This window comes from Sarcophilus harrisii, chromosome 2 (genome assembly GCF_902635505.1).
Source record: "Sarcophilus harrisii chromosome 2, mSarHar1.11, whole genome shotgun sequence".
Classification (NCBI taxonomy): Eukaryota; Metazoa; Chordata; class Mammalia; order Dasyuromorphia; family Dasyuridae; genus Sarcophilus; species Sarcophilus harrisii.
Genome location: NC_045427.1, coordinates 479,633,285 through 479,755,180, shown reverse-complemented (window position 1 = coordinate 479,755,180; position 121,896 = coordinate 479,633,285). Strand labels below are relative to the sequence as shown.

Here is a 121,896-nt window from a genome sequence, read left to right as displayed (position 1 = left end):
GAGCAGTCTGTGGATCCATATTTAAGAGGAATGCCTTCTGGAAATACAATTTTCATACTTACCAGTGAAACTTTACAAAGCACATTATAGTCAATTCTGTATCATGTATACTACAGCAGACAGAAAACCCACGCAAGAATAATGTCTTCGAATGGTAGTTACTGACGGTAGTAGGCCTTCAAGTTGCCTTGAATGCAACTTGAAGGAATCCCCTATGGCTAGGGTTCCTATTTCCAAACTTTCAGTATCAGAGACTAGATGTAACTAATTTATTGAGTAATCAGATCCCAGGTTAATTAATTTACATTGATAAAACTCACAAGAGGGAAAATGTAAACCAGAACATAAATTTATTATATTACAATGGGAGACATGTGTTATCCCCTGTGTCCTTCCTCTACCAACACTCTAGAACCTCTCTAAAGAAACAGTAAACAGTCTTAAATAGTAGTGGCAAAAATATTTGGTCACCCTGCAGCCAGCCTGGTGATGACCTTCTCCAAATTTAGCTAAGTTGGTACTTAGATAATAAATATATAATCTTTATCACTGAGCTTTTCTAATTCAGTTTGAACTTGCAAGAGGAAGGATGCATTCCAGAACCCAAGGTCACTTCTATGCCATCATCAAGTAGGGATTTAATAGAAGGGGACATATATTTTAAATTAACAAAGTGGTCTGAAAAGGATATCAAATTATATACAGAGTGGGCCCTTTTTTCTGGCAGGTTCCTTTAGGAAGCATTTAGAGGAATATGGAAAAGAGAAAAGGAAAATACCCAGATTTAGTGTGGTATTTATAAACATCTAGGATTTGTTCTCATTTTTTTAAGATCTTATCAGTGACAGCCTATACTTACCTTATAAAGCGACGACTGTTAATTCATTACTGCCACATCTTCTTCACACAATCACTCCTTAGGCTGCTTTTAGTTAGTTCCATCACTTTTCCCATAACCATCTATGGGTTTCTTTATCTGGCCCAACTTTTGGAAATATTCTTCAAAGGGGAGGATACTAGCCATATTTGAAATTGTCTTTTTATAGATAAGGGATATATCAAGGGCTTTTGCCCTATTTCTAATTCATATTCATTTTTTCATTTTGTGGTTACATAAGGCACTAATTAAAAAAAGAAAGGGAAATGGGCTCACATCCTGAAATAAGGTCAAACCTGGAGGAAAATTAGAGTGCAGGGAAGAACATGAATAAAAACTGAATCAGATCACTACTACTTTAAAGAAACATGCTCATTCCTTCAGCAGCTGCATCCATCTAGTTGAATTCTATGTGAACTACAATATTGATAAGTATCAAAAGTCATACTACTCCACTATCAATTTTTTTATTTGTAAAAAAGAGGAAGTATAGTACTATGAAGAGTGTGTCTCACTAGATCTAGAGACAAAGAACTTGAGTTCAAATCTCATGAGACTAAATGTATAATCTTGGACAAATCTCTCTGCACTATTTCATCTATAAAGTAAGGAAATTTAATTATATGGTCTTTAGTTCTACATCAACTGACAAACCATGTTCACTGGACAACTCTAAAGATTAGTAAAGGATCTTGCACTTATCAAATAGAATACTTATTAAAAACCAACTAGAGTTCTATCACGTTCTTGTTAGACAGAAGGAGCTCAGTTATTGACACCTAATTATATAGCAGACAGAATTTTTAAAAAGCTATTTTTCCAAGATCAAAGAATCCTGGTCACCTTAACTATACTTACTTTACAGACATCACACCATGACCTCAAAGATATGGCTAAGGTCATAAAGAATTAACCAGACTGTTCTCAAACTGACCCAACCAAGGACCAACTTGCCACATATTAGAAATAAAACTTTTATTATTTCTTTTTTAGAAGTATATAGTCAACCATTCACAGAATGAATCACTTCATACCACATGAGTATTAAAAAACTACTAGGCTTTATATTACACACGTTCTAATTAGACACCAAGGAATAGATACATAGTTGTCCCTTCCAAGTTGTAAAAGGGGAATGGTTCTTTTCCTAACAACAAATCCAGAATTTCCCAACAACCCAAGCTCCACATTTCCCTGATGGATATAGCAAATGTATTCTTATTATTCTGCAGACTTATAATTTCTTTTGCATTTAATCCGTGGCTCATGAAAACTCCCCTCCACAATTAATACAGATAGCATAAACCTAAACAAATCCTAGATAAATTGCAAAAATCAAGGAATTGGCTGTGAGGTGGGCAAGTAAAAGCAAAGCAAAGCCTAAAGAAATCAATACTGCGCAAAAACTCCCAATTTAAAATGGCATCTCTTTAAGATCATTGATTCCAGCTGAATTGGTTCAGCTACCTCAATTGCATTTTAAGATTTAATATATATATGTTGTTGAAGTGAGCATGTCTTTTTGAATTTAACACAATCTATCAAGCATATTTAATCCAAAGTTGTGAAAAATGAATCTAATAGAAACCAGACTTATGATTAAAATTACAAAGGGATCTGAACCATATTTATTACCATTCAATGAGAATTCCAAAAAGTACTCTCTAAACTTTGTTCCTTTTCAAGGAATTCAGCTGAATATGAGGAACTGGCTCTATTGTAAACCTAATGCCCAAATTGCTAGAAAGATATAAATAAGCAAGGAAAGTTGGGACAAGTTCTGTAGCTGTGTGATTATGAGGCAAGTCACAAACTTTCTGAGCCTATTTCTTTATCTGCCAAATAGGGACAATAGCAGTTATACTACTTACTGGAAAGTATTGTTGTAAGGAGCAAGATCATTCAAAAGCACATTGCAGTCATAAAATGATTTATGAATGTGAACTTATTATCATAATTATTAATTAAATATCTTTTTTTTCCTATATCTTTCATTAAGAATAAAACTGTTAAATTCCTTTTACTATTCCATGGTTATCAAAGCTCATCCTCTTCTTGGTTACTATGTCAACAAAGTGAAGATCCTTGATGTAATTCATGATCAAATTTGAGAAGACATTAAAACTGTGAAAATAACCTCCCTGAGACAACTTCCCCCAAAACTCTGCTGTCTTCTGCTGCTTTATTTCTTTCCTTCCAAGAAAGGAACCAGAACCCAAGTCACCATCAGGAACGCCAGAAAGAAGAGGGCAGAGAGCCCTTTGGGATGGGAATCTCCCTGTGTTGTAGACATTTCTGGATAAGGAAAAGAGAGAAAAAAAAAATTGAGCGTCTGCAGAAGTGTTCCCAAAATGAGTCAGAAGATATTTTATGTTAAATGGCAAGTATTCAATTCAACAACAAAACCCTCAAAAGTCTGAATATGCACCTGCAAAAAGGGGGGGGAGAGGAGAAGAAAGTGAGATGGTTCTAAAAGAAAAGTTTTGCTTTTTGTAAGCCTTAATTTACCTTTTGCCATTACTAATGGAATTTGACTCAATGAAGAATCTACCAGTTATGCTGGTGATAACAATACTATGCCACCAAATTATTTTTGAAAATTAACCTTTTGCTGTTTCTAGGCCTTTGGAAAGACTCTGGTAGAAGGCTTAGTTTCTCTGAAGAGATTACCACACTTCCTAGTTTATGAGCTCTGAGACAAAGAAAGGGATGTTGTGGCAATACGAAAATCCCTTAAAATAAAGGGTGAACCAAAACAACAAATTAAAAGGGTGAGTCTTTGATTTTTGAAACAACTTATCCACAGAAGAATGTCATAATTAACTGGAACACTAGGCAATGATTAGTGAAAATTGATGAGAACTCAATTACTGAACTGAAACCAAAGAAGGAAAAAACAGACCAGGGGCAAGAAGAGTTCAGAAAAGCAAAAATAAACAAAAGAATGAAGAAAAGGAATAAAGACATGACAATAATGGCATAAAGATCCAAGAATTTCTCAGATATTTAATTTACCTCCAGGAATTGTTTGAGACGTATAAAAGACCCCATTTGTCCTGAACTGGTGATGGCTTCAATTCTAAAAAGAGGAAAAAGTTCAGATGCACAGGAGAAACATTAAAGCAAGACAGGGACATCTGGGATGCTTTTCAGTGGAGAACAAACATCTATCTTTCAGAGCATAATTAAATATAATCTTGTCACAGAATTTCATAGTTGGAATGGCAACACTAGACAAATGGTCTTAGTCCATATCCAAAAGGAATCCTCCATTTAAATGTACTAGACAAGTGGCCTATACCACTTCTGCTTGAAGACCTCTAAGTAGGAGAAGCACATTACCTCCAGAGTAAACCCATTCCATGTTTTTGGCAGTTCTATTAAGGTTTTTTTTTGTTTTTTTTTTTTTAGCATCGTTTAATTTGACTCTGCAACTTCCATCCATCAATCCTGGGTTCTGTTCTCTAAAGGCAAACATGACAAGTCTACCTCTTTTTCACAAAACAGCCCTTCAAATATTTCAAAGATAATTTAATATCTACCCATCCTACTGAACATTTTCTAGGATAAACAGTCCTAATTTTCAAATGATCCTTACAAGCCAGATTGAAGTGAAGATTCAGTATCTTGTAGTTCAAGGATTCCCAATCTTTTTTGGTTGGCAGAGTGATATGCTAGGAGCTCCAGGCATCATGTCCCTTCCAATTTGAAATGCCACTAGCTTACAGACATAGGGAAAGCTGTGGGCCACTGAATGAACTAGATTAGGTAGGTGATCAATGAATACTACAATTTATTAGGTGGAAATCCATGTTTTATTAGCTTAATATGTGCAAGAATCATTTCAGCTAATTTTATCTGTGTGTGCATATAAGGCAGGTGAGAAATACCATATATACTAATCATAAATAGTCCTTAACTAGTGTTATCTTGAAAGAGCCAAACGCCCTTTGCAGATATTTTTATCAGCTTTCAAATGTATCAAATATCAGTAGAGAAGAGAAGAAGTGCTTTTCTTTATATAATGATAATGCTCAATATTAGTAGTAGAAACTAAATTTTTTTGAAGTTTAATTCACAACTCTCTTCAATAACCCATGTTGTCTCTATTAATCAACTTTGGTACCTGGGGAAATATTCTTCTTTTATAAGTAGCATCATCTTCCAGAATTGAACTTGGTACTGTCTCATGAGTGCATTCCCACATACCTGGAAGGGATAGGCAATCAATGTCAGACAGGAAATAGAAACTTCCACTGATGCAGAAAAATCTAGAAGGCCCAACCAAGCTTTTATTTTCTACTTCTCCCATAAGGCATGCCATGCCAATCATGCCACTGACCCAGCCAACAAATGGCAGCCAATTCTAAAGTATGTGTCTCATTTACCAAATACCACTGAGACAAAAGATATTACACCTAATTTTTTCTAGCTTATACCTTTAAAAGTCATAATTTCATCTCACTCATTTTTGATAGCTTGTAGAAGGATAAAACCTCCATGTCTTCTTAATCCAGGTACATTAAACATAAGTTAACTTTTTCTACAAGAACCAAAGTTAATATTATGAATATCTATTATTGATGTGAGTCAGAAGGGACTGTAAGCTATAATTATGCTGTAATAAAACAACTTATTCAGGTCAACTAAAGTATATAGGTCTGCTCCTATTCCCAAATCCTAGACCACTCTGTATTTTGTGGGTGTTTTGTTTTTTTTTGGCTTATTAGCAATAATTATTTGCTGTTGCTAATACACTAATTTCAAGTAATCCCTTTTCAAATTTATTGCTTCAATAAGGATTAGGATTACTAAGGATTAGGAAAATGAATAACAAGGTGACTAGAAGCATATGTAAAATTAATAGACTAAATGAAGGCCTGAAGGCCTGAAGCAGAGGTTCTGTAATATTTATTTCAGCTGTTCATTGACATTTTTTTTTTTATGGTCTATTTTTCAGTTTCAGATAACTGAATTTGCCAGGTAGATTAGTTAAGAGATAAGGGAATCACTGATCCTTGAAGGAGTAGGATCAGTCCTATTTATACTGGAATAAAAGAAAAACAATTAGCTTAGAAGTCCTCTAAGTTACTTTTGTGGCTCTGAATAAACCTCAAAGCCTTGATTCCTGTCTTAACATCTCCCAAACGCATATTTTTCCAGTTCTATTACCCTTCAATACAATCTATTATTGGCCAAGAAATTAAAAGCCCACTGGCTTCATCAAAAAAGGATGTTTTCCTGTACCTCTAAGAAGTCAAACAGAAGAGTGGCAGTCACATCTGAAAGAGGCTCCATATTCAAGATCTGTGCCAACCATCGCCAGCCATGATTTAAACCATGAGGGTGAGCCTAGCAGAAGAATTCAATCATGTAACAATCAAGCCAGAGAATCACTATCCCCCTTCATCATAGAATTTTTAAAGGATGGAGGAAACCTCAGTATCAAGCTATTTATTTCCATCTTTGCCATAGGACAGGAATGACAGATAGAATGAATCTTTTTTCATGAAATGGACTAATCCACCGAGTATCCCGACCTTTCCTTCCTGGGATCCCAGAGATATTTCACTCAATTTCAGAGACTCTACTTTACTTCTTCAATGGTGATACTAAATTTTAAATTACTAATAATTGTTTATATTTTTTCCCCTCCATTTTGGGCCCAAGTGAAAATAAGTCCACAGCAAATCCCACTTTGAAAACTTGAGTTTTCATGTCAATTAGTTCATGGTCTGATTATTTACTGAAAAACACATTTCCTTGTCCTCATCTTTATTCTTAGAGTACCACTTAATGTGTTCTCCCTAAACCATAATGCACAACTTTCTAATTTGACCCATCAACTCATTCAATGAGATTTCTCTCTTGAAGAAAAGAAATGATAGAATATAAGTCATTCCCCAACTGATAATTAGTCAAAGGATATGAACAGACAATTTTCAGATGAAGAAATTAAAGTCATCTATAGTCATATGAAAATTAGTCTACATCACTATAGATTAGAAAAATGCAAATTAGAACAATTCTGTGGTACTACCTCCCACCTCTTAGATTGGCTAACATGTTAAGATAAAATAATAATAAATGCTAGAAGGGATGTGGAAAACTGGGACACTAATGCTCTGCTGGTGGAGTTGTGAAATGATCCAATCAATTTGGAACTATACCCAAAGGGTTATAAAACTATATACTCTGATCCAGCAGTGCTATTACTAGATCTGTATCCCAAGGAAATCATAAAGGAGGGAAAACCACCCACATATGCAAATGTTTGTAGCAGCTTTTTGTGGTAACAAAGAATTGGACAATGAGTAGATACCCAGAGAAAGAACTGAAAGTATATTACTTTCAAGTTTTTTTTTGTTGTTGTTTGTTTTTTCCCCCTTTGTCCTGATTCTTCATTCACTACATTCACTATATGACTAATGTAGAAATATATTTAATATAATTGTACATATCTGTCAATAAAGTTATTTAAATATATATATATATATATATATATATATATATATATATATATATATATATATATATATATATATATAATATGAAAAATAAAAGAAACTGCTCAGGCCAAAAAAAAAAAAAAAAAGAAAAGGAATATTTCCTGTAGGTTCCGATAGACTGAGTATTTTCTGAACAAAATGTCCACTGTTACAGGATCTGGTCCAATATCTTATTATAGTTGGGAAGTCCCTCCTGCCTACCCCTTGCCTATTTCCATAAGGCCAACGGAGTTGAATGATGGCAGCATAGAGACGAATCATCCCAGACATGCGTTTCAGGAAATTATCCTGTTGTTCGACTTTGGAATCCTTTACTAGGTAGCCAAGGAGCCTGTAAAGAAACAAAACAAAACAAAACAAAACAAAACAAACATTATAGGTGATAGGAGTAAAATGAGAATGAGGAATCTAAATTGCTAGTTTAGCAATCTCATTTACCTCTTATGGCTACAAAAATCTATTTCTCCCCTTCCCTGACAAATCCAGATAAAGACTTCTATTTGTAGCATTAGACACAACTAATCTCTGACAGAGAATTATTAATCAGGCAATGGGAGAATCTGCATTTTTATGTTCTATCATTTCAATTCAATACAACACATATCTAACAAGCACCAACTATATGGAAGGCATTATATAGACATTGGGCATAAAAAACAAAAAGAAAAGTCTCCATCTTCAAAAAGCTTACATTTCACTGTGAGTAATTATGATATAATATAATGATGTACTTAATGCATATAAGTAAATATTAAGTATATACAATTCAAAGGAGAAAATATGTTATAAAATTAAGTAAAATGTGAAACACCCTATAAAGGGCATGTAAATAGCAAATGAAGCTAGTTTATAGGAAACAGATGAGAAGTTGTATTCAATATATGAAAGATCTTTTTCACTAAATGAAAGTTCTCTTCTCAATTTTAATTTTTCACATTTATACAGTAAGGATAATCATTCATATCAATTATATAGCAGGAAGTACAAAAGGTAGATAAAAGTTTAAACTTATCACATTAGACTTTGTAAAACAATGCTTTATTTAATTCTATTGGGGTAGGCATAAATTCAAAAATTAATTGTAGCTAAGTGACATATGACTAGGGTAAAGGAAGGTGCTTGATAAATATAAGTTTTTTTTTTAACTGCAGTTTTCTATGAAAGGAAGAAAAAGAAACTTCATTATTTTTTAAGGATCATTCCAATAAATGTTTAATAGTCTGAAGTAAAAAAATTCTCACTTCTGATATTCTTCCAAGGCCATTCCCTCCTTGAAGGCTGGGTAGAAAGGCACAGAGTAAGGGCACTTTTTGTGAAGATGAGCAAGGATGAGGTCCCCCACTCTGGGATGGAGTTCCCAGATTCCTGACGCTACAACAGCAATGGGGAATGCTGCTTCATGGTGAGAAGCCACTTCTTCTTCTCCTTGTTTCTGCCAATAAAAAGGTAGTATTAGTTTTCAAGAGTCTTCTGCTCCTTTTTCAATCTCCAATAATAAAAAAGCAACTCTGATCCTGTGATTTTATCACTATAGGAAAGAACTCCCAAGTGAGAAAATCTCCTATGCCAATACCAATCAGCAATTGTATTGGTTAGAAAGTATGCCTTAAAGTCAGGCTCAACAACTCAAAGGTTCAAGTCTGACATTTACTAGCTATGTAAACCTGGGGCAAATCAGTGAATGCCCCTAGACAACTCTTTACCAACAATATCTGACATTCATGTAGAACATTTAGAACAAAATGCTTTCTATACATTATCTTATTTGATCTTCACAAAGATTCTTCCTATGAAGTTGGTATTGCAGATGTTAATGAATGAAAAGATGAAAGACATTAACCATCTGTTGCATAACAAAAATGTATTTTAAAGATAAAAAAACTGAGGCTCAAAGGAATTAAATGTTTTGCCCTAAATCTCACAGCTAGTCAGAAGTGGGATTTGAATCCCAGTTCTTTCCTCACCAAGTCCTGTGCTGCTTCCACTAAATTATACAGTCTTTCCAAAAAAGTTTCTCTCACCACAAATTTCTCTGCCAGTTTGTAATGGACAAAGTCCAGTCCTTGTTGATGGTTCGTCACTGACACAGCCCGACCTCCACAGTGAACAGCCTTTCCCAAGAGCAGACTGTTGATCTTATCAAATATTTCCTTTAGCTGGGAGCCTGTGGTAGACAAGACAAAGGACAAAGAGAACTACAGATAATCAACAAGTATTTGGACACATACCTAGTGATCCCTCTGATAACATCATAATTAAACAACAGTAAGAACACAGAGCAATAAGGAGAAATAGGCCTTGCACGGTGGAGCTCAAAGTTTAAGCCTGAAAACCCTGATGCAAACAAACTATCAATTATTTATTTAACACTTTCACCATTCTGCTTCCATCCTGTTCACTTCTGCTCCTAAAGACCAAGAATAAAGATGGAGGACTTTTGCTTGTCCTGACTCTGGCTGATTCTAAGGTATCCTGGGTGCTAGCGCGGTTGTCACACTTTCCATCAAGATTCTTGAAATTGTTAAAATCATTTCATTGATATGATTTTATCAGTGAAAATGATATTAAGTAAATTGTACTACTACTTAATCTCTATACCCTAATGACTACTAGGCCTTTCCTTGCAGCAAAAACCTGCCCTATATGTGCTGTCTTTCTCATGATTATACAAGTGCCTTGAGGACAAGAATTACCTTGCACATGAAACAAGATAGCATACAATAAAAACCAGAGCCAAAAGATATCGGGTGATGACAGGCTTGATTGAACACAAGTTAACACAAGTTAATAAATGAAAAAAACTGAGGCTTGTGTAGAGGAAGTATCTTACCCAAAGTTCTCTTCAGATTAATAATGCTTTTAGATCAATAACGCTAAAGAAAAATAATCAGATCTCTAGAACTTCTAGTTTATACTATCAACTGAGAACCAATTTGTGATTCTGAGGAGTCTTCACCCAGAGTTCCATAAAATTTAGTAACTTCATTTGAAAGAAGGTCTCTTCCCAATTGCTGTTCTTTATTCCATTTTTCTAAATACCATTCTTCAAAGAGATAAATTTATATATTTATCCCATTATTTTCCTGCACATATTCTCAATAAACTTTAAAGTAAAGAGGAAGATTGGCAGAATCCATCTGTCCCAGATTTTTTCTGAGGGAGTTCATCAATGGCTTGTTCAATTTTTTTTTTTCTAAAATGGGACTATTTAAGTAATCTGTAATTATATGAAAAATGTTCCAAATCATTATTGATTAGAGAAATGCAAATTAAAACAACTCTGAGGTACCACCTCTTACCTCTCAGATTGGTTAAGATGACAAAAAAAGATAATGATAATTAGATGAGATGTGGGAAAACTGAGATACTGAAACATCATTGTGAACTGATCCAGTCATTCTGGAGAATAATTTGGAACTATGCCAAAAGGACATACCCTTTAACTCAGCAGTGCCATTACTGTATCCCAAGGAAATCATAGAGGAGGGAAAAGGACTCACATGTGCAAATGTTTGTATCAGCTCTTTTTGTGGTAGCAAAGAATTGGAAAATGAGTAGATGCTTATCAATTAGGAAATGGCTGAATAAGTTGTGGTATATGAAAGGTAATGGAATATTACTGTTCTATAAAAAAATGAACAAGCTGATTTTAGAAAGGCCTGGAAAGATTTATACAAACTGAGGCTGAGTGAAACAAGCAGAATCAGGAATACATTGTATACAATAACAGCAAGAATGTGAGATAATCAACTATAAAAGGCTTAGTTCTTCTTAGTGGTTTAGTCATCCAAAGCAATCCTAATAGATTTTGGACAGAAAATGCCATCTGCACCCAGAAAAAGAACTAAGGTGAATGAATCAATACATGCTATATTCACTTTTTTTTTCTGTTTCTTTTTTCCCTCCATTTTCCCTTTTGCTCTGATTTTTCTCTCCCAACATGATTCATAAAGTAATATACATACTAAACAAACAAAATAAATAAATAAACAAAGTGAAGAAGCAGGACCTTGGCCACACTAACCTGCTATAGTAGAGATCTGACTGACAGGAATGGTGGCAGCTTTCTGCAGGTCCATCTTAATCTTTTTAGTCTGCTCAAAAATATAGAAAGGAGAATGAAAGAAAGTTCTGTAAGAAACTAAGAAATCACATTCAGGATAAGGAAAGCACCAAAAAGGAAAGCCAATCTGTTGGCTACATTCACTTATGGTAGAGACAAGAACTGGTCTTTAGGGTAAATTCTATGGAGAACACTTTCAGCACTGAGATTCCTTAATATGGCCCTCTCCATCCCTTCCTTACCTGATGATCTTTACTGTTGGTTAACGCATCAAAGGCCAAAACACATTGACTGGCAGCATCCTGCAGCTGTTGGTACCACTGCATTGTACTGTCTACTGCTTTCACCTGGAGGCCTGAGGAAAACAGCCATGACTCTTATATAATGCTATGTATATACTATAAATACTAAATAGATCATGAATTTTCAGAAATCCATCCTAAGAAAACTGCAGAAGATCCCAAGAACCTTATGAAAAAAGTCAGAGTCCAAACTTAGGATCTGCATTAATTAGAACAAAATGTAATAGTTACAACCAATAGCCATGATTGATTATATTCAGACACAATCAGTAAAATCACTGCAAAATTGAAAGGACTGTTTTTATCTATCTTAATTCAGCTTGTAAGCTGTCCCTCTAAAGAAATATTAAAAATGTATCTAATAAGATACTATTAGCCATTTGAACAGCTATATGATGAATTTCTATTACCTTCTCTCTGTTTTCCTCCTGGGGAATGGGTAGGAACCGGGGTTTCCTTCTCTGCTTTTGGCTGCTGCTGTAATTCCCTCTGCTTTTGCTTGGCCTCTTCTTCGTCTCGTCTCCTCTTTTCTTCAATAGCTTTGGAAATCTCCTGTTGCAAGCTGGTAAGCACCTGCCGCATCTCCTGTAAAGCGCGTTCTGCCATGGCTTCATCTTCTGGGGTAGGAAAACCTCTCTGCAAACCGAAAGTAAAGCAGAACTTAGTGACAGAAAGGAGTTAGAGAATGAAAGGATATAAATCAACACCAAAACATCACTAAGAGTTTGAATCATCTCATTCAAAATTTAAACCATGTATGACTTTTTTTAAAGGCAACCAAGGCCTAATGACTTGTCCAAGTAATTAAGTGTCTGAGGCTGGATTTGAGCTCAGGTCTGATTCCAGGGTGGTACTCTGTCCACTACTCTACCTACCTCTACCCCATTCTCTCCCCCCAAATTTGTGTGTGTGTGTGTGTGTGTGTGTGTGTGTGTGTGTGTAAAAATGTTTTAGTATTTCTTTTATTAGGACTCTTCTGCAAAATAAGAAACAACTGTGGTGGAAGCTATTGTAAAAATCCTTCCCCAGGGGTCATCTCCTTTGGACAAAAGGAATTATAATTATAATTCTTTCCCATAAGGTTTGTGGCCCATAGATAGAAACATCCTGGTGTTTAAATGTATTAATTAATTTGATCAACATTAAAATTAATGTTAATTTGTGGTTTTCTAAATTAGTAATGTAGCTTGGAGGGATCCATTTCTATTTGATTCTGGCACTACTGTTATAATCTGCTTTTTGGTACATTTAGGAACTGTATCAAAGTACTAGTTACTTTTAGCCATGTAGAAAAAGAATTCTCTTGACACCAAGTATTAAGCAATTAAACTTAAGTCTCAAATCCTACAAAGCTAAAATTGATAATAAAGATTATTTTTGCCTGCCCAAATTGCTTTTCTATATTTTTATTATATGATTTAAATTTTTTTTTATTTTCCCTAGTTACATGTAAAACTTTGAGTTATAAATGAAGATTCACATTTTTACGTATTTCCTTATGAATCATGAAGAGAGGAAAAAGAGGAAAAAATCAGAATAAAATAAAAAACAACATGAGAAAGAAAAAACAGAAGAAAAAGAAAAGAAAGTGAACACAGCATGTGATCATTTACATTAAGTCTCCATAGTGCTCGCCCTGGATGCAGATGGCATTTTCCATTCAAAGTTTATTGGGATTGTCTTAGATCACTGAACTGATGAGAAGAATCAAGTCTTTCATAGTTATCTTCACACAATTTGTGGTCTTATTCTGTACAATGTAGTCTTGGTTCTGCTTGTTTTGCTCAGTTTGTGTAAATCTTTCCATATCTTTCTAAATCGGGCTGTTCATCAATTTTTATATAACAATAATATTCTATTACTTTCATATACTATATTTTATGCCATTCCCCAATTGATGGGCATCCATACATTTTCCAATTCTTTGCCACCACAAAAAGAGATGTTACAGTTCTGCACATGTGGATCCTTTCCCCTCTTTTATGATTTCTTTGAAATGCAGACCCAGTAGTGGTACTGCTGGATCAAACAGGATACACATAATTTTATAGCCCTTTGGGCACAGTTCCAAATTGCTCTTCAGAATGGTTGGATCATTTTACAACCCCACCAACAATGCATTAGTGTCCCAGTTTTCCCACAACCCCTTTAACACTTATCATTACCTTTTCTTGCCATAATAGCCAATCTGAGAGGTGTGAGGTAGTACCTCAGAGTTCTTTTAATTTGCATTTCTCTAATTAATACAGAGAATTTTTCATATAATGATTACTTAAATAGTTCTATTTTAGAAAACAAAACAGTCATTTTTCAATATGCTACAGATGATTTTAATTTCTTCATCTGAAAACTGTCTGTTTATATCTTTTGACCATTTATATTGAGTTATATTCTTAGAAGTTTGACTCAGTTCTTTATATATTTTAGAAATGGAGACTTTATCAGAAACAATGGCTGTAAAAATTTTCCCCCAACTCTCTCCTTCCCTTCTAATCTTTTCTGCATTGGTTTTGTTTGTACTTTTAAAATTCAATGTAATCAAAATTATCCATTTTTCATTTCATACTTTCATAATTATCTATTTCTTCTTTGGCCATAAATTCCTTCCTTCTCCAAAGATCACTTAGGTGAACTAAACCTTGGTCTCCTTTTGCTTGTAGAATCATTCTTTATGCCTAAATCACCTTATTTTGGTATGGGGTACAAGATATAGGTTTAAGCCAAGTGAGTTCTTATCCCAGAGTTTTGGATTTATTAAGTACCAAACTACTATGGTCATTGATTATTGTGTCATGTGTATCTAACCTAATTCCACTGATCCACACCACTCTATTTCTTAGCCAGTATCAGAGGGTTTTGATGACTGCAGTTTTATAATAAGAGTTTTTGGTCCAGTACTGGTAGCAGTCACTGTCCTTTGTATTCTTTAACTTTTTTATTCTTCCAGATGAATTATGTTAGTTTTTTTTCTAGCTCTACGAAATATTTTTTTGGCAGTTTAGTATGACACTGAACAGATGTATTTAGATAGAACTGTCATTTTTATTATATTAGCTCAGTCTAACCTTGAGTAATTGATACTTTCCAAATGCTCAAGTGTTTTGTAATTGTGTTCATATAGTTCCTGAGTTTGTCTTGGCAGGTAGATACTCAAATATTTTATTTTGTTTACAGTTATTTTAAATGAAATTTCTCTTACTATCTCTTCCTGCTGGGCTTCATTAGTAACGATTTGTGTGTATTTATTTTATATCCTGTGACTTTGCTAAAGCCAATAATTGTTTCAAGTAAATTTTTGGATGATTCTCTAGGATTCTCTAAGTATACCATCATTTCCTTCACAAGCTAATTGTACAATAATTCAGAGTCTGATTCTTTTTGTACAGCAAAATAATGTTTTGGTCATGTATACTTATTGTGTATCTAAGTTATATTTTAATATATTTAACATCTACTGGTCATCCTGCCATTTAGGGGAGGGGGAGGGGGGGGTAAGAGGTGAAAAATTGGAACAAGAGGTTTGGCAATTGTTAATGCTGTAAAGTTACCCATGTATATATCCTGTAAATTAAAGGCTATTAAATAAAAAAAAAAAAAAAAAAAAAAAAAAAAAAAAAAAAAAAAGTATACCGTCATAACATCTGCAAAAAGTGATAGTTTTATCTCTTCACATTGTCTACTCTAATTTCTTTTTTTTTTTTCTTATTGCTAAAGCCAACATTTCTAATACAATATTGAATAATAGTGGTGATAATGAGCATCCTTGTCTCCACCCCTGATCTTATTGAAAATGTCTGGCTTCTCCCCATTATAAATTACTTGCTGATGCTTTTAAATATATGCTGTTTATCATTTTGAGGAAAACTCCATTTATTCCTTACTCTTTAGGGGTTTTAATAGGAATGGGTGTTGTTTATTTTGTTAAAAAGCTTTTTCTGCATCTACTGAGATCATCATATGATTTGTTAGTTTTGTCATTCATATGGTCAATTATGGCAATAATTTTCCTTATACTAAATCAGTCCTGCATCCCTGGTAAAAATCTCACTTGGCATAGTTATTATCTTGCTGATAAATTGTTGTAATCTCTTTGTTAAATGTTTTATTTAAAATTTTTGCATCAATATTCATTAGGAAGATGTATAATTTTCTTTTTCTATTTTGGCTCTCTTTTGTTTAGGCATAAGCATCATATTCGTGTTATAGAAGGAATTTGACAGGACTCCTTTGCCTATTTTTCTAAATAGTTTACATAGTATGGGAAATAATTGTTCTTTAAATGTGGCAGAATTCACTTATAAATTCATCTAGTTCTAGATACTTTTTTCATAGAGAGTTCATTGATAACTTGTTCAATTCCTTTTTCTAAAATAGGACTATTTAAGTAATTTATCCCCTATTTTTTAATCTAGAAAATTTATATTTTTGTAAATATTAATACATGTCAATTAAATTGTCATATTTGTTGGCATACAAATAGTTCCTACTTCATTGGTGATAAATTTACCCTTTTTAATTTTTGATGCTGGTTTTTTCTTTCCTTTTTCTAATCAAATTAACCAAAGGTTTATCTATTTTGTTTTTTTCACAAAAACAATTCTTAATTTTATTAATCAGTTCAACAGTTTTCTTACTTTTAATTTTATTAATCTATACTTTGATTTTCAGAATTTCTAATTTGGAATTGGAATTAATTTTTAATGCTTTTTTTTTTTTTTTTTTTAACTTTTTTAGTTCCATGCTCAATTCACCGATCTCTTCTTTCTCTATTTTATTCATGTGACTATTAAGAGATACAAAGTTTTCCCTAAGAATTGCTTTGGCTGCATCACATAAGTTTTGGTATGTTGTCTCATTATTGTCATTCTCTTGGATGAAATTATTGGTTATTTCCATGATTTGTTGTTTGACCCACTTATTCCTTAAAATTAGGTTATTCAATTTCCAATTAGTTTTTAGTCTGTCTTTCTGTGGCCTTTTATTGAATGTAATTAAAAGGAAGCATTTACTATTTTGGCCCTTCTGCATTTGATTGTGAAGTTTTTATATATAATACATGAACAACATATTGTAGGATTCCATTTTTAATCCATTCTGGGAGAGTTCATCCCATTCACATTCATACTTATGATTACAATCTTTCACTGCATCCTCTTTTCTCCCCATATTATAGACTTTTGTTCTCTTTCTACCCTGTTTATTTAGTAATAGTATTGTTTTGTTTGTGATTCACCCTATTCTCAATCTTTATTGCCCTTCCTTTTATCACCCCTCCCTTCTCTACCCTTTATTCCTTTTTCCTAGGATTTTTCTACTCTTCCCTTCTCAAATCCTCCCTTTTCTTTCCCCTTTCTTCCTTATAGGGCAAGATAAAGTTCTATACCCAACTGAGTCAATGTTATTCCTTTCTGAATCAAAACTGATGAGATTTACACTTAAATCAATGTATCAACTGCCTCCCTTTATTTCTATTGTAATTTTTTTGTGACTTTTCTTTAATCTAATCTATCCCATTTTTTCTCCTTTCCTAATCTCCCAGTACAATTCTTTTCCCACCCTTTAATGTCTTTTTAGTTAATATCACATCAGAATCAATTTACACCCACACCCTCAGTCCTTGTATGCTTTAACTGCCCTACTAAAAAACATTTACTTTTCTCAAGAATTACAAGTATCATTTTCTCATCTTGTTTTATATTTTCTTCTATTTTTCCATTTTTTTAAATCTGTTTGATTGATTCTTGATTTGTCTGGCACTAGGTTTTTTGTTTTTTTGGTTTTTTTTTTTTCTGAGGCAATTGGGGTTAAGTGATTTGACCCTGGTCAGCTAGGAAAATGGTTCCAAGTTTTTAATGTATGATTTTCTTCAATTAACTTTTCTATCTCTTTTTTCCATTTGATTAATTCTATTTTTAAAGATGGTGTTTTCTTCAGTGAATTTGTTTTGCAAATGACCTATGTTTTTTAAGGAATTGAATTCTTCAGTGAATTTTTTTATTTGGCCAATTGTAATTTTTAGGGAATTGTTTTCTTCAATTTTTATCTTTTCATTTCTAAGCTATCTCTTCTCTCTTGAATACATCTTTTTTCTTTTCCCTACTTTTCTTCTACCTCTCTTATTTGCCTTTTAAAATCCTTTATGAGAATTTCTAAGAAGCCTCTTTGGGCTTAAGACCAATTCATATCACCCTTTTGAGATTTCCTATGGGGGCATTTTGTCCTCATTCTGAGTAGACATTTTGGTCTTCCCTGTCACCACAGTAGATTTCTACAATAAAGGTTCTTTTTTGTTTCTTGCTCATTTTCTTTCTTTCTTTCTTTCTTTTTTTTTTTTCCTATTTTGTGACTTATTTTTCTATTTCTGCTCCTGGGCAGCTCTTGGGCACTGTCCCAAGATTTTTGTGAAGGTCTGAGCCTTGGTTTTGAGGATAGAGGTCCCTTGTGTTTGTTGCGTTGCTCAGAACCCTAATTGCTTTCTCCAGACAATAGCCTGGTTCCCTGAGCTGGTCCTGGAAGTTGCCCCACCGATCTGCTCTGCTACTGAGCCAGGATCATACATCTTAGTTGCTGATCTGTGATTAAGACCCTCTCACTGGCTTTTACAGATAACATCTGAGCTGGGCTGAACACCTCTTTTATCCCAGTGAGACTGACCTTAATCTTAAGTCCTTCCAATTTATCTTGAACTAGAGAGTAGTTTCATTTCATCAGGCTCTGTTCAGAGGCTTGGTTTCATGTGGTTTTCAAGGAAATTTTATTTTTATTATATAAGGCTTACATGAAATTGCATAAAATGATTTTTTTTTGGTCTAAACTTATTATTCCTTTAGTATTGAAAACTCCTGATGGAAAACACCTTTGACCAATGTAGCCTGACATTGGTCTACAACTTAAAAGAGAGTAGTTTCTTCTTCTTTTTTTTTAATTATATTTTTTATTATAGATCTTGATTTACAAGACATATGCATGGTTAATTTTCTAGCATTGATCCTTGCAAAACCTTCTGTTCCAACTTTTCCCCTCCTTCCCTCCAGCCCCCCTCCCCTAGATGGCAGGTAGTCCAATACATGTTAAATATCTTAAAGTATATATTAAATACTATATATACATATACATACACATACACACACACACATGTTTATACAGTTATCTTGCTGCACAAGAAAAATCTGATTTAGAAATAAGGTAAAAATAACCTGAGAAGGAAAACAATAATGCAAGCAGACAATAACAGGAGTAGAAATGGTATGTTGTGGTCCACACTCATTTCCCATACTTAAAAGAGAGTAGTTTCAAGCATAGCATAGCATAAGAAGCTATGACTTGCCCAGAGTGACAGAGTCCAAGTATAAGGCTGGATTTAATGAACTCAGGCCTTCCTGACTCCCAATCCACCTCTCTCTCTCTTCTATACTACAATGAGATTCACACATAATGGTAGGGAAAACAAACACAAAGACATCCTCAAACCACAGTAATGGTAGGCACTGGCCCAATCATAGAGTAAATTCCTTTAAAAAAACTTTCTCTCCAAGTGGATAGAAAGGGAAACTGAGGCCACAAGTTGTCAAGGATTTATCTTAGTATGTAGTAGTAAAGCCAAAACAATTTAACTATTTATTTAACCATAAGAAAATATCTGTGAAAAGACTGCTAAGGAAAAGGAAGAAAATTGCTGGGTAAATCTCTTACCTCACTGGTGGTCCGAATGATACCTGAGATAAGCCCACATAAATGGTTTCCTTTGCTTCCATAACTAGACAGGTCTATTCTCAACAGGTCTTTGTGCTGATAATTAGGATCCAGTTGTTGGTTGAGCTGCAACACCTCCTCTTGAAGGGCATAGAGACGCCGCAAACGATCCTGACCTTCCTCCTTTCTAAGCCGCTCTTGTTCTATTTGCCTCAACCGCTGTTGTTCAGCTTCCCGTAGCTTCAGGTTGAGAATCTATAAAGAGGAACATCAGGTGAAAACCTAGTCTTTGGAACTTTTCCTCAGTGACTTCTAAGCCCTTTACCTTTGTATCTTAAGTTCTATAGAGTTTAACCACTTTGTTAATAGGGAGAATTCCAAGCAAAGAAATTCTCCATAATCACTTGGAAGCAATGATAAGAAAAATGGAACAGGTTGTAGTGTGACATAATAAAAAGAGATCTCTATTATCAAAGATATTCAAATAGAGAAGCTTTCAGATGTCAGTGATACTGAAATGGAATTCCTGAATTATTTGAAAGAGTAAACTAAGGGCAGCTAGATGGCACAGCAGATAAGAGTCCTAGCCCTAGAGTCAGGAGGACCTGAATTCAAATCCATCCTCAGACACTTAATATTTCCTAGCTGTGTGACCCTGGGCAAGTCACTTAACCCCCATTGCCTCAGGAAAAAAAAAAAAAAAGAAAGAAAAAAGAAAGAAAAGAAAAGAAAAAAGGAAAGAAAGATCTAGATGACCTAAGGATTTTTCAGAATTTAAGATACTATAAATCAAATTCTAGTATTCCACACCCAACCAGAAAGAAGTTCTAAAAGGTACTCAAAAGAGCTTCTCAGTCATACTTTTCCATATTCATTTTCCAGCCTCTGACCTTGGCTCTATGACGATGTTCCTCTTTTAACTTTTCCTGCTGACCTTGTGCTTCTTTGAAACTGAAATGAGATTCAGAAGGGAAAAAAAAAAAATTAGGAATTCCTACTCAAAAATTATTCTTCACACAACACACAAAATTGGTACAACAATACAAACAATACTAAAAAGTATCTGAATTCAGATTCATAGTAATGACCAAACTTGGTTCCAAAAAACAAATGACAATACAATATTCAATTTTCCTCTCTCAGGAGAGATATATAGGACAACAGATATGAAATGTTGCAGATGTCATCATATGCACTCAGTTTACTGTTTTTGTATCTTTTTTTTTTTTACATGTTATAGCTGTAGGGTTTGAATAGTGTCATAATGAAAAGAAAGACAGTCTTAAAAGTCAAGACAACTTGGGTTCAAGTCTACAATTGAGAAATATAGGTTATCTGATCACAGATAACTTCTCAGTATCCTAGATAATTCTCTAAGAATATAAATTGAAAGACAACTGACTGACTGCATCAGTAGGGAATGAACAGGGCAGGATACTTCCTATCTCCCAAAAAAGTGAGAAACAAAAACATCGTTCCCTGCCTTTACACTCCCCACTACTCCATAAAGGAGGGAGGAATCAGTGGTGGGGAAGAGGTTTTATTGAGAGAGGATTATAATATAAAAGGCATCAATAACACAGTTAAAAATTATTTTTATAAATGTATTAAAGGTCAATTAATTTCAGATCAATTTTTTTTTACTTTTTTTTCCCACCAAATACATGCAAATTTTCACCATTCATCTTTGTAAAACCTTGTTCCACATTTTTCTCCCTTTCCTCCTCTCTCCTCTCTCCTTTAAACAGCAAGCAATTCACTATTGGTTAAACACGTGCAATTCTCCTAAACATATTTCCATATTTGTTATGCTGCACAAGAAAATCAGATCAAAAGGGGAAAAAAAACCATGAGAAAAAAAAAACAAGCAAACATCACCAAAAAAGGTGAAAATGCTATGCTTTGATCCACATTCAGAGAAAATCTTTCATAAGAAATATTGTTCTTTGGATCTGGTTTGTTACAGACCATGCCTAAGTGAAGGGGCAAGTCAATTCTCTGCGTCCCTCCAAAGTTGTGAATCATAACACTTGAAGGCGTTGCAAAGCAGTCTTACTAACAAAGATGGTCCTTGTGGATTGGGAATGAAATAAATTGGAAGCAAGAGGGAAGAGGAGAGGTCAGAGAACACAAATGCCTCTCAGTCTCCTTGTATCATCGTCATCACCCTCTCACATGAAGAGATCCATTCTACAGATCTCAGACCTCCAGCAGCCAAGTTCTCATATTACATCTTTTATTCTGGGATAACTGCTATCCATTCTTTATCTAACTTTCCTAATATTATCTAATACTGGTTAGCCTATGGATGTTCCTACCTTTTCTCTATCACCTCACGAAGGTCCTGATATTCCTTGTGCTGTTTCAATGACTTTCGCTCATCAAACCGCTTCAGTTGCTCTGAGGCCATTTCAGAGAGGACCTGTACCTTCCTTTCATGCTCCTCTTGCCATTGCCTTAATCCTTTCTGAAAGAAAGATTAAAAAAATTTATATTAGAAGCAAACACAAAAGACCTGGACTTGAATACTGGTTCTGCTCCTAACTGTGTTATCTTAGACAAACTGACTAATTTCTCTAGGACTCAATTTCTCAATTTGTAAAAAAAAAAAAAGAGTTTGAATAGTTGAATTCTGATACCCTTGACTCCAAGGATAGTGGTTCAATCTACTGTACCACCTAACTATCCCAAAAGACTTCTTTTAAAAAAATCATTATTTATTTGCACCTCAAATACAAAGGGGGAATAGCATTCTCATAAACATGACAGAATCAAACAAGAAGTTTCCATATGAAACTGTGAATCTCCATTTTAAACTGCTTGATTCTGAAAAAAAGTATATCATTCCACATATTATTTTCAAAACTGTTCTGCTTGTCTATGCTTCTTTCTGAACTTCTTTTTGCTCATTTTAAATATATTCCAATGGTTCTCTTATTTTTGACATCATTACTAATAATCTCCCCTAGCTACTCACCCCAAATTAAAAACTGAAAGAAAAACAAAACCGTCATAAACAAGTAATAACAGTCAAGCTTTTGAAAAGAACATACAGAAGGAACCCATACAAAATGGATGCATGCATCTTATATCTGTTACAAACAGAGGGATATAACATCTATCCTTCATCCATCTGCTGGGGATATGATCATTGATCTGAACTGCTAAGTTTTTCAAAGCTGCTTACCTTCATAATGTTGTTGGTATTGAATAAACTGTTCTGGTAGTCCTACTCTTATTACTTTGGTTCACATATTACCCAGAATTCCCTGAATTTTTTTTTTTTTGTAATTGCTTATGGTATAATAAAGTTCATTACCTTCATATACCATAATTTATTTAGGTATTCTCCAACTAATGCACATCCCCCTCAGATGCTTCTTTTTTGCTTTTATTTTTTTCCCCATTTGATTCTTTCTTTAAGATCACAAAGTCTGTTTTGTTCAAGGCTATTCCCACTCTATTATTATCTTCCCTCTTATCCTCCCACCTTTCTCCCACATACCCCTAATTCTTGTTCTCCAGCTGATTTTGATTTCTACATCAAACACTCTGTGTGTGTGTGTGTGTGCACACGCACGCACAATCTTTTTTTGTCTATTTCAAAATGAGATATATCTGATGTCTGCTACTAACACGTTATCCTTTATGCTGGCATATTCTTCTCACATCATAATTATGAAAAAATAACAGGTTCCACTTCTTCCTATATTATTAGGAAATAGCTTTCTCCTTTTATCCTTCTCTTTCTCTCCCCTTCAAATGCTCATAACTGAATCCAACTACAAATCCTTTTTTCTCCTACAAATCAGTTTCTCCTGATACTTAGCGTTCTTAAAGGACACCTGCTTCTTTTCTCCCTTTATAAAAGTTAGCCCTACATCATCATATAACCCCTTCCAAGTCATAAATATTACCCAGACATTTTTCACTTAGAATTTCCTGAACTATAGTGTCTAGGCTTTTTTTGTCATAGTTTTCAATTCTTAAAATTATCTCGCCTAGATTTAAATTATAGATCAGTTTTTTTTATATCAGATTATCTTTTATTTTCTTCTATTTTTTTCAATCTTTTGATTTTGATCTATTATTTCTTGCTGTCCCAGCAAAGCAATAATTTGTATTAGGTGTATTCTAGTTTCCAGGAACCCTATTACTTGAAAAAAGTCTGCCCCTTTCTGACCTAAGCTACTTATTCTCCTCTAAATTCCTTTTTCCTGAACTATCATTTCATTTTAATTTCTTGCTTCATCTAGATATTCATGTACTCCTTATGGAAAGTCCATCTTTCCCCTTTGAGTCATTGTTTACAGATGTTATAATCATTTCCTTCTTACTTTGGGAGAATATCTAGATCTATAGAATTTTTGACAGTAGTAGTAATATTTATATTGCTCCCTCCAGCATTAATAGCTGAAATAGGGGTTTATGCCAGAGACAGAACTTCCTGAGAGTTCTTCCCTTAATGGTTTTTGCCTGAGTTCCCTTAGGTCCTGAATTGAACTCTTAAGTCCTAAGTACAAGCCCCCTGTAAATCTTTGAAGTCTGGATCTACAGAACCTTCTATAACATCCCAGAACAGACCACTACTAGAGACACTGCAGATCCTATGGGTCCCTGGAATGTATAATGAACATTTGAAAGATAAAATTATGATAGCAAGCAGAATGATTTATTAAGCTAGGTATTGCAAAGGCATGACAATTCAGGACCAAGACTCAATTTTGGTACTAGACTCCTAATTGGAGATACTGAACAGGAAGAAGACAGATTTTTATGCATTAAAAAAAGTAATTAAATAAGATCAATTAATGAAAAAAATCTAACAGGGTAAAAACCAGGTTACAAAATTAGGTAACCTGATTTCTAATTGGAAGAAAGATTAGGGGTTTCAAAGTTGAGGGAGGGGAATGAGTAAATTTTGTGAGTTGGGAGAAGCGACAATGAAGACAACAATTCCCTGAAATCAGAAGAAAAAAAAATAAGGTGTCCCTCACCCCACAAATCCATATTCAGTTAAAGGAACAAAGAAACAAGAAACATCAAGCTAGTTTCCAGATAAGATATATGAGTTGCTTGAGATGGATAATTGAGAGAAAATATTGACTCAATTTTCAGATCTGACTGAGTTTCTGGTCAACATAACCTAAGTCTTTAGTTATAAGGATCTCTAGGCAAAAGATAAGAGGGGGGTTTAGCTTCCCAGCCACAAAGAGCTAAGTTTAAACAATACAATAAAGTTTTCTCACAATTCATTAATTGAATAAAAGTTTTCTCACAGTCAGAAATTGGACGAGATCTATAAATGAATAGAAAAGGAACTGACCAAGATCTAAAACTGAGTCAAAAGATGGAATCAGTGTGGTTCAGATCCCACAATTCCCCATCCAGGTTGTAAATGACTTTAAAAAATATAAAGGAGTTTCTATATCATACTGGAGCAAGTTTTCTTAATCAAGGTAAAAAAATTTTTTTTGATAAGTAATCAAAGTCAACATGAAGGCATAAAGGCAGCAAATTGATGGAATTCTCCCAATATTCCTCTTCAAAAAACTTTAAAATAATACCTCAAATTGGAATCTGGAGTAGCAGATCCAACAAAAAGTTGGAATAAGATATTTTTCCAGACCAATAGAAATTACAAGATGAGCAGAAGAAGTCTGAGACACCGGAGTGGTAATTGATCCAGAGCACAGTACACAACTCAGCAATAGCAGTAGGAAGCTTTGCAGTTTTTGGGCTGCAGTTCCAAGGTGAAGAGGGGCATTAGTGCTTGCAAATTCAGGAATGAAGGGGACCTAGTCAAAATTGCAGGGCAGAGAAGAGTGCTTGTGGTGACTCACAAGAGAAAGAAGTCCTGGTCTCAGTTCTGAGATAAAAAGGAACACTAGTACTTGTAATCACAGGTGAGCAGAGACCCTGGTCACAGCTGGAAAAGGAGCACTTGTACTTGCGGCAACAGGGAAAAAGTCCCTTCCTGGACAAATACCAGAACACAGGCCAGGAAAGCAGTGACCAACCACTCTCTAGATCAGGGGTCCTCAAACTTTTTAAATAGGGGGCCAGTTCACTGTCCCTCAGGCTGTTGGAGGGCCGGACTATAGTAAAAACAAAAACTGTGTTTTGTTGGCCTTTAAATAATGAAATTGCATAGCCCTGGGTGAAGGGGATAAACGTCCTCAGCTGCTGCATCTGGCCCACGGGCCATAGTTTGAGGACCCCTGCTCTAGATCCTGCTACTTTGGAAACACTGAAAACCTGTAGATTCTAGGTACTATTTATGAAAACAGCACAAAAACCCTGAAACTTGGGAGAGTGCCTCCTTTACTCTGGTAAGAAATTCTAATTTTAAAAAAGTTAAAAGTTAAGAAATAGGCTGAGAAAATGAACAACAACAAAAAAAGAACCTAATCATAAAAAGCTACTGTGCTGACAGGGAAGATCAAGACAGAGATGAAGAAGAAAACAATGGTCAAAGGATATGAACAGACAATTCTCAGACGAAGAAATTGAAACTATTTCTAGCTATATGAAAAGATGCTCCAAGTTATTATTAATTAGATAAATGCAAATTAAGACAACTGAGATACCACTCCACACCTGTCAGATTGGCTAGAATGACAGGGAAAGGTAATGCAGCATGTTGGAGGGGATGTGGGAAAACTGGGACACTGATACATTGTTGGTGGAATTGTGAATACATTCAGCCATTCTGGAGAGCAATTTGGAACTATGCTCAAAAAGTTATCAAACTGTGTATACCCTTTGATCCAGCAGTGTTACTACTGGGCTTCTATCCCAAAGAGATTTTAAAGAAGGGAAAGGGATCTGCATGTGCAAGAATGTGGCAGCCCTGTTTGTAGCAGCCAGAAACTGGAAACTGAGTGGATGCCCATCAATTGGAGAATGGCTGAATAAATTGTGGTATATGAATGTTACGGAATATTATTCTTTTGTAAGAAATGACTGACAGGACGATGTCAGAAAGGCCTGGAGAGACTTACATGAACTGATGCTGAGTGAAATGAGCAGGACCAGGAGATCATTATATACTTCAACAATAATACTATATGATGATCAATTCTGATGGACAATGAGATGAACCAAATCAGTTCCAAGAGCAATAATGAACTGCACCAGCTACACCCAGCAAAAGAACTCTGGGAGATGACTATGAACCACTGCATAGAATTCCCAATCCCTCTATTTTTGTCTGCCTGCATTTTTGATTTCCTTCACAGGCTAATTGTACACTATTTCAAAGTCTGACTCCTTTTATATAGGCAAAATAACTTTGTACATGTATACATATATTGTATTTAACTTATACTTCAACATATTTGACATGTATTGGTCAAACTGCCATCTGGGGGAAGGGGTGAGGAGAAGGAGGGGAGAAGTTGGAACAAAAGGTTTGGCAACTGCCAATGTTGAAAAATTACCTATGCATATATCTTGTAAATAAAAAGCTATAATTTAAAAAAAAAAACAATGTTAAAACACAGCTATAAGAAAAGTCTCAAAGAAAAAACTGTGAATTGGATACAAACCAAGCAATAATTCCTGGTACAGATCAAAAAGGATTTTAAAAACAAAATAAGAGGGAGAAGAAAATTTGGGAAAAGAAATATGAATGATGCCAGAAAATTATGTAAATTATGTATGGGAAAAGAAATATGAATGATGCCAGAAAATTATGTAAAAAAAATGTAAATTAAGATAACTCTGAGATACCACTACACATCTCAGATTGGCTAAGATGACAGGAAAAGATAATGATGAATGTTGAAGGAGATGTGGGAAAACTGGGACACTGATACACTGTTAGTGGAATATTGAATGGATCCAACCATTCTAGAGAGCAATTTCAAACTATGCCAAAAGGTTACCAACCTGTGCATAGCCTTTAACCCAGCAGTAACCCCAGTGGGGCTTGTATCCCCAAGAGATCAAAAAGGAGGGAAAGGGACCCACATGTGCAAAAATATTTGTGGCACCCCTTTTTGTAGTGGCAAGAAACTGGAAACTGAGTGGATGCCCATCAATTAGAGAATGGCTGAATAAGTTATGGTATATGAATGTTATGGAATATTGTTTTGTAAGAAATGATCAGCAGGATGATTTTAGAGAGGCTTGGAGAGAATTGATTCTGAGTGAAGTGAGCAGAACCAGGAGATCATTGTACATGGAAACAAGATTATATGATGATCAATTCTGATGGACAAGGCTCTTTTCAATAATGGGGTGAGATTCATGCCAGTTGCAATGATCTTTTGATGAAGAAAGCCACCTGCACTCAATGGACTGTAGGAACTGAGTGTGGAACACAACATAGTATTTTTCACTTTTTTTTGGTGGTTATTTGCTTGCATTTTGTTTTCTTTCTTATTTTTTACTCTTTTTACACTGATTTTTCTTGTGCAGCATTATTGTGGAAATACGTATAGAAGAACTGTACATGTTTAATATATTGGATTACTTGCTGTCTAGGGAAGGGGGAGAAGGAAAGGGGAAATGAGAGAAAAAAAATTGAACACAAAGTTTTGCAAGGGTGAACACTGAAAATTATCTATGCATGTGTTTTGAAAATAAAAAGCTTTATATAAAAAAAAAATCAAACTTTTTGTTGGAATTTGAATGAATGCCCATCAGTTGGGGAATGGATGAATAAGTTATAGTATATGAATGTAACAGAATATTATTGTTCTATAAGAAATGATGAGCAGGCTGATTTTAAAAAGGCCTGGAAAGACAGACATAAATTGGTATTAAGTAAAGTGAGCATTAACAAGAGAACATTATACACAGAAACAAGATTATGTGATGATCAAATGAAATAGACTTGGCTTTTTTCAACAATGAGGTGATTTAGGCCAATTCCAGTATGATTTGGGATGGAAAGCACCATCCACACATCCAGAGAGTTCGAACTATGGAGACTGAATGTGGATCAAAGCATAGCATGTATTTCTACCTTTTTTTGCTCTCTTTGTTTTTTTTTTCCCTCCCCTTTTGATCTGATTTATTTTTGTACAGCATAAACAAGGAAACATGTTTAGAAGAATTGCACAGTTTAACCTATATTAGATTGCTTGCTGCCTTGGGGAGGAGGAAGGAGGAAGAAAGGAAGAAAAATTTGGAAGACAAGGTTTTGCCAAAGGTGAATTTTTAAAAAAATTTTTGATTGAAGTTTTTTATTTTCAAAACATATGCCATAAATAATTTAACAATTGCAAAACTTTGTGTTCCAATTTTCCCACTCCTTCCTTCCATCCCCTCCCCTAGGTTGTAAGTAATCCAATATATGTTAAACATGGCAAAAATATGTGAAATCCAATATATGCATACATATTTATAAAATGATCTTGCTGCACAAGAAAAATCAAATCAAAAAGGAAAAAAATGAGAAAAAAAATAAAATTCAAGCAAACCACAACAAAAAATGAAAATGCTATGTTGTACTCCACCCCTTAATTCCCACAATCTTCTCTATTCATCACAAGATCATTGGAACTGGCCTAAATCATCTCATTATTGAAGAGAGCCACGTCATCATATAATCTTGTTGTTGTGTGTATAATGATCTTCTGGTTCTGCTCATTTCACTTAGCATAAGTTCATGTAAGTCTGTCTGGGCCTCTCTAAAATCATGCTCCTGATTGTTTCTTATTGAGCAATAATATTCCATAACATTCATATACCATAACTTATTCACCCATTCTTCAACTGATGGGCGCATTCACTCAGTTTCCAGTTTCTTGCCACTACAAAAAGGGCTGCCACAAACAATTTTACACTTGTGGGTCCCTTCCCATTTTTTAAGACTTCTTTGGGATATAAGCCCAATAGAAACACTGCTGGATCAAAGGGTATGCACAGTTTTGATAACCCTCACAAAGGTGAATGTTGAAAACTATCTTTGCATATATTTAGAAAAATAAAATACCATTAAAATTTTAGAAAAAGACTGTATCCCAAATTCTTCTTGCTCTTTCCCTTACTTTCCCTCTCCCCAAGAAAGAAAACAATCTGATACCTATATCTGTCATATTGCGCAAAAAAAATCAGATCAGGGGCAATTAGATGGCACAGTAGATAGAGCACTGGCCCTAGATTCAGTAGGACTTGAGTTTAAATCCAAACACTTAATATTTACTAGCTGTGTGCTTCCATTTTGTTTTCTTATAATGAGTAAGTCACTTAACTCCAATTACCTCACGAGTAAAAAAAAGAAAATTCAGACTAAAAAGGAAAAAAACAACAAGAAAACAAATGAGCAAAAAAGATGAAAATACTATCCTTCAATCCACATTCAGTCTCCATAGTTCTCTCCTTAGATACAGATGGCATTTTCCACCTTAAATCTATTGGAATTGCCTTGAATCACTGCATTGCTGAGAAAAGCCAAGTCTATCACCATCGATCATTATACAATCTTGATGTTACTGTATACAATGTTTGCTTGGTTCTGCTCACTGAAGCATTGGTTCATTTAAATCTTTCCAGGCCTTTCTGAAATTGGCATCAGTTCTTATAGAACAATAATATGCCATTACATTCATATATTATAACTTATTCAGCCATTCTCCAGTTGATGGGCATCCACTCAATTTCCAGGGTCTTACCACTACAAAAAGGGCTGCCACAAACATTTTTGCACATGTGGGTCCTTTTCCCTCTTTTATGATTTCCTTGGGATAAAGACCCAGTAGAGAGAGACACTGCTGGATTATGGGTATACACAATTTGATAGCTCTTTGGTCATAGTTCCAAATTGCTCTCCAGAATGGTTGGATCAGTTCACAACCTAACCAAAAATTAATTAATGTCCCAGTTTTCCGATCCCCTCCAACATTCATCATTATCTTTTCTTAGCCAATCTGAAAGATGTGAAGTGGTACCCCAGAGTTGTTAGATATAACATTTCAAAAATTTATGAAGCATGGTAGAAAATACTATCCACATACAGAGAAAGAAGAAATGAAGACTGAATGCAGATTGAAGCATACTATTTTCACTTTTTTCCTTTAGATGCTTCTTTTTTTCACAACATACCTAATATGGAAATATGTTTTACATGGTTAGACATACATAACTTAATTAAAAATTCTTATCTCTTTAGGGAAAAGAAAGGGGAGAGAAGGAAAAATTTGGAACTCAAAATTTTAAAAAAATGAATATTAAAAACTGTCTTTATATGTAATTGGAAAAAATAAAATACTATTTTAAAAATGTTATGAAGGAAAACTGTCCTGACATCCTAGAAACAGAAGTTAAAATTGAAATGTAAAGAATTCACCAATTACCTCCTAATAGAGAATCCAAAATGAAAACTCCCAGAAATATAGCCATAAGATTTGGAATCCATATTCCAGAAGGCAAAGGAACTAAAAGTACAACCAAGAATAATTTAACCAATAAAACTGAGTATAATCTTTCAAATGAAAAAAATATACATTTAATGAAATAAGAGTTACAAACAATTCTGATAAAAAGACTAGAAATGAATATAAAATCTGACTTTGAAATAAAGACTTGAAAGTAGCACAAAAAGGTAAACATAAAAAGAAATAACAGGGGATTAACATAAGGTTTAACTGTTTATATATTCCTTGCTGAATCCTAAAAACTATCACTACTAAGGCATTTAGTAATTTCATACTTTCAAGTGAGGAAATTAAAAACCATTTCTAGTCATATGAAAAAATCTCTAAATCACTATTGATCAGAGAAATGCAAATCAAGACAACTCTGAGGTACCACTACAACCTCTCAGATGGGCTAAGATGACAGGAAAATATAATGATAAATGCCCAGAGGGGATGGGGGAAAACTGGGACACTTAATACATTGTTGGTTGAGTTGTAAATGATCTGAGACAGAGCAAAAATACACCCAATTAAAAGAGATAAGCAAGGAAACAAACATTTTGCTAAATAGTATCATACAAAATGAAGTAATATTATTGCCAAACATATATGCAACAAATGGCATAGCATCCAAATTCTTAAAGAAAAATTAAATGAGTTACAGGGGGAAAGAAGCAATAAAATCATATTAGTAGGGGTCCTTAAATTTCTCCTCTCTAGATTAATCTAACCCATAAAATAAACAACAAAAATTAAGGAGATGAATAGAATTTTAGAAAAGTTAGATATTAAGCCTAAACCTCACAACCAAAGGCATAAAAGCAGAAACATTAAATACATCTTTTCTAGAGTATAATACAATAAAATCATATTCAATAGCTATAGAAATGTAGATGAACAATTAATTAGAAACTAAACAATCTAATCCTAAAAAACAAGTGGGTCAAAGAGCAAATCATAAAAATAATAAATAATTTAAAAGAATTACAACAATCAATTGACATACCAAAATTTATGGAAAGCAGTTAAAGTACTTAGGGGAAAATTTATCTCTAAATGCTTTCATCAATAAAAGAAAAGAGATGATCAATGAATTCTGCATGCAACAACAACAACAAAAAAACTTCAAAAAAGAACAAGTTAAAAATCACCAATTAAACACCAGATTGGAAATCCTGATTATCAAGAGATGAATACAATTGAAAGTAAAAACAAAACAAAAAAAAAAAAAAATAACAAACCCTGAACTAATAAAATTAAGAGCTGGTTTTAAAAGGGGGGGGGGGGGATTTAAAAAAACAAACTAGTGATGATTTTTTTAAAAAAACAACTCTAAATTAACCATCAACAATGAAAAAGGTAAATTCATCACCAATGATTAAACTAAAACAACCAGTAGCTATTTTGTCCAATTATATGAAAACAAATCTAAAAATTGAAATGAAATGGATGAATATATACAAAAATTTTTTCTGGGATTAACAGAAGAAGAAAAAAATATTTAAGTAATCTTATCAAGCCATCATTGAGGTCCTTAAGGAAAAAACCACAGAAACAGATAAAATTCACAAATGAAATTCCACCAAACATTAAAAGAACTACTAATTCCAATACTGTATAAATTATTTGGAAAAATAGGCAAAGAAGGAGTTCCTAAACTAAATTCCTTTTATGACACAAATTTGTTGACACCTAAAACAAAGAAAAGCAAAAACAGAGAAAGAAAACCATAGACCAATTTCCCTAATAAATATTGATGCAAAAATTTAGAAAATATATCACACAGACATACAATATGGTCAGGTGGGATTCATATGAGTACAGGAGTGGTTCAATATTAGAAAAACTATCAGAAAAATTGGTGACATCAATAACAAAAACAAAAATCACAATTACCTCAATAGATACTGAAAAAACTAATGACAAAATACAACACTTATTCCCATTAAAAATATTAAAAAGCAAAGGAACTTTTAATGGACTTTTAATGCCACACTATTAGCAAGCATTATCTGCTTGCTAATAGAAAATAGAAAAATAATAGGAATATTATAGGAAAAAGAAAAAAGCCTCTCCAGTAAGATCAGGAGTGATGGAATGATGCCCACCATCACCACTATCATTCAACACCATTCAAGAAATGCCAGTTATAGCAATAAGGCAAGAAAAAGAAATTAATCAGAACAGGCAATAAGGAAATAAAACTCCTTTGCAGACAATATGTATAATATACTTAGAAAATCAACTTTAAAACTAGTTAGAACAATTAACAAATTTAGCAAACTTGCAAGATATAAAAAATAAAAAAAAATCATCAGTATTTCTACATATTACCAACATGGTTCAGCAGAAAGATATATTCATAAAAAATATAAAATACTGGGGAGTCTTCCTGTTAAAACAAATCCATGAACTATAAGAACACAATTATAAAACACTTTTCCCACTAATAAAAGTTTGACCTAAACAACTGGAGAAATAGTAATCATTTGTAAATAGGCCAAGCCAATATAATAAAAATGACAAGTATACCTAAATTATGTATTCAGTGCCATACATATCAAACTACCAAAAATTATTTTATAAAGCTAGAAAAAAATGACAAAATTCATTAGGAAAAAGGTAAAGAATGTCAAGGGAATTAATGCAAACAAAAAGTGCAAAGCACAGTGGCCTAGCAGTACTAGACCTAAAATAATTCTATTATAAAGCAACAGTCATCAAAACCATATGGTACTGGCTATGAAATAAAGTGATGGATCAGTGAAACAGGTTAGATACACATAACATAATAATCAATGAATAGTAATTTACTGTTTGATAAACCCAAAGACACCAGCTTCTGGGATAAGAATTCACTATTTGACAAAAATTTCTGGGAAAACATGTCAGAAACTTGGCATACATCTCACACTTCATACCAAAATTAAGTTCAAAATGGGTATATGATTTAGGCATAAAGGGTAATCTTGGGAGAGCCAGGGATAATTTCCTTATCAGATCTCTGGAGAGAGGAGGAATTTATGGCCAAAGAAAACCTAAAGAATATTATAAAATAAAAAATGGATAATACTGATTACATTAAATTTAAGTTTTTGTACAAATAAAACCAATGCAATTAAGATTAGAAGGGAAGCAGAAAGCTGGTAAAAAATTTTTACAGCCAGTATTCCTGATAAAGACCTCATTTCTAAAATACATAAAGAACGAGTCAATTAGGAGAATACAAGTCATCCCCCAACTGAATAATGATCAAAGGATATGAACAGAATTTTCAGATGAAGAAATTGAAACCATCTATAATCACATGAAAAATATGTTCCAAATCACTATTGATTAGAGATATGCCCATTAAAACAACTATGAGGTACTCCTTACTTCTATCAAATTGGTGAAAATGACAGGAAAAGATGATAAATGTCGGAGGGAAGTGGGAAAACTGGGATACTTAGGCATTGTTGGTAGAGTGGTAAAATGGTCTAACCATTCTAGAGAGCAATTTGGAACTATGCCCAAAGAAATCCCAAACTGTGTATACTCTTTGTTCTAGCAATCTCATTAAAGAGTCTATATCCCAAAGAGATCATAAAAGAGGGAAAAGGACCCACATACGCAAAAACGTTTGGAACAGTTCTTTTTATGGTGGCAAAGAATTGGAAAATGAGGAGATATTCATCAATTGGCAAATGGCTGAATAAGTTATAGTATATAAAAGTAATGGAATTTTTTCTATAAAAAATGAACAGGCTAAAACTTCAGAGAGGCCTGGAAAGAGGTTGAGTAATACAAATAGAACCAGAAAAACATTGTACACAGCAAAAACACTGTGTGATGATCAACTATGATAAACTCTATTCTTAGCAATTCAGCAATCCAAAGCAATCTCACTGGATTTTGGATGGAAAACACTATCTGCATCCAGAAAAGAGAACTATAAAGACTGAATATAAATCAACATATGCTATGTTCCCTTTTTTTTTTTCTGGTTTTTTCCTTTTCTGATTTTTTTTTTCCAACAACATGATTCATATGGAAATATATTTAAAAATGAATGTACATATGTAACCAAAAAAAAAAAAAAAACATATGTAACTGGGAAAATTAAAAAAAAAAAATATCAAGGAAATTAATGAAAAATATTGTGAAAGGTGATCATTTTAGCAGTACTAGATATTAAATGGTAATTACCAAAGTGGTAATTATCAAAACAATCCATTATTAGTTAAGAAATAGAGTAGGTAGAGTAGGAGAATAGATTAGGAAACACAATATACAGTAGTAAATGACAATAGTAATCTGGGACAGGGATTCTTAAAAATTTTCCACTCATAATCGCTTTTAACCTGAGAAACTTTTATGTGACCCTAAGTATATAGAGAGATAAAATAGGTATACAAATCAAACATTTACTGACAATAAATCGTAAAAAAATTTATTTTAAAACAATTCCTTGGTATAGATGTAATTTTACCATTTATTAAAGATGAAAGAAAATTTGCATACCAATAAGATAAATGTGTTTTGTTTATTTTTACACAATTAAATCCTGGCAGAATTATCTGATACTTTTTACTAACTGCCAAATTTTTTACAACCCCATGTTCAGTTATGTGACCCCATATGGGGTCATGACCTACAGTTTAAGAAGCTTTGCTTAAGAGTTTGATATACCCAAACATCGAAGGCTTTTGGAACAAGAATTCAGTCTGACAGAAATGTCTAGGAAAACTAAAAAGCAATTTCACAGAAACTAGATTTAGACTAATATTGTATACCAAAAAGAGATACAAATAAGTATATGATTTAGACATAAAGGGCAACATTACAAATGCAGAGGAACATGGAAAATTTTACCTGACAGATCTGTAGATAGAAGAATTTATGAATTTATAAGAGTAAAAGAGAACATTACAGAATGTAAAATCAATAATTTTGATTATCATAAATTAAAAAAGGCTTGTGCAAAATCTTCATTTCTCAAATCATGATAGAAAATAGAGAAATGAGTTAAATTTGTAAGAATGGAAGTCATTTCTCAATAGATAAAGTTATAGGATTTGAAAGGGCAGTTTTCAGAAGTGCTATATATGATCATATGATAAATTGTTCTAAAATCACTACTGATTTAAAACATGCAAATTGAAACAACTTTGAGGTACCATCCCATACCTATCAGAATGGCTAATATGACAGAAAAGGAAAATGAGAAATACTGTAGAGGATTGGAAAAATTGGGACACTAATGCACTGTTGCTAGGGTTGTGAACTGATATAATCACTCTGGAGAGAAATTTGGAACTATGTATACCATTTGATACAATACTACTACTAAGTCTATTTTCCAAAGAGATTTTTTTTAAAGACAGAGGAATAGAGGACTCGTATACAAAAAAATTAATAGCAGCAATTTTTGTGATGGCAGAGATTGGAAATGAGGGGATGCCTATCACTGGGGAATAGCAGAATAAGTGGGGATATATAACTGTGATGGAATGCTACTGTGTTATAAGAAATGTCAAAAATATATATAGCATAAAGGGTATAGCACCCTCCAAATTCTATAAAGAAATATGTAGGTAGAGAGGGAATCCGTGGGTGGCGGGAGGTTAAGTAATAATAGCAAGGCAAGTTAGAAGCAGAATTAAAGCAAAGAGTCAGCAGGGATAGGAAAGATATGTGTATATTGGGGAAGGGGGGGGGAGTGAGAGTGTGTGTGTGTGGGTGTGTATCTCTTCATATGTACACATACATATATCCTTTCTTAATTATAGCCTGCTTGGGGATGGAAGTGGGGGAAGAAAAAAATAAAATGAAAAAGGTGCACAGCAGAGCACAAAAGAATAATTTATAAGGCAATAAAAAGATGGTCAATCATGAATATTATTTCTTCTACTAATATGTGTAACTTTCTTGAACTGGCAATTTGCAGTTATATATTTTGAATCCCCCCTGATGTTCTGTTGGGCACATGACAATGTTTTCTGTTTTGTTTTAATAAAAATAAATTTAATTTTTAAAAAAATGCTGAATAGGATTACTTTCAGAAAAACTTGGAATGATTTACATGAACTGATGCAAAGTGAAGTAAGCAGAACCAGGACACCTATGTATGCAGTAACAGCAATACTGTACTATTATCAACTAAGCTATTCTTAGCAACATAATGATTTAAGATAATTCTAAAAGGCATAAATGAAAAATGCACCTCCAGGGAAAGAACTAAGGGCAGATTAAATCATTTTCATTTTATTTTTCTTGCTTTTTTCAATATGGCTAATATAGAAATGTTTTGTGTGATTTTACAACTATAATTGATTTTTTCACAATGGGGGAAGGAAAGAATTCAGAACTAATTTTTAAAAAATTAATGCTAAAATTTATGATAAATTTGAAAAATATTTTGGTAACAATAAAAAAAAAATCTTCTTATACATTTTATGTATTTAAACTGAGAAGGAGTCTACTAGATTGCCAAAAGAGTCTATGACACAAAAGGTTAAATCCTATAATAGAAGCAAAAGAGAGTCACTGGACTTTACTGAGTAAGAGTATGACAAGGTCATATTTGATGTTAAGATAAAGGATTATATGACAAAAATGTCATTGAAATAGAAAGAGCTCAAGTAAGGATATGGATTGCTACATGGAGTGATATATGGAGTGTAAAGGCAGTGCTGTGAATCAGAAGTTGTGAATCTAGGAAACTAGAAAAATGGCGGTCGGTGCCTTTGATAGAAATAACTCAGTTTCGAAGAGAGGTAGGTTTAAAGGGAAAGGCAATGAGTTCTGTGTTAGACATGATGTGTCTAAGATTCTCTAGTGTACCCAGCCAGAAATGTTTAATAGGCAAGTGGTAATATGTAACTGAAGCTTAAGAAATTGAAATTGGATATAAAAACTAGAAATATTCTATATAAATATAAGCAAAAACTGCATGGCAGGTTTGAGACACTAATGAGAGACTGTAGGGAGGAAAGAGGGCCTAGGACAATAATGCCTTGGGGAATATATCCTTCTGGAGGTGTGGTATGAATAATGAAACAGCAAAGGAGGCTGAGAAGGTAGAAAGTAAACCAAGAGAGAATAGTATTCCCAGTCTATTCAATGTAGTAAGTATTCAGTATTCATTAATATTTCACAATGACAAAAACTAGTCTCATTTTAACCATTTTTTATAATACAGGAATCACAAGAAGGTTTTTGTTATTTTTCTCTTTTAATTTTTGACAATTAAAAACACTTCTCATACTCCTAATCCAGGGGACACATTTTTGTCCTTTATTTCATTTTTTAAAAATGTCCTTTACTTTAAATTGATATTGATGCAATCAGAAAGGTGCAACATTACAGTCAAAAAGCCTAGATTTTAACCCCAGTTCTGACACTTATTGTGTGACCTTGGACTTAAGTTTCCTCTTCTGTAAAATAAAAGAGGGTTAGTCTAAATAATTACTAAAATCCCTTTTAGACTTTAAATCTATTTCCCTAGACTCAGCCCAAAGCACAAGTCCTCAATAAGCTGGAAGTACTCAAATCATATGCAAAAATAAGATTGAATTTTATGTTTTTAAATTTATGGGAGACATACACTTTTCCAGTTCAACATTTTATCTAAAGTTACTCATATATAGTTTAGCCAGAATTAGCATCCACTTCTCTTTGATATACTTACAGTTCCTTTCATCCTATGTACCTCCTCATACATTCGAATGCATCCCTCCACTTCCATTCCCCGGGAGGGACGAAGTACCACAAATTTTGCTTGATGGTATTCATCCTGACTCTGTGACACAAATAGTTAAAAAGCAAAATAATTTTAATAATGTTCTGTCCTTTACAACATTAACTTGAAAAGTATTCCTTTGAATTTAATCAAATTATTCTGGAATGGAAATCTATATTCAGTTTAGACTACCCTCTTGGGATGACAAATTCCTTAAGTTCACTTCCTACAGTAGGATCACAGTAAAGAACCTTATGTCTCCTGGAACAAGAGTTCTCCACCAATATGTCAGGCCACCTGAAGATTCTTCCAGTTAGATTACCCTGTTAAGCATCTATCTGAGGTCTGTTCCCATAACACTTTCCCAAATACTAATAAGAGTGTCAAAATTCAATCCAAATAATGACCTGATTGTCTGCATCCTCTTTTCTATCCCCTATTATTCTTTAGGCAAAAAGGAAATGAAAAGTAGCTTCTCTTCACCAAACAAACAAAAAAATAAATGAAGCAAGCTGAATATCTGGGTGCCTCTTGTCCAGAAGATACAATATTTAAAACAATAAAATTCATAAAGTAGCTTCTCTTCACCAAACAAACAAAAAAATAAATGAAGCAAGCTGAATATCTGGGTGCCTCTTGTCCAGAAGATACAATATTTAAAACAATAAAATTCATAATGAATCTTAGAATAGTTCACAAATCATTCAGCTTAAATTATACAAATAAGATATAGAAATCAGAGTATTTAGGAAGTAATGTGATGTATTTGAAGCTTGGGTAGAACAACAATGCTATACCCAGCCCATTGCCACTTGTCTTCTTTGAATATGAGCAACTCTGATTCCACATTTATTCCAACATAGCAACTAGATAATTTAAAGGCTCTCTTACATAGCACACTTTTTGTAAAACAGACAGGATAGCAATGAAATGTGTATTTCTGCCCTGAAATGTCCACATATCGGCACCAGTAATTTAAAGATTCTCAAGAATTCTGCCTAAAAAATAATATACTGAAATCACTATTTTCTCCCAACTAAACTACTAAGAGGATTATCCTCCCATATTACTGGGGAATGACTAAAATAATATGACTTTGGTGTAACCAATCCTTTTAGTTTAAGCTAAATTGTTACCTGAGTTCCACTTGGTGCTCTAGGGGAAACTGGTGAGGATACCTCTGCATGTTTGGCAGGAGATTTGGGAGTAGATAATACTTGGTCAGGAGCAGAAGATAGTGTTGAATTTTCAGAGAGAAGTTGATTCTGGTGAGAGTGAGGCAAGATGTGGTCTACTACCCATCCAGAGTAAGTAGACAATTCTGGAAGAGACATACATTCTTCCAAAATCTCCTAGAAAGAAAACAATAGTTATGCATTCATTTTCCATATCAAAGGCTCAATATGTCACAGAGAACTAATTTTGTTCACACAATCTTCCATGCATTTTACAGAAGATAAATTAAGTCTTCTCTGAAAAGCCCAAATTAGAAAAAAAATTCACTTAAATTTTTCCTTGAATCCTATTCAAAATCAGAGATGAAGAAAAGAACTTTTTAAAAAGTCCAAATCCATTAAGAATATTCTTTGAATATATATAATAATTTCATCAGAAGAAAATTTACCCTCTCAAATTCCATTATTTAAGAAACTAAAGTCTAAAAATGAACTTTATTACTTTTTTTTAATAATGGCCAGACCCCGCACATATTCAATTGCTACTAAAATTTAGCTGGACATTCATTAGTACTCAGCATTTTGGGGGGGAGGGGCAGTTATTGAAAATTTAGGGAAAAGCCTGCAACCTATTCTAAACTCTTCTACCACTCCATCAAAGCTCAAATCCTCAATTCCAACCATGTCTTCTACATTACCAAGAAGAAACTCAAATTTGCTCAACTTTCTTTCCTCTCTCCCTCAGAATTTCTGTTTTTACTGTTCCCCATTTCTATTTTCAGAAGAAGCATTCCTTCTTTTTAAGATCAACTACTCCCCCACCATATCTGTCTTTAATCTATCTTACTTTCTCTAAAGACTTCTTTATCAACTGATTTTATGTGCTGAGAAATGGAGAGCTTTGTAAAAATATATCTGGGATGGGATGAGGAGATGCAGCATGATCAAATTTTACAAGAGCTAGATAGATTTATCTGATTGGCTTATAAGAGAAGGCCTTAGGATTGGTAGGGAAGAACTCCAAGTAAGGTCCTAGTGCCCTAATAGTTTCAAGACACCTTAAATTAAAATCGGAACTAAGAAAGGGATGATGTGAAAGATGTTAAATAGAATCTATCTGTGGAAGAAAGGGTCAAGGATAATTCTAAGGTTCTAGAGTGCTAGGAAACATCTCTTGTCCCTCACGCCCACTCTACCCCTTGCTTCCTATTTCTGCTTTTCCACTTGAACCTTCTTGATCATCTATCAAAGCCCAAATTAAATGCCGTCTCATCCTTTGGCGACTTAAGAAAATTTTAAGCGCTCACCAGACACATTACATCGAGCATGCCCTGCTCTGAAGGCCCTTACTAAAGTGGGAAAAAGGATACATAAAACTACCAAAAAGGGAGAGTGAAGAAAATACAAAGGAAATGTGGCACAGGAAACTTGACAAGGAAAAAGTCTCTTTTAGCGGGAGAAGGAATGGACTGGAAGAAACTGTTTTCTGTAGGAGGGCGTCAGGACTGGGACGTCAAGAAAAAGGGAAGGGCTTTCCATTTCCAGTCGCGAGAAGTGGGAGTGGGTAAAATTCGCGAAAAAAGGAGAATGAGAACAAAGGCGGCAGTAACCTAACTACGGAAGGAGGCAGAAATGATGCCCCAAAGCCCATGCTCGCACCCCATTCCCCTCTGGGGCCCTCGATCGGACGGGGGACCTAACAGGGTGGAGGTGGGAGGTGGACGACTAGCTCACCTCGCCGCTCAGAAGCCAGTCACGATGGTAGGACAAGCGCCCTTTGTCGGAACTCCTCAGAGCCTGCAGGGTCTCCCAACAGCGGCCCTCTGACGGCATCACACCCCCACCCCGGCCGCAGGCCCCACGCCCACTCCGACTAGCAGCTCACAGAAGAACCACTTGTGACAAGTCGAGCTCTCGAATCCGCCGCCGTCGCCGACCGAACCGCCTCCTGTTTCCGCTTCCGGTGCCGGCTCCCGAACTCCGGAACCCCGCCCCGAGTCAACCGCTAGGTCGATCGCGCCCATATGACGACTCAGGCCGAAACCCCACCCACCACGGAATGACGGGTCACGCCCCAGAGGCCGCGGTAGCTAAAAAGAACCGGGCGAATTTAAAGGGCCCGTTACAATTAAAAGGGCAAATTTATTAGGGAGTTCTCCAGGTATATCACTTGCCACTGATAAGTGAGAGTTAAAGACGCTAATCGATGTCCTTAAATTAACGATATTTTAGAATTTTTATTAAAAATTTTTATTTTTTTGCATGTTCCCTGGTTACATTCAGGTTCTGATTTCCGGTCTGTCTTGTAATGTCATGATATGGTTATTTCATTAAAGGAATCCTCATTATACAAGAACTTCTAGCAATTCAACACACTTTAAAAATGTCATCCGATTAACTCTAATAAAGACAAAGGATAGGAGGAACAGTCTACTTCTATTGCTCATGAGGTACCTTGATTAGAACACAGGGATTAAAATTTATCTGCCCTCTAAAGGTTATAATAGAGCTGCCTTATAAAAGAACTCTGCTTTTTCTAAACCATTTTTATATTTTCACTTCTTCAATTACTCTATGGAAATAAATTGTGTTGCTCATAAGCAAATAGAGAAAGAGCACAAGAGAAAAAAAAAAAGACCAAATTGCAATTTAAAGAAAAGCCTAACACCCCAGAAGCAACGTTATTTGAAAATCTTTAATAATAATTTGCTGCCCAGAGCACCATAAAATAATGTTTTGTTTGGGGAAGGGGTAGAGGGAAGGGATCATCCAATAGAGCCTGATAAAAATTATAAAAGAATCTTGAAAAATACAAATACAAAAACAATGCTTTACAAGCCAAGCAGTTAAGAAACATCAAAACAAAATTCTTACATCCTCTTATCCTGAAGTGCATTTGGGGTGAGAGTGAGGGGGGTTGGTGAGGCAAAGAAATGGGGCTTTAGATTTTCTCTGAAGTATTCAGAGGAATTTTTGAAGCTTTGAAGGAAAGTTTGTCAACAGGCATTGCAGTCAGGTTAGAAATTATTTCTTAAAAGTGAGAAATGCTCATAACTTTGGGAAGAGGGATCAGCCTAAACTAAGAGCTGCTTTTTTCCCTAATAGAGAAAAAAGAGGAAACCACATCAAATAGTTTCTATAAAGATTAGGAGGAGTTTGGAGATAAGGTGCCTCAAAAGAATAAATATATCTGTAAGAAGGAACTGGGAGACAATGGGTTTGAATGTGGAAGAAAGATGTATATCAAAGATATAAACAGAGAGATTTGTTATAAAAAAAAAATCTACATTGTTACCCTCGTTAAAAAAATAAGGGGAAAAAAAGGGAAGCTATTAAAAAATATCCATTATCCAACTCTGTCCTAAAGATGATTTGGCTTGGACTTTCCCCAGAGCAAGAGGCCTGGACAAGATATCTACACCTGTCTCACCAAAAGACACACAGTCCAAAGGACCTCCAGATACACCTCTTCCCTACAGTCAGGCTTCTTGGAAGGGTCAATATAACTTCATATGGGAGGTGATCGAGAACGGATGGGAGAGCTTGTTAAATACGTAGTTAAGGCATTGTCCCCAAACACATTGGCATAGGATGATTTGAGGAACTGGACGTAATTCTGCATGCTGCGGTTGGTACTCTCTGATTGCTCAAGACGATCTTTTAGGTCCTGAAGGCGGCTTTGGTATCTGCGATCAGCCTAAGGAGGAAAATAGGCAGAATTTAGGGCCTAAGGAAAGATGAGATAAGCTGTTAACAATGAAACATTTCCAGTACAAAGCTGCAGCACATAACTGTGCAACTGGAATCTCAACAAGTTCATCCTAGGTTAGGCCTACAAGTTCATTCTAGGTTAGGCCTACATGCTACATGCGCAGAGGAACCAAATGGCAGGTGAGATCTCATTGGAATATTAGAATTTTTTTCAAACTAGGTTTATTACAAGGTTGATTCCTGAGCTGTTATGCATAGAGGTAATTTTTAAGACTAAGTAAAGCCCACATATGCATGTACGTGGGGGGGAGAGTGTGAAAGAAATAGACACACAGAAAGCGAGTCTACAGCAATGACACTTATTATAGCTTCTTAAAAACGACTGTTCTAGACACATGGCTTTCGGATCAAGTTTATAGACATGAGTTTATAATGCAAAAATAAGATAAACATTCATTGCCTCTAATCTATTGAAATTTTAGAGATTATTTTTCTAGTCAAGAAATTATAACCCTCTGATAAAGTTAGAGAAAGACAGAACTTTGGTGGTGATTCATATTGAAGGGAATTACAATCTTTATATTGTTACAATATATGTAATGAATATACCCAATAATTTAGATTTTTTCAAAGCTGCCATTTTGCCAGCAAGATTTTGGCTTGACAATGAGATCAACCAAATCATTTCCAATGGAGCAGTAATGAACTGAACCAGCTACGCCCAGAGAAAGAACTCTTGGTGATGACTAAAAACCATTACATTGAATTCCCAATCCCTATATTTATGCCCACCTGCATTTTTGATTTCCTTCACAAGCTAATTGTACAATATTTCAGAGTCTGATTCTTTTTGTACAGCAAAATAACAGTTTGGTCATGTATACTTATTGTGTATCTAATTTATATTTTAATATATTTAACATCTACTGGTCATCCTGTCATCTGGGGGAAGGGGTGGGAGGGGTAAGAGGTGAAAAATTGGAACAAGAGGTTTGGCAATTGTTAATGCTGTAAAGTTACCCATACATATAACCTGTAAATAAAAGGCTATTAAATTTAAAAAAAAAAAAAATTTGACTTGAGAGAAACTCACAATGTATCTTGACATTATTAATGCTTGAAAATGCTCTCACAATCACTACATTTCCATGACTGTGAACATTGTGAAACAAATCAAAGTCTGCAGAAACTGTTGCTGTCAACCGAACTCTGGTCCTCTGTCCCACCAAGTAATAACCACCCCCAAGATTTGAAGCAATCACTTAAGAATTGTTGTTCACTGGACTTGAAAATACCTGTAATTGCCCTGCACACTTCAGGGCTTGTTGTGAGAAATGACCCAAGTCCTGGAAATGATTGTGTTGTAATCCATTTTCTCCCTCCCCTGCTACTTGTAATTTATGTATACAAACTGTGCTTTCATTATAAGCACAGGGAGCTCTCCTACTAAGAGGAACTTTAAAAGTTTGCATATTACTTTCTTACTCTGAAATTAAATAACTACTTGATTCCTGAACACAACATGCCTAATTCTCTACTGTTTTCATCTCTGGCTATTCACAAGTAAGAGACTGGTATAGTCCAGACTACATTTAAAATTCTGTTAACCTGTAAATCCCACAAATTCACCCTAAGGAACTTACAATTTACTTGTCCAGCACTGAAAAACTTGTCCTATGTTGTAACAAATATTAAATCTATTGGGACTGTGTAAAGTCAAAGATGATTCACATATACTTATAATAATGACTTTTCCTTGAAATAATCTTTTTTTTGGAACTGAAAATTTTATAGGTTTCTGAAGATCTCAGGAAAACCTTACCTGCCAAGACAGTATTATCTAGTACTTTCCTGTCCTTTGAATCTTAGGAATGGTTGAGGAATTCTAGCCACCATCTAGCACAAATTCAGACTGCTTTCTGCTTTGTTTATTCTCCTCACCTCCACCCACCCTCAACTCACATCATCTCGGCTCCGTCTTAGCTGGTTTAGCTCTGTTTTGGTCCGACTCAGCTGTGTTTCCAGATCCAAGATTTTGTTCTGAGCTGTTCGTTCCTTGGAGACTGCACGCTCCTTTGTTTGTTCCACCTGCAGAAAGGGTCCAAAGCTGTGTGTGTTGCTTTCCCAAAACTTAGCAGCCACCACCTTCACAAAAATAGACTGTGTGTGATGTCCTTTTCCCTTGACAGGATACCCTTAATACCTTACCTCATATCTGAGGACTCCATTTTCTCAAGAGTATAGTACTGCTAACAAGTCAGAGGTATGAAGGAAAAGTAATAAAGAGGGGAAGGCAAACCTCTGCCAAGCCTCCTCTGCACTGTGTCACAAACAAAAGGGCTCTAGGAGGGAGCCACCCCAAGATTGGGCTGGCACCACTGACCTGTCTCTTGGCATCTTCAATGGCATTTTCCAGCTGTCGTGCTAGAGAACCACATTCTCGGGTTTTCTCTTCCAACCGAAGCTGGGATTGATGGATTGCCTCCTCTCTCTTTGCAATCACCTGGAGGAACTCAATGTTCTGGGCACTAGTGCACTCAAGTTTCCTGCATAAAAGCACTGAGTTAATTCTTCCCTCATCCACTTCTCCCGTCACTCATCCCCATCGGACACTGTGAAACCTGTCTGCCACGCCAGAGTGGCACTCAAATCTAAACATTCTCATCATGCCACCAGAGAAAATGGCATATGAAATAAATTAGGAATGGGGAGAGGCAAGGTAAGGAAACACACCATGAAATCATAATGGGATGGAAAGAGATTGCTAGCATCTCAGAGATGCCAAAAACCTTAGCAGAACTTTACCACTCTCATAAATCAGATGGGTGTGTCCTGCCCTTTTCTACTATCAATAGTGAGGTAGGGGCTCTGTTCCTTTTGTTTGATCTGGCAGTCACAGTGAAAACTACCTTCCACTGATGGGAGTCATGAGTTCAGGGAGCTTAAAGAGAGCCATCCAACAAGGAAAGACTCAACTTCATTTGTTAGATAAGTCATAAGATGGGAAGACAAAGGTCAGAAAAAAGAATGAGGAGAAACTACCCACCACCAACAGGTACCAATTGTCCCATTTAAAGCAGGCCCCCTGCCTAAAAGAAAAAGGCCTTTCTCCAGGGACTGGGTTAAGTTCTCAGTCTACTGGAGGTGGCTGTATCTTGGTTCTTGGGTGTTCCAAGACTGAGAGATCTGCAGAGATGTTGTACTTTGATTATACAGATGGTTGCAGGTGAAATGGAAGCAACTTTTCCTAAAGGATTTCTGTTTTTTCTTCCCTGTGAAGTTAGCCCACCACCATCATTCCAGGGTCAGTCACCCAAACTGTTTAGTGGGTAAGCATAAAGTGGAAACTGAAGAGTTCAGGTCCTAGAAAAATGATAAGGACAGAAATAGGACACTGTGACTCTAACCTCTCTAGTTCTTCCACTTTCAGGCTTAGCTGTTTGTTTTCCTCCTGAGAATATTGATGTCTCTCTCTCACCACCTCCAGCTTCTCCCCCTGGTGTTCAATCTAAAATGACAGGAAAAGAGACCATTTTACATAGAAGGTGATACATAGTCCTGGTTCTCCCTTCTCCCAGTAATCTGGCATCCATATGAATGGTACATCTGGAGATGGTATTCCTTGGTGAGATTGTTACCTTCAGCATCCACTGCAAAGTCATACCTTCCCTACCCATGCAGGACTTGAAGTTTAGATCTAAAAAGAATGAAGGCTTCCCCACCATCTTCCCAAAAGAAGAAATATCTGCTCCTAGGAAAACAATTATGCTTTCTTGACCAGGAGGAGCCAAGGCTTCTCCGATAGCCTAAAAGCCAAAGGTACAACCAGGTTGTCATGATATACAAAGGATGTTAATGACCAAATAAATGCGAATTAGCCTATGGATAACTGTCTGAAATCTTTACCTTGAATACAAGAGATGTAAGGGATCTTACAGATCTCCTTAATCCAACCCTCTCATTTTCAAGATAAGAAAATATAAGTTATAGGACCTGCCCAAGATTTCAAATAATGTTTGTCCCAAAGTAAAATAAGTTATCAGTGTGCAAGATAGGAAACATCAGGCATGACTGCATCAGAAAAGAATGTCAGATACTGTAACTGCAAACAAAAGAATGAAAGGGAGAGCAGTTGAAGTATGAAGAAAAGCCAGACAAGCATTCAGTGCCACAATGTCTGATGCTCAGGCCCTGGGGATTACTCTATTTGAGAACAATGAAAGAACTCAAAAGTGCAAGAGTTAAGCTAAATCTCAGACCAATATGAAGGCTGTAGAAAAAAGAGAAAATCAAGCCATCAGAATTGATAGAAGCAGCTCAAAAGTGACGCCTCCTATCACTAGAATCACTATTTGCAAACACAAGAACATTTGGCACACCAGACTTTTATTTCACAGTGTTGATGAGAATTAATTCGTTTCGAAAAGTGGCAGCCAAAGAAAAAGGAAGTGATCTTCCTTTGGGGGCATGCGTCTCATCTTGGTATCCGGCTGGCTGTTCGGGTCAGGTCGTGAGACCCTTTCTGCCAGTCCCTTACCCGGGTGCGCAGATCTGCTATGATAGCTGTGAGGTCCACATTTTTCCTCTCATAGCCTTGTAGCTGATCCTGACATTCAGCCAGCTTAGCCTCAGTAATTTTGAGGATCTCAGGCAGTTGTTGAAGGTCAGTCAGCTGTGCCTGGAACTGCTTACGAGCCTTAAAGAGGGAAAGAACGACATTTTTTGGTAAAGACAACCCCACATTTTTTACCTCTTGAAGTACTCTGATAGCAAGGTTAAACCATGTATTGATCAAGTTTGCCAATAAATCTCTTAGGGTAACCATCCTAGGAAAAACCCACTGTAAAATACTCAACTGTCCTCTAGGGTATCTCTGATTTAAATTACTAGTCTCTGATTTAAATTACTAGTTTCTTTTCATTTCTGAATGACCCATCCCATCTTCAAGTTATGAAGCACTACCTGGATCTCTGGTTGTCTAATAGAGTATTTTCTCCTATTAATAGACCAATCCCAAACCCCAGATTTACTTGTAAAGGCACCTTTCTCTGCCATCACATGAAGTAGGTAAAATCTAGGGTTTCTTTTTTGTGTTCAGAAAACTAAATATCAAAACAGATAAAGTGCCAAGCCTAAAGTAAAGAACAGAGTTTAATTCTGGACTCAAATCTGACCCTGGGCAAATAACTTAATCCTGTTTGCCTCAGTTTCCTCATCTGTAAAATGACCTGGAGAAGGAAATGGCATACCACTCTAGTATATTTGCTCCAAAACCCCAAATGAGGTCATGAAGAGTTAGACATAACTGAAATGACTGAACAACTTTTTGTATGTTGCTGCAGGTTTTTTGGGGTGTACGGAATTGTTGCTACTAGAATCCTAGTAGCAATTGGAACTATACTACCACTTAGTCAAGCAGGTATCTGGGAGTTCAATCATTATTTGTTCCCATAAAATTACTTTGAATGCTTTTAGCTTCAATTAATTTTCTTAAATGAAAGAAGGGCAGAGGTAGACAGCAAGGAAAAGAAAAGGAGAGGACAACAAAAAAGGTGCTAGCTTTACAGAAGACCACTTTTTTCTTCTTCCTAGCTCAAAATATGGAAGGTGGCACAGTTACCTGACTATTTAATTCAAAAGGGGATGGGGGAAAGTCTCGGTAGACATTAACAATTACCGATTCAATTTCTTTGTTCATTTCATCTTTGAGGATCTTGTTTTCTTTGTCGCAGCGTTCCAGTTGAGTGGCTACCTCATCAGCTTCCATCCGGGTCTTCATCACCTAGGGGGTAAAGGGGATCCAGATTTGGTGAGAGACAACAATTTCTCATAACTCAGTTGTTGAGAATAAGGGGTTTGGGAGTGGGGAAAACAACAGATGGGAAATCAGGCATGATCAAAATGGGGAAGTGATCCTCACACCTGCTGAGAAAAAGCTCAAATTAGAAAAGTACCTGACTCTTGTAGTTGTCGATCATCCCTTCATAGTTCTTGACTGACACCTTCAGCTGTTGGACCTCAATTTGGGCTTGACTTAGCCTGTCTTCCACAGGGGTGATACTAGCCTGTAGGGGGATATTAAGCAATATGGAGAGCTTGCCTCTAACCAAAACACTATGGCATTAACTCTGAACTAATGTAAAAAAATGTGGTGAAAGATATCTGTCAAGCAAGGAAAAAAGCTATTTTCTCAGAAAAGCAACAAAGATAAAAATAGTAGTCTTCCAACTTTACCAGCCTTGTTTTCTCCTCTTTTTTTTTTTACCTACAAGGCAATCAAGGTTAAGTGACTTTCCCAGGGTTACACAGCTAGTAAATATCAAAACTCTGAGGCTGGATTTGAACTTAGGTCCAACTAACTGACTTCAGGGGCAGTGTTCTATTCACCGTGCCACCAAGATGCCCTCCCTTCCCCCTTCTCTCAAAAAGTTAGTCTGTACAGTTCCCTTCCTCTAAAAATTAAAGGAAATATGAATTAGTATTTTTGAGAAGTAAACTATTCCTGACTCTAAAAGGTTTTATCTCAGTTGGTAAGAGGTAACTATTCCCCACCAAGTCCCCAAATTATAAATGGGGAAAATAAGCTCTGAAAACAGAAATGACCTCTCTGAAGTCCCAGTGGAATAGAAGACAAGGTTCAAGATTCTTGCTTGTTCTTTTCCTCCTATCCAGAATATTACTATGTAGTTTTGTCCCAGGCCCACAGAATACTCCATCTATATAACCTGTACTTACCAGGTAAAGGGTAGGAGAACAATCTTATTGAGTCATTAATCTGTCTCTTGGGATAGTATTCATGAACATATTATCAAAATGTCATTAAAAGAACTCTAGGTCTTGAAATTGGGACACAGAATTAAATACTGTTGTTCCATTTCAAACTCCTCAAAACATACACAAAACCCTTGGGCAAAGATACCTAACTTCAATCTAGTTGCCAAAGAGGAATGGCAATACCTAAAGTTGCCTCAAACTAAACTCTTTTCCCATCCTCTGGCCACATAAAACAGCAGATTTTCCTTAAGAGCATGAGCTATAGTTCATGGATGATTAGCAGCTGACCTTTAGCCTCTCATTCTCAAGTTTGAATGCAGAATATTCTGCTGTCTGTCGGTGTAATCTTTCCACCAGATTATCCCGGTCTTCTCGCATCTTCTCCTCCAAGGCATGCTGCTGTGATACCAGATCCGTCACTCGGCTGGTATATAAGAAAAAGAAAAGAGGAGAAAACAGCAAACATCAGATTTCAAAGTACCCAAAGTTTCTGGAATGAAGTGGCTCCTTATGATCCAGAAGTCCTGGCAATGAACATGCCAAAGGCTAACAATTCTAGAATGGTAGTTTCCTCAAACTATGAGGAACTAACTCATCTTTCTCAATTGATGATTCATGATGGATATATGGGGAGAAGGTAGCTGGGGTAGGGAGGGCATGAAAAGAGAAACTCCTGAAACCTGGAGCTTGGTCAAATCAAGTGTTGAGAGTGGTATTAGGGAGGAGAGTATGTTAGGCAATCATTTCCCCAATACATACACATAACTTCTCCCCACTAAAAATGTTGATGAAATGGAGGTTATAGATTGCTATATACTGCACATTGGATTTTGTAATCAACCAGATTAGAAACTGAACAACTAAAAGGAAAGGGCCATAGATTCTCTTCTGAGATCTACCACTAATACACTCCAAACTAACCAAAACCAAACATTTTCTGGTCTATGTCACTCTAATTTAGGTTTTATCTGTCACTTAGTCAAATTCTGCTCAAATTCAATTACAAGGGCATTCCAAATCCCTAAAAGATTCCAGAGAGTCCTTTAGAGATTTATAACACAGTAAACTTTGGACTTAAACCACCTAATCCTTAGTGCTTAGTCTAAACAAAATCATCAGAAATTATGCCCCCCCCCCAGATTAAATAATATATGATGATGAATTAAATTATTCACCACATCCATGAAAGATTGATGTGAGAAACACAAAAGGCAATATAAGAAAAAATACAATTCATATTGACAGAAAAAAATAATAAAAACAGCATCTACTGGCTTGATGCTAAAAAGGAATACAATACATTTAACTGATATTAAATCCAAACACCACCACAAAATCCTAAATGGAGTAAAAATAAAGAGGGCTTATTCTTAAATTGATAAAGAATTTTTATTCAAAACCAGGAACCAATATTATCTTCATTGAAGAAATATAAGCATTCCTATAAAAAAAAAAACCTGACTATATCCACTTATAATCCATCTATCCCAATATTGGTAATGTTTAATATTTATTATAAGGCACCAAAAAAAAGGAGAAAATGTTGGTAAGAGATGATCACAGCCCTATTTTAAGATAAGGTGATTCTAACTTGAAAATCCAAAGGGAAAGAAAAAAAAAAGATTATACATCAATTCAATAAATATCTATTAAGCGCCTATTATCCAACACTGTTCAGTGGGAGATTCTCATTAAGATAAAAATGAAACTGGGCTTGCCCTTAAGAAATTTACAGTCTACTGAGGAAATAAACTATAAATGCTAATAAATCAAAAATAAAAGTCCTAACTCTGCTGGAGGAGAGGTGGAGAGGAAAAGGAAGGTAGGAAACTAACAGTAGAATTTTACAGGAATCTAAGGATTTAAAATGGAAAGGAAAGTAGGAAGTGTATTCCAAAGTCAAGTACATCAGCCTGGGCAAATCTATACAGGGAAAAGAATGTTCAGTATGGATAATACTAAGTAGGCCAGAATTTGAAGTAACCCCTAAGCAGAATGATGGATGAAAAGGAAAGGTAGGTTTTGATACCTACTAAAGAGAAGAGTAAGGACAAAAATTAGATTTGGATTGTTGAAGTAGCAAAGGGAGAATGAAATGAGATAGGAAATAATAATCAGAGACTCCCTTGCTATATTTAAAATCATGAAGCTTTATCACAGTAATAGTAATATCTAAGATATGAATGGCTGAGATAAAGTAAAAATGTAGTTCATGAGAATTGAGGCAGTTGTGGAGATGATAGGCCAAGGGATGAAAGGATAATGAAAATAATAAAAGAGTCTATCCAAAATCTTTCAGTCTAAGGGTAAAAATTGGCATGAGGATGATGTAAGGTACACCTTTGGTAAAGGAGAGAATGACATGGAGCCTTAATAACTGACAAGCATCTGGACAAATCACTGTAAAATGAACCTCAAAGGAGGAGAAGTTACTTAGTAGTCTAGACAGATAGTCCAGAAGTGGCAATGAAAATCAAGGAATATATTCTAATATATTCTACTTCTCCCTCTGATCATATCAGGGGGGAATGAAAGAAGGAAAGAGATCGACTAGGGATGCAGCATCTTCCAGAGGGAACCAGATTGCCATGAACAAAAAACAATATGCCATGTGAAGTAAAGAGATTTAGGATGATCTATTATCATTATCATTCAAGAGAAACAGGGAGCTCAGAGAAGGAGCAAGTGGGGAACAAATCCACAAAATCAACTGTATTCTTACACACTTCAATATAAGTCAATGGATCTATGATCTCTCCCTATTTACATCTATCTATGCCTGTTAAAAATTCTTATATTTCATTGATGACTTTTTAATCACAAAACTTTCTGAATATATATATCCTTCCCTTTTCACCCTCATCTCCCAAAATTATGAGCCATCCTTTGTGTAAGGAAAAAAAAATGTAAAAGAAACTAGCAAAATCTGACCCACATAGTGACCAAATGCAATGGTAGATTGTAGGTTACTATGTCCATAGTCCTTCATTTTTGCAAGAAGACAGGTGTATTTTCAACTCTTCTCAAGGATTAAATCTAATCATGATAATAACATTGTCCAGTTTAGAAAATTTTGCTCTTTTCATTTACAGTGTTGTAGTTAGTTAGCATGGATATTGTTATCTGGTTCAGTTTACCATCAACTCTGCATCACTGCAAAGTAAGTCTTCCAATGCTTCTTATAGTACTCAGTATATCACAGTAATATTCCATTATATTTACATATCACAATTTGTTTGGTTTTGATTCCTCCAAAATGGACATATGCTCTCATTTCCAGTTCTATAAAACTAGTACAAAAACTACTGCTATGAACACTTTGGTATATATGGGACTTAATTTTGTCTTGCCTACTAGTGAGATTTTGAAATCAAAGGATATAGGCATTTTCATCAATTTTGAAAAATCTATGCTTTATCATCTCATACATTTCTTGTTCATGCAAGAACAAGAAACCCTCCATAAAAATGTCAGTTAGTATATACATGAGGTCTTCTCATTCTTCTATAATTTTGTGGATACCAGGACTATTTTCTAGCTGTTCCTCACTCTTGCCATATAACTGTTTTTTTCTGATCATCCCTGAAGATATGTCATTTCTCACATGCAAATCAGCACTGGTAATGTACTAGGTGTATCCTGTTTATTTTTTCCTTATTTACTGGATACAGATGGAATTTTCGAGGTAATTCTGACATTCACAAACACATAGCATCATTACAGGGAAGATGTTAGAAATATAGGCTTTCAAAATAGAAGTTTTAACTAGTATATAAAAATATGTTACAGTTTGCAAAGTGTTTCATATATATTATTATTCTCATTGGATCCATACAACTCTCAAATACTATATAGGAAACAGGTTTGGAGAGGGTAATTGATTTGTCCAAAATCAAACAGCCAGATAAGATTCAAAACTAGTCCTTATCCTGGACTCAACAATCATTAAAAGTACTGTTCAAAATGAAATGAATATTTACAAAAATATAAATTTCTCAGATTAATAGAACAGAAAATAAAATACTTAAATTCTCTTATTTTAGAAAAAGAAACTGAACAAGTCATAAATCCCTAAGGGGGGAAAACCCATCTCCACAATTAGATTTGTAGACAAATTCTAACATTTAAAGAACAAATTTCAATACTACATAAACTGTATGTTGTTTTGTTTGCCCTTCAAAATAGGTAAAAGAGTCCTACCCAAACTCCTTCTCTCACACAAATATAGTCTTGATACCTAAACCAGGGAGAATCAAAACAGAGAAAGAAAAATAAAGACTAATGTTCCCCTAAAGAATATTGATATAAAAATTTTAAATAATAAAACACTTATCAAGAAGATTACAGCAATATGTTACAAAGATCATATATTATAACCAAGTAGAATTTATATCATATCAGGAAAGCTGAACTGGTTCAATATTAGGAAAACTTTAAGCATAAATGTCCATATTAACAAAAAACCCAAAAATTATATGATTATTCAATAGATATAGAAAAAGTTTTTGATAAAACACACACATTTCAGTTTAAAACACTAAAAGCCAGAAGTAGATGGAGCTTTCATTAAAATGTTAAATACTAATTATCAAAACAAAAATAATGCAAGCATTATTTTTAATGGGCATAAGCTAAAAGGTTTTACAATATTTACAATTAGAGCAAGTGAAATAAAAATTCTACCACCATTAAAAATAATACTAAAAATTCTAGCTATAGCAAAAGAAATTGAAGGAATAAATATAAGTGATGAGGAAAACTGACTTTTTGCAGGTGAGTTGATGGTTCACCTAGAAAAAACCCTGGAGAGGCAACTAAAAAACTAATTGAAACACTAAAATTGAAGGATATAAATAAATCCACACAAATTAGCATTCCTATAACTACCCAATAAATCCCACAGGAAAAGATAAACAAAGAAATTCTATTTAAAATAATTATAAACAATATAATATGCTTGGGAGTTTATCTTGCCAAGACATACACAGGAACTTCATGAATATGTAACAAAATATTTCCCACAAAAAGATATTTAAATAATTGGAAAAATATTAATTGTTCATGGGTAGGCTTTGTCAACAAAATAAGATTGACAATACTACACCTAAATTAATTCAGTGCCATACAATTAAATTACTAAAGAATTACTTTATAGAACTCGAAAAAAACTGAAAAATTCATCTGGAGAAAGGTCAAGAATATCAAGGGAATCAATAAAAAAACAACCACTAGGAAGTAAAGGGGACTAGCAACGTCATACCTCAAACTATTGATTGAGTAAATTGATTAAAATACTACAAACCTGTAATCATTTGGTACTAGATAAGAGAGGTTGATCAGTGAAACACATTAAGTAAAACCACACCATAAACAGGAGGCAAATAAAAGCCCAATAATCTAGTATTTGGTAAACCCCAAGATATGAAGCTATTGAATCAAAAATTTACACTTTGACAAAAACTATTAGGAAAACTGAAAACCAGTCAAGCAGAAACTAGAAACAGACTAGCATGTTATATCAAAAAAGGTAGCTGATTCATAACAGGTGATATCATAAACAAATTACTGGAACATAGAAAAAGTTTATCCATCAGATCTATGGATAGGCAAAGGTTCATGATTAAACAGGTTTGCAGAGCTAAAATAGCTAACTAATTTTGATTACTACAGTTAAAAAGATTTTTACACAAAATCAATGTAGCAGCAAAAATTAGAAGAAAAGCAGAAAATTGGGGAAAAATTTACAGCAAGTTTCTCTGATAAAAATCTTATTTTTTAAAGTACAGAGGAAACTAAGTCAAATTTACAAGATCAACAGTCATTTCGTAATGATAAATGGTCAAAGGATATGAATAAGTAGTTTTCAGAGGAAGAAATCCAAACTGTCAATATAGTCATATGAAAAACTAAATAATAAATGTACATTAAAATAACTCTGATGTAACCACTTAACATCCATCAGACTGGCTAACATTACAGAAAAGAGAAATACTTGATGTTTTTTGCAATAGCTGTGAACTAGTCCAACCATTCTTGAAAAACAATTTGGAATTATGCCCCCCCCCCAAAATGATTAAGCCATGCCTATTGAGACTCAGTAATATCACTAGTAGGTCTCTATCTCAAAGAAATAAAGAGGAAAAAGACTCATATATTCAAAAATATTTATAGCAATTTTTTGGGGGTAGCAAAGGATTGGAACTCAGAAGATATCAGTTGGAAAATGATTGAAATTGTGCTTTAAGAAGTAATAGAGATGGTTTCAAAAAATCCTAGGAAACTTCTTTGAACTGATAATGAGGTGAGCAGAATTAGGAGAACAATTTACATAGTTATAGCAATATTATATAGATAACATAGTTGTAGCAATATTATATAGATAATCAACTCTGAAACATCTGTAGCTCTGGTCAATCAAATTGCAAAGGTGACAAGGAACTGTACAGCACAAAAGATTATTTTTATTTTATATTTTATGTTTCATGGATAGCCATTTCTCCCTCTCCCCGCCCTCCCCCATCCCCAAGTTGGTCATGTAGTAACCAGCATTCTGGTGATGAGTCTCCCTACAACGAGTTCCTTGAATAGCAGACACAATCACTGCTGGGACAAAACTGAAAGCTTTTCCATCTCAGCTTAGTAGTTTTAAACTTCATTTGCATAGTTTTTGAGACGATCCTGGTCATCTATCTCCCTCCATATCATTAGGACACATCCAATGTCATTAATGTATATATGATTACTATCATACATAGGATGTTTAATCTTCTTGGCCCTGTATAAAAAATTACCTTCATTTCTCCAGGTCTTTTTTCCTCCACTAAAGTCAACATTCTCTTTGGATAGTCATTTATATTCCTCACCAGATAAACACCCCAATACTTTTTTTTTTTTTGATACTGTATAGGTCCTATAAACAAGACCTATATTTAAATTTTTTCTTTTAGCTATTATTGCATTGATAATGGCATTACAAATTGATACAATCTTTCTGGAAAGCAATGTAACAAAATTGTCACAAGACAATGAAACTGGTCATACTATTTGATCCTAAGACTATACCACATAAATATTTAAAAAGACAAATATCTATTTGTAAAAAGCTGTCATCAGCTATTAGTCAAGAACCAAAGACTCTCCAGAACCTGGGCCTTACCCCAAAACAAAGAGGTAATATTAACTTATTCTAAATAATCTACTTAATACTAGAACCACCATAAGACAGACTTTAAGTAGGCCAGTAATTAGAAGGTGAATAAATCTAAACTACAGCCTTTTCCATCCCTTTCCCATCCCCTACTGCCTTTACAACTAGCCATACATTAGGACTTTGACCATTAGGCAGACCACCATTTGTACACATCTGCCTTGCCATGATTAATTCACCCACTGTCTCACTCCCTTAACTCTTTAGCTCTTATTCAGGGAATAACCAAATCAATAGGCCTATAACTACTGCAAAGGGTGTGACAACAAGCTATTTATTACTCTATGGTTACTCAAAATCCCTAGCATTCAGGGTTACAGGCTCTCTTTCTTAGGCCACTCTCTGTTCCTTCCTATTCATATCAGTGCCATCTCTCTTCCTATTCTATACTCCTTTCCTCAATTCTACTGTGCCTTATGGAATTCCCATTTCATTGGTTATAATAAAGAGTCCTTTAAGCAACATTAGTTGTTCTCATGCTTCTCCTTCATGCAATCATAGAAACCAGGCTCCGCCAAGAGGCTATTTTCCTTATAAATGCCAATGTCTTCTACTTTTGCCTTTGATCTGAATTATACCCTTCCCAAAGCTTATTTTGTTCCTCTAATCATTTCATTTTTTCTTGCTCTAATTTTCAAACTTTCCATATCCACTGGTTCCTTCTCTATTATTTACAAACTTAACTAGATCTCCCCCACCCTTGAAAATACTTGCACTTGGTCCTACTAGCCATTAACCCCTCACAATATGATTCTAAATCTTCTCCCTTCATTAGTCAAAGGTCTGAGGAAAACATTGGTTTTTCTATTTTATTCATACCCTATTTATTTCTGAACACCTTAAAAATCTTGACTTCTAACTTCATCACTCAATTAAACTGCTCTCTTCAAAGTTATCAATGATCTATTATAAACTGTCAAATCCAATGCTTTTTTCTCAGTTTATATTCTTAACTTCCCTCATAGCATTTGACACTGTTGATTCACACTTCTCTTCCTAAACAGTCTTTACAGAGTTTTCATGACCTTTTCTGGCTCTCTGCCTACATCTCTAATTGTTCCTTCCCAGTCTTCTTTAATGGATCATATCATCCTTGTTTTGCTCCTTTTACATAGTTGTACCCTGGGTTCTGTACTAGGCCCTCATTTCTTCTCTTTACATGTTGATGTCATCATTTCCCTTGTATTCAACTATAACTTCCACACAGATGATGTCATTAGTTCCCTTGTTTTCAACTATCACTTCCCACACAGATGACTTCTAGATCTATATAATTCAGCCTCAATTTCTCTCTTGAGAGACCTCAATTTCTCTCTTGATTTCCAGTCTTTCATCATCAACTGCCCACTGGGTGTCTCCAACTAATTGTCCCATAAGCACCTATAATTTAACATGTCCAAAATAGAATTCATTATTTTTCTCCCCTAAATAATATCCCCTTCTCCCAACTGTCTCAGAATTTGCATCCATCCTTTTAGTCACCCAGGTTTGTAATCTTGGAGTCAGCCTTGGAATCAACCTCAACTCTTTATCATTTGTTAAATTTTGTTGGTTTTATCTCTTGAATTTATCCCTTTCTCTTCATCCATACAACTTTGGTTCAGGACTTTATTTAGCTCTCACTTAGATAATATTGATTATAATAAATAAATAGGTAATAGATAAATAGAGCCTCCCTGGCTATTTATCCTTTATACACCTGCTGTATCAATATTCCATCAATATTCCTGAAGTGCAAGTCTGTCTGTAATTACCCTAACTCAAGAAACTATTGAAGTTTGCCCTCCTGCCTCCAGAATAAAACACACATTGTTACTTAGTTTTCTCATTCCAGAGCAGATTCCTCCAGTCTACAGCTATCAGTTTATTGCACATTACAATTTCCTTTCTTTCACAAATTCTATATTCCATGCAAACTGATCTGCTTGGTATTCCCTGAACATAATCTATTGTGCATCTCTAAATTTTTGAACATGCTGTCTCCATGCATGGGATTCACTCCATCAGCTTTCTTTTTCTGGAAATTAACCCCTCTTCAAATGTTCAACTCAAATGTTACTTCCTTAAAGAGAGCTTACGCTAATCCTTCTGCACCTTCCCCGCTCAACTGCCAGTTTTTCTAATGTCCAAGGAATTACTCTAATAATTCATGTCCTATTCAGTTTATTTCTTCTGCTAGAACATGAACTCCTCAAGTGCTAGTATGATTTCATTTTTATCTTTGTATTCCCAGCACCTAATACCTAGAAAGCCTGGCCTAATCAGATTCTTAATAAATACTTGCTGAATAAATGGCTATGATGGTTAGAAGAGAAGCAAACTGGAATTAATGCTGGATGGATAAGGAATAACTGAACAGACTGTGACATAACTGATTCAAATAGACAAATACAACTGCCATGACAATTAAAAATATAAAGCTCCATACTGAAAATAAGAGTAAAATCTAAATGAAACCTAACTACACATGCAATCAGATGAGCATAAGGACAGGGAGAGGTTACATCATGAATTGTTCTTAATGTTTGTAAATATGTTTATTTTTAATCAATAAACAAAGCAATTATTAAAGCGCCTACCAGGTATCAGATTTATGCTAGGAACTGGAAGTACAAAGAAAAAGTTTAATGAATCAACTTAAAAATTAAATATTGCCCTCAATATAAGCAATATACACATGTTATCCAGACCATATGACTAAAATAGTCTATATACTCCCCCCCTTCAAGTTACTGTACATGCCCTCTTTTCATGTCTCTTTGCATCAACATTTTGCATCCAAAAGTCAGAGAACTAACTGGCTGTAGGCACAATCTCATATTATTGCCCATCCAGAACTAGAAACTTGAGATCCTGCTTAGACAAGACCTAGAGATGCTGACACACACTCCCATCTCAGGTAAAAATCCATTAAAGAACATTTTGATTGGCAGCTGCAGAGAAACCCTGGAAATTTTTTACTGTGCATTGTGTTCCAATCGATATTTTACTATATATAGCCCATGCCTCAGTTTTTCAGGCCCAAGTGGACTACTGTTTATTGTTCCTACTGGCATCTACCTTGGTTAGATAATATGTCAGGATCAAATAAGAAATACCAAAAAGCTCAGTTTTTCTCAGAGGATATCTAATGGAACAGGGCACTAAATGGAATCTTAATAAAAGAGCCATTCTAAGGAATCCAGTCAAACCAACCAATCTTAAAATCCACGAGGCCATATAAAATCCCACTCCCCCAGCCCACCATTCATGACCTCTTAACTGTCATCTACCTATACATAACAGTGAAAAGAGGAATTAAGGTTGAACCATGCCTAAAAATTTTCCCATGTTCAGCACCCCCCAACACTTCCTCCCCTCCCACCCCCACCAAGGCCTCTGCCCAATCCCAAGACCTTACTCATTTAACACAATGATCTCCAGCTCTAGATCTCCCTTGTCTTTCACCACCTGGTTGTAACGGCTCCTCCAGGATTCCAGGGTGGAGAGGGCTTCAGCAACATACAGATCCTGGGGACACCAGGAAAGAGACAAAACAAGACTCATCAACCCCAAATATAAGCGATCCTGGCCTTGGCACAGTTCCAAGAGCAAAAGAGATCTTCCATGCAGAGCCTTTTCAATCCAGCAAAGTAAAACTATGAGGCTAGGCTTGACATGATGTTAGACCCTAAAATCTAAAACTGCCTAAAAACTGTTGGGAAGCTATTCATCCCAAATTTCAACTGACCATAGTAATAATTAGCTTGCTTATAAACCTTTCTTACACAGCACCCTGAACCATTTATGCAACTCTCTCACAAAATGCTTAAAAAAGTTGATCATCACTTTTATCATTATCAACTTGGATAGGGGCAGGAATATTAAAAATAGTACAAATAGGAAAGCTGAGATGCCAAGGTTTCTAGTGATTTATTAAAGCCCTTTCTTTCATAGTCTTAGAGTCATTACAGACAGTAAACTAAGATGGGACAAGAACCTAAAAGTGGATAAATTGATAGCCTGTAGCTCCTTCTATTAGAGCTATTGGAAACATTGTTTCAGAAGCCTTGTGTTCTTTTTAATCTTCATAAGGCATCTTTCTCAGTTTTGATTATTGTACTTTCACTATTTCCTACAGTTTTCCTGTTTTATAAACTATTCTTAACTACCTTCTTGGCAGGCAATTTTTATCTACCCTAAGTCCAATGTGCCTGGATCTATCAATCTAATACAACAAACTGCCCTACTTAGGCGACCAACAGGAAGCAAGCTGTCCTCCCACAAGTCAGGGCTGCATGAAAAGCTAGGCAGGACAATAGCTAAAGCTCTGGTCTCAAAGTAAAGAGACCTGTTGATATATTACTGCAGAACCTGACTGGTTACTGAGTGACATTAGGTATACATCACTTAGACTCTCAGAGTTGGAATTTCCTCACATGCAAAAAGGACATTATGACCTCCCTTCTCAAAGGGTCACTGTGAAAAAATGCCACTGATATGAATGTGAATTATCTTCAGCCATCCCTCCCTTGACTGTTACCTTGTCCGCAAGCTGGACATGCAATTGTTCAGCATACTCTTCACTCCGCTCTGCCCTCTCTTGCTGTGCTCGAATGGCTTTCTTCAAGGCTTCTTTGTCCCGGTCTCCTTTCTGCTTGAGGTCCTTCAGCTGCTCCATGATGGCCTCCATTTCAGCCTTATGCTGAGAACCACTGCGCTCCAAATTCTGGGGACAGGAATGAAGAATGACTTACTGAGTGCTAAGGCAGCTCAATGTCACTGTTGCAGGAATAACACCTTATCACTTCCTAAAGAGGTTTCACACTAAGTTTCCTTCAGAGCCCCAGAATGTTATGAAATGCTCTGTGACAACTAGACCAATGGGGAGAGAAAAGGGTAACTCTGAAGGAAGCTGCTATCATGCATCTTCATTAAGATCTATTGTATTACCCAATGGCCCTAAAGGTGTGTTAAATTCCTCTCAAAATTCCCTGTCAGGGAAAATTTACCTATTTCCTTTTATTAGATAAGAATTATCATATGTTGCTCATTCAGCCTTTTCTATAAGGAAGTTCAGGACTATATTCAATACTCAATTGCTGCAATGAATTTACCTTAAAACCTTGATATCAACTATTTTCTTGCTTCTTTTACTGGGATTCTGCTTTGTTTTCATTTTAATTTGGTTCCTATTCACTAAAGTCCTATTCAAATTCTTCATCATAACATAGAAGGGACTTGGGTTCTCAAAAACTTTGTCAGTAGTGTGGAAACTCTAAACCATGCCATGCTGGGAAGGATTTATGTATTGGCTTAGTATCAGGCCTTTCTTACGGTATAGGACCAGGATACCTAAGTTTAGAAAGGCCTACTGCCAAGTTAGCAGTGATTTTATTTCTGCTATAACAACTTTCAAAGACCATCTAAGTGGTAAAAGAGCTGCAAATTGCATTGGCAGAGAATGTACACACTAAAATACCCCATAGATTACTGAAATGTTTATTTGAAACTGCATAGTGCATATATATTAAACTACTTAAACTTTTTAATCTGAAACCTATTTTAGAAGCAGAAAAGACATTAAGTCAAAAGTACATAAATGACAACTAGTCTGAAAGGTAAAAATAAAACATCAAGAGAATGGTCAGGCAAAGTTGCTAGGGATACAATTGTCCATTAAGTACAATTGTCCATTTGTAGTTGCTTTAGATTTCTAGTTAGAATGCTCTAGATCTCAGGATAATAAGAACTTTAAAGTTATAAAGGACATTGGAAATCAACAGAAGCAATCCACTTATTTTGCAGATGTCAAAATTGAGGCCCACGGAAGATAAGAGCCCATGGTCACATGATTTATGGTCAAATCAAGATATGAACCCAGGTTGTCTAGCACCAGAACAAGTATGCTTTGTATTTACTGTACCTTATAAACACCCCACTCCCTGGATATGTAAAAGATACAACATATAATCACAAGCCATAGTGCACTATAGGGTCATAGCCATAATTCAATGTAAGATCACAGCCATGTACACCAACTGTACATCCCTTAGAAGTTAGTCTCTTTATCCATTCCTACTAGAGAAGCCTAGGTATTGTATCATAAAGAATATAATTTCATGAAATCCAGAACTCTGAAGGGCTAGGGCTAGTACCTTGATCTGGATAACAAGACGACTATTCTCTGCTTCTTTGGACCGCAGCTGTGTCTGCAAATGTCCCCGCATGGATTCCATAGTCTTGGAGAGTTCAGATGCTGTCTTAGCTTGAGCCTGCAGAGGAATCATTGTCAGAAGAGTTCCTTTCCCTTGTTAGGCACACAGGTACCCTACACCTGAGATAGCCACAAACTGCATGCCCTGGGTCCTACTCAAGAGGAATACTCAAATTTTATGAAGCTGACAAAACATACCAACTACAAGAGAATGAGAGAGGGTATCTCTGAGGGATCCTCTCTGTATTTTAAAAATAGTTTGCTTCCAGGACTAGAGCTAAAGGAAATCCTGAGAGAACTTTAAATATGGGAAAAGCATTAAGAATGTTCACTGGTAAAACACAATGGAAGGATTGGGAAAATCTAGAGCAAATAGCTCAAGGGGAGATAAGCAATAACTGAGAATCTGGAGGACTACTGTCAGAACCATTTTCTATTTTAAACTCTATCACAGGAAAAAAAAATAGAGACAAGGGAAAGAAATTACCTTCTCACACTGAATTTCTTGTAGCAGCTCTTCTACTTCCTTGTCTTTATCTTGTAGCAATAGCAACAGGCGCTGGAAAACAACACACATCTCATTTTCCTTGGGGAAGGTATAACATGCCAAGTTCCAGGGCAGGTTAGCTCTCCACTTTCTTCTGGCCAGAAGGGAGAGTACCCTCCTCCCGTGCAAGGTTTGGGACTCATCACTTAGTCATTGGGGCCCAGCAGTTAAGGCTGACCCATGCCACATAGTCCAAAACACATTCTATACAGTTAAAAGTAATGAGGCATGTGCCTCCTTTCTGGACATTATGAAGAAATATTCTGAATAAAATGTGGCTGATACTAGAAAAGAGGCATTGTATTTTTGAGCTCCCCAAAAATCGGATCCATGGCAACATAATGTCAAAATTAACCCTTCTAACAATGTCCTAAATAAATCAGTTATTGATACATACTGATACAGAAAAACAAGAAAAATCTACATTTTCTAATACTGAGGGATGTCCTCTGCCCAGGATTTTATCTGCATGGAACTTCTCAATGCCCTGAATCCCCCAAGAAAACCCTTTTACTATTTGAACAAGATCAAGAAGGTGGCTTCACATTACCGCTTTTTCTGAGTCGGCTTCGGCTAGTCGTTTTAATAGGTTTCCTTGTTGCTCCATCAGCTTTTCTGAATCCTTCAGAGACAATCAAACTATCAAGGATATCATAAAACCAACCTCCCCCCCACCCACCCACCACCTGCCCCACAGCCTCTATTCCCTGAGTGATATTGATCTTAAAGAAAAAAGCCTCATATTATATTCCTGTCCCCATGTATTTCTCCCCCATGGAAGATGGCATGCTAGAAAAGGAAAGGGAAGGGTAGTTTTGTTTTTGTTTTTTTTTACTAAAGCTTCTAATGTTCTGGATGATATAATTCAACACAGTGACTTCCTCTTTTTCAAGTAAAGCCAAAGAATGACATCAAGATCAAAGAGCCAGATATCAAGAAACAGGGAGCCAAAAATAAAAATTTTTTTCTTCCCCTACTATTCTGTTCTCTTTAATTTGGGGCCAAAATTATGGAAGAAAACAATGATTCCCTTTGATTTGCTTTAGTCGACCAAGCAAGAACTTAAAATACATACTAAGTAGATAGAGGATAAATTTGAATATAGGAAAATGTACACAAACTAGTGCATGATAAATGCAGATATAGAAGAACAAGAATACAATAAACACTAATGCAAATAAAAATCCCCAAAGAAGTTAAACTCAAATTAAATGCCATGACCAATTTTGATCCTGGCAGGAAAAATGATGAAATACACTTCCTTTCAGGAAAAATAAGATATAAAAATAGAGGGGAAGAATACTACAGATACTATAAAACACAGTCACCATACTATAAAACACATATCAGTTGGTTTTGCTTAACTGTTTTTTCTGTTATAATAAAAATTCATTTAGAAGGAAGAGAGGGAATAACCACTAGGAAATTACTTTTGATTAAAAAAAAAAAAAAACACCCAAAAAGTTATCAAATAAAACTTTAATATGGCTGGAAGGGGGAAAAAACTTAACTTTTTTTTAACTTAACTCTTTTCCCTAGGAATATATTTGAAGTATGATTTAACTACTCATTCTCAGTGAGCCTTTCCCCCTTTTCTCATTCAGTCAGAAAATACAAAAACCATAGAATCACAGAATATTAAGCAAATGTGAACCTTGGATCTAGTCTATTTCTCTCATTTTTACAATGAGTAGCAAATTAATATAGCAAGCAAATAAACAAACAGTAATTAAGGTATAGAGCAGCAAAAAAAGTTACTGACAGGTATGGAGCTGTAGAAACCTCAGGTCATCTAATCTTTTTCAAGTGCTCTTTCCTCTATAATATACTCAAATATATTATAGTCAGCCTCTATTAGATATTGAATTTGTTATTTTTAAATTATTAAAGCTTTTTATTTCTAAAACATATGCATAGACAATTTTCAACTTTCTTACAAAATCTTGCATTCCAAATTTTTTCCCCTTTCTTCCCCCAACTTCTATCCCCTTCCCAGCAGCAAGTACTTATTGGCTTTGCTTTTTAAAAAACAAAATAATTAAGGTGGTCCAACAATGGAAACAAGGGGGCCTCAAAATGCAATAAGCTCCCCTTTGCTGAATCTTTTAGGAAGTTAGATTAGATAATACTTAAGATTTCTTTAAACTCTGAAATTCTATAATTTCTTGTCTTAAAATCTCTAAATATGATAGAAGTTATGAAAGCAAAAAAGTAGAGAAGAATGTATCCTCTGTTAGAAGTAAGTTATACATAGGGGGCTGGATTTCCCACAAAAACAAAGGAAGGTAACAAAGACACAGTGGCTTGGTGTGGATAGCTCAGCATTACCTCTTTAGAATGTTGTTCCTTCAGCAAATCTCTCAGAGTACGATTGGTCTCTTCAAAAGTACTCAACTTCTGGAGGAGAAGTTCCTTTTGCCGGGTCAGTGTATTGATGTCAGTGCAAGTCATGTGCTTCTCCTAGAAATCAATCAAATAACCAACAGGAATTTGTTACTGAATGTCCATTATAGATAGATATAGATAGATAGATAAGATATAGATACCTGGTGCTCAATGTTATAGGTGATTCAAAGAAATGAAAAGATAAGGATTCCCCTACTTTTAAGGAACATACATTTTAGATGGGGAATGTTACAATTAATCAAAAATTAATTAACAAGGCAAGACAGTATAGTATATGATAATGGCTAAATAAGAAGTCAGGCAATAAGTGTTATACAGGAATTAAAAGATGAGTTTGGGTTGGAGTGCTCAAGGAGGGCTCACAAAGCAGATGGGACTTAATCTGGGCCTTGAAATACAAAACCAGGATTTGAATGGACAGAGAGAAAAGTATAACCACTTGTAGCCTTTCATTCCTTGGACATCTACAACATAGCTTGATATCCTGTGATTCTTGGTGATCTGTTACTGGTTTTCTTTGGACTCACCAGTAAGAAACCAAATCTTCCAGATAATTGAGAATAGGAGGGAGTAGGAAAAAACATGTATGTTGGTACACTCTCCCATAGGATGAATTGGCAAAACTTAAGAGCTCTAGGATTCTCTAGCTAGTTGAAAGGAATTCTAAGGTACCAACTGATACCAACTGATATCAAAGCATCAAAGTCACCTTCAGAACCGTGAAGTACTAGCCACTCCTGTACCACTCACCGATTTCAGTTTCCCAATTGTGTCCTTCAATGCCATTACTTGCTTGGCAGCGGCTGCTCCATCCATTTCTGCTTCCACGAGCTTAGACATGAGACATTCTTTTTCCTGTTGCAAATGCCTTTTTTGTAGCCTGTAAATACAGTTTGGTTTTTTGAGTCCTCACCCATCAAGCCTACTTCAACATGAAGGGCCTTCTCTCTTTTCTACAAAGTTATAAGGAATTCCCCAATTACCAAAGTGCTTTCTAACCTCAAGAGGCAGGGATCATTAGACAAACCTTAGAAGATGGAAAAAATTGAGGTCTCAGAAAGCCATGTGGTTTTCTTGGCTAGGGTGAGGGATAAGTAGGTGAAGAGTAAATTGCTAGAGAGAAGAAAGGGCAGGAAAGGAAATTTCTTGCCATCCTTCTTTGCCTTTATGACTACTTTCTCTTGCCTGGTCACTTCAACTTCCAGAAAAGTACAGTGGGATTAGGGTGAGGGAGTATAGGAAAAGGGAGAAAGGGTGAGTACTCAAAAGTACATATTCTTAAAGGGCTTAATCCTTGGAAAAAGTACAAAATTGAAAGGCCACTCAGTGGAAAATGTGCTATAATAAACAACACCTTCAGGTAAGACATTTCTGATAAAAAATAAAATCCTACAGATACCTCAATAGCAGGGAGTTGAGTATTAGGGCAGGATAAGAAGGGAAGAAAAACTGCTTTACACTGTAAAATCCTTTTCCTCCTTGATACGCTCAATATTTTGTCGAAGCATGGTGTTCTCATGCTCAGTCTCTGCCAGCTCGTGGGCCACCTCCTCCAGTTCTTCCTTCCGCTCCTCTAGGAACCGTTTCGCCATCTGGCGCTCCCCTTTCTGCATCTTTACCTAAAGAAGGGATCACAAGTATAGTCCAAATGGCCAAAGAAGCACAAAGATTTTTCATCCGTGGGACCCCCTACTCAGAGGTAGGTGAGCATAGGGGGTAGATAAAGAAGGCAGTGATGAGGAGAGATTAGCAAGGACTTTCTCTAGACTGGAGATGCCAAGGAGTAAGGCTGTGTCTAGGGGGGATACAGAGCCCAAGGCAAATCAAATCATATTGTGTGGAGTGGCCCCCTTAACATTTTTACACAGGTAAAATCTGATTAAAATGAACAACAAGGGCAGCTTTCAAGAAGAGGGGGAGGGGGAGGATATGTCACAAAAGGACAAAATGCAACCTGAGGGGTGTGTATGGAGACAGGGAGTGGGACTGTTGCCAGGCAGCCAGCTGGGGTGGGGTGGGGTTAGAGTGGGGGATGGGGACACTAAGGGAGTTACATGCTTATATGTTATCAGTGCATTCAGAAGTATTTATTATCACCAGCTGACGAAGATATTCCTTTCCTCCAATGTTTCCCTGGTAGTCTAGTGACCTGGCTGCTTCCACAGCACAGAAACCCAACTACCTCTCCTCCCCCCAAAATACACAGAACCACAGGTAATCATCCCTGTTTGCCATACAACAGAGTTCTGCTAAGAATTGGGAGATGGAGGAGGAAAGGGTCTATTTTCTTCAATGGGCTTTCTTAACCTTATGTTTGTGGTAGAAACCATAGCTCTCTCACCTATTCTAGTCTGAATGTTCCAAATCAACCTATCCAGACTAGATTACCTAATTTCTGCTAGTACAGAAAATAATCTATTCCTAGAACCAAATGTTTTGTGGGCACCAAGGGGAGAAATAAGGCTGCAAAAGCCACTCCAAATTCATCTGGCTGCCAAGTCCTTACCACCCTTTCTAGTTCATCTTAAGCATACCTCCGATTTAAGACATCCAACTGAATTTAATAAACTGTCCATCTTCTTGTCATAATGATTCGTCTTGCAGTGACCAGAGTCTTCATCCTCTGTGGAAAGGTCACTTAATCGCATCACTGAAACTAGTTTTTCTGAAGATGGTGGAGTTATATCTAGACAATGAGGTGGATTCTGACACAAAGGTGATAAATAAAGATAACATTAGCAACAGGCAAGAATTTACAAATCTCTAAGTCAAAAAATTGGCATAGCACATTGGAGGTAGGATAAAGGGTAATCAACCAATTATAGAATACATATTGTGAGCCATGACTCCCAGATTCTATTTACATCTCCACCTTGCCCCCCATTCTCCAAACAATACAGAAAGCATCTAAAACCAATCTCTTCCTCCTCTTTGGTTCTTTGTTTTCTGCTTTATAAAATGGAGAGAATAAATTTGGCCCAAATCTCATAGGGATGTAGATACACGCTGAGATATATTCTTCAAAGATACATAAAATAATATAACTAACTAGACCAGGTGGTCAAAATTGAAAAACCCATTAAGCAAGCACACAAAACTTGAGAAATGTTAAGACCCCCTTAGAGAATCAATTAATACAACTTTATTTTACAAATGAGGGAAGTGAGGCCCAAAGGGACTAAATTACTTTCCCAAGGTTACACAGTTGATTATAGCTAGCAGAGCTGGGCACTCACACCCCAGTCTCCTGACTGGTCAGTCATCCAGTGCTCACAATACTATATGTGTAAGAGACTAAAAAAGCAGCTAATCTGATGGGCTTTTGTTGATATGGATCCTGAATATACACAAAAAGGGAGATTCATTTTAATGTTTGCATGTCTCTTAAAAGTCATTAAATTTAGGCATGGTAATTTTACATACATTGATCAATTCACTGCTTCATTTTACTACCCAGAATTCTTTATTCTCTCTCTCTCAGAATAAAACCATGCTACTAGAGAAAAACTGGCTTCCTATATCACAGGAATTAAAATATAGCACACATGATTACAAAGTAATGAGATTGATCTTTTACTAATCAGACTTTAATATAGTCACATTGGGAAGAAATTTATTTTAATGAGGCTAAGCATTACTCAAAAAATTCTAGAAATTCTTTGAAAACTGCTTTGAGAGCACATGGCATACTCTTCAGCCCTCAGTGGGAGCAATCTTTACACTTTAAAGAGTCTGATTTTTTTACAAAGTCAAAAATCATTTGGAATTAGGGCTGTCAAATGAATCAAATATGATTTTTTTTTAAATCAAAAACTAGTTGCAGCTACAAAATAGTGAGATGAATGTTTTTAGCCTTGTATGCAATCTGCTTCTGAAGGTCACTGCCAAATTAAGAGTTCAGAAAACAGTCTGAGAATTGAAGCATCTTTGGAATAAGTGTCTATTAAGTTCTCATTTGCTTAAATAAAATCAATTTTCATTTGTGATATTTTATAAAGTAGAACAGCTATACAGAATTTTTTATGGGAAAATAAACTCTGTAAGGCCTGCTTAAATCCAGTACAAAGGAGAGATCATTGGGATACATAAACTCAAAAGTTTTTCAAGTTAAATTTATGCCAAGTTTGTTCAAAAATTATTAATTTGGGAGCACAATGAAACGTAAAGGAAAATGGAATGCTAATACCTCCCATTTGCAGCCTAAGTGCCGGACAGATGCTTTGCCAGGGGGCATCCAAGGGACTTTAGTTTTCACTCGAACACTCCTCCGGACATTCACCGTGTCCCCTCTCATGCCACGTTTGTGCGACTTCTGTGAAAAGTGAACACACACACAAATAGATCATAAAATAATCATACAGGCAGCAACCCCACCAAAACACTTATCATGGTGCTTTGCTGAGAAACAACCTTCCATGACGATGTTGCTGAGTTCTCAGAAGATAACTTTCTTTTCCTGACCATTTGGAATAAAGATTAAGTCAAAACTAAACAAGAGACCTGGGTGATGTCTAGGCCCTGGTGCTGGCCCTGGTCCGAAGCCTTCATTCACCACGCCCCAATTGGCATGCTCCTACCTGGCTTTTGGCAGGTGTTGGTTTCGGGATCTTTTTTATGTGGACGTGGACAGGAGTGTTCTCATCCACGTGAACATGTAAGGGGGGAGTTGAAGAGCGGTTCTTCATCATTCTCTTCTGTCGGGCAGGGGAGGGCAACACAATAAAAGGTTGATCTGCGGATAAGTAAACTGGGCATAAAAAAAGAGCTCACTGCTTTGAGGGTCTGCTGAAAGCTTAGCCACTGGGCACATAGCAAACCACCATCTACATGCACATGCAACTGAGACCACATTCAAATGTCATGAACCAAGATTTGAATTCCCATGCAGCAGATGATTAAGTTCACTTCAGATGAGTCCCACTGTAGACAAAGTAAGTGCTGGTTCAGCAGAGAGATATCTGCAAATATCACCGTTTTCCTCTGGTTACTTTAAAATATCCATGCTGATTTGAAGTGGTTTAGAGCCCTTCAGGCTAAAAATCTGGGCCAAGGTCCAAAAGCAGCAAGCTAGCAGGCAAATAAAAACTTCTAGAAATGGAAAGTATGTCCCATAATACTAGTACTATAATTCCAAAGATTATAAATTTTCTGTTTTTAAGTGAATAAGCTTTCTGGCACTAGTTAAAGATGTGAAGGTCATGAATTCTGCAGATAAATGAAAATATTGTTGAGTTTTAACTTTTTGAGAATATTTTTGCAAAGCTGACCAAAAGCAATCTGAATTAGCTCCTAAGTACAATATCATTCTAGGCAACAAACAAAATCACCACATGCAAAGCAAGGCCAAGATAAAACAGATACAGGAATATGACTAAAGTGTGCTTCATCAAGGATCAAAGGCTTGCAAGTTGCACTAATGCAAAAGCTGCCAGAAAGTTGAAGCCCTTGTCCCATGTCCCCTTTTACATACCGTAACTGTTACGCTGGGAGCTCCACAAGGTGTTCGTAAGACCTTTTTCTGTGTGACAGTCGTTATGCCGCTTTTCCCGCAAGGTGGAAACCTGCTCATGGACATAAGAATTAATTATAAATACTTCCATTTTTTGCTTTCCCACAATTATATAACATTGCCTGGGGAACATTTCTCAATTTGGAAAATTAACTTTTATACAAGCAACAAATTATATAACAAATATGATCCTAATTTGTAAGAGACTTTTTAAACTGATACATAATTACTTTTATTATGATCTTACTCTGTTACAGTTATCACACTTCAAATAAAGTCAACACTGAGCAGTGGAACAGGAAGGAATGTAGTACAAACTTAAGAGTAGTATGTGAAAGATGAATATAGCAAAGAGCAATTTATTCTAAATTTTATTCATAAAGAAAGTAGGCCACCAAGGTTAACCTTGTAAAAATGGATATTAAGTCTGTAAACTGAGTGTATTCAATTTAGGAGTTTGATAGAAGATCTAGGAAATGTGGAGAAATAATCTTAGTTAATTTCTATTGTATGTCTTAAGCACTTAAAGCAAAAATCTGCTTGTCATGAGATTTTAGGGGGAGAGGCTGGATAAGTAACTCCGCCATCTTTTCATGAGGTTTAAAAAAATTTCAACAGAGGTTTTACAATATATTTAATTTTTCACATGAAAGAATTCTGGAGTAGGAAGAAACTTAAAAAATAGTTTTGCCCATCTCTAAAAGAAGCCACCACTACTTTTATGTAGAATCAAATCTAACATGTTCCTGACAGATTAAATTTAACAAACATTAAGCACTCTCTACATTAAAGGTATGGTATTAGGCCCTAGGCAATGGAATCAACAATTTGATGTGGGGAAAGTTTGAGGCAATCAGGGTTAAATGACCTACCTAAGATCATACAGAGTCAAGTGTCTGGGGTCCAATTTAGGATCAGATCCTCCAGATTCCAGGGCCCATGCTCTATCCGCTGAGCCACCTATCTTGATCTGACCAACAGATTTTTATCATATAAACTGAGGGACATCCAATTTAAGTACATCCCAACCAATATTAGCATACTTAGGTTTCCCCACAAATAACATTTCTTTTTCCCTAATATTTGTCAAATCGCAGCAAATACCAAGACTTTGCTCTTCAAAGTTCCTTTGCTCTCTCCTTTTTCTGTATTTTCTCCTGGGATCATCCTATCACAAATATACTGAGGCCTCAATTCTTGGGCTAATCTATCATAGCTAATAAGTATTTAGAAACATTAAGTCTGGCAAGGTGGTTTAGATTTGGATTTGTATATTTTTAAAAGCTGGGGTTGAAAATTTCACAAGACGAAAATGCCCGTGACAAAAAAAGGAAACTGAAAGCCCACTGGGGATTAGCTTCTTTTGAATGAGAGAATATCACATCGGTCATCACTAAATCTTATTCACGTGGCTCCTAACTTAAAAAACCAGGGTCGTACACAGGCTTCAGTCCCATTTAACAGAGGTGAGGTGACAAAATCTAAGAGTGGGACAAACCCGGGCTCCTCCACCGCCTGTCAGGGGCCACTCATCAGATAGTCGGGAAGGGGAAAAGGGGAACCTGAGGAGGGGAGCTCGGTGGCAGAACTCTAAAGGGCCCACTTTGCCCTTTACCCAGTAACTGGGGGTGCCCGGGCGGGATACGGGGCAGCGTGAGTTGTCTTCCTCAGAACTCGATGCGAGCATTCCCCTGCCAAGGGTTAACGCCGCAACTGCAAGCGCCGAGAGGGGCCCAGGGGAGGCAGAAACAGAAAAGAGCCACCCGGGGACGGCGGGGAGTGTCCCTTGGAGTGTGGGGGAAGAAACCGTCTCCCTTCATTCACGGGGTCAGCCGTCGGGGCCGCCCCACCCCCCACAGCCCTCACCCGGGAGAGGCCCGGCTCAAGGACCGCCGGAGGCCGGAGAAGCGGGAGTAGGTACGGGTGGGGGCCCGCCCCAGCCGTGCCCGCGGGGAGCGGGACCTCAGGGAGCGGGCATCCCCGATCGCCTGGCGGGTCAGGAGATCCAGAAAGCACGAGTAGGCTGAGCCGGCGCCATCCGGGACTATTCTTGGAGAGATCATCGGATGGAGTTAATACCCGGATGGGCGCGCGAGGAGTTGTAATCCCCCAGGATGATAACCCCTCCTCCCGCTCGGCTGGGGTTCTGAAGTGTGACGTCCCTCGAGACAGAGGGGAGGGGGGGGATCCACAGGGCGGGGCTGGCCCCGGGCAGACCTTCGAACGCGGCGCGGGGGAGACTTCGGGGGCCGGCCGGGCTGGTTTCCCCCCCCCGCCCCCAGCCCTGTCCTCTCACCAGGAACGGCACGGCTGTGCCCAGAAACGCCTTCTTATGAAGTCGTTGAAATCGGAGGCCAGGGTAGTGCCATGGAGACGCCGGGGAGGATGCAGTGCACCTCCCCCAGCGACTCCTCCCTTCTTCCGCCTCCTTTTCCGACACCCGGTCGGCAGCTCGCCCATTGGCCAGTTCAAACCCCACCTGGAGCCCCTCCAGCTTCGCCATTTAACTACCGCCCCTGGCGTCACAGAGACGCCCCGCCCCCTCCCCGCCCACTTCCTGCACGGAGCTGGGCCTGTCGCCGTGGAAACGAAGGGGGGGGGAGGAGATGAGAGGGAGGAGAAGGAGATGGGAGGGGAAGGAGGAATGGGAGGGGGAGAAAGGAGGAGAGAAAGAGGGAGAAGAGAAAGGGAGAGGGAAGGTGGAAAAGGGAAAAGAAGATGGAGAAACAAGGGAAAGGGAGAGAGGAACTGGGGAAAAAAGTAGAAAGAGGAAATGGATAAGACAAGTAGGGAAAAGAGGCTTATCAAGAAGAGAAAAAAGGGAAATGGGAGAGGAGAGGTGGGAAAAGCGGGGATGAGGGAAGAAAGTAAAGGAGTTAAAAAAAAAAGGAGGGAGAAAGGATGGAAAGGGGGGGAAGGGAAGAAAAGGAAGAAGTTGGGGAGGGCAAAAGAAAGTGGTATTAGTAGAAATTTGAGGAGTAGGAAGAAGTGAGAAAAAGGCAGGAAGAGAAGGAAACAAATGGAAGACTCAAGGAAATAAGGGAAAGGGAAGGGAAATGAAGGCGAAAGGGAGGCAGGGAAAGGTATCAGGACAGATTCCCAGCTGAGCCACGGACTGATGTTTAGAGCCTGGTTGGGGGTGAGTTGTTCAGATTTAGAGCAAGAGGACATAAACTGCATTAGAATACTGCCAAATACTTTTCTCCCTCATTTTAGGATTGTTTAGGGTCATGGAAGGGTCATTAGAGATCATCTAATCCAACGTCTTCATTTTATAGAAGGAAAAATCAAGACAAAGAGGGGTTGAGAAACTTGGCTAAGGCCACATTTGGCTGAGCCAGGATTTGAAACCAGGTTTTCCACACTCCACACCAAGTTCTTTTCTGTTTCCACTAATAATCCTTGAGAACTCTGAGGTCACTTCTAATTCTAGAACTCTATTATGAATTAACTCCTTGTCACAGTAAATGCTGTAGGTGTTTCATGAAGGAGAGAACCCAGTATAACCTAATTTGTGAACACCATTCAATAGGAAAATGTGCTAAATGAGTTCCTAATGTCAACACCATACCATAAGGTTTCCATTCTTGTCAATGTATTGAAACAGCTCCCTCCAAGTTCATGAGTTGGAAGCCTTCCCAATCCCTGGATGCAATTAACCTTTTTTTCAGTCCTGAAACTCCTTGACCTCTGCTGCTTATGACACTGTTGACCACACCCTTCTAGTAGATAACTCTCACCTAGTTCTCTTATGGACTCTTATGAGTCTCTATCCCTGGCTCCTTTATATCTTCCTGATTACTTGAAAGTGTGTGTTGTTTCTAGTTTTGATATTCTAATATATGTTCTTTGAACAGCCTAATTTATTCCTACCACTTTCATCTCTATGCAGATGATTCATAAACTTGTATCTCCAACTTCTTACTCTTTTCTGAACTCCAAATCTGCTTTTCCAACAGCTCTAACAAAAAATCTTCCTTGAGATGTCTCCCCAGACAAACTCTCTCCTGATTCTCAGAAATGTCTTCCTAAGAATCACATGTCTTTGATCAGTTTCAAGTACTATGTCCAAGCATCTTATCACCCATTCCACATTCTTTTATCTTTAGACTTCCCATCTCTTCTGATTTCCATTTATAAAAGTCTCCAATAACACAATGGACATCTCTACTTGGATGTCCTGTTTAATTCTTACATGTCCAGAACCTTCCTCTAAAAACTTGTTATTCTGATTTCCTTTTTCTGTCAATGGTACTCCCATTCTGTCCAGTCACCCAGGTACAAAACCTTGGGGGATTATTTTTGCTTTTTTCTTCTCTCTCATCCCCATATTTAATAAAATTATCAATTAACTCCCATCTAAACCCCTTTGAAATATCTCTTTCATTGTGTCCCCTTCTTTCTATTCCCATAGCCAGCACTGTCATTCAGATCTTTATTACCACCACTCACCTGATTTACAATGATAACTTCCTTCCTCACCAAGTATCTCTTCTATCATTCTCTTTCCCTTTCTAACCTTTCTTTCAATACCACTTCCAGAGTGAGCAAAACCAAGAGAATATTGTACACAGCAACAAGAAGATTATGTAATGATCAACTGTGATGGACTTGGCTCTCTGCAACAATAAGACAATTCAGGGCAATTTGGGTAGAGTTGTGATGGAAAGAGCCATCCGAATACAGAAAGAAAACTATGGAGACTGAATATATGCATCAAAGCATAGTATTTTCAACTTTTTGGGTTTTTTTTTTTTTTGCTTTTTAAAAATTTTTTCTTGTGCAGCATGATAAATATGGAAATATGTTTACAAGAATTGAACGTGTTTAACCTATATAGAATTGCTTGCTGTCTGGGAGAGGGAAAAGGGGAGAAGAGGAGAAAATTTTGAAACACAAGGTTTTATAAAGGTGAATGTTGAAAATTATTTTTGTGTGTATTTGAAAAAAATAAAATACTATTTTAAAAAATGCCACTTCCAGAAAAATCATCCTTATATGCACAAATTTGATGAACATTTTGCTCAGCACAACATTCTTTACTATTCTTGTCAGAATCAATGCACAACCATTTATCAAAGACCTACACGCCAGGCACTAAGCCTGGTATTTGAAGTTTTCTACCAGCCTAATTTTGCAACCTAAATTATACAGCTAATTCCCATCTCATATTCTGTACTCTAAACTATTACTTGCCATATCTACAAAATGACACATTTTCACACCACTTCACTTTTTTCCTAGAAGGCATCCCCACTTCTATTCACCTGCTGAAATTTTATCCATCTTTTCACAACCCACTGAAATGCTGAGGTTTCCCTGAAAATTTCTCTGATTTTCCAGGCAGAAAAGAGAAAGCTTTTCTCATATCTTGCATAGTTGGTATTTCATTTTTATTTCTAAGGCTCAGAGGGGCATAAAGAAAAGAGTCCCTCAAGGGTCAGCATGGCTACTAATAATAGAAACATTTATATTTAAGGTTTTAATTTTTTTCCCCTCACAACAACCTGGGGAAGTAGTTCAGTGATCCTAAGCAATTCATTTAACCACTTTGAGCCTCAGTTTCCCCATATGTAAGATAAGGATACATAAGGCTTATATAATTTGCTATTTAGGATTGTCCTGAGATCATCCTTTTGTAAACCTTAAAGCATTATAAAACATGAGCTAGTATTACTACCTCTTTTATACATTAAATTTTCCATTATAATTATTTACATGCACTGTCTCCTACTAGTTTATAAATTCCACGAAGAATATGGGTTTATATATTTTTACATCTGCTATGGCACTAAATATGCTGCTCTGAACTAGTAGGTGCCGAGTTTGTTGAATGGGATGGGAGGGATGAAGATATCCCTGACTTAATTAATTTGAAGTGACAGCATAATTTTGTCAGTTTTTCAGTCATGTCCAATTCTTCATGACCCTATTTGGTGTTTTCTTGGCAAAGATTCTGGAGTGATTTGCCATTTCCTTCTCCAGCTCATTTTATAGATGAGGAAACTAAAGCCAACAGGGTTAAATGATTTTTCCAGGGTCACACAGCTAGTTAAATGTCTAAGACCAGATTTAAATTCAGGAAGATGAATCTTCCTGACTCCAAGCTCAGCACTCTATCCACTGTGCCACTTAGCTGCCTGATAATACAGTAAGAAAAGTTATTTTTTAAATGACATATATCCAAAAGTAATTGTCCTTCTCTAAAGTAATTTCCATAGAGATCTTATATTTAGAGATCTTACATTTATGCCCATGAGGTTACCATTGAAAAAATATTCTTAGGGAATGAACTTCAGAGACATGCAATAATGGTAGTTTCTTAACTTTAGAATCACATGTCCATTTTTGATACCAATGATACAGACCAATCTGATTGTCCATCTTTTTACCAGACTTTTCTGGGAATGACTGATGGCATTTTACCCAAATCAAATTCACTCTCCGAAGAAAAAGATTTGGCCCCTCAAGACATTCAAAAGAATATAATACAGACCCAAAGGCCATTCTGAAGTTATTTCAGGCAATGGCAGCATCTTGTAGATGAGTTATTATAAGTTCATTATTCATCCAAGGGTAACATTTTGAAGGACAAAGCATTCCCTTGAATATGTATTTGTAACTTCTGGTGATATCTTTTTCTAAGATAGTAAATGCCATTGTTAATATTAAAGGCATTAAATGCAGAAAAAAAAATGTGATTAACATTTTTTTTTTGAGGATAGTAAGGCTTTTTTGTTTCTTTGTTTTGGTATCAATATCATCTTGAATTAGTGCCTGGCACATACATATGAATAAGCACTTAGTAATATTTGTTGAATTGAATATTTATAGTTATGTCAATTTCTTATAACCCATTCATAATTAATTACACTTGACTTAGCCAGGAAGGTAAAATGAACCAATGATTCAGGTAATTCCCTATAAAGGATAATCCAAAAATTTTTTGCTTTTAGAATGAGTTCTCAAGACCATAGTATTGATTTGTGGTCATTATATGTCATTGTAGGGTACCATAGGCAAGCATGGTGTAGTATATTGAATATTATATTTGGAATAAGGAAGGCCTGTTTCAAATCCTGTCTCTGACATTGGACCCTGAGGAAATCACTTAACTTCTATGACACTCAATCTCTTCATTTGTAAATGTGGGGTTTGGAGAAAAATGACCTCTAAGGTCCCTTCCTGCTCTACTATGATTTCTCATTATCCTTTGTAAGTCAACAGGTTTTTAGAGCAACAGGGTCAGGAGGAATCTCCTGCTACTGTACTAAATATACAAGAAGCCAGCCTTGTTCAAAGAATTGACTTCAAACATTTAGCTTAAGGTCTGGAATATTTGTTTAAAATTTAGTTTCCTTACTTTATAATCACACTGCACATACTTGAGTATATTTCTTACCACTTCTATCTCATCCCTAAATCATTTTAGATATTGGAAAGATAGAATTGTAGAAGTTCAGACTTGAAAGGAACCTTAGAGATCATCTACTCCAAATGACATACTGAAGATATGTCCAAAGGAGAACACGGTTTTCAAAGAGTTTGAAAAGAAAAAAAAATTTTTCCATAGAGATATCTCAGAGCCATGAAAAATTAGTGATACTGATTAATTATAGTTATTCTGTCAATTATGACAAGTTGGAAGCAGAATAGTATATTTAACTTTGAAGTATTAAAAGCATTAAAATATTACAGTAACTTTAAAGTTAAAAGTATTTAACCAATTGATGGGAGAGGAAACTGGAGAAAGGACCAGGAGAGAATTCCTATAATTAAAAAGAACTGATGATTAATTCTAAGAAACTGTCCAGAACCAAGCCAGGGTAGCAGGCAGATACAGAATAGTAAAGGTGGCTTTTTATTCCTCCTGATACAACAGAAGATCATTGTATCTAAAAGTTACCTTAGAGTTCAAGTAGTAACTAGCTGCTAGTCCTACCCTCTCATTTTACTAATGGGGAAGCTGAAGCCAAAGGAGTTTAAGGGACTTGCCTGAGGTCACACAGGTAGCTAAGCAGCAAGACAAATCAGCCTCAGGTCACCTGATTTTTAAGTCTGACAGTTTTTCCATTGTACCATGTCTCCCCCTAGGTTGTTTTGTGTTCTTCAGGTATTGGGGGCTAGAGGCCCTGAGTGAGACAGGATTCATTCTCTACAAAAGAAGAAGAGCTGCTTCTGGAGCTTTAAGTATCCATTTCAGCCTCTTTGCCAAAGAGATATAACTATATATTCAGTGTCAGTTCATGAACATTTATTGAACACTTATGTAGCTGAGTACTGTAGCAAGTATTTTGGGTGATATTAAAGGATTAATAGACATTGTCCCTCTCTTCTTGGAGTTCACAGTATAGTTAAAGAAATCAAATTGTTAATCATACCTTCCTAAATCAGTTTAGGAATGAGTACCAGGTTCTGCAGAAGAAAATTGTCAATTAAAAAAAAAATCCAAATGAAAGACTTAAGTGCTTAGGGTTAAAGGAATGGTATGGGCGATAGATAATTCAAGAGGAAATTCAAGAGGATTTTTTGGGGGAGATTACTGTTGGAAGGGAAAAAAAAGAATTGAGGGGATAGTATTACATTATACAAAGAGGAATTGCTATGGATAAATGCAGAGACTGAAAAGAGCAAACATTTTTCTTAACATTTAAATCTATTCAAAAGTATAATGGGCTGTCCCTAAAATGGCAGATTTTCCGTGCCTGAAACTTCTTCCAATGAAGGACCTGTCAGGAATATTGGAGAGAACAATTTCTGTTTGGGTATGGGTTGACTAAATAACCCTTGAGATGCCTCTTCCAGTTATGATATTCTATGAATCTGTGATGAGAAGTAAACAGACTGTGGTGGAGAATCTGTGATGAGAAGTAAACAGATTTGAAGTTAAAGCCTTGTTTTTGCTATACTAGTCACTATCTCAGAGACCTTTTCCTCTGTCTCTTTGTAGAGTACTCTGTACACTTGATTCCTTTTTTTTTTCCCCTCAAGGGCAGAGCTTAGCAAAAGATGATATAAAATCATAAAGCTACATGCTTTCCCAAAAAAGACTTCACTGTCTTCTCACCTTCGTTAGCATTCTGCACTCAAAGACAAATAGAATTTTAGACCATAGGACACCAATAAGGAAAGATAATAAGTTGTTGTCCCTCCCATTAGCTCCTATCTGGCCAGGAATTGGACACATTTACCCCAGCTTACTGGGATATAGTCATTAGAGACTGACTGGTCACAACTCATCCAGAACCTTAAATAATAATATAATAACTATGCAAGTATCTCATTTTATCCTCTTAACAACCCTGGGAGGTAAATGCTATTATTATATCCATTTTATAGATGAAGAAACTGAGGTTAAATGACTTGCCCAGCATTTCACAGCTAATATTTGATATTAAATTTAAAAGCTCAGTTCTTCCTGACTTAAGGATCATTTATCCACTGCATTACTTAGCTTCTAAAGAGGGAATGTTAATTGGTTATTTTTTATCTGACTCTTTGTGACCTAATTTGCAGTTTTCTTGGCAGAGATACTAGAATGTTTTGCCATTTTCTTCTCTAACTCATTTTACAGATGAGGAAACTGAGACAAACAGTTAAGTGACTTGCCCAGAGTCACACAGCTAGTAAGACTGGATTTGAACTCATCTTCCTAATGCCTGGTACTCTTATCCCCTGCACCACCTGGCTGCCTCATGTTGGGGCAGAAAACCACTAATAGCTAAAATTAGTGAAACCAAGAATCAAATGGAGCCATGGAGAGACAAAGATCGAGAAAACAAAAAGATGCGGAAAGAAAGAGAGTGCACATCTGAGGAATCAGAGTTCTCCAATACTTTGGGCCTGATATCATAATCAACTACCACTCAAGAAATTGTGCAGCAGTCGCCAGACACTTCCTAAATGCATGTGTGTATCAACATTAACTATCTTCACAACATCTCATCTCCCTCCCTTTCTCTATATTTAAAAAGTCAGTATCTCAGTTCAGACCCTCATTACTTCTTGCCTAGACTATTATTGCAAGAATTCTTTATGCATTGTGTCTTTCTCTACCTTCAATCCATATTCCATTCAGTTGCTCAAGTTATTTTTCTAAAGCATAAACCGTGTCACTCTCACCCTCCCTATTTAAACTTCAACAACTGCATCTTAAAAAGATCAAATATAAAATATACGTTGACATTTAAAGCTCTTCAAATCCTGAACCCTTCCTATGTTTCATCTCCTTAAATTTTATTTCCCTCCATGTACTCTACCACAACCCACTTATACTAGGCTATATTGCAGTGTCTCACATTGGACATTCCATCTCTAATCTCCATGCCTTTGTACTGACTGTATTCCATTCTTGGATTACTCTTCCTTCTCACATTCTCCTCTTAGCTGTTCTGCCTTCAAGATCCATTTTAATTTCCACTTTCTATAAGAAATCTTTTCTCATTCCCCTCACCTATTCTTGGAGCCTTATTCTTTGTCATTACTTTCTATTTTCTGTATATTTCCTATATGTACCTAGTAATTTACATATTGGTTCTTCTTTAGATATGAACTACTTGAGGGAAGAGAATTCTTTTTTTCCCATTCTTTACATACTTTTAGTGTTTAGCAAAAAATGCCTGACAACAAAATATGGATTTAATAAATGCTTAATTAATGCTTGTTGACTGACTGAATAAGTCACATGCAATCTCATTTGGGGGTTTCTTTCAGTGGATTCTTTCAATTCTGCTTTGCCCTTTGGTTCTCAGATAACTGGGTATTTTTATTTCTCAAAATATAATGTCTAGGATTTTTTTTAAGGTTCATAGTTTTCAGAAAGTCCATTGATTCATAAATTATCTCTCCTTGATATGTTTTACTATGACAAACTTCACATTTTCTTCTATTTTTTTCAATCTTTTGATTTTGTTTTATTGTGTCTTGATGTTTCATGGCATTGTTAACTTCAATTTGACCAATTCTATTTTTTAAGGAATTATTTTTTTCAGTAAAATTTTGTACCTCCTTTTCCAAGTTGTTAATTCTCTGCTCTCATTTGGTTTTTAAAAATCATTTTAGCTCTCTCTTATATAGATATAAATATAGATATAGATATCTAGCTATCTAATATTTGATTTAGGAATTAGTATGTCCCAAGTTGCATTTATCTTTGAGGCTCTGCTTGTAAATTTTGAGGTATTCTTTTGGGTTTGCATTTGGAGCTTCCCTATCAACTTATTAATTTCTTTATGGTTGGTATCTTTGCTCCTTTTTCCATCTTGATTTCAGACCTTATTAGTACTACACTCTGCACACTTCTGCAGTGGGATATCTGACCTAACCTTCTAGCCCCTCACATCCTTCTGCTTTCACAACTCTGACCAGACTCTGAAAACTTTCAGTGCTTCCTAAGCAGCCCTGGAAGATTCCCTACTACACATGCTTCTGACCCAAGGCTCATCTCTAGTGTCCATATGCCTTTTTATCTACCAGAGCTCCCCTGAACTGGAAAAATGATTCATAGTGCTTTTTATTTGGCTTTCCTGATCAGAATTCAGTTGGATTCGTGCACTGGTGGTTATGTTTTTGTTTTTGTTTTTTTTTGGGGGGTGAAGGTTTGTGTGTGTGTGGAAGCATTTTACCATGTGATATCTTGCCTCCATCCCACAATGTAATCTCAATTAGCATCTTTTTAAATTTCTTATTTCCTTTTTGGGGGCGTGACTACTACATTTTGAGTTCTGAGTTGTCTGTCTCCTACTCCCACACACTTACATTAGAAAAGACCATCAATTAATAAGGATATATATGTGGAACCATATAATTTATATTTCTACATATTAATGCTTTTTCTGGAGGTGGATGGCATTTTCTGTCATAAGTCCTTTGTACTGAATTCTATTGATCATATTACTCAGATTGGTTAGTCAGTCATAGTTACTCCTTAAGCAATATTGCTGTTAGAATATGTTTTCCTGGTTTTGCTCATTTCACTCTGTTATTTCATGCAAGTTTTTCCATGTTTTTCTATAACTTTCTCATGTCTTATAGCACACAGTATTCCACCATAATCATATAACACAATTTATTCAACTCTACCCCAATTGATGGGAATCCCTTCAATTTCTATACTAAGTACATTTAGCAACAACTCTAGCTAAACTTGATGGAACATTTGAAAGGATTGAAAACATTTCGAAACTAGCTGTGGATATTTTCATTCTTCCTTTGAAAACTTGGACTTAGAAATTAGACCTAGGTTCTAGTTTACTATTAGTGTAACTTTACACAGTTTACCTCATTGAAGTTCCCATATTTGCCTAAAGCAATTATTATTTTCCCATACTATATATATCACATAGAAGTTGTGGAGTAATTAGATGATAATGTGGAAGAGCCTTCCAAATCATTAAATACTATACATTTATAAAGAGGGCATTGGTCTATTATTATTATTATTACCCTGAGTCAGGTTTGGGTTTATCAGCTTGTTCCTATAGGAAGTTTCAGTCATTTGCTATGCCCAACAGAACTGGCTCACAATCCCCTCTGATGCTGCACTGTTGCCCCCAGAAACCACTGCTATTTATTCTGAAATTCCCAATGTAAATGGAAAGATCATGTTTGAGTCCAATAGCTCCACTCCTTAAATCCCAGGTCTTATATAGGTGATATTTTCTAGAAAATGGGGATAGGGGTGGGGTGTGTCTGAAAGAAACATGAGAAGGGAAGATCTGGGTTTTATCCAGTTCTGCCTAGAACAGGGGTATTCTACTTAACAAATCCTAATTACAATTCATTTTCCTTTTTCAACTTCTCTGCCCCTGAGAACTATCATCTTGATGCAATATGACAAAATTTCTAGGGGGTAATATATCAAGTAAAATGAGTTTGGATCTTAGTTGGCTAGAAGGTAAAAAAAAAAAAAATGAAAGTGAACAGAAGTGAGAGAACAAGGTATCACTGTCTCTTCAACATCACTACTTCACTGGGATGTTCCATCCCTTGCTTTTTACTTCACTTTCCAATTGAGACAATCCTCTTGCTCAGGGTTGGATTAGTCCAATTAGTTCCCAGGCCAGGGAAGCATTTGTCTGATTGGAGAACAGTGTTTCCTATCCCCTTCAAAAGGCCCATACAATAGGTCCTGTGGGGAAGCAGCATTATTTATTTAGGTGTTTCCTTTCCCCAGACCATCTTTCCGTTTGAACTCAGAGCAAACAGCTGAATGGTGTGTACATGTAAACATATAATGAGCATTGGAATTGTCTTCCTGTGTCATCAGTATAGCTCCTCCAGACCAGCATTTCTCTTTGATAGGTGACAGGGATCATTAAAGGCTAGCTTATGGGAAAGTCTTTTTTATTCTAATTTCAACCTGGGGCAGCCAAGGCTAGACTCTTTTTCCCTTACATTCTAGATCCATAGACATAAAATATTGGAAAGAAGTAGAAACCATATAATTCAACCTCCTTTACTTCATAAATATCCCAGAGGGCAGAAGTGACTTGCCCAACATCTCACTGATAATAAGTAGTCAGGATTTGAACCCAGATTCTCTGAGGGCAAATTTAGAGTCGTCTAGTCCCATTCATCTTTTAGAGGTAGAAACTGACACCTAAATTCCCACACTCAGTTATTATCTAGTTCTAGCTTTAAAACTAAACTTATGTTCTTTATCATTCCATATTGTCACCCATCTCTTCATAAGCTTTGAGGGATCTATTATTATTTCCATGAATAATTTTTCTTATCTTTTTGAACCAACTTTCAGCCTATTAGTGCCTTTTAGGGCAGGGAACTGTCCTCTTTATCCTCACTGTGTAAACCTACTTTTTGTTTGTCTTCTGTATTTGACTTCACTTATTTTCAGAATGGAGTTGGTGTATAATTTCTGAACTTGATGAATAACCTGTATTTCTCTCATTGCCATCATAATTTTAAAGTCTTCCATATTGTCCCTCCTTCAGCTTTTCCCCTGACTCAATAATCACTTAAAAAAAAACAAAAAACTCCTCAGTATCCTCTCCACTACCCTCTGCTCACTTTAGTTGCTCTTCTCAGCTCTCTCAGTCTAATTCTCTTATGTCTTTCTTGTGATATGGCAACCAGAATTATAACAGATAATCAAGGAACTTCAACACTTCAGCCATGTAGAAATCAGAAATCACTTGACAAACTCAACTATCCATTAAACAGTTAAATCCTTCACGAAGGAAGTTGACCAAGCCATAGAGCACCGAAACACATTGACAAATGTTAAGATCTATGTACTTTATACATAATACACTGCCCCCCTTAGCCTATTTACTCTCTTTTTTTTTATTTATTTTTTATTTATTTATTTTTTTTTTAGCCTATTTACTCTCAAATTATTCAATTTTAACAACCTTGATTTTCTGATTCCTATGCCAATAGCAGGAGACAGTTAATGGCTGTGTAGATAGAGTGCTTCACTGAATTCAAATCCAGCTTCAGATTTGAACTGGTATCAACCAGTATCAAATGGTAATCCTGGACAACTCATTTTACTGTTTATCTTAATCCACTAGAGAAAGAAATGCCAAACCCCTTCAGTATTTTTGCCAAGAAAATCCTATGGACAATATTGATGTGGTCCACAGGGTCACAAAGAGTTGGATATAATTGACTGAACAACAATAAATACCAATAGCCAATTAGAAGCAGAAAATTAGAAAGGGGAGAAGAAAGGGTATGCTAGAGATTAACACATTGATATCAGCAACAAATTAACAGTTGTTAACTGTCCTTACAGTGATGTAGGATACAGAAAACCACAAGGCAACACAAAAACTTGAAAGGTACAACAGTCTGGGGCTATTTAGGGCAGGATCAAACAACCCTGTATATAACCTCAATAGACTCTGAGTACATCACTATATCATAGAGTATGCTGTCATAGCATAATACACTTAGGATCATAATGATGATCTTAGGTCACCAAGAAAAAGTAAAAATTTCATTTCCTTTGCTCTGTTTAAGAAGACAGAAAAGAATGCCATCTAGTTGAGAAAAATTTCTGAGCATCATTGTTAACATAATATATTTTGGCATGTGAGCTTCAATTTTACGGAAATTTTCATATCTTAGTTTATTCCCCAACAGAGACATCAAAATGCCCACTTGGATGAATATTACTAATAACAATAGTTATACTAACCCTACACATCTGTGAAGCTGCATTTTTCATAACTCCTAGATTATTTTTTCCCAACAATCTTGATGAAGCAAATTTGGTCCAGGTATTTATGGGGAAGCAGGAATGCGAAGCAAGCCTTTATTTTTCTACTAGGAGGTACTGAGCCTCCTCTATGACCATTCCAACCTAGTCACAAAGGGGGAGGGGCTTTTCCCCCTGACAAAGAATGACAGGATAGGGTTTAGGAGACAGAACTGGAATCCCATTAAGAATAAGATTAATTTACTTCTCTTCTATTTTTTTTTAAAATGGTACTATCTTTAATAATTAAATCACATATGTACATTTCGAATTTTCTGTGGAATTTAATATAATGATAGTTTAAAACTGATTTCTGCCAGACTGCTTTCTAGCTTTACCATTAGTTCTTATCAAATAAGGAATTCTTTCCTGAGTAATTTATGTTTTGGGATTTATCAAATACTCGGTTATTGAACTTTTATCACTTCTGATTCTCCCTTCCCTATAATGTTCCATTGATCTTTTCTATTTTTTAACCAATACCAAATCGTTTTGATGTTTGTTGCTTTGTGATAATTTGAAGTTAGGAAATGTTCCTTTTTTGTGCCTACCTTTTTCATGATTTCCCTTGATATTCTAGGTTTTTTATTCTTCCGAATAAATTTTTTTTTAATTTCATCAAGTTCTGTAAGATATCACTTTGGAAGTTTGATTGATATTTCATTAGAACTATCAAATAACTTTAGTGATATTGCCATTTTTTATTAAATTGACCCAACCATGAGTACTGAATATTCCTTCCAATTAAGTTGCTTTTTATTTATTTAAGGGATATTTTGTAATTAAGTTGTGATTAAATGTGCTTTGATAGATTGATTCCCAATTATTTTATGCAAATTTTACTTATTTTAATGGAATTTCCCTTTATATTACTTAGCCTTTTTGAATTTTGTTGTTTTTATATGGAAATGTTATTGATTTTGTAGGTTTACTCATAGCCCCCCACCCATCTGAGGATGGAGGGATAAGCTATACTAAAAATGATAATAGTTATATTAATATCTCTCACCTTTTATATAGCATTTTCATAGTTCTCAAATTATCTCCTCTTTTAAATATTTTCCATATATTCAATCAGTCAACAAACATTTATTTATCAAATATGTCCCAGGCATTGTACTAGGCATGCAAACACATTAAATCAAACAGGCCGACCCTAAAAGATCTTAGTCTTACAAGGTTAAATGAGAGGCAACTATGCCCCAATTGTTAGAAAACTCAATTTAGAGATAAAGAGCTTGGTTCAAGTTCTAACCTATCCTGAGACCTTAAGGAAGTGCCTCCTCTCTGAGATTATAAGGTACAGAGCCAGGAGTTGTTTATACAGATGGAATCACAGATCTGGTCTGAAAAAAATAAAATTACATATTTTCCTCATTTGTCTAAGATTTGGCCCCAGGATTGGAAGTAGGGTTTATCTGCTTCTGCCTGGATGTTACCTGGCAGATTATGTTGGGTTTTTTTTTTTTTTTTTTTTGATAAGAAAAAGAGATCAAAATTTTTTTGCCTGGTTCTTTCATTGACTATGGCTTTGGAAATCCATATTAGAGTTTGTTTTTATTTAAAATGAATCCCTCATTAATCTATCCCCTCTCTAACTCTTCCTTCCCTTCTCTCTTTTCTCTACTCTTTCCTTATTCAATGACATGTATTTCTGTGTGGGTGGGTATTCTTCCCTCCTTTGACACTTCAAATGAAACTGAGTAAATGTATACTTTTTAAAAAATGTAATAATATTTGATTATTCCAATTGCATATAAAGATAGTTTTCAACATTCATTTTTGTAAGATTTTGATTTCCAAATTTTTTTTCCTTTTCTTCATCTCCCCCCCTCTAAGACAGTAAACAATCTGATATAGATTATATATGTATAATCATTTTAGATGGATTTCCATATTAATCATTTTGTGAAAAAAAAATCAGAACAAAAGGGAAAAGCTCACTAGGAAAAAGAAAAGGCATACAAAACAAAATAAAAAAAGGTGAAAATAGTATGCTTCTATCCACATTTGGTCTCCATAGTTCTCTCTCTGTATGCAGATGGCATTTTCCATGCCAAGTCTATTGAATTATCTTGGATCTATGTAATGCTGGAAAGAGCAGAGTCTATCATAGTTGTTCACATAATTTTGCTGTTATTGTGTACAATGTAGTCCTAATTCTGCTCACTTCACTCAGCACCATGAACTTGCACTTTTTAATTGTAGCTGTAGCACCATTTATTTTGTGATATTGCAAACTCATGATAGAAGTTCTTTGAGGACATTTCCCAAAGTGGCTGCTTGGGGAAGCTAAAAAGATAAAATGGAGATCTAGAATGCAGAAAACTTTACAACCCTAGAAGACACTATTGGGCCTTATTCCTCAAATACCCTTTTATCTTCTTTGGTGTTGCATTCCTCCCCATTTTTCTAAACCAATATCAAGTATCATCTCTTGCAGAAAACCTCTGTTCTCTATCTCAAGCTCCTCTTTAATAGCCCACTCATATGGACCTCACATAGTATTTTGTTTCACATTGATCTAGTGTATTTATTATATGTAACCCTTAAATCAGAGATTCATGACACAAAGACGTCAAGATATTTTTTGAAGAATTTTTTTTCTCTCTTGGCTTCCACCCAGGAAACTAAGAATCACTTAGAAACTAAGAATCATTCCTAGAACTCAGGAGTACTTCCTCAATACACTAAGGTCAATTTCCTACTTGAGAATATAACAGAAAAAAATTGTTAAAAAGGAAAAATACTAAATGAAATCATCTAATAGGCAACTATTAACCCACAAGAGACAAAAATAAACAACAAAAAAACCCTTCAATTCATTTATAGTCCCATGTAAAGACTTCTGGAGGAATGGACATACTTCCCACTCCCCTCACCTCACAAAATTTTGTTTTTATTCCCTGAGGCATCAAAGAATTTGAGCTGCAAAGATAACGAGAGGGTCATAAAACCATAAATTTGAAAGGTGGAAAAAGTATTAGAATTTATTGTATTTGGTCATTGTCAAAGCAGAAACAATGGGTAGGATTTGCTGAGAAGAAATTTTAGGCTTCGTGTCTAGGAAGAACTTGCTAACAATTAGAACTATCCAAAAGTGGAATGGCCTGCCTCAAGAGATAGTGAGCTTTCTCTTCTTGACGGCCTTTAAGCCAAAGCTGGATGACTACTTGTCAGGTATGTTATGGGGACATTCCTTTCAGTTTGGTTAGATGGCTTCTGAAGTTCCAACTTGCAAATTCTATGATTCTGTGAAATCTTTATTATACAATAAAAAATAATGTAAAATATACTGATGTTATATTCCTTTCAAGATTTTATATTTATAATTTGTAAATTATACTGTTTACATACCATTTTAATGGTATAGCCACAATCATACTATTTTTAACGTAGTAAATAGATTTGTGTTTTTTCCAAGATTTTTCAAAACGTAGCATTATTAATTATAGTACTTATATTATATATGTATAATATAATTATATTACGTAAATTTTTTTTACGTAGTCAAGATTAGTATATTTGTTTTTATAATAGCTCCTAGAAAAAACCTCCCTTTACACAAATAAGATGCTATTAATGGTAATAAAATATGTATTACTTGATAATTTCTTAAAAATACTTTATTCCTATGTAGTCACACTAAGACTTACAGATTTGAATGTTTATTTCAATATCTCACTACAAGACAAATCCATTAATCCTTCTTGTTCAGATGGAGTAAGATTCAATGACTCCTCATCCATGGCAAAAAGAGTACCTTATCTACTCGTATTTAAAAATATCTGTATTTTAAAATACATAATATGTGCTGATGTAAATGTGTCAGATGATTAATAAGCAGTTATTTTGTTTACTTCATTTTCCAGATAGGCATTTTTTTAAATAGGAAAATATTTCAAAATATAATTTTGTAAATTTATTAGCCATAGCTTTTTTTCAAAAATGTCACTACTTTAATTTTCTAGATCGGAGTTTGAATTTGAAGAATTGTAAGCAAATAGAATATTAAACCTTGCAAAAATATAAATTTTTTTTTCAAAAATATAAATGTTAAAAGAAATAGTTATAAAGTTAATTTCTTTCATCTTTATTATTGTCACTAAGAATAATAACAAAAACTTCTAGTTCAAATATCTTTCAAAGTACTTTGGCATGAGAAAGCAAATGTATTTTACAATTAATATAAATGTTTTCTGTGCTTTGTTTTTTTTTTTTTTTAAATTGTACTTTGTTTTGAACTTAATACCAAATTTAATGTGCGTTTTTTCATGCATAGTAGGGCAATACAAAAAAAAAAGAGGACAATACATAAATTGAAAATCTCTGTTTTGTATGGCTTGTTTTGCTTTAAATACAAATCAATCTGGAAAATAACTGTGGTATAAAGACAAAAGGTACCAAAAATGTACTTACTAACTTTTTTTTTAAACATGATCACGACTAAATCAAGTCACTTAAAGTATTAAAATAAATGATTTAGGTGAAACTAACTAGGTGACTAGGTGAAAACCATATTAAATTTCCATCAAAAGCTTCAGTTTTTTTTTTTTTTTATGAAAGCTTTTTATTTACAAAACACATACATGGGTAATTTTTCAACATTGACTCTTGCAATGCCTTCTGTTCCAATTTATCCCCTCCTTCCCCCACCCCCTCCCCTAGATGGCAGGTAGTCCAATACATGTTAAATATGTTAAAATATGTTAAATCATATAAATATACAGTTTTCTTGCTGCACAAGAAAAATTGGATCAAGAAGGAAAAAAAAAAACAACTGGGAAAGAAAACAAAATGCAATCAAACAACAACAGAAAGAGTGAGTATGCTATGTTGTGGTCCACATTCAGCTCCCACAGTCCTCTCTCTGGGTGTAGATGGCTCTCTTCATCACTGAACAATTGGAACTGGTTTGAATCATCTCATTGTTGAAGAGGGCCACGTCCATCAGAATTGATCATCATGTAGACATCTTGTTTCCTTGTACAGTGATCTGGTTCTGTTCATTTCACTTAGGATCAGTTCAATAGGCTTCTGTTTTAGTTGATCAGTCATGGAAGTTTTAGTCCAAATATGATAAGTTCTTGAAACTGAAAAGAAGTTCCACAAGAATCACATTGGGACAGGCTGAAGAGATTTGGTCATATTAAGGAGGGATCCCAAAACTCTCTCTAAAACTCCTTCAAGGAGAAAATCACCTTGAATCCTGGCCTCTGTAAAGGACCCCTCCCAAGTGAAACAGGATAAACAACTTCATTCTGTTATCCTGAGAAAATGGCATCACCCTCATTAATAACACTCACTCCTGATTAAGCTTCCCATTGAATTAAAGATCAGCCTAGAAACACTCATTCAGTTCTAAGATTCTCTATTCTAATTCCAGCTCAAGCTGCACCAGAACCCATCAGAGCAAACTCCAGCTTATAGCCAAGGTCTCAATTATAAAATGAACCAACTTGGGCCTCAGTCCTTGCAGAGGACCTAACATACCAAGGAACCTCACCCTGGCATAGCAGCAACCTCTGCCAACTGAAATGATATTCTCTTTCAGTGTTATCCTCTCTTTATCTTTCTCATCTATTTCCCTAACAAGATTTTATACCTCTCTGTAGGGATTTCTCTGCTACTTTACTTCTCTGCCAGGACTCCTACATTAGAAACTTTACTTCTCTGTTGAGACCTTGCCACCAAGGAATTCAATCTTTCTATTCATGCATAGCAGAGGCTGACTTCCCAATGCCAATAATAAATTATTTTTACCAGTCTAGCTTTTTGGATTCATAAATTTCTTTATGAAGGACCTCTGTACCGCAAAAAAAAGGGTTCCCACAACTCCCTGCCATGTGCCAAATCTAGGGGAACCTAGGGGAGTCAAACCTCTTCATTTGGTTCCCTAAACCCTGAACTTGCCACTACTCTCATCATTTAACTTCCTGACCACCAGGAGCCCTAACCTCATCTTCAGTCACACTCTAGTTTGATATAAAATATCAAATAAGTTGAGAACATTGCATCATTCCAGCTATTGGAGTGAATTTGGTGTTTCAGTAAAGCTGCTGAGGAGGAATGTTTTTTATTATTATTATTAAAGTTGTTTCTTTTCTTTTCTTTTTTTTCTTCTACTTAAAATTATTTTATTTTTTTAAATTTTCAACTTTTTCTTTTAGTTTAATTTATAGGATAAAATTAGTTTCATAACATAAACTGCAAATCTGTTATGTGCAACTTGCTATTCCTTTTAATTATGTAATGAAATTGATATTTTCTTTTTTGTGGATATTGTTTTCTCAATTTTTATTTAATTATAGCTTTTTATTTACAAGATATATATGCATAGGTAATTTTTCAGCATTGACAGTTGCAAATCCTTTTGTTCCAACTTTTTCCCTCCTTCCCCCCTCCCCACTTCCCCCAGATGGCAGGTTGACCAATACATGTTAAATATGTTAAGGTATAAGTTAAATACAATATATGTATACATGTCCAAACAGATATTTTGCTATATAAAAAGAGTCAGACTTTGAAATAGTGTACAATTAGCCTGTGAAGGAAATCAAAAATGCAGGCGGGCAAAAATAGAGGGATTGGGAATTCTATGTAGTGGTTCATAGTCATCTCCCAGAGTTCTTTCACTGGGTGTAGTTGGTTCAGTTCATTACTGTTCTATTGGAACTGATTTGGTTCATCTTCATTGTTGAAGAGGGCCATGTCCATCAGAATTGATCATCATATAGTATTGTTGTTGAAGTATATAATGATCTCCTGGTCCTGCTCATTTCACTCAGCATCAGTTCATGTAAGTCTCCCCAGGCCTTTCTGACATCATCCTGCTGGTCATTTCTTACAGAACAATAATATTCCATAACATTCATATACCACAATTTACTCAACCATTCTCCAATTGATGGGCATCCACTCAGTTTCCAGTTTCTAGTCACTACAAACAGGGCTGCCATAAACATTTTGGCACATACAGGTCCCTTTCCCTTCTTTAAGATCTCTTTGGGGTATAAGCCCAGTAGAGACACTGCTGGATCAAAGGGTATGCACAGTTTGATAGCTTTTTGAGCAGAGTTCCAAATTGCTCTCCAGAATGGCTGGATGTATTCACAATTCCACCAACAGTGTATCAGTGTCCCAGTTTTCCCACATCCCCTCCAATATTCTGCATTATTAAAGTTGTTTATTTTCAAAACATAACATATGCATAGATAATGTTTAACATTCATCTTTGCAAAACCTTTCTCCCTTCCTTCTTTCCTATCCCCTCTCCTGGACAGCAAGTAATCCAATATATGTTAAACACATGCTGTTCTTATATACATATTTCCACAATTATCATGTTACACAAGAAAAATCAGATCAAAAGGGGAAAAAATGAGAAAGAAAACAAGATGCAAGCAAACAACAACAAAAATAGGTGAAAATACTGTGTTGTAATCTACATTTAGTCCCCATAGTCAGGAGGAACTACTTTAGAGAGGTAGAACAGGTAGGGAAGAGGAGAAGGACTGGTCTTGGTTTTGGCCTCATCTAGGTCTCCTTCACCCTTCCCCATTGACAGGAAGACCTTGTGAATGTCCAAGACTGGAAGATTTTGGATCTTCCATTATAGCGAGGGAATCCTAAACCTTGTCCTCACACCTTTAGATAGCACCTGCAAACATTTTATTAAGAACCAAGGACAGGGGCAGCTAGGTGGCGCAGTGGATAGAGCACCAGCCCTGAAGTCAGGAAGACCTGAGTTCAAATTAGCTTTCAGACACTTAACACTTCCAGCTATGTGACCTGGGCCAAGTCACTTAGCCCCAATTGCCTCAGCCAAAAAAAAAAAAAAAAAAAAAAAAAAAAAAAGAACCAAGGACAGATTCAATGTAGATTCATAGCTCTGGAAAAAACCCAGCAGAAAGGCCATACTATGCTGAGGAGGAACTGCTTGAACATCATACAAAGAGGAAAAGAAGGCTAAAATTAAACACACATTATCTGTACTATGCATATACTGCCAACCATGTGTTAGGCATTGAGCTTTTTACACTTAGTGTCTCATTTGATTCACCCAATAACCCTGCAACATAGGTGTTATTGCTATCCACATTTTACAATTGAGGAAGACTTGTCCAAGATCACTCAGCTGTTAAGTATCTGAGGCTGGATTTGAATTCGGATCTTTTTGACTCCAGACCCAATTGTACCACCAGCTGCCTAATATTACATGTGTACTAAATTCTAGAATATACCTTTTCCTTTCTCCCTTTCCCTGTGTGTAATAGGTATGCTTTGGCCAATACCAGGGCCAGGGTACTTCCATCTCTCCTTTAGGGTACTAGAGATACCATGAGGAGTGGTGGAAGGGAATAGCTTCTCTAAAGCTATCAACTTGAGCCATCACAAGTTATGTTTCCTCCAGCTGAGAGGTAGCAGTGATGCCAGACCCAATTCCATTCGCTCACTTTGACACCAATTAGCCTTTAAAAACAAATAAACAAATATAGCAAAAAAAAAAAAAATTTGCTCCCACCCTCCAAGCACCTGGATGGTGCACTCACCTCTATACCACCTCCATTTCTGGGGAGAGTGGGCTCAGGTTTAGCACAGCTTCTTCATGACCTTGGTCTTGCTATGTTCACATCTAAATTCAGTACTAAATGCTGACGATCCTTCATCTCTACTATAAATAGGCCGAGTCCTATATTCTTGTTACTTTATACTCCTTGGGGACAGAGATGCTGGTTTGGCTGTAAAACTGGGCATGGAATTTAAGTTCAGAATCTCAAAGGCTCTCCTGACCTTTCAAATCTCACAAGGTTAGAGCCTTCAGACTAATCTGTTTCACCTAAAACTGAAAAGAACAAATGGCAAAGCAAAAGACCTACACTTCTTTTTATAGGGTCTCATGTTAACCCCAGTAGGAAAAAGTCCAAAGCCTCTCCTCCTACAGCACTGTTTTCTCTCATCAGACATCATTAACAAAGGAGTCAAATGAAGAAAGAAAAACTAAAGAAAATGAGTGTTCTACCAAGGATTGGTCATTAGTGATTTTTGAAAGTTCCACAGCCACAGTGCCTATCATTCACCATACAATTTGCAGACCTTCATATCTACAAATGCATCAAGGCATTACCATTATATATCAGGACTCTCCTTGAAGTGAGCTATCCAGTCTTTTCCCTTAGAAACACCATCAGAACACCAGCCCTGAAATCAGGAGGACCTGAGTTCATGTTTTATCTCAGACAATTAACACTTCCTAGCTGTGTGATCCTGGGCAAATCACTTAACCTCAATTGCTTCAGCAAAAACAAACAAAAAACCATAAAAAAAACCCAATTCTGTTGGACATGGTTCTCTTCAACAATGAGATGAACCAAATCAGTTCCATTTGTCCAATAATGAAGAGAATCAGCTACACCCAGCGAAAGAACTCTGGGAAATGAGTATGAACCACAACATAGCATTTCCATTCCCTCTGTCTTTGTCTGTTTGCATTTTTGATTTCCTTCTAAGGTTATTTTTACCTTATTTCTAAGTCCAATTTTTCTTGTGCAACAAAATAACTATGTATATGTGTGTGTGTATATATATATATATATTGTATTTAACATATACTTTAACATATTTAACATGTATTGTTCTATCTTCCATCTAGGGGAGAGAGTGGGGGGAAGGAGGGGAAAGGTTGGAACAGAAGGTTATGCAAGGGTCAATGCTGAAAAATTACCCATGCATATATCTTGTAAATAAAAAGCTATAATAAAAAAAAATAAGAAGCCAAAGTTCAAACCAAAAAAATAAATAAATAAATAAACACCATCAGAAGCCTTCTAAGTATGCGACAGACCCTGTTACATGTGGAACTGGAAAAGATAAACTTATTTCGCTGAAGAAATTTGCACAGTGATAAAGACTGATCCTGCCACAAAAAATTACCCTAAAGGAGGAGCTCCCCAGTAGGAACACTGTAAACAAAAGTAAAGTCTCATTTGTTTCTACCAAAGGGTCCTTAAAGCACTTGAGCTAACAAGAGTTAAAGTTAGGTAGGAGTCTTTTATTTAAACAATAAAAACAAAGGGAGACTCTCCCTGAAGTTATGGACAATCAAGATAAACTTTCTCCATTTTCCTATTTTTTCCTGATGTAGTACCCTTTTTTCTTTTTCTTTTTTGTCTTGCTAAAGCACTCTTTGTTGTTCGTTGTGTCCAACTCTTCATGACCCCATCTGGGATTTTCTTGGCAAAGATACTGGAGTGGCTTATCATCTCCTTCTCCAATCATTTGACAGATAAGGAAACTGAGGCAAACAGAGTTGACACTTGCTCTCATTTGATTCCCCCAACAACCTTGCAAGGTAAGTGCTATTATCTGCATTTTACACTCGAGAAAACAGGCAAACTGGTTAATTGACTTGTCCAAGATCACTCAGCTAGTAAATATCTGAGGCCAGATTGAAGTCAGAAATTGAGTCTTCTTGGCTCCAGGTTCAGCACTGTCTACTATACCACTTAGATGGCCCCAAGAAGTTACCAATTTTCTCCACTCACTCTCCTCCAACTCCCACCCTTCAAAGCCCTGGAACTACAAAGTCCAAACGACTCCCTTCACTAGTGAAGGGCAAGGTCATGTTAATTCCACTATGTCCCACCTCTGGGACTCTGCTTCCCAGTATGGGCCCTTCCTTACGTCCTCAAGTCCATGATCCCTTGTCTGATTGATCTTTCCTATTTCAACATTCAAACACTTTAAGGTTATATGGGAGAAGAAGGGAGGGGAATGATGGGGGGGAAACACTTATGTAGATTCACAGCCTGCTCAGCATATGCTTCTCTCCAGGTGTACGTGTGACTCAGCATTCCTGCTAGGATTTGTATAAATGTAGCATTCAATATTTTCATCTCTCTCTCTGGTTGTTCTTCAGCTCTAAATGATGTCATTTACTTTAAATATCCTTGAAGGTGTTAGAGAGCCTCTTATGTGGGAGAAGCTCCCAACCTACAATACAACCTGGGAGACCTGCATATGGGGTGGAAGATCTTACTTAACCTTCAGCAGTGTATACCTGCCAATTAAATTTGCAATCCCTGAAATTATTCTAGGCAATTCCATATAATCTAAAGGTATATATTATGTAATATTTTTGTATGGGAAAAATCAATAAACATTAAGTTCCTATTAAGGTGCCAGGCACTGTGCTAGAAATACAAGTACCAGTAATGAAACAAGTACCAGTAATGAAAATGAGAGAGTTCCTACTCTCAAAGAACTTATATTTTATCAGGGAAAACATTTACTTAACATAAGCAGATGCAAAATATATACAAAGTAAATAAAAAGGCAGTTTCAGGATTAGAGGAAACAGTATCTAAGGAGATAAGGAATATAAAGATTCTTCTTTTAGAGGCATTTGAGCCTAGCTTTGAAGGAAGATTTGAAGGAGTTATAAGAGGTGTCAGTTAGGAGACAAGGCCCCAGGGGGACAAATTGCACAAAGTCCCAGAAACTGGAGATGAGATGTTGTGGGTGAACAACAACAAGGCAACCAATTTAATTGGACCATGATATAGAGTGGTAAATAATAAGCCTCAAAAGGTAAACTGGAGCCAGATTATGAAGTTTGTGCTGTACCATTCCCCTTTCCCCAATACTATATTTAAACTACTCATTCAGATTTTGAGTTAGAGCCTTGCTATAGAAACCATATTTTGATGCCAATTATCATTGAAGCTATTCCTTGGTATCCAATGTCTTAACTCTCCCATGTGACTATCTTTGTATTGCCAAGATATCCAACAAACTCCCTACCTGTCAATAAGTCGTTGCAATTTATCATCTTTAGAAGGTCTTAGCCATTCTAGGGAGTTATTAGGCAGACAGGTAGACTGCCTAATTTCTCATTTATTTGGTAATGGAGGGGCTTGCCACCAGTTTATAATCTTGCATTTTCCTAAGCCATCAAACATCATAGTAGACTTTTTGCCATGGATGGAGGTCACTTATTTAACAAGTACTTATAAAGTTGGAGGGTGGGGATCAATATTAAGGAAAAACATTCTAGGAATGGTGGACAGCTCATGTAAAGGGTCATAAGATGAAATGTTGAGAATGGAGAATAGCCCAGTATACCAGCTTGGCTAAAACATCACTAGTATGTGAAAAGATATAATATGCAAGCCTGAAAAGACAGGAAGGAACTTTGAAGACTGTGAGAGGGCTTTAAGAGACAAATGGAGAAGGTATCATTTTATCCTAGAGTTAATAGGGAGATATTAGAGTGTTTTGAGTAGGAGAGTGACATGGTCAGGCCTGCGTGTTTTTAAAATATCATCTTGGTAGCTATGTGCAAGATGAAATGTAAAAGGGAGATGCTTGAAAGATCATTGAAGTGATGAAGTCCTGAACTCTAGTAGTAGCAGACTGAGTAGACATAAGGGGACAAATAAAAGAGCTGCTGTGAAGGTAGAATCAGTAAGAGTTCATTGGATATGGTGGGTAAAGAAGAGTGACATTATTATCAGATGACTAGATTTATGACAAAGGTTAAGAAGAAGGATGGGTTTAAAAGGAAAGACAATGTTCTGGACATGTTAAATATGAAATGCCTATGGAACTTCTAATTAGAAATATCCACTGGACTGGAGTTCAAGATAGAAAAGAAAAGCTGGATATAGATAGATAGGTATAGATATAAAAATATAAAGAGAGTAAAGCTATATACATATATATGTGTGTATGTATGCATATGTATACATATGTATATTCCTATAGATATCTATGTATAGCTAATCTAAATTCAGAGAAAGAGAGAGATATCTGAAGTTTATTTGCATGGAAATGATAAGCAAACTCTTGGCAAATGATGAGATTATTGAGAGAAGAGCTGTAGAGAAAAGACTGCTCAGATTAAAGTTTTAGAAAACTTCTATGGTTACAGGAGAATCTAAATGATGATCCATCAAAGTAGACAGATGTCCAGACAAGTAGGAGAAGAATCAAGAGAGTATAGTGTCGCAAAAGCTTACTGGGGAGAAATTGACTAGGAGAAAAGGATGGTCAACAGAGGGTAGTCAACAAATGTCACAGAGAAGTGGAAACACATAAGGATTGAGAAAAGATCATTGATTTTTTTTTCTGAGGCAATTGGGGTTAAGTAACTTGCCCAGGATCACCCAGTTAGGAAGTGTTAAATGTCTGAGATCATATTTGAACTCAGGTCCTCCTGACTTCAGGGCTGCTGCTCTGTCTACTGCACCACCCAGCTGCCCCAGGATCATTGATTTTAGTAATTAAAGAGTGTTTCAGTTCATACAATGACAAGAATATTGTAGAGACAAACAACTTTGAAAGATTTAGGAACTCTGATCAACATAATGAGCAACCATAATTCCAGAGACTCATGATGAAGCATGCTATCCCTCTTCTGGTAGAAAAAAAAGTGAGGCCAGGTTAAAGAGATTGAGTAATGAATGAGAAAAGTGAAGATAATAAGTTAAGAAAGTTTTTTTTCCTAGAAATTTGATTATGAAAGGAAAGAATGGCATAGTATAATAGTTTGAGAAAAAGGTAGGATCAACATTCTTTATTCAAGAAGTGAGAGATTTGGGCTTGTTTATAGGCAACTGGAAAGGAGTCAGTAAACAGAGATTAGGTAGAGTGAGTGGGGATGGAGGAGAGAGGTTCAGCCAATAAAAAGGGCAAATTGCCAGACAAATTAGTAGGGCACAGTCAAAGGCCTTATCCTAGGCACCAAAAAAGAAAGAAAGAAAGAAAGAAAGAGAGAGAGAGAGAGAGAGAGAGAGAGAGAGAGAGAGAGAGAGAGAGAGAGAGAGGAAGGAAGGAAGGAAGGAAGGAAGGAAGGAAGGAAGGAAGGAAGGAAGGAAGGAAGGAAGGAAGGAAGGAAGGAAGAAGAAGAAAAAAGAAAAAGAAAAGACTTCTTTATCAAAAACTGGTAAAAAGAAAGAAAAAATAGAGAATGAAAACAAGGAGCTTTAAATAGAAATACCACATGGAATACCATAGCCTTAGAATCAGAGAATCTCAGACTTCAGAGGTCCAAGGAACCTCAACAGTAATTTGTTCCAACAATTATCCTATAACATGTCCAATAGATAGATATCCATCTGAACATCTCCAATTGAAAGAAGTACCTGTCTCCCAATTCCACTTCAGTCCATTCAGTCCTTTCTACTTTCTACTTTTAGAAATCTTTGTTAATTTTTTTTTCCTCCACAGCAAGAGTAATTTTGCTCTTTGGCAGTTTATATTCTTGCTATGGGTTCTCCTCTAGGGACCAAACTCCGCAAATCTTAAGCCTCCTTTTAAAAAAATATAATTTTTTTAATGAAAATTTACATTTTATCTCTTCTACTTTTCATTCTCTCTCTCCATTCATCTGAGAAAGGAAGAAAACATATATATAGTTAAGCAAAACAAATTCCTGCATTGGCTATGTTGAAAAAAAGTCTAAAATGCAACCTTATTTCATAACTTCTCTATAAGGAGATGGTTAGCATGCTTTTCAACATGTCTTCTGGTTGGTCTTTGTGTTGATTAATGTTCCTAAGACTTCCAAAACTGTTTGTCTTTACAAACAAAAGTGTTGTCCTTATATAAATTGTTCTCCTGGCTCTGCTCCCTTCACTCTGAATTAGTTCATGTAAGACTTCTCAGATTTTACTGAAAGCATGCCTTTTATTATTTCTTACAACAATAATATTCCATTATTCATATACTATAATTGGCTCAGCCATTCTCCTATTGATGGGTACACCCCTGCCTTCACAAAAAGAATTGCAGTAAATATTTTGTACATATGGTTCCTTTTTCTCTTTCTTTGACTGCTTTGAATTATAAATCCAATTATTTTTCCACATGACATTCCTTAAAACAGTTATAACACGTCCATAGTCTTTTATTCTTCAAACTTAACTCCAGTAATTTCAACTATATCTTATGTAACATTGATTCAAGGCTCTTAATCATCCCAGTTGCTCTTCTCTGGACACTTTCCTGCTTATTAATGTCCTTTATAGCCTGTGAAACTCAAGACTGAGTACAGTACATCAGATGTGGTCTAATGACAGTGACAAATGACAAAAAGATTGGTACTGCTTTATTCTTGGAAGCTATCAGAATCCAACAATATGTTGTTTACAAAAAAAAACCCAAACAAACCACATTTAAAAATGAGATACATACAATTAAAATGAATGGTTGGAATAGACTTTATTGTGCTTCAGCTAATGCAAAAAAAGTAAGAGATCTCAAAGTTATGGTTAAAACAGATTTAATTAAGAGATAAACAGGGCAACTATATTTTCATAAGAAAGCACTATATATATATATATATATATATATATATATATATATATATATACAGTTAAGGGGATCCTCCTGGCTTCAGGACTGGTGCTCTGTCCACTGCATCACCTAGCTGCCCCTGAATCTAAATTTTTAAAAGCAAGTTAAATGAATTACAGGTGGAGATAATATGACTATAATAATGGAAGATCTTAATCTTTCCCTCTCAGAACTAGATAAGTCTAGCCAAAAAATAAACAAGAAAAAAGACAAGGAAATGAATAGAATTTTGGATGTTAGATATGATTGATATTTAGAGAGAAGTGAATGAAACTAGAAAGGAATATATCTTTTTCTCAGTAATTTTTGGTAACTTTACAAAGATTGACCACATATTAGAATATAAAAATTTTATAGTCAAAGGCAAAAAAATTAAAAGTATCTTTTTCATGCAAATTAAAACAACTTTAAGGTGCCACTTCATACTTATCAGATTGGCTAAAATGACAAGAAAAGATAATGATGAATATTGAAGGGGATGTGGGAAAACTGGGACACTGATGCATTGTTGGTGGAGTTATGAACTGATCTAGCAATTCTAGAGAGCAATTTGGAACTTTGCCCAAAGGGCTATAAAATTGTGCATACCCTTTGATTCAGCAGTCTCACTGCTGGGTCTGTATCAAAAGAGATCATAAATGAGGGGAAAAAATGTTTGTAGCAGCTCTCTTTTGTCATGGCAAGGTATTGGAAATTGAGTAGCTGCTATGGCAGAATCAGTTATGGGGTTACTAAAGTATTGGAATAGTGTTGTTCTGTAAGAAATGATGAAAAGGCTGATTTCAAAAAAGTCTGGAAAGACTATTGTATATAGTAATAGCAAGACTGTGTGATAATTAACTAGAATAGACTTAGTTCTTTTCAGCAATACCTCGATCCAAGACAATTCCAATAGATTTTGGATGGAAAATACTATTTACCTCCAAAGGAAGAACTATGGAGACTAAATGTGAATTGAAACATATACTTTTCACCCTTTTTAAAAAAATGTGTTTTGGTCTTTTTCTCTTTCTTGCAGTTTTCCCTGTTTGTCCTGATTTTGCGTTCCTAACATGACTCATAGGGAAATATGTTTAAAATGTTCATACATATATCACTTATATCAGATTGCTTATTGTTTTAGGAAACAGGAGTTAAAGGAAAGAGGAAAAAAACAAATTTGGAGCTCAAAATCTTACAAAAATTAATATTGAAAACTATTTTTACATAGTAGGAAAATTAATATACTATTAAAATAAAATAAAAATGTAAAAAGAAAAAACTATCCTTTTCAGAATACTACAATAAAAACTATTAATAAGGGATCAAGAAAACATAGATTAAAAACTAATTTGAGATTAAACAATCCAATCTTAAAGAGTGAGTGGAACAAATGGAAAAAATCAATTTAAAAAAAAAGAGAATTACAATGAGACAACATATCAGAACCAATGGAATACAGTAAAAACAGTGATCAGAGGGAAATTTATATCTCTAAATGCTTATACCAATAAAATGGAAAAAGAACAAATCAATTATTGTGTATGAAATTTTAAAAAACCAGAAAAAAAATAAAAATAAAAATCTCCAATTAAACACTAAATTAGAAATCCTAAAAATTCAAGATAAGATAAATAAAATTCAGTGTAAGAAATTATTGAAATAAGTAAAACTTGGAATTGGTTTTATGAAAAAAATCAATAAAACTAATAAAGCATTGCTTAATTTGATTAAAAAAAAGAAAAACAAATCACTAGTAGTAAAAAAAAAAAAGAGGGAAGCTAAACATGCAACTAATAAAGATGAAATTAAAGCGATTATAAGGAGCCATTTTGCCCAATTATATGAAAATAAATTTAACAATTTAAATGAAATGGAATAATATTTACAAAAAAAAAATTACCTAGACTAGCAGAAGAGGAAAAAGAATATCTAGAATATCTATGCTTTTTTAGAAAAAGAAATTGAACAGGCCATAAATGAGTTTCCTAAGAAAAAAGCACCAGGACTAGACAGAATTACAAGTGAATTCTATCAGACAATTAAAGATCAAATAATTCCAATATTAAATAAATCATTTGGAATAATAGGCAAAGAAGGGATCCTGCCAAACTTCTTTTACAAAATAAATGTGATATAGATACCTAAACCAAAAAGAGTAAAAACAAAGAAAATTATAGGCCAGTTTTATTAATGAATATGAATGTAAAAATCCTAAATAAAATAACAGCTAAAAGATTACAACAAAATATAACAAAAGTTATATATTGTCACCAAGTAAAACTTATTCCAGGAATGTAGAAATGGTTTGACATAAAGAAAGCTATTAGCAGAATTTACTGTATCAATAATAAAAGTTTTTTTAATCATGTGATTATAATCAATAGATACAGAAAAATATTTTTATAAGATACAACACTCATTTCTATTAACATTTGAAAGTGTAGGTATATATTCTTTCTATAAAGCATTTACCTAAAACTATCAGCAAGCTTTTTATTTATATAAAAGTTTTTTTTTTTAAATAATTTTCTTTATATAGTTTCTGCGTTTGTTTGGGTGACTGTACTCCTAGGTATTTTATACTCTCTATAGTTATTTTATAGTTACTGATTATATTGGGTATTTCTTACTATTTTTTTCTTGCAGGGTTTTGTTTGTGAAATATACGAATTTGATGATTTGTGTGAATTTATATTTCTGTTACTTTGCTAAAATCATTTCACCTAATTTTTAGTTTAATCTCTGAAATTTTGCAATTATATCATTGTCATCTGCAAAAAGAGTTTTATTACTTCATTTTCTATTTTGAGTCCTTCTATTTCTTTTTCTTCTTATTACTATTGCTAGAATTTCCAATACAATATTGAATAATAATTTGTTGACAGTGGGTATCTATATTTCAAATCTGATCTTAGTGAGAAAAAATACTTTTTATACATAAAATTAGATTTAAATAATTGGAGAAATATTAATTGTTTATGGGTAGATATAGCCAACATAATAAAAATGACAATTTTACCTCAACTAATTTATATATTCAATGCCATTCTAGTTAAATTACCAAAAAATTATTTTACTGAGCTAGAAAAAAAATAACAAAATCCATATGGAAGAACAAAAAACCAAAAATATCAAGGGAACTGATGAAAAAAATGTGAAGAAAGGAGGTTTAGCAGTACCAAATCTTAAACTACATTATGAGGAATTAATTATCAAAACTATTTAGTATTGGCTAAGAAATATAAAGGTACATAAGTGAAACAGAATATATATACAATTTACAGTAGTAAATAAGTAAAATGATCTTGTATTTGCCAAATGTAATGACTTAAGATTTTTGGAATAAAAATTCAATACTTGGTAAAAATTGTTGGGAAAACTAGAAAGTACTATGGCAGAAATTGGGTGTGGACCAATGTCTCACACCATTTGCCAAGATAAGGTCAAAATGGATATATGATGTAAATAGAGAGATATTACAAGAAAATTTGAAGAACATAGAATATCTAACTTATTAGACTTATGGATAGGTAAACAATTTATGAACAAGCAAGATTTAGAGAATAGTCTGAGGTACAAAATGGATAATTTTAATTACATTAAATTTTAAAAGGTTTTGTACAAATAATATAAATGTAGCCAAGATCAGAAAGAAAGCAGAAAACTGAAGGGGAAATTTTATATACAGTTTCTCAGATCAAAATCTTATATCCCAAATATATAAAGGACTTTGTAAAATCTATAAGAATATGAATCATTGCCTAATTGACAAGTGTTCAAAAGTTATGAACAGATAATTTTTAGAAAAAGAAATAAAAACAATTTATAATCATATGAGAAATACTGTAAATCATTATTGACTACAGAAATGCAATTTAAAATAATCTTGAGATATTTTATACTTATCAAGCTGGCTAAAATGACTGAAGGGAAAAGTGACAAATATGGAGAAGATATGGAAAAATTGGGACTTTAGTTCATTATTGGTAGAATTGTGAACTGATCTAATCATTTTGGAGTACAAACTGGAATTATGCCCAAAAAGTTCTTAAATTACTTATACTATTTGACCCATCAATATCACTACAATTCTAAATTTGAATATTTAGGGGAAAAGGAAAATAACCTATTTGTTCTAAAAGGTTTATAACAGCTTTCTTTGTGGTAACAGAACTAGAAATTTATGGGCATGCCTATCAATTAAAGAATGGCTGAACAAGTTGTGGCGTATGATTGTGATACTACCATGCTATAAGAAATGATGAGCTCAGAGATCTTAGAAAAAACATGGATAGACTTGCACAAAAGAATGAAGAGTGAAATAGTAAAGCAACATTTTAAAAAGAACCATTTAGAGTAAAGAAGTCATTTTGACTATTATAAGTACTTAAATTAACCACAAAGAACATATGAAGGAAGATGCTTTCTGCATCCAGAGAAAGAACTGATAAATAGATGTACAGAAGGATTTTTACACACACACACACACAAGTGTGTGTGCATGTATATATGTATATATATGCATATGCCTATATACACATATACACATTCATGACACATTTGTGTCAAATGGCAGCCATTTCTAGGGTGGGAAGAGGAAAGAAAAAAATTTACATGATATCTTTTTTGTTGTTTATTCTTTCTCAAAGAGAACCAAGACATCAGGGAGGTGATGCTGTGACATGCAAGTGAATTGGATTTAAGTGAGGGATGCTAGGCAAGGTCACCAAACTCACTCTCTCCTCAGAGCCATCTGGATCCAGTGGCAAGATATAAATCAGATTGACTAGAAGTGGCCTCTATGCAGCCGGAGACTTTTGCCTTTTAAAGCTAAGGTCTTTAACAGATCTGGATTTTATTGAGGCAACAGGGAATCAGTGATTAAGGCTAGATAAGAAATAAGGCCAAAGCTGGCCTCTTTTACCTAAACAATAACAACAACAAATCTGGGAGGAGAGGCCCTTCAGGGTTTCTGGCCAAAACAGAAATTATTATTATTTACATTTATTCTGAGCCAACCACATATTTAAAAGGAATAGCAGGTTGTATACAATAGATTTGCAGTTTCATGTACAATCATCTTTTATTATTGTGCTTATATGATGATATAGAAATGTTTGTCTTATTCCATAAATGAAAAATAAAATAAATAAAAATTTAAAAATATAAAAAATCCTAGATCTTTTTCTGACAAACTGCAATCTAACCAGTACTCCTCTAACTCGTATTGTTGAGGTTGATTTATTTGAACCTGTGTAAGACTTTACATTTGCCCTTATTGAATTTCATCTAATTAGATTCAGCCCCATTCTCTAGCCTGTCAAGATCTTTTTGGGTCATGACTCTGTCATCCAGTATGTTAGCCATCCCTCGGAGCTTTATGTCATCTGCAAGTTTGATGAGCTTACCATCTATGCCTTTATCCAAGTCATAATAAAAATGTTAAATAGCGTAGGGTCGACCAAATCCCAGAGGCACTCCACTGGCGACATTTTGTCAAGGTGACATTGAACCACTAATAAAGGACTACCTTAAGAATCCAGCCATTCAACTGTTCTAAATCCATCTGATTATATTATCATCTAGTTCACACTTTCCAAAAGATAAACTCTTTTAGTTTTCTGGATAATTGAAATCCCATTTCATGCCTTATTCAATTTCTTTTGAAAAAGATAAACCCACACTATATTCCATATTGCACTCGTGTCTTTCATCCCATTAAACTTCAGGAATAGCTGAAGAAATTTGCCTTTTTGTATTAGGACCTCTGGTTTCTCTTACTTATTACTTATACTTTGTGCATTTATATGCATATATTTTACTATTGTCTCCTTTCTAGAATTTTGCCTCCTGTAAAGCTATGGGTGTCCTGACTATTTTTCTCCTTTCCCTGTTGTTATTATCGATGGCATCTAATTTAGCAGATAGATATGTCTCCTTCATTCTCTTCAGGTTAAAGTCCTTTTGATTAGACTGTAAGACAGATAGCTCGTATATTCTTGCCAACTTCTGTTAGGTGCACTCCATTCCTAGCCCAGAGTTTGTTATTCCTATATTTTAAATCTGTCAGCCAGTCAACAGTATTTATTAAATGGGTTATTTATATATTAGACAGAGGGCTAAGTGCTGAGGATAAAAAGAAAGGCAAAACAGTCCTGCACTTACTGAGCTCACATTCCAAATGGGGAGACCATAGAAAAAAGATATATATGAGATAAATTGGAGATAATCTTGGAGGGAAGGCACTAGTATTAAGGAAGAATAAGAAAGGATTTTTGCAGAAAGCAAAATTTCAGCTGAGCTCTTAAGAAAGTTATGGTCCAGAGATCCAAATCCCATTCTCATTCAATACCACAGATGAACTGTGTAGCATCCAAACAACAATGAAAAGATGATTAGTGTATATTAAAAGGTTGCAACTTTTACCTGTGCAAGAAGCTCACCAAAATATACCATCCAACAGATGCATGATTTGAATTAATTTCTTTAAGTATTGACTAATTTGATTTTCTTGCTATTATTCAAGGGACTCTCAGAAGTCTTTTTCAGCACCACAATTTGAAAGCATTGTTTCGGTGGTGATCAGCTTTCCTTAGAGTCCAACTTTTACAGCCATATACTGTCACTGACAAAACCATAGCTTTGACTACATGGACCGTTGTCAGCATGGTGATGTCTCTGCTTTTTAGTGTGCTATCCAGATGTGCCACAGTTTTCCTTCCAAGGAGAAAGCATCTTTTAATTTTATGGCTGCAGTCACTGTCTGCAATGCAGTAAATCTTTGAGCCCAAGAATATAAAATGTGACATGACTTCCATTTTCTTTCCCTTCATTTTCCAGGAAGCAATGAGACCATTTGCCAAGGGTTTCTCTCTCTTTCTCTCTCTCTCTCTCTCTCTCTTTAATGTTAAGCTTCAAACCAGATTTTGTACTCTCCTCTTTCACCCTCATCAAATCTTAATATCTCTTCACTTTCTCTTCTCTTTTACTATCACCTACATATCTGAGATTGTTGATATTTCTCCCTGCAACCTTAATTTCAGCTTTTAATTCACCCACCCTGGCATTTTTCATGATATAATTTGCATGTAAGTTAAATAAATAAGATGACAATATTCAGCTTTGTTTTCCTACTTTTTAAATATTAAACCAAACAGTTGTTTCATCTTCGGTCCTAACTGTTGCTTCTTGACCCAAATATAGGTTCCTCAGGAGATAAGTAAGATGATTTGATACTCCTATCTTTTTGAGATCTTGTCACATTTTGTTGTGATTCATACAAAGGATTTAGTGTAGTCAGTAAAACAGAAATGATGGGTTTTTTTCCTGCAATTCCCTTACTTCTCATTTTTAAAGAATTATTTTTTTCAGTGAGCTTTTGTACATCCTTTCTTATTTGCCCAATCTTGATTTTTAAGGCATTCTTCTCCTTCTTAGCTTTTTTCTATTTCCTTTTGCATCATTCAATTCTCTTCCTAATTTTTCCTCTATTTCTCTTACTTGATTTTCTTTTTTTTCTTTTCTTTTCTTTCTTTCTTTCTTTCTTCTTCTTCTTCTTCTTCTTCTTCTTCTTCTTCTTCTTTTTTTTTTTTGCTGAGGCAATTGGGATTAAGTGACTTGCCCAGGATCACACAGCTAGGAAGTGTTAAGTGTCTGAGGTCAAATTTGAATTCAGGTCCTCCTGACTTAAGGGCTGGTGCTCCAACTACTATGCCACTTAGTTGCCCTTCTTACTTTATTTTCAAAATCCCTTTTGAGCTCTTCCATAGCCTAAGACCAATTCTTATTTTTCACAGAGGCTTTGGATGTAGATTTGACTTTGTTACCTTCTTTTAAATGTGTGTTTTGATCTTCCTTTTCATCATAGTAACTTTCTACTTTCAGAAACTTTTTCTGTTGTCTGCTTATTTTCCTAACCTATAACTTGGCTTTTAACTTAGTTAAAGTAGGACTCTGTTTCCAGAGTGGAGGATGTACTGAATCAAGCTTTAAGAATTTTGTATAGTTGTTTTCAAAGATCCTTCTGGGGATCTGACCACAAGCCCTCTTTTCTGCCCTGGAACTGTTAGAAGTGTAAGCTGTAAGATCTAGTGTGCAAAAGCAATAGAGTCCTTTTTCAGGTTAATAAAGGAAAATTCTGTGAGATGAGGCCTTCAGAAGCTGCAACTGCCCCCATTGCCCCTTCCCACTTCTGGTTTGCCGGTTTCACAAGGCCCTCTCACCTCCACTGACAAATCTTTTCTGTTGACCTTCCAAGTCATCTTTTGTGTCTCTGGGCTGAGAAGTCTAGAAACTGCTAGAGCTGCTGCTGATTTAACGGTTATGCTTTTCTGGTACTGGGTTCTGGACTATATGAACATAATTTGTACTAGGATTATATGCTGGATTTCCAACCTGTTGCTGCATACCTTTTCTGCTGACCTTCCAAGTTCAAAAAATTTGGAACACAGGGTTTTCCAGAGGTGAATGCTGAAAACTATTTGCATGTATTTGGAAGAATAAAATTCTATTTAAAAAAATGAGAAAAAACATAGTTATGCATATTATACAATGATATACCAAAACTAATACCTTAAATCTATTCATCACTTCCACTTAATATTCATAAGAGATGCTATTTAGGTCATACCTCTATGCTATTTAGGTCAGAGATATGGTGGTCTATGTTTTACAAGGTAGTGATCTGGGGAAGTTTCTAAGTAAATATTCCTTTAATGCTTTAATCTGAATATCAGAAGATAGATTGAACTAGGGGATAGGGGACCCACATTTTACAAATGGGGAAACACTATTTGTAGGGACTTGAGCCATTGACTGAGAGCCTAGATAACCTAGTTTTCCTTTAGAGTACTGGAGAACCTTAAGGGAAAGGTGAAATCTAGCATGACTATCCTTGCAGACAATTGGGGGGAGACCACAATAGCCCTTCATATTACATTATCACACTTAAAACAAAGTTATGATCTTACCTTTGCTGAAACCAATATTTGGTAGGAGGGAGTTAAATTATTATAAATGAGCTAAGTATTACCTTCTCCTTGAGTATCCATAGAAATTGGTTTTTATTCTGAATCTCTTATCATTATACTACAGATATTTTTTATATGGTAGATAGATATTATCCTAGCCTACTAGCTCTCCTGAAGATAGAAGACTGATCCTCCTTGATCCTCTTCTCTCTCAGAGTTGCTGGTGCTGTCAGAATGGCTGTTCCCCTATCTTCCACAAAGGTAGGTAGTGCATTCTTAGAGAGAGTGGGCCAAATTCCAGATCAGATATCATTCCTTGTTCATAAGCAGGCCAGGTGCACCTTGTATTAGATAGCTACCAACAAAGTTTAAAAAACAAAATAAACTAGTTCAGAAAACCAACCAAGGCAGCACCAACATCAGAAATCACACGCCACATTTCACTCCCATAGTTCAACATTTACTCAGTAAAAGAAGGGAAGTATTTTTTTTCCACTGCTCAACTACATGACAAAGTGGATGGAGCTCTGAACCTGGGGTCAGGAAAGTCTTGTAATCTGCATCTTTGGTGGGAGTATGCTCTTCAAGAATATCACAATTACTGAAGTACTTAAGCTTTAAGGTAAAGTACTGTAGATCATGCCTCCAAATGTTCTTGGCAGATTTCGTAGGTTACTAAACTTTTAATAATCTCTCATCATCCTTTTTCCATCCTGCTTCATTAGACTCTAAGCTTTAAGTCGCCTGTAGTTCTCCTTAACCCCATCAAATGGCAGTTATTTCTTTTTCTTGAAAAGAGACTTCCAAATGTAAACTGTCTGCATTTTTGTTTTTCTTCCTGGGTTATTTTTACCTTCTGAATCCAATTCTTCCTGTGCAACAAGAGAACTGTTTGGTTCTGCACACATATATTGTATCTAGGATACACTGTGACATATTTAACATGTATAGGACTGCCTGCCATCTGGGGGAGAGAGTGGAGGGAGAGAGGGGAAAAGTTGGAACAGAAGTGAGTGCAAAGGATAATGTTGTAAAAAATTACCCAGGCATGGGTTCTGTCAGCAAAAAGTTATAATTATGGAAAAAAAATAAAGAAAAGAGACTTCCAAGTACCTCCTTCTAGCTTCTTCAATTTCCTTTATGTCTCAGCTAAAAAACTTACCTCCTCCATGAAACCTTTGAGATCCCCCTTAATTCTAGAGCTTTCTCTCTGTTGGTTATCTCCAATTTATCCTAAATAGAGCTTATTAACATGTAACTCAGGATTTTTTACAAAGAAATATTTACTTCAAAAGGTGCAAGCACAATATCCAAACATATGTGGGAATCCTCTGCCCCATCCTAAACCACTTCATTCTCTGAGAAATGGAAGGAGATTATTTGTTTCATGGTTTAACTGGCTTCCCATAGAGCACAGTCCCAGTTTCAAGCTCAAACCCCCATCCTCACCCCAATCTCAGGCTTCTCAGGGCTATCATACCATCCTGGCTCAGTATTATATCATGGGAAAAACACTAGCTCTGAATTAAAAGAACTTAGACCCCAAACTCCTTTCTGCTACTATTTTGTGATCCTGAGCAAGTCATTTAAACTTTCTTGGTCTCAATTTTCCCCTCTACAAATTGAGGTTCCAGGCCTCAGTCTCCCCACTTGTAAAATGTAGGTCTTGGACTCAAAGACTTCTGAGAGCTCTTAGTTTTCTTTCTTTCTTTTAAAAAAAAAAAAAACAAAAAAAGACCAACCCTAGACCAAGATAAGGGGATGGGAGAAACAGTAGGAGCACTTTCTCCACTGTCCAGCTACAATGTCAGTACAGGAAAGGAAAACATAGAAGATATCAATGTGACCAATAACTAATCCCCTCGAACCTTAATTTCCATATATGATGACTGGGTTACCCCTTGTGGAACTCTGATTTTATATATAATATATACACTTCTGTCTCACCTTATCAACATACCTAGAACTTCCTTATCTGTGTACATGTTGCTTCCACCAAAAAAAAAAAAAAAAAAAAATGAGAAGAGTTTCTGGAGAAAAGAGTCTATTGAAATTTTGTCTTTATGTTGCTAATATATATAGCACAGTGCTTCTACATTCTCCATAGGAAGGCTCTCCCAATCTCCCTTAATTCTAGTGCCTCTCTTCTTTTAATTGTGTCCTATTTTTCCAATATATAGTTTGTCTATACATATTTGTTTTCTTGTGAGCTTCTTGTGGGCAAGGATTGGGCTTTGCTTCTTTTTTTGTATCCCCGGGCACACAACCTGGGACATAGTAGGTACTTAAATATTTATTAACCGACTGTGCCTGCACAGTTCATAATGTTTTTGTTGAATTGAATTGGATATTGTTTGACTTTGTTTTCCAGAGAAGATGTGGAGCAAGCAGAGCTCAGAGCCAGGAGACTAGAAACTGCATTAAAAGCTGGAAAGTTTGGGATCCCCATTTCCCCCCTTTCCTTTGAGAGAGCAGAGAGGAGGGTGCAGGACCCTCCCTTTGTGCTGGGTCAGGGAGAGGATCTAATCCAGCTGCCAGCTTTGTCCCTCCCCCCCCAGGATTTATAGGGCCTTCTCAAAGCTTGTTTGTACCTCTAGGTAATTTGTATGCAGGAGGACAAGGCCTGAGGATAGGAGATGGGGACAAAGCAGAAGAGCTCCGAGGCGTGGAAACACTGGAGCAATCCTGGTTCTGAAAGTCGTACAGAGCATGTCAGTTCCAAAGGGAGGTATAGCCTACCAGAAGGGAAGATTAGTTGGCTCCCTAGAAACCCCCAAGACTTTTCCTAGGTTAGGGAAGCCTCAGCCCCAGTGGGCACAATAAATCCACAGTGACTGAGAAGGCTAAAGCGTGTGTGTGTTGCCAGAGATGAAGTTCTTTTGATTGTGCAGGGTTTATGACCCTTATAAGGCACACAAGTCCCTTATGTGTTATCTCTTTCCTAGAATAAACCAGCTCTGGGCCCCATGACTTGGTGCTGACCTTCTTTCAGTTCCTTCCTCATAACATTCCTTCCTCTATCTCAATGACTTTAAAAAAGCCCTTTCCCAGGCCTAGAATATATTTCCTACTTACCTCTGACTTAGCTTACCTTTAAAATGCAGCTCAACAGAGCAGAACCAAGAGAATATTGTGCATAGTTACAAAATTATGAGATGATCAAATGTGATGAACTTGGTGCTTCTCAAAAATTCTGTGATTCAAGGCAATTCCAGTAGATTGGGATGGAAAATGTTATCCACATCTAGAGAGAACTATGAAGACTTTAAATATAGATCAAAATATAGTATTTTCCACTTTTTGTTTCTTTGCTTCTTTCTTTCTTATGCTTCTTTTCCTTTTAGACTAATTTTTTTCTTGTGCAATATGACAAACAAGGAAATTTTAAAAAAAGTTTGATGGGATTCACTTGTAAATCTGTCTGGACTTATTTGGGGACTGGGAATACAATAGTTTTTTTATAGTTTTAATCATTTTTATTTTCTTAATTTTGGTTAAGATCTTTATTTCCTGTTCTAATTTAGGTATTTTCCATTTTGGAAATAACCATTGCCTTTCAATTCTTGGTTTTGCTAGCATATTATTTTGTACAATAAATTTTTATATTATTTTTATTTATTTTCTTTTTTAAAAGATGTAGCTCAAGCATAATCTGCATGAAGCCTTTCTTGATCCCCTTGCATTTGCTAGTGCTCTTTCCTAAATATGTGGTATTTGATTTCTTTGGCATATGTTCTGCAATTCAGTTGTTTTTCAGTTGTGCCTGACTTTTCATAATCCTATTTGAGATTTTTTGGCAAAGATATTAGAATGGTTTGTATTTCCTTTGCAGATAAATAAACTGAAGCAAACAGGATTAAATGACTTCTCCAGGGTCACACAGCTAGTGTCTGAGGTCAGATTTGAATTCAGGTTTTCCTAACTCTAGGCTCAGTACTCTATCTAGGTATACTTTGAAATATACATATATATATATATATATATATATATATGATATATCTGTGTTGTATATATTTTACATATATCATCTCCCCTTTGGAATATAAATTCTTTGAAATAAGATAATGTTTTATTCTTTATACTCCCCACCCCATACCCCAGTGTCTAGCACAGTGCCTGACTCATGGTAGGTGTTTAATAAATACTTATTGATTAATGGATTGGTTGAAAGGAAACCAAAAATACACAGATAATAAAAGCTAGAAATGAATCTTTTATGTTTCCAAAAGAGTACAATGATACTGTGTGGGAAAAGGTGAAGAATTTACAGATTAAGCTCACATTGATCAGAGACTGTTAGCTAAAATAGATCAAGCCTATAGGCTCCAGTCAGATAAGGCCTGGACTACATTCCATTGTCCAAAGAAGGGATTACGTGGCTGAAGAAGCTGTATATCACCTTGTCTACTATATTCCACTGACCAACTAGGGGAACAGTAGACTTATGTGACCAATCACAACATATAGAAGGCGGGATTTTGGAGGTTCTTTGTCTGAAATGTATAAAAGCTGTAAGTATTTTCAAGGCTCTGGCCTTATCCTGCTGTGACATTTGGCTCGCAGACAAGGATGGGGTCCGCTTCTAGAGGTTCTAATAAATAATTCTGCTTTCTATGAGTGATCCCTGAGTATTCAATTTGAGTAGGTCTTTTGTCCCAAACAACACTATTGTTAAGTTTCTCATGTTAATCATGGTTCCATGTGTATAATGCTTTATAAAACGCCAGCTGTTTTTAAGAGCCTGAGCAGGAAGAGACTCTGAACTTAAGTTCTGGTAGGATCCCTGCTCCCCTCCCACCCCCCATCTGTCCCCTCAGCCCCACCTCCAGGTAAAAAATGGGAAGAGTAAAAGAAGGGACATTTGAAGGGTAGGTAGAGAGGACTGGGGACCAGGCCATGTGGGAATGTAAGATCCTCTCCCATACTCTCTATCTTATCCTTCTTCTGCTAAGATGTTCTGTTAATAAAGGGAAACCTTTATTCTGGGGGAACATTACTAAATAGCTATTCCTTTGGATTCCATAAGGAGGTGATCACCTAAAATTTGTTTTTTGTCTTTTCTGATTTTTTAAAATGGGCTTAATCTTCTTTTTCATTTTTTTATTAAAGCTTTTTATTTTCAAAGCTATTTATTTTATTTTCAAAAACATGGATGCATATCCATACATGTGCACGGATAATTTTTCAACATTGACCCTTACAAAACCCTGTGTTCCGAATTTTCCCCTCCTCCACTTCATCCCACCCCCTTCCCTAGATGGTTCGCCTAAAATTTGAATCATCCATGATCTATTCCACATAAGGTAGCTTTAAATCTTGAGTCATCCATGAGCCTAAAGGACGGCCCTCCTTCCTATTCAAATAGATGAGAGAATCATTGCGTATTCGTCTGCCCTCATGTGGCCAAAATTTGAATTGCACCAATTAAAAGGCACTCACACCAGCAGACTATATAGTGCGCAATCTCCTGGGCTTCTGGCTGCTAGGCTGTAGCTAGGACTGTTGTTACCTGAGGCAAGAACAGGTAGGGGCGGGGGCAGCAGGACCGCACACAGAAAGCTGCTCAACCACTAGTGGCCGGCTTCTCCCTGCCCCCATCATAATTCAGGACAACAAAGGACTCCCCGGGAACAACGAGGGGGTGGTGGTTCCATATGGAAAAACTGGTTCGTGGAAGTCCAAAACATGGGGAGGACTGTCATTTCTGGGAGGAGAGAGACCCTTCCCCTCACTTTCCATATCCCAGTGTCAATACTATATTCAGGGGATGTGCTGGTAACCAGAAAAAAAGAAAAATATGGACAATGCATTTTAAAAGTTAAATCTCCATTATTAACACTTTCTCCATCTTTTTCTTAACTCCAGACAACCACCAAAACAATGCATCTGGCTCTGATTTGTAGTTTGTCTATTTCAAAGGCTAACACTGAAAATTTAACAATTTTCTCTCAGAAACTGGTTAGAGCTGACTCCAGTGTAATACTGCCTAAGTGTCCTGGATATGGAATCGTTATCAGGAAGATTTGATATAAAGATTTTTTAAAATAATAATAGTTTTTATTTTTCAAAATACATGTAAAGATAGTTTTCAATATTCATCCTCGCAAAACTTTCTGTTCCAGATTTTTCTCCTTCCTTTCCCTTATCTCCCTCTCCTAGACAACAACTAATCCAATATAAGATAAACATGTGCAATTCTTCTAAATTTATTTCCACATTTGTCATGCTGCACAAGAAAAATCAGATGGGGGAATGAGAACGAAAAAACAAGCAAGCAAATAACAACCACAACAAAAGATGAAAATACTGTTGTTGAAGGATGTAGCACCCTCCAAAATATAGAAAGAAATAAGCAGGGGAGGGAATAGGATAAAATGGGGTATGGAAGGGTGTATAGACTAATGGGAATGGGATAAAGGGAGGCAAAGGGTGGTATAGGATAAGGTAGAATACAAAAAGGGTGTGTAGATTAATGGGAGTGGGATAAGGTGTGCAGATTAATGGGAATGGGATAAAGAGGGAGGGAAAGGTAAGAGGGTGATGACAAGGGAGGGATTCATGGGTAGGGGGAGATTAAGTAATAGCAAGGCAAGTTAAGGCATAAAATTAAAGCAGAAAAGTTAGCAAGGATAGGAAATGAGATATATATATATATATATATATATATATATATATATATATATATATAACAAGGGTCAGAAGTAGAACTTATTAGAAAAAATAGGAATAGTAATCATTAATCTCAAAATCAAACTTAAAGATTTAATCAAGAAATCTACATTGTGTCAACCATAGTGATATTTTAGATGCATATGTATGTATGTGTATATGTGTGTATGTATGTATATATGTAGGTGTATGAATATGTGTGTATATATATACATATGTATAGAGGTGTATGTGTGTGCATATGTGCAAACATATATTCATAAATATATCCTTGTTTAACTGTAGCCTACTTGGAGGAGGTGGGGAGGATGAAAGGGAAAAAAAAGGATAAAGTAAAAAGTGCAAAGCAGATAACAAAAGAATAACCTACAAGGAAGCAAAGAAAATATGGACACTCATGAATATAATGTCTTCTATTATTATATAGAATTTTTTGAACTGGAAATTTATTGTTACATATTTCTAATCCTCCCAGATTTTCTGCTGGGCACGTGATAATGTGTTAACTTTTCCTTTTTCTGTTTTTCTATTTTGTTTTTTCTTATTTTATGTTTGCTTTAAATAAATAATTTAAAAATAAAAAAAAAAAAAAAAAAAGAAAATACATCCAGTCTCCATAGTCTTCTCTCTGGATGCTCTCTTCATTTATTGAAATTGAATCTATTGAAATTTCCCTGAATCACTACATTGTTGAAAAGAACTAAGTCCATCACAATTGATTATTGCATAATCTTACTGCTGTGTACAATGTTCTCTTGATTTTACTAATTTCATTTAGCATCAGTTCATATAAGTCTCTCAGGCCTCTCTGAAATCATTCTATTGATCATTTCTTATAGAACAATAATATTCCATTACATTCATATAACCATAACTTATTCAGCCATTCCTCAACTGATGGGCATCCACTCAGTTTCTAGTTTCTTGCCACTACAAAAAAGGGCATAGTTCCAAATTGCCCCCAGAATGGTTTGATCAGTTTACAACCCCACCAACAATGTATTATGGTCTCAGTTTTTTTTCACATCCCCTCCGACATTTATCATTATCTTTTCTTGTCATTTTAGCCAATCTGAGAGACAACCTCAGAGTTGTCTTAATTTACATTTATCTAATCGATATTGATTTAGAATATTTTTTCATATGACTAGAAATGTCTTTTATTTCTTCATCTGAAAATTGTTCGTATCCTTTGACAATTTGTCAACTGGAGAATGGCTTCTATTTTTATAAAGTTGAATAAATATTTTTGTATATTTAGAAATGAGGCTTTTATCAGAACCTTTGGATATAAATTCCGCCCCCCCCAGTTTTCTGCTTTCTTTCTAATCTTGGCTGCAATGATTTTGTTTGTACAAAAATCTTTTAATTTAATAAAATCAAAATTATCCATTTTGCATTTCATAATATTCTCTAGTTCTTCGTTGGCTATACATTCTTTCCTTCTCCACAGATCTGAGAGGTAGAGTATCCCTTGTTCTTTTAATTTGCTTATAGTGTCACTCTTGACGTCTAAAAGATGAACCCATTTTAACTTTATCTTAGTTTAGGGTGTTGGTCAGTGCCTAGTTTCTGCCATACTATTTTCCAATTTTCCCAATAGTTTTTGTCAGATAGTGTGTTCTTATCCCAGAAGTTGGAGTCTTTGGGTTTATCAAATGCTAGATTACTATAGTCAGTGAGTATTATGTCTTGTGATCCTAATCTATTCCACTGTGCACTACTCCATTTCTTAGCTAGTATCAGTCAAGTGGTTTTGATGACCCCGACTTTATGATATAGCTTTAGGTCTGGTACAGCTGGGTCACTTTCATTGCAAAGATTTTTTTTCTTAGTTGACCATTTCTCTTCTTATCCCAATTGCATTGATTTTGTTCATGTAAAACTTTACAATTTTGTGCTATCAAAATTATCCATTTTATCTTTTATGATTATTTGGTTAAGAGCTCCATAGCTTTTCAGTGCTTTATAAGAGGCTAATGCCTTTTCAATACTAGGCAGTGGTTTTTCAAGGAACATAAGTAATTTTATGATTGCTTTAATGTTGCTTTATATCCCCTAATAAGTGAATTAGGGATGGACCTTTATTTCAAAGCCTAGGCTATTCATATTTTTTAATATCAAAAAACCAGGTTTCATACTTTTGTGAGCCTGAATAAGTCATTTAACCTCTGTGGCCTGTTTTCTCTTCTGTAAAATGAAGGATCAGATAGATGACTTTTTAAGTCCCTTCAAGCTTCTAATATATGATATTGTGAAATAGGATGGGGTAAATTTGGATTAGAGCACTTCTTATAGAGCTGACCTCATGTGCATCAGTCCCTTGGTCCCAAAGTACTCACATAAAAATCCTTTAGAAATGTTAAAATACAATCCTCTACTGATATATAAAAATCATTTAAAAATCTATTTTTTTAGTTGTTTGGTTAAAAAAAGAGAGAGAGAGATCAGTGGAGAATTACCAGATAAGAAAGAATCAGAAATAATTGAACTGATAAGTTAATATTCAATAAACACAGGAACTTAGTTATTTGAGGAAGAGCTCTTTATGTGATAAAAATTTCTAGAAAACCTGAAAAACACTTAACTGAAAATTAATTTTAGACCATTGTCTTAAGTGATATTCTTTGATAAGCTCAAAATGGGTATGAGACCTGAATATGGGACCACAACATAAAAAATTAGAAAAGAATCAGATAAAGCTAGAGCTGGGAGGGTGGAGAATCCTACCAAACAAGAGAAACATCACAAAAAATTAAATAAATAATTTTCATTCTATCATATCAAAAAATTTCTACATGAAACAATATCAAAACATTTAGCATAAGAAGAAAAAGGATCAACTGTGAAAAAATCTTGGCATCAAATATTTCTGATATTGATTGGTCTGATATCTAATTGTATAAATCCAAGAGTCATTCCTCAGTGGCTAAGTAATTAAAAATGATAGACAATTCATCACAACATAGGATTGTAGATTTTGAATTGGAAGGATTTCAGAGGCTATCTAGGCCAATTTACCCATTTTACAAATGAGTAAACAGAAATAGTGAAATTGTGACTTTTTCAAGGTTACACAAATAGGAAGCATCAGAGTTGCGACTTGAATCCCAGGCCTCTAGCCACAATTTAGGCTATTTTCCCTACATCATATTCTCAAAAAAAAAAAAAAAAAAAAAAAAAAAATTACAAAATATATAGTCATTGAATTAAAGAATGTTGAAAATCATTAATAATAAGAGAAATATAAATCAAAATAATTCCAAAGATTTACCTTATATCAACAGCTATTGGGGGAAATGTGATTGGTCCAATCATTCTGAATAGAAATGTAGAATTACGTGGAGGATGACCAGAATTTCTATGCCCTTTGACCCAGAGATTTTGTTGCCAGGCATGTATCCCAAGAAAGCTAAAGACAGAAAGAAAAATCTCAAGTACATTTAAATATTCCCTAGTGGCACTTTTTGTGGTAGCAAAAAACTAGAAATCAAAATGTTTATAAATAGCAGAATTAATTTTTAAAAGTAGAAATGGAAGAAGCCTATGTGGTATTACCAGATGTCAAATTATCCAGAAAACAATAGTAATAAAACTTATTTGGAACTGACTAAGAAATAAAAAGACTGATCAATG

At 35.4% G+C, this 121,896-nt stretch overlaps 2 protein-coding genes across 10 annotated transcripts; both read right to left on the bottom strand.

Moving 5' to 3' along the window:
• Positions 1-1,835: 1,835 nt before the first annotated feature.
• On the bottom strand, positions 1,836-41,670 carry GLE1 (GLE1 RNA export mediator). The gene is made up of 16 exons (XM_003757317.4): positions 41,445-41,670; positions 39,672-39,887; positions 38,485-38,595; positions 21,762-21,910; positions 20,334-20,394; positions 19,444-19,698; positions 12,162-12,387; positions 11,692-11,804; positions 11,411-11,480; positions 9,408-9,550; positions 8,628-8,818; positions 7,588-7,717; positions 6,125-6,229; positions 5,004-5,086; positions 3,893-3,956; positions 1,836-3,172 (listed from the first exon to the last, which is right to left on the bottom strand). The coding sequence occupies exons 1-16, from the start codon at positions 41,541-41,543 to the stop codon at positions 3,104-3,106; spliced, it is 2,085 nt and encodes a 694-aa protein (XP_003757365.1). The 5' UTR covers positions 41,544-41,670; the 3' UTR covers positions 1,836-3,103.
• Positions 41,671-42,392: 722 nt separating this feature from the next.
• On the bottom strand, positions 42,393-87,377 carry ODF2 (outer dense fiber of sperm tails 2). 9 transcript variants are annotated; one of them, XM_023494281.2, is made up of 21 exons: positions 74,357-74,553; positions 72,022-72,112; positions 71,129-71,283; positions 70,738-70,863; positions 69,086-69,256; positions 68,010-68,170; positions 67,302-67,431; positions 66,474-66,605; positions 64,696-64,767; positions 64,086-64,157; positions 63,540-63,656; positions 61,925-62,110; positions 60,803-60,912; positions 50,484-50,619; positions 49,376-49,486; positions 49,099-49,203; positions 47,959-48,117; positions 46,829-46,929; positions 45,805-45,967; positions 45,384-45,509; positions 42,393-43,407 (listed from the first exon to the last, which is right to left on the bottom strand). In XM_023494281.2, the coding sequence occupies exons 3-21, from the start codon at positions 71,237-71,239 to the stop codon at positions 43,219-43,221; spliced, it is 2,478 nt and encodes an 825-aa protein (XP_023350049.1). In that variant the 5' UTR covers positions 71,240-71,283; positions 72,022-72,112; positions 74,357-74,553; the 3' UTR covers positions 42,393-43,218. The 9 variants fall into 9 exon arrangements, with proteins under 9 accessions (XP_023350049.1, XP_012409340.1, XP_012409337.3 ...); XM_012553886.2 differs by having other exon boundaries at positions 71,129-71,245; XM_012553883.3 differs by lacking the exon at positions 74,357-74,553 and adding an exon at positions 87,224-87,377 and having other exon boundaries at positions 43,219-43,407.
• Positions 87,378-121,896: the final 34,519 nt, after the last annotated feature.

What these genes read in the sequence shown, in the direction of transcription:
- GLE1 (XM_003757317.4), bottom strand. Translation starts at nt 41,543, where the DNA reads ATGCCGTCAGAGGGCCGCTGTTGGGAGACCCTGCAGGCTCTGAGGAGT. An exon ending in ACTGGCTTCTGAGCGGCGAG is followed by an intron (nt 39,888 to 41,444) that starts GTGAGCTAGTCG and finishes TTTTCTTTCTAG; the next exon opens with GAGATTTTGGAAGAATGTAT. An exon ending in TCAGATCTCTACTATAGCAG is followed by an intron (nt 9,551 to 11,410) that starts GTTAGTGTGGCC and finishes TGTCTACCACAG; the next exon opens with GCTCCCAGCTAAAGGAAATA.
- ODF2 (XM_012553886.2), bottom strand. Translation starts at nt 74,520, where the DNA reads ATGGGCGAGCTGCCGACCGGGTGTCGGAAAAGGAGGCGGAAGAAGGGA. An exon ending in ATGTCCAGCTTGCGGACAAG is followed by an intron (nt 60,913 to 61,924) that starts GTAACAGTCAAG and finishes TGGTGTCCCCAG; the next exon opens with GATCTGTATGTTGCTGAAGC. An exon ending in AAAGTGGAAGAACTAGAGAG is followed by an intron (nt 45,968 to 46,828) that starts GTTAGAGTCACA and finishes GCTTTTATGCAG; the next exon opens with GAAACTTGAGTGCACTAGTG.